The 144,179-nt window shown below is 30.4% G+C and overlaps 13 protein-coding genes and 1 long non-coding RNA gene across 16 annotated transcripts in view; 5 read left to right on the forward strand and 9 right to left on the reverse strand.

Annotated features, from left to right (window-relative positions):
• Window positions 1-352: 352 nt before the first annotated feature.
• LOC128392881 (transmembrane protein 178B-like) lies at window positions 353-14,028 on the forward strand. The gene is made up of 6 exons (XM_053352966.1): window positions 353-502; window positions 655-1,365; window positions 11,335-11,442; window positions 12,823-12,960; window positions 13,094-13,191; window positions 13,325-14,028. The coding sequence occupies exons 2-6, from the start codon at window positions 1,125-1,127 to the stop codon at window positions 13,601-13,603; spliced, it is 864 nt and encodes a 287-aa protein (XP_053208941.1). The 5' UTR covers window positions 353-502; window positions 655-1,124; the 3' UTR covers window positions 13,604-14,028.
• A 355-nt stretch (window positions 14,029-14,383) lies between these two features.
• On the reverse strand, window positions 14,384-16,728 carry LOC128392880 (opsin, ultraviolet-sensitive-like). Its single transcript, XM_053352965.1, has 3 exons — window positions 15,837-16,728; window positions 15,603-15,733; window positions 14,384-15,334 (listed from the first exon to the last, which is right to left on the reverse strand). Exons 1-3 carry the CDS (start codon window positions 16,163-16,165, stop codon window positions 14,595-14,597), a joined length of 1,200 nt encoding a protein of 399 aa, XP_053208940.1. The 5' UTR covers window positions 16,166-16,728; the 3' UTR covers window positions 14,384-14,594.
• A 1,013-nt stretch (window positions 16,729-17,741) lies between these two features.
• LOC128392878 (probable serine/threonine-protein kinase DDB_G0282963) lies at window positions 17,742-24,596 on the reverse strand. Its single transcript, XM_053352963.1, is given in 7 exon segments — window positions 17,742-18,264; window positions 18,402-18,505; window positions 18,650-20,689; window positions 20,692-21,023; window positions 21,114-21,534; window positions 23,807-24,068; window positions 24,552-24,596. Coding segments are annotated over 7 exon segments (3,288 nt in total). The 5' UTR covers window positions 24,582-24,596; the 3' UTR covers window positions 17,742-18,165.
• A 1,290-nt stretch (window positions 24,597-25,886) lies between these two features.
• Window positions 25,887-27,535, reverse strand: LOC128392879 (mitochondrial ribosome-associated GTPase 2-like). Its single transcript, XM_053352964.1, has 2 exons — window positions 27,136-27,535; window positions 25,887-27,050 (listed from the first exon to the last, which is right to left on the reverse strand). Exons 1-2 carry the CDS (start codon window positions 27,436-27,438, stop codon window positions 26,010-26,012), a joined length of 1,344 nt encoding a protein of 447 aa, XP_053208939.1. The 5' UTR covers window positions 27,439-27,535; the 3' UTR covers window positions 25,887-26,009.
• Window positions 27,536-27,854: 319 nt separating this feature from the next.
• On the reverse strand, window positions 27,855-31,159 carry LOC128392806 (protein IMPACT-B-like). Its single transcript, XM_053352884.1, has 2 exons — window positions 30,022-31,159; window positions 27,855-29,179 (listed from the first exon to the last, which is right to left on the reverse strand). Exons 1-2 carry the CDS (start codon window positions 30,476-30,478, stop codon window positions 28,584-28,586), a joined length of 1,053 nt encoding a protein of 350 aa, XP_053208859.1. The 5' UTR covers window positions 30,479-31,159; the 3' UTR covers window positions 27,855-28,583.
• Window positions 31,160-31,948: 789 nt separating this feature from the next.
• LOC128392808 (resistance to inhibitors of cholinesterase protein 3-like) lies at window positions 31,949-34,490 on the forward strand. The gene is given in 9 exon segments (XM_053352886.1): window positions 31,949-32,299; window positions 32,380-32,447; window positions 32,654-32,785; window positions 33,188-33,251; window positions 33,254-33,445; window positions 33,564-33,584; window positions 33,686-33,810; window positions 33,938-34,024; window positions 34,095-34,490. Coding segments are annotated over 9 exon segments (1,023 nt in total). The 5' UTR covers window positions 31,949-32,094; the 3' UTR covers window positions 34,224-34,490.
• Window positions 33,441-37,841, reverse strand: LOC128392805 (uncharacterized). The gene is made up of 3 exons (XM_053352883.1): window positions 36,485-37,841; window positions 34,796-36,385; window positions 33,441-34,702 (listed from the first exon to the last, which is right to left on the reverse strand). The coding sequence occupies exons 1-3, from the start codon at window positions 37,188-37,190 to the stop codon at window positions 34,500-34,502; spliced, it is 2,499 nt and encodes an 832-aa protein (XP_053208858.1). The 5' UTR covers window positions 37,191-37,841; the 3' UTR covers window positions 33,441-34,499.
• Window positions 37,842-38,043: 202 nt separating this feature from the next.
• On the reverse strand, window positions 38,044-39,448 carry LOC128392773 (casein kinase I-like). Its single transcript, XM_053352850.1, has 3 exons — window positions 39,380-39,448; window positions 38,486-39,329; window positions 38,044-38,108 (listed from the first exon to the last, which is right to left on the reverse strand). Exons 1-3 carry the CDS (start codon window positions 39,446-39,448, stop codon window positions 38,044-38,046), a joined length of 978 nt encoding a protein of 325 aa, XP_053208825.1.
• Window positions 39,449-39,498: 50 nt separating this feature from the next.
• LOC128392807 (meiotic recombination protein DMC1/LIM15 homolog) lies at window positions 39,499-41,262 on the reverse strand. Its single transcript, XM_053352885.1, has 2 exons — window positions 40,288-41,262; window positions 39,499-40,183 (listed from the first exon to the last, which is right to left on the reverse strand). The coding sequence occupies exons 1-2, from the start codon at window positions 41,126-41,128 to the stop codon at window positions 39,981-39,983; spliced, it is 1,044 nt and encodes a 347-aa protein (XP_053208860.1). The 5' UTR covers window positions 41,129-41,262; the 3' UTR covers window positions 39,499-39,980.
• A 113-nt stretch (window positions 41,263-41,375) lies between these two features.
• LOC128392811 (uncharacterized) lies at window positions 41,376-47,628 on the forward strand. Of its 3 annotated transcripts, none has more exons than XR_008326039.1 (7): window positions 41,376-41,508; window positions 41,749-42,170; window positions 42,277-44,649; window positions 44,732-44,976; window positions 45,532-45,696; window positions 46,382-46,675; window positions 46,849-47,628. It is a non-coding gene; the product is annotated as an uncharacterized LOC128392811 (long non-coding RNA). The 3 variants fall into 3 exon arrangements; XR_008326038.1 differs by having other exon boundaries at window positions 45,532-45,692; XR_008326040.1 differs by lacking the exon at window positions 45,532-45,696.
• Window positions 47,629-48,262: 634 nt separating this feature from the next.
• LOC128392804 (serine-rich adhesin for platelets-like) lies at window positions 48,263-66,468 on the forward strand. Its single transcript, XM_053352882.1, has 4 exons — window positions 48,263-50,321; window positions 50,787-51,936; window positions 64,460-65,085; window positions 65,161-66,468. The coding sequence occupies exons 1-4, from the start codon at window positions 49,416-49,418 to the stop codon at window positions 66,019-66,021; spliced, it is 3,543 nt and encodes a 1,180-aa protein (XP_053208857.1). The 5' UTR covers window positions 48,263-49,415; the 3' UTR covers window positions 66,022-66,468.
• A 210-nt stretch (window positions 66,469-66,678) lies between these two features.
• On the forward strand, window positions 66,679-67,379 carry LOC128392809 (U6 snRNA-associated Sm-like protein LSm8). Its single transcript, XM_053352887.1, has one exon. It carries the CDS (start codon window positions 66,835-66,837, stop codon window positions 67,123-67,125), a length of 291 nt encoding a protein of 96 aa, XP_053208862.1. The 5' UTR covers window positions 66,679-66,834; the 3' UTR covers window positions 67,126-67,379.
• LOC128392810 (probable serine/threonine-protein kinase DDB_G0282963) lies at window positions 67,309-78,443 on the reverse strand. The gene is given in 3 exon segments (XM_053352888.1): window positions 67,309-68,622; window positions 75,057-76,328; window positions 76,330-78,443. Coding segments are annotated over 3 exon segments (4,101 nt in total). The 5' UTR covers window positions 78,187-78,443; the 3' UTR covers window positions 67,309-67,650.
• Window positions 78,444-97,333: 18,890 nt separating this feature from the next.
• Window positions 97,334-144,179, reverse strand: part of LOC128392813 (uncharacterized) — a 79,177-nt gene continuing 32,331 nt past the window's right edge. The window contains exons 2-7 of the mRNA XM_053352889.1: window positions 107,444-107,599; window positions 106,521-107,350; window positions 105,541-106,127; window positions 105,355-105,470; window positions 101,027-101,886; window positions 97,334-98,307 (exon numbers count right to left, since the gene is read on the reverse strand). Coding sequence (XP_053208864.1) covers window positions 97,522-98,307; window positions 101,027-101,886; window positions 105,355-105,470; window positions 105,541-106,127; window positions 106,521-107,350; window positions 107,444-107,599 — 3,335 coding nt within the window. The 3' untranslated portion in view covers window positions 97,334-97,521. The remainder of the gene's footprint in view (window positions 98,308-101,026; window positions 101,887-105,354; window positions 105,471-105,540; window positions 106,128-106,520; window positions 107,351-107,443; window positions 107,600-144,179) is intronic.

Here is a 144,179-nt window from a genome sequence, read left to right on the forward strand (position 1 = left end):
TCCCAGAGAAAGAAAAGTAAATCGAATAACAAAAAAAAAGAAGAAGAGAAAAATATTATTCGAAAAGTAAGAAAAAGAAAAGAGAGAGAGAGAGAGAGAGAGAGAGAAGATGATGAAGATAAAATTTCGATGAGGATTAAGAAGATAATCTGAACAATAAGAACAACCGAAAGAAATTCTAATATTGATTTGTAACGAAATTTGAATAACAAAAATATTCTAATTTTCTGTTGAGGTGAAAAGGTAAACGTAGCGAAAGAAGAAGATGAAGTAATAGACAGAGAAAAATATTCTCTCTCTCTCTCTCTTGATGATGAAGATGAAGATGGAGAAGAAGATGATGAAGATGAAAATGGTTCCATTTTAGAAAAGATCAGGTTTTGGGACCTCCTTGAGTGAGAAGAATTAAGGTAAACCCGTTTAACGAGTTTTCTTATTATCGGCTGTTCATTTTGTTCTTAGTTAACATTCAGCGAACTTCTTTTCAACTTGTTTTCCATCGGTAAGAAAAATATTCTTTCTAATTTTCTCCAACAATTAAACTAACAACAATCACTTCATCACTAATTAATATTCGTATTCTTATTAACAATTGTCACTTGTCATTTATCAATCGAATTTTAATTTTATTCTTTTCTCTTTTTCTCTTTACAGTTTCATTTATTTTTCTCTCTTTGTTTCTCAAATTTTTCTTCTTCTTCTCCTATGGGAAAATCTTCTCCATTGTTTATCTCTCATATGGATAATAAAATGTGTCTCACCAGTGGATAAAAGTTAATCTTCCATTAATTGTACAATTAATTTAATCTTCTATTGGAAATTGATTAACTCAATTTTCCTCTCTTTCGCCTGGATTGTGTTTCTTTTTGTTTTTAATTCTCTGTGATTTAGATTTAGCTTTTTTTTTCCTCAAACTCTTGTTTCCATCTTTGTGTCTTTCCCATTGGTGTTAATCTTTGGATAATCTTTTGTTTTTACTTTAATTCTTAATCTATTAATCAACTGGATTGATTATAAAGTGATCATCTAATTTGTGTGCGTTTTTATACATAATATATATATAAATACAATTCCCACCAATTAATTTAAATATACACAATAAGACAATCTCACAAATCAACACAATGTCTTGTTCAGCTGTTTCCTTATCCATTGCCACCATAATTAGCGTGATTGCTGTCGCTTGTCTTGCCATAGCTTTTAGTACCGATAATTGGTATGAAATCAGGATTAATCGTAATTTAACCAAGGAAAGATTAACAGAATTGAATCAATTAACTGACGAATTTGAAACGGATTTAAGATATTTCAGCCGAGATGAAGGACTATTCAGAGTTTGTTTCCTCAATAAGAAACCCAAAGGATGTAAGTAATCATCATTTTCTGTTTCATTTCCACTAATCATGATTCTCTCTCTCTCTCTCTCTCATATCATGTTGATTGTTCTATTCTCTCTTACTATTCCTGAGTCAAAGAAATGGAAAAAGAAAATTTCAAATGACAATAAGTTCTTCTTATGGATTATAACCTCTACCTCTGAATTTCTTTGTAAACACTAATCTTAAGATTACACATTTTCTTCTTGTTATTATTTTTCCTTCTTTTTTTAAGAAAAATCTGAGTCTCCATCTTTTTTTTTCTTTCTCTCTCTCCATCATCATCATCATCATCTTTTTTTCTTCTTTTTCTCTCTGAGTTTGGCCTACCTGTACAATTTAACTTCTACTTCTCTCTTACCAACAACAAACCGGCTTCTTCCAACTTGTTACATCTTCAACATTTATCTCTTTCTTTTTCTCTTTCTTTCTCTTCCTTTCTTTCAATTTTATTCTTTTTTCTTACCTATTCATCATCATCATCATCATTTTCACCTTCATCATCATCAACAGAATCAACTTATTCTATTTTCTTCTTCTTCTCTCTATCAACAATATTCTATTCTTTTCTTGGTTCCTTTCATTTCTATCATTGTGTTTCCTTCTTAGTCTTTGTTTACCTTTTCGTCTTCATCTCCCTTACATTCAATCTCTCGCATCAAATATAAATAAACACCTTAAGATTTTTTTCCATAAAATAAATGGTGTTTATTACAATCAACAATCTCTCCATCATTCTCATCACCATCATCATCATCATCATTGTTTCATAATTTTGCTTCTTTTTTTGTTTTTATCGCTTTCACTTTGCAACGAACAAGCAAAAAAAAGATTCACTCAATTTTCAATTCTTTTTCTGTTTCATCTTTTTTTCTTCTCTCCTTCCTTGTCCCTTAAATCATCATCTTAAGTTTAATTAGTAAGGTAAAAACTTGATTGCTAATTACATTCTTGATTAGTGTTATTTAATGATTCGTCATTTATAATTAGACTTAATTAGATGACATTTTTTACCTTCTCTCCCCTCATTCATTTAACGCGCCAATTTTACCTTAGCCTTGAACAGTAAACAAAAAGGGTTACCAAAGTTACTGTTGAAAAAACAGATTAACGTTTTTTTAACTTTCCTTTTGTTTAATTACATTTTGTTAATTGTCCAGTTTTTTTTTGTTTCGTCGTTAATTCTATGATTATCTGATTGTCAATTCTTTTAATTGTTGCTGTTGTTACCACTGTTTGTATGTAAACCGATAAATACAATCTACCTGTTAGAGGTTTTCTTTTTCACCAAAAAGAGATTAGTGTTGGTCAGTTAATCCGTTCACTTCATGTATCTATGAGCTTTGAGATTTTACTGTTGTTGGTTTGATTTTCTTGATAATTATTATCATTCCCGCTGGTAAATATGTATTGCTTTGGTCGATGAAACTTTTATTATCCTGTTTTAATCGTTTGAAATGGTTTTAGGCAATTTGGCTTCTCTGTTGTTGCAAATTTGTTATTGTTATATTATCCTGATGGAATTGGATAAGCTCATTTCGAGAGTTGATCTGATGACCACGGAATCCGTGAATTATAGCTTTCCTATTGATATTGGAAAGTTGCTGATTATTTTATCGTTGGAGTGCTAATATTATACAACCAGTTAGCTACAAACAAAAGGGAAAAAGATGATGTTTTCATTGGAGATCATGGTGATGATGGTGAACGTTTTTGTTTCTTGACATGTCGTGAATAATTTATCACTCTCACGGTGTATAATAAGAAATGAAATTGATGTCGTCTCAACTATTACCACCAAATCTATTCACTCAATCAATCAAGCAGTCAAATTAACTAATATATACACACACATATACATGTATTTGGTCAATTGTTTGGACTTTGACAAAAGGATGAAATTTGAAAGACATTGGAGTAAATGTAAAAATGTTCATCGTTGCAGTAATGGTTTTCCTTTTAAAATTTGACAATCGTTCAGATCTTCTTGATAACGATTGAAGAGTAGGAAAGGTGAAAGCCTGAGCATGATAAGATTATAATGAATGGAGATTGTTAATGAAACAACATGAACAACTATTGGACTATCTCTTAATGGAATCACAATTGAAAGATTTTCACCTTAATTGTTGTGATCAAATGGCTCTTTCTTTCACCACCATCACCACATCAATTCACCTTATTATCTTATAATTATGATGTACCTGTTGCTTTAATTTGTTTACTTGACTACTTTCCATGTCTTGTTACCTTGTTCAATACAAATACTTAAATTGTTAACCAATTTACGCTGTTGAAACTTGACCAACAATCCAAAATTAAGAGGAAGGTTAAAAATCGAGTCAAGTTTATATTCTGATTGGACTGACATTATTGTTGCGAGATCACAACAATCACCATCATCTTTAATGATGATAATTTAAACGTTACAATCAAATAGGAAATAATTGGAAAGAATCAAATGTTGACCTTTTATGACCATATAATATTTATAACAATTCCAATTCTCTGGTAAAGAATCACCACAACAATGGAAATTGAGTTAAATCATCATCATTATAATTAACATCTTATATATATAAATGTCTCCTGAAAAGATTCAGGAAATAACGGTCACCATTAAGGATCCATTCACTTGAATGATGTCCCAACCTTTTAATTGTTGATTATCCTAATGGATTCTTACCTGAATCGCCTCAAGATGATCTTAATTATTTCCACCAACTTGTGAATTGTTTGAGTGTGAAAACAACAACAACAACAACGTCAACACATGATGAACTTGATAATTGGTTATCAATCAATTTCTTAAATCAATCAAACATTTCCAACAATCAAATTTTGCTTTCTCTTGATCTCTTTCTCCTTGACCCAACAAAAATTAACTCCATTCACAATAATAGGCCTTTAATCATTACAATCAGATAATTTAAATATTATTAATACTTTTCTGCCAATTCAGATTAGCATACTTACTAATTGATTAATCAATAGTCAACAAATTATTATTGATTAATCAATTCTCATCTACTTAGTAATTATTTCTTATTCTTAAACAAGGTTAAACATTGATTTTAATCATGATTTGATTGTTATCATTTGATTGTAACCTTGTTGTTGTTTATCCTTAGTTATTTCCGATTAGTATCATAACAATTTAATAATTTAAGTAAGAAATCAACAATTAGATTTAATAACAAAATTTCAGACTTCACCCAAAGGTCCATGAGTTTTTTTAGTTACTAATTGTAATTGTTGAAGGTTAACTATTAGTAGAATTGATAATTTAATAACTTTGCTATTATGGTACAATTACATTTAGTTAATTAATTAATTGTTTCGAAGTTGAAAACATCAAAGTCGTGAGTTTAACTCTCAAGATGTTTACTTTTTTTAATTTCTCATTAATTGTTCATTGCAGAAAATTAATTGAACAAAACTCATTAAGATTTTGCTGATTAGAAACATAATTAATTTCTTAATTCCCATAAGAATCGTAATGTTAGCTCTAATAATTGTGATAAATTGGGTTGATTAAGTTAATTATCTGATCAATGTTTCATTTGAGTGTTAAATTCAACATTGAATTGTTCATCATCATCAAGATTAGCTGAGAAATCAGATTCATGTATTTAATTGTTAACGGAACACAATTAAATTGTCGACCTAAACTCATTTCAAACAGATTGATGAACAATTTGACAATCAACAAATAGTAATAAGTTGTTAACAAATTGTAACAATAATCGCTAATTGTTACAACTATTGGCAAGAAAACAAGTGAATTAACTGTTATTCAAATTTCAAACTTTGTTGAAAATCAATGATTAGTTAATTAAATGAATAAACTTAATCATAACCATTTTAGGTTGAATGATAAACACAATTAACTATTCAAATCAACAATTAACTTAATCAAGTCAATTTTGATTTACTAATTAAACACGAAATTATATCAACCTTGACACTCACTCTTGGTATGGTTAATACGATGATGATTAACATTTATAATTAATAACATTTATTAATTGTAACTACTGACAAATAAGTAGGTTTTAATTGTTAATCTTTTCCCCATTAAAAAAACTTCATCTTTATTGAGTTTTAAATTCAATTGTTACAAATCAAATCTTAAATAGATCACTTGGAACAAAGTTCTTTATTTTCTGGTTAATTAGCATTCATGAATCAACAATTAACTAAACAGTATTAGCTAATAATTGAACAATTAATCAATTCTACAATCAAACCTGATTAACATTCAAATGATGAAAATTAGTAAGTCAAATAACACATAAGAAAGTATATGAATTGAGCTTTTAATTTTGATGGTGAACAACAACAAATTAACTGGTCTATTTTTAAACAGTTACCTAAATTGTTGATCACAATTAGTTGATTATGATTGACTACACAAAACTGTTACATTAACGATGATGCAAATTGATGACGATGACCTTAACATGGATGAATATGAATCTCAATCTAAATGGTTATTGGTGGTGGGCTTAATTTCATTTCCTTATAAATCAGGTTTCTTTTTTCACTGATTGTTACCTGATTGTAGTTTACAGTTTGAAGATAATGATGATGATGATGATGATATTATGTAAGAAAAGAAAGAAGAAAAGAAAGAGGAAACAAATGATAATGATGATGAGACCTGAAGATTTTGTTTTTACCTTTGAAAGATCAACACTTATGTATAATTACTGGTTTGGTAACATTTTTAGTTACCTGAACGTGATTAGTTTTAGTTAGACAGTTAAATAGACAGAGATGATGATGATAATGATGATGATGATGATTAAGGTGATGAAAATATAGCCTAAGGCCTTAATTCCTGGCGGTTCCTGGTTCATTCAATGTCTTTTTTTGCTTCTTTTTACCTGAGAGTTTAATCTCATTGGTAATCATTTGTTAATTGTTTCCAATATACAATAATTAACTTGTTCGTTACTTATGAATTACTTTGGTGAATGTTTAATTTCATCTGATTATTTAATCTGGTTGTTTGGTTTAGGCTTTAATTTGATTTAATTTGATTTAATTTTCAAGGTTTGCTGGTTACACTTTCTGTGAAAATCTTTGATTGTTAATGATTAAATTACTGTTATAATTTGCTTGTTTTCAGGGTTTGGTTTAATTGTTGGCCAAGGCTCATAGTAATTAGATAGATTGTTGTTATTGATTTCCCTTGAAATTTAATGCGATCAATTTGTTATAATAATCAGTTTTTAATCATTTAGGTTTATTAATCTAATATTAAATAATAACATAATAGAAACACCAACAATTTAAATTGTCATTGATATTGACGTTATAATCTAACAATTAATTTGATTTGTTTGTTACTCTCATAATTTGATTGATTATAATCATGTTAAAAGGTAAACACAATTTAATCACAGTTGAACTTTTAAATTTTTCAACTGATTGTTTCAAAAATTATTTATCAATTTAACAATTGTATCAACAAATCAGCTTGATTTTTTGTTAATCAACATAACAATTTATTTATAATTAATGTCATTTGTATACAAGTTTGACCTGAAAACTAAACTGTTAATTCATAATTAACTAACTATAATCATTGATTTAATTTTACCCTTACCCATAGTTTGATTGTTGATTGAAAAAAAAAATTATATAAATAATGATCAAGTTTAATCATTGGTAACCGATGATCACAATTAAAGTTAATCACAAATCATTAATTGTGACCCAAATCAGGCTTACAAATTACCGAGTTGATTAATGGCTTTTGTCCATTTTCATCAACTTAAATGATCATCATCAAAATGATTATAATCATTTTAATTGTGATCATCTTGATCATTAAATTGTTAGTGATACAATCAGGATAATTATCATGATTAACAACGACAAGGTAACCCCAAAATCAATGATATTGAAAATTAACATGTTTCAATGTGCTAATCATTTATGATTAACCCAAATACAATCAATCATTTGAACCAATTAATAGTTAACTAACAACAATCAAAAATTAATAACAATGATAAGCTTATCAAATCCAATCTCAATGTTAATCCATTGAAACTCAATTCGGATACATTTCAACTTTAATTTAATTACAATCATCAAACTCTATTAATAAACTTATAATAACAATCGCAACAATTAACAATAATGATATTAATAAGTTCTTGACCATTTAAAAAGTTTTTCAAACCAATTTAATCTTAATTTAATCTTCAACCTACTAATCCATTAGGATAAATTGAAATAAGAAAAAAAAAGTTTCTAACTTCAATCAAGTTAATTTTGTTTCAACTGTTAATCACAATTAATTTACACACACACAACAATTAAAAGTATCCAAATTTAAAAAAAACAATCAGATTTAAAATGAAATCATTGAGCAATCATGTAAGCTAATACTTGATTATCAATGATATCAAATGATTGAAGCAAACTCGCAATCAACTAATCCAATCAGAAGAAAGTTGATTATCATGAAAACAAGAATAACAATTAACATCTCGATCGCATTAATTAATTGTTGTAACTTGAATACATCAAAAATTTGGCAGAAAATCAGCAAATTTACTCCCGGAGGACGAGTGACAAGGTTAATGAGGAACCAAAGGAAGAAGATGATTAACTTTGATTGGGATTAAGATGAGATGAAGATGAAGATGAAGATGAAGATGAAGATGAAGATGGATGAAGATGATCACCTAATTGTTTTGCATGAAAAAAAAACGCTGGAAATTGGGTCTAACATGTCGGATCTTCTGGTTACCTTGATTTTTCCTGTTTCACTGAAAAATATATAAATTTAGATCTAAATTTAGGTTTTCCCTTGATTATGATACTCATACATTACAATTTAAAACTATAATTGACCATTTGAATGAATTATTTATTACCGTTACTTGACCGTTAGAATGACCCATGAACCTTAACTCAACCTCTAACTGATTTTTTTCATTGATTCAGTTTCATATCATGATAATAATTCATTGACCATGAAACTGGGTCACTTGATGATTAGTATGATTTTTTTGTAGATTTGTAAACATATCATTAATTGTGATGATTTAATATTTCATGATCGTCATCATCTAATAATCAATTGATTTGTTATGGTTAATTGTTGGAATCAGTTGAAAATTGCCTTAAGTTCAAGTTTTGTAATTAACCTTCCAATAATTGTTATCGATATTTAATTGTTGTTTGTTTATCTAATTGTTGTCAATTGATTCAGTTGATTACGTTTTTCTTTTACTTTCAAATTATCTTAATATCATTAACTTTGAATTCTTGATTATATTTAACATCGTTTAAATTGTTGAGTGAAGGCAAAAAAGTTTCCAATCAATTGATTGATTTGTTTTTTAATGATAAATTAAATTTCAATTCATTAAATTTAATTTGTATTGATCGCAATTGGAAAAAAAATATATTTGAATATCCTGATCATTATTTTGATTGTTGTGAATATATTTAGCATTGAGACGATAACAATTTACTAATCACTATTAGTTGCAATTGATGAGGATGATTTAAATTGTATTTTTAAAGTAATCACAATCGTGCAATGATTACAGTATTTTCCTGTTGATTTGATTACCAATGATATCATTTTTTAATCATCAATTGTTAATTATAGTGATTATGGTTTATATTTATAACTGAAAATATAACCAATCCTTAATTATTGATTATTATTATCGTACAATCAAATCAATGATCAAGTGTAACAATTGTCTCATCAAAGGGATTTAGTTTCTCAAAGGATTAAATCAGATCTTTAAATTATCATCGTTGATTGTTGAGTCTCATTTCAATTGTGTGTGTGAGTCTTTGTAACAACAATCAACGACACAATCAACCAAACCCTTAATCTGATTAACTGATCTGATGATGATGATCAACGTTGATTGTTGTTCATCATTAACTTGATTCGTTGCCATGACCGTTAGATATTGATGTGAATTCGGGTGAACCAGTTTACCTGGAAAAAGTAAAGGAGGTAAAGAGGATAATCAAAAGATGATGATGAAGATTATCAGGTTGACTATTGAGATGATAATGATGATGTAGATGATGATGAAGATGATGATGAAGATGATGAGGATGATGATTAGATGATGATAGCTGAAAGGATTTTCTCGTAATTCGTTTGTAAAGTTCAACAGTAACTTTTTGGTGAATCAAAAATTGGGCAGAAAAAAAATACTAATCATTTGATATCGAGAAATTAATTATTGTCATTAATTGTTACCTCGCAATTCAGGGTAATGGTTAACTAATCATAATTTTCTTAATTGTGATCAGTAAAATGATTACTTGTTTCAAATTCAATCAATGAATTTCAGTCAGCATGAGATTTTATTTCATTTCGTTTCTTAATTTCTTGTATTTTTTTTTCTTGATTTGTTTAATCATTTCTGATTAACCCTCGACAATTTAATACGATTATTTTGATTGCTTCTAATCGTGACAATCATTTAAATCATTGTTGTTGATTGTTGACAGTTTATCGGCTATTTGAATTATACAATTTAAATTGATTTCAAATTGTTGGTTGAAAAAATAATCATCAAATTGATTGAATTTTGATAAAAAAATTTCCTGTAAACTTTTTGCTTAATTGTTAACAATCTCGGGTTGAATCAATTACAATTAACTTTGATTTCTATCAAATGTGTAAACTATTGGCACAAATTGACAGTTAATTAGTGTAATAACAACATAAATTGTTGGTAACTCCTGTTGTTACAATCAAAATCAGTTAACAATCAATTTTTAAATCAGTTTCAAAAAAAGTCTATTATGAATACAATTAATATTAATCATTTTGATTATTGAAATGGTTTTAATTGTTTGATTGACTATTAGTTAATTCAACTTCACCAGTCAACCATTGAAAATATAAATCATGAAAAGATACAATAATTAAAGACATACATGATTAATTAGTTTCAACTGATTAAAGTTACTTATTGACTATTTAAGGATCCATTTGTCTGGCCAACAATTAACTTAATTGTTTCATATTAAACATGTATTACTAATGTTGATTAGGATTTAATTGTTATACCGGAAAATTAACTCAATGGTTGTTAATTTAAATTTCATCGTTGACCTTGTTGACCTTAATTTAATTGTTTGGTGTTGACAAAATTAAAATCGTGATTAATTCATTTTAATTGTTGACTATTAGTCTTTGTATTGTTGTATCTAAATAGTTGAATACGATTGAACAACAATTTAAAACTTAATGATGATTGTATATATAAATGAGTTAATTGTTTGAAAACATGATTTGGATACTTGAATTATGATTTATGAGTTTTTAATTGTTGAAACAATTTTCACGTTGATTGTCAATTTGTTGATTGTTGTTGACCAAAAATTGACAATTAAGATGTTCCTTAAATTTGTTGATTGTTTTTTTTCTCATTGTGATTAATTGTTAAGTTAAGATGTTAAATTGTTCTGAATTGAATTTGTCTCTTTTTACTCAATTAAAGGTCAATTGTTTCAAGTTTAGTTTTTTTCCCAAAACTAATCACAACAATCAATGAATTGATTTGATTGATTAACAAGCCAAATGAAGTGAAACAATTAAAATTAAACTGGTTTCCTCACCTAATTTAAATAGTAATCAGGTATTGAATTGTTAATCAATTGTAACCTTGAAAATCATATTACCAGAAACAAACAAACTGTCAATTAATTGTTATTATTAAATTAGTAGCTTGAGTCTGAGACAATTAACCAAATTGTTTGAATAAGTTAGTTGATTGTCATCATCAACAACAAAAAATAGTAATTCCTGATTAATTGATCAACACAATCAGAATTTAAACCAAGAAAGATACAAAAAAAGAGAGAGGGAGAGAATCCAAATAATCATCTGAACCGAAAATCATTGTCTAACAATTAACTAATTGTCGTTTATTTTTCCTTAATTTGTTCACAGTGGAAACATATTTATCTCCAACTCAAACTCAATGTGTCAACGTAGATTATCATATACCTGAAGATGAAGAATCACAAAAATTTTCTGATCAAAGATGGGAAAGATTACGTAAGTACAACAATTAAGAATCGATGGTCAATTGAGTGACCATTAACCCATGGCTACCATTAAATTATCATCATAAGAGTAAATATTTAACAAACACTATTATTAAATCTCAAGCAACAATCAACAACCCCATGAATTTAAAGGGCATTGACCAAAAGGATATAAAAAAAACACCAGAAGCCAAAGAGTATAAAAGGATTTTGGTGCAAAGAGATTGTGATTGATGATAAGAACAAGAATCATCCTCATCTTTAGATGATGATGATTGTCATCTTCATGATGAGTTCGATAGAGTGTGACTAGTTATGAAAGAGAAGAGAGAGAGAGAGAGAGAGAAGAGAGAGAATGAGAGGGAGAAAGTAAGTGAGTAGAAAAAAAAGTTCTAAGGTAAAAAAAGTGATACAGAAAAAAAGATGAAGATGAAAAGATGATATTTCTATTCATCATCTTCATCAACTTCCTTATAGAAACTTTCAAATTAATCTAAAGAAAATGTCTCTCTTTTAATTGTATATATTAAGCTCTTCCTCTTCCTTTCTCACTTACATTTTCAATGGATGATGATGATTGTTGATTATCATGATGATTACAATTTAAATGAGTGGACTGACTCTTAACGATTAACCGGATTAATCCATTAAAGAATTGTTAACGATCCTTATGTATCGTTAATTTCGTTGGGTTTTGGATATTCACTTGTTCATCACGCCATAAAGATTAAGCTCTTAATGTCTTTTTAGAACATTTTTAATTAACAGTTAGAGAGAGAAAGAGAAATTAAATGTTATTAAGACAATAATAATAAAGAGTAGAAATTAATTACCAACAATCATGACAGTTTTTCAACAGGTAAACGAAGTAAAAATAAAGCCAGAAAAACACAGGTAACGATTAAGATGAAAAGTATTTTTATCTCATCATGATAACATAGCAATTGGTGTAATATATTAACTTTAATTGTTCCCGTTTTCTAATAGTGTCTCTAATTTTGATTTTCCGTTAATTGTTGTCAACATGCAAATTACAATACTAGTATTCAATACTAATCACCTTGATTATAATCATCTCCTCAATCATTGGTGTCATTTGCTGATAAATCCTTAAATTGTCAAATTATCTCACTGATTGTTTGTTGATGCTTTTTTCTTACTATTAACTGATTTTAATTTACTTCCATCCAGTCACACTTAGTTGATTAGAATTTACTTTAGTCGCAATTAAACTAGTAAAAGGTGGTTAAGTTGTTGAATTTAATGATGACAATCAAAAGTTATTTTGATGTTTCGCTGTAATTACAATGTTTAGTCTTTTTGTCTAATTGACTTTTTTTTGCTCTCTAATTTTAATTCGCTGGTTGATTTTATTAATTAATTTTCTCAGATCTTGCTCGATCCGTGGTCGCTTTATATGTCGTCGCCTTTTTCTTGTTGACTCTCTCATTCTTCACCGGGATCGCAGGATGTTGGAAACGATCTCACGCCAATCTCATCGCCACTGGTATTATGCAGCTTTTGGCAGGTAATTAACTTAATCATTTACACCAAGTTCCTTGTATCTATTATCTCACCTGCAAGAACAATTTAAAATCAATCTGCCAATATTTTCTCGTCTCATTAAAATCTTCATCTTTGTCCAATTCACATTTCGATAGCTTTATTTGACGCTGGTGCCATGGGTCTCTGGCATGGAGTCCAATTTTACGATCAACACAAATTGAAAGACGAACTGTCTTATAACGGATGGCCAACTGTAAGTGTCCATCCAAAAATCCGCGACAATTGATGTGGACAAAACAAATTCTGAACCGACAGAATTTACCTCAAATCAATTGTGTCAATTTTTTTTCCTCTCTATTAATCTTAATCCTTTTCTATTTCAACAGATTCTCAAACAACATGGTGTCAGTGATTTTTACTATGGTTGGTCTTATATTCTTGCCTGGCTCGGAATTGGTCAGTGTTTAATTGCTTCCTTCATGTTCCTCGGGTCAGCTCGGTGTATCCGAAGTGAAAAACGAGCCGAACACGCTAAAAACATGCAATACCTGATGCCAGTTTATCCAGATAAACGTAATCCCTATGGATATGCTTACGCTTACCCAGGGCCTTATTCGTATCATGGATCATCATATGGAATCACTCCCTATTCCACTCCATATTAGAATGTCCTTTCAACAGAAAACGAAAACCCCCTGAACATAAATCCAAATCAACTCGATAGAAAAAGTTTACTATTTAATCATGACCTAATCATCCATCTAAAACATCATCAGTTAAATCAATTCTTTGGGACATCAAATTATGAGAGAAAAAAACAACGAAAATTGAACAATTAAGTTCTCTTCGATTTCGGTTACTTTAAACTCTTCGTCCAAATTGACCGTTCGAGCCATTGACCATTCTAAACATTAACCAATGCGAACTGAGAAAATTCAATCGCAATCTAAACACTCATTTCTTAATTATTATTCTTATTTACTATCATGATTAATATTATTTTAATTACTCTATTTCATTATTATTATCATTATTTTCACTTGAGTATCACCAACAAATGATAATAATAACAATCAACTAATTATAATGATCTTTGCCTTTCTCTATCTCTCTTTTTTTTAATATTTGTACGTCCAAATGTTTGATACAATTAAAGATCACACAATTGACCAATTAAATTAATAATTAATTTGATTATTTATTGACTATTATTGGAAAGAAATGATCAACTATGGATTTATTGTTCCACCATGAATTAAATTAAAACCTATTAATACAATCAAATCGACAATCGGGCCATGAGAATACAGAATAATCTTTGTTAATTACTACAATTCAATTTTCTTCTTAATCATTATGATTAATATAGAAATTAAATTGTATTTACAAGATCACAATTACCACCAATGTTAATTGTGAGTTATAAGTGTTCAACAATTGAAAGATTTTTTCTTTAGCTAAACAATTTAATTTCTATATATAATTGGATTTAATAACGAAAAATGTGACAATCAACTAATGTTAAATATCAATAGAGTAAAAGTATTCACAATTTAAGCTCAATTAAGGATTTAATTAAGTTTTTCATCTTTAATTGTTTCGTTTTTGCAGAGACAATTAAAGTTTATCAGATGTTAACAAGATGATTCCAAATGATTAATATTTAGTATCTACGGTGGCGGTGTCGTCGATTGGAGCGGATTTACCTTGATTTTTGGTTCCAAATAAAAGGTCAATTTCTTTCTTGAATTTTGGATGTGACAAGGAGTAAACAAAAGGGTCCACTGTGGCCGCAATTTTGGCCGTTAGAGCGGGAATGATTGACCAGCCGGGATAGAGTAGGTGACCATGTCCAGTGGCTCCGGTTAAAGCGATAGCAGCATAAGGTGTCCAAGAGACGAGCCAAAGTGAGATTAGGACAGCGGCAGTTTTGGCGATTTTAATTTCCTCTTTTTGACTTGTTTTCGATTTGTCTTTACCGGATGTACCACCGGTCGTATCTTCAATTTTTCTTAGTGACTTTTCAGAGGCACCAACAGCCTTATAAATACCGTAATAAGAGCAGATAATTATGGTCACCGGTATACACCAAGCGGCTACAAAGTAACACCAAACAAAGACACGGATTGATGTGTCATTGGACAGGTAATCTACCGTACATGAGGTCAGAAAACCTTCATAGGTGTAACGATTAAAGATCTGAAGTAAGGGCAGGGTGGCAAAGAAAGCCGCATAAGCCCAGATGAAAAGAACGGCTAAAGTTGATGTTAAGGTTGTTAATCGCCTTGGATTAAGAGGATTAGAGATCACATTGTACCGGTCAATCGATGCAATGGCGACCGAGAAAATGGCCGCACAACCTGTTAATCCACCAAGGAAACCATAAATCTCGCAACCTGGAAGTAAACCAAAAACTCTAACTGTTAATTGTAATTCAATTTCAATGAGAATTAATTTTTCCTTCAAAATCTTATTCAGGTTTCACATCTAAACTACATTATTATTATTACATCATTATCCTCTTGTTAAGTGGCTTAATCATTAAGAAGTTGGTGTTAAATCATTACGATTTAGAAATAATATAAGCCTATTATGAGATGATTTATCTTTGGTTTAGAGTAAAGTTAATTACAATCAGTTGATTGACAGGTTAAAGTATCTTACCTAAGGAACCGAGAGCTGGTCCACATTTGACTGAATTATAAATGAACACTGGAGTCTTGAAGATCATGAAGAAATCAGCAATCGCCAAATTAAATAGTAACAAATTGGACGGACTTCGCAGTTTCTTGTTTCTGGACAGAAAATAATGAAAGGAGAAACAAATTGGATGACTAATTGTTGAGAATTGATTCTGAAATTTGATTGAATTGAATTGAATTGAAATTGAATATATACTTAAGATAAAGGACAATGACCAGTCCATTGCCTCCGCAGCCAAAGACAAATATTAAAAAGTAAAGGATGGCAAGAAGTAGATTAGTACAGGAAGAAGGTGGTTCAAATTGTGACCAATGGTCAGGAATATATTCCAATAGGTCAGTAGTTAATAGGTCACTCCAAATGGCTCCTTTATCGTGGTCACAATAGTAAACCGATTTAATCGATGGAGCAAGTCGATCGGAAGCCGTTAATCGTGTTGTCGTTGATGCTGATAATGTTGATGAAGATGAAGCAAGTCCACTAATTGCTGATGAGGATAAAATTTTACTCTCTCGAGTTCCCATGATTTTTGAGCAACAATTAAACAGAAACAAAATTAACGGTAAAAGTTTAACAAAATTGACTGGAAAACTTTCACAAAAACATACACATTAAGTATATGAATTGATCAGAACCAAGACAATTTAATTAATATTGCAAATCAATTGCTACAATTTCAATTGTTAAACACCCTTGATCTTGATAATATGGATGGTAACAATTAACCAGTAAACCTTTTACCTTAACTAACAATCAAAGTTGTAATGATGATCAAGATGATCACAATGACTGATTTATAATGATTGTTACTCACACTTTGATTGTTTTAATATCACTTTTGAAAATGTAATTTCATCAATAGATGATGATGATGATGATGATAATTGTTTAGTAAATAGTAACAGTTAACAATTTAATTCTGCAAGAAAATGAAACAATATGAGCAAGGAAACCTTTACAATGTGATCAAGATAAACACTAAATTAATCTGGTTGAACCACCAAGAAACCATAACAATTAAAATGAAAACTAAAACAACAAGATTTAAATTGAAGCCTGAAGAAAACCTTGATTTGATTAACTAAATCTAAATCTTAATCCAACTAGAAAATTGAGTTTACTAATAATATATTGAACTAATATTTGTCAATATAATAATCCATTAAATCAACTTTTGGTAACAATTTGGTAATTTCAATCGGATTAACCTGAATGGAAACTTTTTCAAAAACTTTTGTCAAGTTAACCAACTAATATGAATACGATTTAGTTAATTATTGAACATTGATTATCATTCACTTTTCCTTTTGTCTTGATTGATTTAGTTTAATTTCAAGGACCTAATGAAGACCAAGGTCTTCATAGATATTAATTTAATCATGTTTTAATCTGTTGTTAACACTGTTTCATTGATTAATTTAATTTTCTATCTCTTTAATCATCATCATCAGTGTTGTATTTGTATTGATATTGAATCAGAAACTTTCATCACATTTATATCATCATTTTAATCATCTTAATCACGTTATTTCACTTTTATCATCATTATTATATTGATTGATTTAATATCTCAGAGTTTTCATTTGATTGAATGGTTTCAAATTATTATTGATTTACTTCATTTCTTCAACAATTAAAAGGGTAAGAAAACAACACAAAAGTCTTTAAATCAAACAGAATCAATCACTAATTATCCTTAATCGATCAACCAAATCACTATCAGCAAACTTGTTAACAGTCAACAATTAGACTCATATAACTTTTTCAACTCTTAATTTGTTAACAATTAACTGTCAACATAAATTATCAATTCGTAGTAATTAAAGATATTAGGTTTTCTAGTTTCATATTGACACTTTCATTCATCAAAAGGTTGAAACAAATCTATTGACTTTTCAGTCAATTAATGAGAAAATGAAACTCACCCAGAGACGAAACAATTAAAATCAAATCAAAAGTTAATTTAATTAATTTTTCTGATTCTAAATCTTATTGATCGATCAGAGCGCCAACCGGTGTTCGAGATTCAAACTAACCTTTGATAGTAATTTTTGTTTTCTACTTTGAAATTGTGATTTGAATCAAATTGTAAACAATTAGTTGATTATCTGCAATTGAATAAGTTTAATTAAACTGTTTGTTTTATGAAGGTTTTTGAATTTACTATGCAATTGAATTTGGACATATCTTTTATTACACAATCTATTTAGTAGTAGGTTGATTTTTTTTGTTTGCTTCTGATTTGCTTACACAAGTTTACTTATTGATTACAATTTAATTTACAATGATTAAGTAATAATTATTTGTAATTATCTTATTTTACTTTTTGTTGGGTTGATTATCTTTGAATAAGTGTCATTAAATCAGCTCCTTTTGATATTTTGATAGTAGTTATAGTTGTAGTAGGAATTAAGGATTAAATTGGTTTCCAAAAAAAAATTGATTAACCGCTTGTGCGAAAAATATTTAGACACTTGAATGAGGTTTGATTTTGAAATTAATTGACTCTTCCAGTTAATTGTTATTATGATACGATCTCATTTAGATGTGTCTTTATTGAACTTATTCTCCTTTCGTATTGCTCACTTTCTTCGTCCATTTCTTTTTGAACTTTCGTTAGATTCTGGAAACAAAAAGCAAGATGAATGAAGGAAAATTAGTGATAGAAGAAAAAAAAACGTGATTAATGAGGAAAATTTGATAATTAACCTCACTAAGAGCATCGAAAACGTGTAGATAATTAACAGATGATTAACTTACTGCGATCTTTTTTGACAGTTTGTCGACTGCATTGGTTTTCTCGCGAATCGTCAGTTTCAATTGTCCAATTCTTCCGTTTAATGATTCTCTTTCTTTTTGGGACTCTGTTAAAATTAGAAGAAGAGAAATTAATTAGTATCAATTGAGTTTAAGTGTTAAAAGAATGAGAAAAGTTAAATTGCAATGGACAATTAAATTGTGGATTAAAGGTCAAGGTAGTTAATGAGAAATATGAAATTCAGTTATACCAAGTGCATATTTTTCATATGCAGTTGTTATCGCTTCAATTCCAGGCCATTTGAAGCCGACGGAAGATGTATCATTGTGATACGAAGCTTCTGAATATTTTGATTCATGGCGATCCTGGTCAGTGATTTGTAAATTGGTAGATTTGTGTTTATTATTTAATCGCGATGAAGAGGGAGGGAGAAGATCATCTTTCATTTTATCTTCATGATTGTTGATTTTCAAGGATTTATTTAATAAAATCTCTTTATTATCAAGAGATTTTAATAAACCTTGTTTCGAGTTGGTTTTTGATTGCTTTGATTGTTTACGATCTAAGGTAACATTTAAAGTTCGCCTTTGATTGTGCCATGAATTGTTAACTGCTAACGGAACAGAATTACACTCATGGGAAGGTGGTGAAGAGAAAGAGGAACTTCCGGTGGTAAATGTCGGTGTTTTAGAGTTTAAATTGGTGTTATAATTGTTCAGGTAACCGTTTTTATTATAACGATCGTAATTATTGTAAACTCTTGGTTGTGAGGTTAAATATTGGAACCATTTATCGAGCGCTTCCTTGGTTAAATTGTTGGTTATCTTTCCATAGGATAGATTAATTGATCGACGTCGATCTCTCTCTTCAAGAACACCTTCCCAGATCTGTTCACGTTTCTTAATTTCATCGGCATTCAATTCATGTTTAAGGCCAAGTAAATTCATATAATTAAATTTATCTTCTAATTTGTCTTCACATTTGAATAAACTATTGGGTAAAATATCAGTTGGTTGTATGAAAACATTTTCCGAATCAAAAAATTCAGCCTTTGGCATCTTATACATTGAGACCAATGGATAAGTATCACTTTTAGATTTGAATCGACGACGGGAAACATACTTCTCAAAAAGGATCTCATTCCTGCGTTGCAAGGTTATTAGTCCCAAGGAATTGAGAAAGTCCACTTTTTCCGGTCTATCGTCAAGTTTAGCGGGTGGCCCAGTGGTGATCATATACTTGCATCGGTACCGCGCTTTTTTCATCTCGTTTTCCTCTTCATCTGAAGTTTCCTCTTCACTGTAGATGAGTTCATCTTCATCTTCACTTGTTTCAACTGATCCTCGAGATGCTGCTCTTTCAGCTCGCTCTTTCCTTTTTACTTTTAGCTTCATTTCCATAAGATCTAATTTTGAGATTACCTTCTCAATATTTTCAGCGTTTTTCTGAGGAGAATGATCTTTATGACCTTGCGCTAGTTGAGGTTGAGGCGGTTGATGTAATTTTAATGGTTGACGACATTGAGGTTCAACTTCATTGGTTAACTTTTTCGATGGTGATGTGTTGTTATTGTTATTGAAATTTATTTGACGAAGTGGAGGTGGCGATGGTTGTTGTTGTTGTTGTTGCGATACTTGTGACGAGGATGAAGATGACTGAGGTGTAGGTCTTGATTTTAAAAGATGAACTTGAAGATCTTGCGATGAGTTGATGAAAAATGGCGACGAATGATTACTGGGAATGAAAGTTTCGGGCTGATGTTCAACTGCCGCTGATGGTTTAAAGGAATAGTCTCCTGGTATATCACTAAACCTTTGCTTTTTCGAACTACTAAAATCGATTGGGACTTCGAATGCAACATTTCTTTTAACATTATCGGGAAACATTCTACTATTGTGAGCATTGGAATTTACATGATGATGTCTTGAATCATCTCGTTCATTAATCTGAGGTCTCCAAAGATGATTATTAACATTAGATGAGGATGTAGTTGTCACTGGACTATTTGTAAATGTGATTGTTGTTTGTGATGAAGAAGGACCAAATTGTTGACAAGTAAGTTGAGATGGATGTTCTCGTTTTAGATCAACCAAGATAGCGCTGGTGGTGCTTTTCTTGTGGCCTTGATGAACACCAGTTGTGTTTGAAGTTAAATTCATGGGCCTTGGACCAGGATTGCCCATAGTTATCGATCCATTAGGTTGATGTTTTTTATTAGAATTAGAATTTGTATTCATTTCCCTGGTAGACATTCCTGGTAATGTATTACCATTATTTGGATAATCTCGACCCGAGATCCATGTTCACTGTTGGTCGAGTGCATTTTGTAATTTGTTGGACCGGAAGATGAGATCGGAGGATGTTGATGAGGATGATGATGATTGGAATTAGATCCATGACCAAGTAAACGTTGTGTCTCCTCATTAAGTACTCTTTCCTGGTGTGTTGCTAAAAGTTCAGAGTAACGGGAGCTCATCTGATAGGAAGGCACATTAGAGTTCGTTGAAGTGTGTCCAGGTGATAGATCGGAATGACTTAATGGTTGAACATTTGAGGTTTGGTGTAAATTATTTGACGAGGATCGGATGAGACCATATCTTTCAAGGTAAAGTGGATCATCAATTCTGTGAGAAAAAAAGATAGAACCGGAAAAATGGACATTAAAATAACTGGAAACTTAAAATTGGAAAAGTAAACAAACATTTCCAACTTACCTGTACGGTTGTGTTGGAGGAGGAGGTAGAGGATGTGAAGACAAATTGTGATGTGAAGATTGAGATGATTGTGGCATAGGTGCTGATGGATTTGCATGAGATGAACCAATAAATGGATGGTATGGATAACCCGCTGCAACTGCCGCTGATCTTAACCTTTCACTATATGGTAATATATGATTTCCAATATTAGAGGAAGTGGCGGCGGATGGTGTTGTAGATGACCCTGAATTTGCCGAAGAGGGTCCAGAGGAAGATTGTTGTTGTTGTTGTCCACTATTGAGAAGACCATCTTCAAGACTAGACGATGAATTGGCTGGTAATGAACCTCGGTAAGGTTGAAAACCGGAATCATTATGATTACCGATAGAATTGATTGGATTAGCAGCCGATGGATGAATCAATTGATTTGAATTAACTCCTAATGGGAAACAAGAATAAGGAGAGAAGAACAAAAGATTTCGATTAATCATTTCTATTCGATGAAAACAATAAAAGATGCGAAATATTCCAAATAAGAAAACGGAGAAGTAGAAACACTAAAATCAATTGTTATATTGCTTTTTCTACCAAAACAAAGAGAAAAAAGATAATTGAATCAAAATTGCCGATAATTGGGAGATTTGATTAATTGTTTTCAAGTTGAAACAAACAATCTAAAAGTAAATATCAGGTAGAGAGTAACAATTGAAAGTTGAAAAATCGCAAATGATCATAAACATGGAAGATTAAAAAAGGATGAAGATGATAAAAAGAAGGTATTGGAATCGGATGAGTCGCATTGAGAAGGCAGAAGCTAAATTGAATTATGATAGAAGATCGATACTTGAGCAACAAATTTCGTGTCTTCGAAATTGAACCGAGTCGAATCAACATTAACTCAGTTTGGGTTCAATTATGTTTTTCTTTGGTTTTTCCTATGTGAGGATATTCAGAGATAAATACAGAGGATGAGAGAGAGAGGGAGGGAGGGAGAAGTTTGTTGTTATTACTTCGCTTTAATTTTCTCTCTCTTTCGATCTTCACCAAATAGCTTGTGTCAAAAGTCTCTTCGTCTAGTTACTTCTTCCTCTATGACTCTCTCTCTCTCTCTCTCTCTCTCTCTCTCATTCACATAACTCAGCTGACGCTTTAAAGGTCCATAGTTATCTTTCTCCTTTCCTCATCATCATCTTCATCTCTCTCTCTCTTTCTCTTCCGTTCTATGTTTTTTGCTTTGCCCTTTTCCCTCTTCCTATTTAACCAGACATTTCCCAGGATTATTTCTCTATTAGTTGTTCTTCTCCATCTCCAATAGAATGTCTTATCTTTCTTTTCTTCACTAACATCATCATCTTACTCTCCGGTCTTAACCTTCCTCCCTCTTTCTCTCTTCCTCTGTCTGTTTGTCTCAATTTCTTCTCTTGACTTCTTTCTTCAGGTGAGAACGGGACGAGGTAGAGCGAGAGAGAAGAAGACGAAAGAGAAAAACAGAGAAGGAGAAGGAGAAAAAGAAAGAGGGTGAGAAGGGGACTAAGAGGGGATAGTATTTAACAGTCAATGTAAAAATTTTTCCGGTTAAGCCAACAACAGATTTAAACATCCATTTTATATTAGCTCTCTCAAAACTTCTCGAGTCTCTTTCTATTTATCTTCTCTTTTTCAATGTCTCTCTCTCTCTCTTTCTAATGCTCACTTGATATCTGGTCTCCATCATAAACAAAATTACATATAAACATATTACGGTGTAACTTGCATAGTCAAGACTTCAAGGACAAAATAAAAACAATTGAGACTCACAGCTCACTGACGACCTCCAAACGGATAAAAAAAGCTAATATTTTAGGTACATGAATTTAATCTGGTTGGATACATGATAATGTTTTGTATTATTGTGTAGCAATAATTGACGGAATCACTTTCTTGATTCTTGAGCAACAACTGAACAAAGAAATTAGGAAAAGCGAGAGAGAGAAAGAGAAAAGAAAAGAAACTCAAATTAAATTTGATAAACATAAAAGCAAAGTTATCAATTGTTAAGGTAGATAGACACACACACACACACATACAGGATGATGAGAAAAAAAAGAGAAATTAACAAGCAATAATCCATATAGAAATTAAATCAACTTGGCGCGATTAAATTGTAGTAAAAAAAAAATCATCTAGAGAAATATAATTAGCAAGCAAGTTTAATCAATCCGGTTCGAAACTTGAATCGGCCTAAATACTATATACAACTTAAACTCTCCACTATTCAGCTACTAGAAAGAGAAAGAAGAGAGCGAGAGAGAGAGAGAGAGATATTCTTACAAAAAAATGACCTTGACTCTAAATTAATGTACGAGAAATGTGAAGGAGAGAGAGTAAAATAAAAGAGAAGGGAAAGAGAACATCGGTGAGAAGAAATAAGAAGAACAGAAGAAGTAAAGTCAAAATCAAAGAAGGAAAAATAAGAAAATATAAGAAAAAACTTTCATCCATTTTAAATATAAGACAGAGAGAGAAGAGAAAAAGGCGAAGGCAGCTGAGAAGCGGGTTAACACATTGGTAGAGCCGAAAGTGTTCAAACTAAACTAACTAAACCTTTTTATCCACTAACATAATGAGAGGGATTAATTTTGAGATTAGAATTGAATCAACATGAATTAGTGGGCTAATGTTAGGGATAGAAAATTGTTTTAATGATATGTAATGACGATGACAATTCCTACCCCGATGAGATTTGTTGTAAGTTGTTGAACTATTGGAGGAGTTGTTGTTGTTATATCCATTTGTTGATTGAGAAGTAAAAATATTTGGTGACAAAGAAGAGGATGAAGATGATGTTGATGTTGTGGTTGTTGTTGATGGTGATGATTGTAGAAGTGGTGAATTCGTTGGCGGTGGTACTTGTGAAGAAAGTGGATGAACAGTCATTCCAGTGGAGAAATTTTTCTCTAAGATAAACTTTTTCATTGAATAAAATGGAGTAAACTTTGTAGATAGAATTCACAATAGAACAAAAAATTCATTAAAAGTGAGAAGAAATTAGAAAAGAACAAAAAAAATGTCAATCCAAACAAGAAAAACACTCACACATACAGACACAAAAACACCAATAAACTAAATGAACCACAAGAAGAAAATCTATAGACTTAATTAGAAAGACACATTAATCACAACAAGAACTAAATTAATTAAAATTTATTCTTTTCGTATAAATGTTGACATGTGATGGTCAACAATTAAGAATATTAACTAATTAAGGCACAAGAAGAAATTAAAGAAAAAAAGAAAAAACTAAAACGAGAAAAAAGAAACACAAACTGAATGAGAATAGAAAATAAGTGAGAATATAAAAAGAGAGAAGAACAAGAATGAAAAGAGTAAGAGAGAAAAGAAGAAAATAGTGAGTCTTTCTTTTCTCTTTCTCTTTAATCTGGTTACGTTAATCTCTTCTCTCTCTCTCTTTGTTACCTTTCTGGTTTCTTTTTTTGGTTTAAACATTTAACTTTAACTAGTTAATCTTTTTAATCACCATTGACTTAATGATGGTCAGTTGATTGGATGACCAATAATCATTTCAAACGATTTACCTTCTAAATCATCTTGGAGTTTCAACTTTACTCTATTAAATTGTTTGACGATCAATCAGATAATCTGGTTAATTTGGTTAATGTTAAATCGTTTTCATTGAGGTTATTTGATTGTTTGCAGGGAGAATATCGAGATAAAGATTAATTGGTTGGCAAATTCGGATTACAAGATTGAAGATTTTCGTTGATTCACTTTGAGTAATTACCCGAAAATTGATTAACTATTTAGAATTTACAATTTTTTTTCCACTCAATTGATGATGATGATGATGATGGTTGATTCCGAATATGATTCTATCCCGAGGAAAAGGATAAAATTAATCAACAGCGGAACCAGATTAACGATAATAATTTTTATTTACGAAGCTCTCTATTGACATCCTATTGACATGTGAATGTTGTTACAGTTTAAATAGTAAATTCTGTTTCGAACCATTTGAACATAATTAATAACAGTCAAGGAGCTTTTCTTTTTTCTTTTAACAAGGAGAAAAGAAAAAGAACAAAACAAACATGAGAAACATGAGCTACCTAAAAAGATAAAGATAAAGAAGAAAAAAGAAATTAAATTTCCATAATTGTAACTGGAGGAATCATTTACTTCTTGGGCTCCTCTTTTCCTGATTTTCTAAATTTAGTGAAATAAAGAATGAGAGCACCGGTTACACTAAGGGTGAGAATGGAACAGTTCCGACGCCCAGTGTTGGTGAAAGAATTAAAATATTTGGACATCCCAGTGAATTGGGCTTCATCAACGTGTTCACCATGTCCGGCCATGTTCAATTATCTATAAAATTAGAGAAAAATAATCAAAATGATCAATATAAACAATCAAAATGAGAAAATATCTCAACAAATTACACAAATTACACAAATGAATCAATTATGAATCAATAGATCAAGTATACACATTTTGAATGGATGCAAACAAAGATACTTACTGGTAATTAGCAAATTAGACACAGATGAAAGGTCAATTGATTCAAGTAAATTACACAATTAAGAGCAAATTTAATCACAATTAGACTTGAATGTTTGTCCTTTTCAAGATTTTTTTTCTTGTTTTCCAAAGTCAGGGAACGTTAACTAATAACGTCTAGTAAATTCTTCGTAATTTGGAGTCGAAACAAAGATAATTAACTTATAAAAAAATTACAATTAAATGGAAATTGAGTATTTTTCGAAAAAAAATGTCTGAATTACAACTAAAATCAAATTCTATGTTAAATTACTCGAAGAGATTTCATTTAATGAGTTTGTTTGACTTTGATTTTTACAATTGTTACAAGAAGATGAAAGTTTTTTTTTACAAATTGTTAAGATTAATTGTCTTGACTGATTACCAATTAAAACCCTCTTCATCTGTTTCAGGCTTATTGTATAAATCATATAAGGCTCGTAAATGTCTAAGAAATTCCGTTAAATTGTAACCATATTTTCCCGATAACGGAATCACTGGTAATGGTAATTCACCTTGTTTAGTTTCCTTTGAGATATAATTTCTTAATGAATTTAGATTTTCTTGCCATTCATCTGAATCGTATTTAGATGCAATTATACAATTGGGTCTTTTAGATAATCCAGGTCTAAATTGTTCTAATTCATATCTTAAAGCTTCTAATTGTTTCCATGGTTCGGATAAACTAACATCGATTACGTAAAATAAGCAGACACATTTTTCAACATGTTTAAGGAAATCAAGACCAAGACCTTTATCTTGATGAGCCCCTTCAACTAATCCAGGTAAATCAGCGACTGCAATTTGCTCATAATCCGAATAATCAATAACACCAATGTGAGGGACTAAAGTTGTAAACGGATAATCAGCAACCTTTGGTGTGGCTCTTGAAATTGCCCGAAGTAAAGTTGATTTACCAACATTTGGAAATCCAATTAAACCTGCATGGGCAAAACACCTCATCTCAAGAATTAATTGTCGCGTCTCTCCTTTACCACCATATTCAGCTACCCTGGGATGACGATTTTCATTTGTTAGATAGAAATGATTCCCTTTTCCACCGGCACCTCCACGAGCAGCGATAAACATTTCACCATCTTTAATCAATTCGATTAACATTTTCCCACTTTGCTCTTTAACCTGTGTATTGATAGGAACCTCAACGAGAACATGTTTTCCACAGGCTCCTGTCATATCTTTATTCATTCCTCTTTCCCCATGATTTCCTCGATAAACTGAAATTAAATGTGATAAAGATTTGATTCTTCTATCAGCTCTTAATATAACATGGCCGCCATTTCCTCCATCTCCACCATCGGGTCCTGCCATGTCGTTACACCAAAGATGTAGAAATGATATCTCACCATCTCCGCCATTACCACCAACAAAATTGACACTTTTAATATCAAGAAAGGTATGACTCTGAAAAGAAAAAGTTGTTAATCAAATGAAATATTTACTATAAGAAACAATTTGTTGATATAAATTAATAAATGATTTTGATTACCTTTAAATGATATGATCGATTCTTATGAGGTTTTAATGCTTTTGCATATGATAAGGATCCAGTTGGATAGACAGGGTTACCTTCATCATCTTCAAAGGTAGATAATCGTCCACTTTCATAACCTTTAATTGAATCAGAATCAGAATGACAATTTAATTTATCTTCTTTATCACGATAAAAAGCAGCCAAACGAATCCATTTTTCCGAATCACTGGCAACTCTTTTCTTACAAAATCTTAACGATTGTAACAAAATTCTAGACACTTTTGGATAGAAATTACTACTAATTAATGGAGAAATCATTTCCTCATTGATGAATAAATGAATTAAATTGCCAGTTGAGAGAAAAACAAAATCAAACAAAGACAATTAAGTTAATCAACCAAAGTAACAAAATCAAAACAGTCCAAACATATGAGTAAAAATGTTGATCAAGAAAAAGAAACAAAAAAAAGGCGGTTAATTCAAATCGCGAAAAGAAAATTGAATTAATCAAATTGTTGATTATGTTGATTCGGAGAAATTGGAAAAGACAATTAAATTAATTAATCACCTAAAGAATAAAGTGAAAACTAATTGTTGTCAAATTTGTTTATCGTTTTTGTTTTTACTTTGATTCAATTGATTTTCAATGAGATTTACAAAGTTTAATTTGTTTTTCTTAATTATTACAATCAAAGACCAATTAATTAAAATTAATTGTAATGATTAATAGGAAAATTGTTTTCTTAGTTTAAAAAATGGCAGAGATTAAGAAATGCTTTGTTGTCTTGAGATTAATCAGATTGTTACAATTTAATGAAAGGTTTTATTTTGAGATCAATCATTTGAAATGATAATTCAAAGTGATTAATGTTAATTGTTTGATTTTAAATTATCAAAATTAAGGTCCCAATATTAAAAGGATATATAAAAAAGTAATTAGATTATAAATAAATCTAAATCGTGAGAGGGAAATGATCAAGATGAATTATTAGTTAATTTCTTGAGATGAGAAAAGTAATTCAAATTAAACATTTGAGTACATTTACTAATCTCAAAATGATTAAGAATTAAAGAGAGAGAGACTTTAATTAATTGTTTACCCAAGAGAAAATGATTATAAGGATTGACGAAAAGATAGAAATCATCAGTCGACAATTAAGGAGAAATCAATTTGATTTCGATTAATGAACTAATCGATCTATGGATCAAATTGTTACAATTAGTGGCGAAACTATCAATATACAAGAAACTTTGAGGTAATTGAATTGATTGTATTAATTTGGACAGATGATAATAATAAGTTGAATGAATTATATGAGACGTTGATTAGTTTGAAGAAATTAATTGCTAGAGATTAATATATAATTAGTAAAAAAATTGATGATGAAAGAGAGAGAGAGATGAAAAAATGATTCTCAATAATTAAAGCCAATTGTTGAACGAGAATCATTGAAAGTTAATTGTTATTTAGATTTTTTCTTTCGATTTGAATTTGATTTCTCTTGGACAGCGGCCTCAATGTAACCACATTTAACGAGTAAATCGCGAGCGACATTGTTTATGTGCTTGAATCGATCGGCTCCAAGATTCACTCCGCCGTACCAACGACTTACCACAACGAGGACATTTTTAACATCCAAAATTTGAAGAAGATGAAGTAAACGGGCACCGGCGGCAGTTTCACCGTCATCATCAAAATCCTGAATGAAAGTGTGATGAGATGATCCACCGCCACTGCCACCCCCGCCTCCGGCTATACGATAAGCGACAATATTATGAGTTGCATTGTCTATTTTCTTGTTCGCCTTCAAAGTGACCAAAGCTGATTGAACTTGGACAATACAATCAACCGGACAGATATGAGCTTGGAAAACACTTCGACGATCAACAATTGGCTCTCCATGGACAAATTTAATATCATTAGCGACTCCATTGTGATCTTTATGATGATGATAATGATGATAATCAAACTCCTCGTATTTATATTCAGCATTTTCATCATTTTCATCTCCACCGCCTCCTCCATCACCTCCTTCATCAATATCTTCATTCAGTTTACCTGAGAGAGACAAAAGAAAAGAAAAGAAAATCAAAAACTTTCAATAATCAATTCTAATTCCATCACACAATTAACATTGTTTTCTTATTCTCATCAGTAATTAAATAGTGATTGATTTAATTACTTAGAGAAACTTGATTATGATTGATGGAAATTGTTAGTGTGAAAGGTAAGAAGTTTGTTTCATGGTTAAAATCTTCATCGACATGATTGCTAAGATTCTGGTTCCAGACGATAATTTATCACTGAACCATAGAGAGATGATGATGATGATGATGTTAATGATGATGAAACAAGAAGATGAGAAAGTTAGAGAGAGAGAGAGAGAATTAGATTTCTAACAAATTAACCAAAGACGAAGACAATTTGGTTGGATGAGTTGAGTTACCATAACTTTAGATTGAACCATTTCTAGGTAACTAAAAACAACCAGTAAACAAATAAATTGCTCATCAAATTCAAGGTAAACAATTAGATTTAATCATCATCATCAAATGATTAAAATAGTAAAATCCCTTTGAGCCTTGATTGTAATGTTTTCTCATTCACAGTTAGTTTGTCCCATTTGGATTATGTAAATCAAACTAATCCTATGAGAAAAACAATTGATCATATTGATCATTAAACAAATGATTCTGTGAAAATTTCAAGGTTACAATCAAACAGAAATTATAAAATTAAGTAAACAATTACATCTAAACTGCAATTAAGTAGCAACAATTAAAGCAAAATCCATCAAATTTTGTTGAAATTGTTTCTTAATCAAACAAATAAATTTACTTTTTGTTGGTAATGAAAGACACACAATCAAATTTCAACGAAAATGAAACAATTAAATTTACCTGAACAGTGTTGATATTTATTACCATGTAAAGAAGGTGTTAATTGTTCATCACAATTGTTATCAGGGGTGATTGAATTTCCACCGGTTGTTTCATTAGTTGAACCGTTAATTGAATCAACGTTTTCATCTTTATCAAAATATTCACGAGCTTTTTCAATCCACATATACAATATGGATTCACCTTGATTGTCCAAGTAAATTGTATTTAATTCACCAACTAATCTACTTTTGAGATTACGTGACATCCATGGAGCACTTAGAGTATAATAAGGTGGACCATTAAGAGGATAATCAAGAGAAAATCTAATATCAAGTTTAATTGTTTTCTCATTTTCCTCGGGATGAGTTAGAGTAACGGAGAAACCATGACTTTCCTCCTCTTCCAGCATCAGATCATCTCCATAAATGGCTGAAAGAGCTTCAATCTCATATTTACGAAGTGTTTCATTATCCATGATTAACTAATTAGATTGAAGAAATTAAATACACGAACAAACAATTAACACAGTGATTACCTGGGATTAGATTAAAAGTTGAACACAAAGATGAAGTGAAAACAAAAACAAAAGCAACACGTGAATGAAGGGGTTGATATGAAAAAAGAAAAGAGAAAATTTTCAATTTCTTTTGTTTTTCTTTTTTTTTGATGGCGAGTAAGTCAGAGGTTGAGAAAACAATCAAATTAAGCAAACAATCAACAAATCTAATGATCTTAATGATGTTGATGAGTCAGGCGAGAAGAGAGAGAAAATCAAATGGGATGATTCAAATGAGAGAGAGTCAAAGGATGTTAACAGAAAATAAGAACACTGGAAATATTATAAGATGAAAAGAGTTGGAGGAAAAATGGAGAAAAAAAAAGTCAAAGAAATGATGAAATATTGAGAAGAACGGATGAGAATATGATGACCGAAAGATGACCAATTGTTGGGAAAGAAAAAGAAACAAATATAACCAAAGGCCTGAGATGTTTCTAGTTGAACACTTGAGATGCAATTGAAGATGAAACGATGTAAACATAGAGAATTGAGTCTGTGTGTGAGGGAGAAGAGAGAGAGAGAAGATAATTCTACCTGAAAAAGAAGATGAAGATCATGTTCATTTTGTGAACTTTGTCTTTCTTTCTGGGAGAGAGAAGAAAAAAAAAGGATTCTCTTTGTAGAACAAGAGAAAAAAAGATCAACACTCAACAAGATTGAATTGAATTTCCAAGAATTGGGATTCCCCAAATTGCCCCTTTTTCTCTTCATCACCTCTACCCTTTATCTTCCTTTCTACTCCCTCTCTTGTTAGTTCCATCTTCTTTCCTCTGTCATCTTCATCTTCTCATCTTCTCATCCTCTTTCTTTTCTTTCTTTTTCGCTTCTTCCCTGAAAATCGCTCCATCAACCAGCCCTCGGTTCATCTTAATGGCCCAAAGAGAAAAAATCATTTTCGTCTTCATCTCTCTCTCTCTCTCTCTCTCTCTCTTGTTGTTGTTGTTCAATCGATTATGTATTAAATCATGAGGAGAAAAAGTTCTTGTGATCTTTAGCCTGAAAAAATGTTCCTTTTTCCTGGAATCGTAATCATAAAACTCCATCACCATAATCATCTTCATCTTCTCATAACCTTATTCTCAGTTATAATCCCATGGAAATTGAATTAACTCTCCCTCTTTTCATCTTAATTGTAACCCAATCATTCAAATTGTTTCTGCAATCGTAGGACAATTAACTTATTAACAATCATAAATCTCTTCGAGTAAAATGCTTCTTTTCTCACTCTATCTCAAATTGGAATGAAAATTTTTCAGATAATTGCAACTAAATCAATTCTCTAGACTAATTAATGATTAGTTATCTCTAATTGTTTGAAATTTTTGATGGAAATTAAAATTTGATAAGAAAAGAAATTACTTCGTTAAGAGCAATCGCACAGAGATGAAGATATAAAAATCGATATTTTTGTTTGTTGCTTTTCCAATGTAATCATTGATTGAGAATCAATTGTTATCTTGTTACAATTATTCCTGATTGTTGTTGTTTTCTTAATCTTCTCAATCAATTTTAATCCAATTGTAATTCTAACGATGACTCAATCACTTTGGTGGAGTAAATCAAATCCATTGAAAGGTAAACCAGTCAAATCTTCACGCTACCAACTAAGTACAGGTAAAAGTGTCCTGATTTTAGGCGTGATTGTCGCTTGTTTCGCGATTTTATGGCCTAAGATATTTTACCCGATGATCGAAGTGGCCCTTCGTTCACCAAAACCTCGATTCAATGACAATATCGGTGAGTAATTAATCGCTAATCAACTAATTTCTTCCAATATTTACATTTACTTTCCCTCTTTTTTTATCCACAATCTGTAGCTATGGTTCATCCTCGAGTTCGTCAACATATACTCAAAGATATTCGTTACTCTAAGTCAACTAATCAGGTAATTTAATTGTAATTAAATTGAATCTTCATTTTCATTGTTGACAGAAGGCTAATTAGTTTTACTCAACTAAATTAATTTTCTCTCATTCGTTAGGAGCCAAAAAAATGCTCCACAATCATTACCATGTTTACATTACTATTTTTAATTGTTTTTCGTGCTTTTGTTTAATTGATTGTGTTGTTTTCTCTCTCACTTAATTATAGCCCTTTATTGGACTGCCGACGAGATCGACATTAGGCCATATGAAGGCCAAAGAGTCTGGTGGATTATTTAATCTCTTGATGCCTTTTTACACCATTGGATTATTCGTTGTCTTCCTTTATACAATTCTTAAGGTAATCAATATTATCAAATCATTTAAATTCAATCACTTTAATTTGATTTGATTCTAATACGATTTCCTGAAGATTCACATCAACTGATTGTCAAGATTTTCACAGTTTTCGAAATCTTCTAAGATCATTTCATCACGATCGGTGAATGAATCTTGAACTTACAAGAAATTCAAATGAACTACAATTAGAAATGAAATCGATCTCTAATTGTTGATCAACATCTAATCCCGAAGATGTTAATTGTTAATTGTCTTCCAAGTTGAAACGGTTAATTCGACGAAGACCAAACTGCATTTGAGCATTTTAAGCTTCTAATTGTCACGAACTATCATTCGATAGATTTGTTGATTATCCATCGACTTATAGAATACTAACTTTAGAATTCGTGTTCTTTTGATTTAGTTTATGTCCAAAGACGATGATGAGAATGTCGATGATGATCGAGTTGAGATGGACATCGAAGATTCTTGTCAAATGATCAACCGTTAATCAAAGATTTCCAAATGGATCCTGAATACAGGAAGTTCGTTTTCAGTGAAGAGTATGATGAAAATGGAGAAAATATAAAACGAGCAAAATCAGTTAATCTAAGATTAAAACGACGATTTAGAAATGAGAAGAAATCAAATTCTAAATGTTCAACAACATCGATCAATCAAGGTAAATGGTTACATTTAATTGTTTACAAAAGTTTTTTTCATCTCCATTAATCTCCAGGACATTAGAATCACTAATTAATTTTGTTTTTCATCATTTTGTTTGTTTACATATCAAGAAGACAAAGAAAACGATATGAAAAGTAAGTGTTTAGATACATTGTTTTTGTTTTGATTATGAAAAATTGAAATCGTAACCATTTGATGTTGACTTTTGGTATTTTGTTTCTACTATGATTCCAAGAAGATGAACAAATTTGTCAGCTTAAAAAACGTTTACAAGTAACAGAAAATGCAATGGAAAATATTCTGAAACAAATTGGTTCGCTAAATCAAGTGCTCGAGGCTAAAGGACTTTTACTGGACGAGGTAAAAAAATATCTCTTTTCCATGTCACCACCATCACCATTTCCAACCTTAATTTTCCTCTTTTTCGTTTCGTCTCGTTCGAGTGATCCAATCAATAAACACTAAATCATTTGTTTTCCCTCCACAGGTTGAAAGTATCAACACCGAGAACATGGAACCAGATGAAATCTATCGCAGTGATGAGGAGATTATCAAACGAAAATTTGACAAAATTGTAAGTAAAAAGAAGGTTGAATTTGTTTAAGGCACGTAAAGTTATTGATAAATTTGTCATTGTTTTGCAGGGTGATGAGGAACATGGAACCTCTGATGATTCAGTTTACAGCAGTGAGAATCAGGATAGATCAACTTCAGAATATGATTCGGATTCATCGTTGGCCACAACTTCATCAAAATGTGAATTGGAAGAGTAATTGAAAGACAATTGTTAATTTTTTAAATTAATTGTCTGATTTAAGTTTTTTCCGATAAGTTTTGTGCAACTGAGCTCAGGAATATTTTTCTTTTGATATTACTGGTGGTAGGTAATATAAAAGAACGAATCTGATAAAAAAAATCTTTTCGTGAATGTAAATGTTAATCATGTAATCCATTGGTTTTTTGTTGACGACTGTTTCTCTTTTTGTAATAATTAGTGAAGAAAAGTAATAACGTTGATTAAACACTATGTATAAGCTCATTCCAATATCTCATGTATCCAGGGGCTCTTCTTTGATCTTATGTATCTTTTCAGTTTCAGGAGTTTTCATACGTTTAATCTCAACACGACATTCAGTGATTTCGAACTCTTCTTTAATTCTACTCTCATATAATGCTTTTCGTATCCTCTTGCAACTTTTCAAAGAGTTGAGAGCGAGCTCAGGTAGTGGTTCATGATAGAAAGGAGTAAAATCTGTAATGGAATTGGAAATGTAAGGAAGAGAGAAAAAAAGAAATTAATCAACAGAAAGAAACCAATCAGTGGGAAGAAAATTTTCCAATTTACCTTTGATATCGGAAGTAGGACCATCTAGATCTTCGGGATGATTTAAATCAAGATGGGCACGTTTCCTTGTTCGTGGGACTAGAGCACCGCATTTACGACATTTAATGAATGAAGCATTGGCGTGTTTCCAGAAATGGATTTTGAATGATTTCCATTTGGTGAAATGAAAATTTGTATCACCAGTTATTTTATTGGCACTTTCACAAATCGGGCAAATGATTCTAGCGTATCGAGCAGCTTGATCAGGGGACATTTGATCACCTTTACGACGACGGATGAATTGCTCATTGAGAAATTCAATTATATAATTAATATGAGTATTATTTGCACTTGCATTGGGAAGAGGAATATGTTCATTTGGGTGAACGTTTTCATGGTGTTCCTTCAACTCTTGGATATTTTCACATTGAAATATTGAACATTTTGAACAGGTAAATATGTTCAGTTCAAGGTGACATTTTATATGAGCTTGAGCTTCAGAAAAATCTTTCGTTGATAACGAAGGACAGAAAAGACAGAAGAAATATTCAGATTCACGTTCACGAGATGATTTAAGTTCTAAAAGTTCTTCGATTGAAACGGGTGCACTTGGTTCGTCTTCCAATTCACTGGCCTTTCTCTTCTTTAGCCGAATAATCCTATCAGATCGCTCGGTTCGATCTTGACTCTCACTTGACCCTTGATTAACAACACTCTCAATAGTATCATCTATTTCCATCTCTTCACGTTCACTATCGTCAGCGTCTTCACCGGCGTTTTCTTTTCGCAATTGCCTTTGCTTGTCTCTCCAACTCTTGGGGCCAATGAAAACAGATCTTTTAATCTTGCTTGACAAATTTTTAGGATCCTTTTCTAGATTCTTTCTTCTAATCCTTTCCATAGGTGTTAAATCACCCGATCTAACAGGTTGACCCAACATTGGTTGACTGGCTTCTTCCGTTTCATCCATGGCAACGATGAATTTGATATATCTAACTGATGAATCACTAAAACTGTGAATTGATTTGAAATGGATGATTATTTCTTTAACCGAACCAACAAATTTACACTCAGAACACTTTAACGAGCTGTCTGTGTTATGTTTAAGCATTAGATGGGAGCCAATTCCAACACGACTAATTTGAGCACCATCAGCACATATTAAACATTTAAACATATTTCGAGCGACAAAACTTTTAGCTGTCACTTGACTTCCGGCAAGAGCCACAGGTTTAAATAAAGCAGCACTTTGTTCAGGTCTGTATCCTCTCATGATTCTTTGGCGAGCAGTTAGATGTTCCTCTTCGTCTTCTTCTTCTCTATCAAATTCTGGTTCAGGCTCAACGATTTGTTTTCCTGTAGACTTTCGTGCTTTACCTGGTTTATCATCGGGTTGTTTTTTGGCAATTCGAACACCTTTCAAGGCAAATAGTCGCTCTCGCGTGGAAATAGAAGCATTTGGCTGATTTTTGGTGACAGTTTCATCATCTCCGGAAAATTCTTCAGGAGGAGCATCATCAACAGGAGTCATATCTTCGTCATCATCTTTGGTACCGATTGAATGGAGATCATGGACAATAGCATCTAATTCAGCATCCTCATCATCTACGACTGAATTTAGTAAACAGGATGAAAGCAAATGATTTAAATTAGTTTATAAGATACAAGAAAAACGAGTAAAATAGTAGTTGATTAGTTGTAAATACGAACCTTCATCAACCTTTTCTTCAGCTTCTTTAATCTCTGGTAATTGATCAACATATTTATCGTATAAAGTTAAACTATAATCAGGGTGAACTTTGCAAATATGAAAGAAAACAACATGAGGAATGAAAGAAACAAATTCACAATAAAGGCATTGATATTTTGGCGATTCTTTGGGAGGATCGACTTTTCGTTCAACTCGACAATTAGACCAATAAACAGTTTCACTGGGTAATGGACCTGAAACGATTTGCTTACAGACTAGAACTTTACAAATGCCTACAGACCCATCACCAGATAAGGTGGTTTGATAATTGTTACCATGAATATTTGCTTGATGAAGAAGAACATGAGGTATACTTGAACCTCGATAAACACATAAATTACATTGGAAATTTCTGAGGCCATGATTAGTAATGATATGATCAATAAGACGATCAGCTTTTTTGTAAGGTTCCGTTTCACCAGATTGATAATAACAGTAAATACAAGAGACATCTTTATTCCCATGACAAGTGTCCAAATGATTTAAAAAGCAAACAGCATCATCGGTGGTAAAAAAACAGCGATCTCGATAGAAGCAACATTTAAACAATTTGGTGAGTTTTCGTTCAATGTTACTCATATAAGTAATGGAATTAATAACCGGTACACTGGGTCGATTTATCTTTACCGGTTTGTCACAAATTTCATCGTTATCAGAAGCTGTCATGGTTAATTGATCAGTCTCAGATTGGAAAAAAGATTCTTAATAAACAGCAATAATATTCACAAATAGCCGAAAGCTTAAAGGCTTAAATGTAGAAAATTAAAGGAAAAGGAGAACAAGGTACAAAAGGATATAAACAAGAAGCCTGATTAAGCTTAAATCTTAAAAGATGTTTACAATAACAGGGTAGACGGTAGAAGATTCATCAAGAATAATAAGTAATTGTAAAGGTGAACAATTAAAAGAAATTAGATGAAACAAAATGAAAACAGAACTAAATTAATCTCCAAATTAAACATGATGAAACAATAATTGACGATGAGGATAAGACAATGATGATGAATTGGGTGAACATAAGTAAACAAATATCTGTAAAGGTAACATGTTTCCTCCAACAAATAGAGAACCAAATGATGAGAAAGTGACAGGATGAACAGTTAATTTAATTAAGAAAAACGAAAAGATTTACTAATAACGTTGATTAGATAATTAAGATAAAATTTTGGAAGAAAATTTTTCATGTCAACAATTCAAACAGAAAAAATACGAGCGCCAGGGGTCGTATTCTCATTACATTCGGTAAATTCTATTCTTTTTTCAGAACGAGATAAATAAGAATTTTTTCCTTCTTGTTATTCAATTACAATTAGAATTTGTATTCACATTTTAATCATGACATTTGGAATTTTTAAACAATCAAATGAAAGGAATTCGAAATTTTGATTTTGATTCGGTTGTTGTTTCTTCTTCTTCTTCTTCTTCTCTGTGTTGGTGATGTTTCATTACAAATGAATTGTGATTAATTGGATGGTGATGATGGTTTTGTTTGGTGAATTTGATTAACCAGAAAATGAGGTTAAGTAAATTTTTTATCTTCTAATTTTTCCTTCTCCAATAACTTTTTGTGCCAATCGTAAACACCTTTTAAATTAACAAAAGGAACAAAAGGAGATAAATTAGATACAATTAATTTCAACTAATCCACCAAGTCAATGTACTGTTGACCTGATGGTTGTTTTCTTGTTTATGGTCAAGGTAAGAGAGAGTCAATTTCTCATTATTGTCAATTATCATCTAATTATTGACGTAAATTGTTAATTAGTCGAGTTAATCTAATAACCATTATCATCTATATTCATGTATTTAACAGAAAAAAAGTCAATTACCAATCAAATAATTGGTTATTGACGTAATAAATTGGTTAACCATTGATCAATTTTTCTTTTCTTTTATCTTTTCATTTTCTATACTAATGAATATTAATTTTTGTTTTTTCTTCTTCTTCTAGATTCACTTACCATCTTCCGTGAAGGTGCGAGCGAATAAATCGGAGAAAAGCTTTTTAAGATAACCGTAATCTGGATCCTCTGCGAAATCAAGTCGTCTCACATATCTTAAGTAAGTGGCAAATTCTTCTGGAAAACCTTCACAAAGAACCTCAATTGGAACTAATTTTTTAATCTCACCAATTTTACGATATCTTTCTCGTACATCTTCAGCATTTAATCCTTGCCAGGGGAGTCGAGATTTAAGAAAAAGAATGAAAATGTAACCTAGTGCCTCTAAATCATCTCGGCGACTTTGCTCTTTTCCCTGATGTGTATTAATCGACATGTAACGTGCTGTTCCAGTTAATGATTTATTCGTTCTAAAAGGAATATGTTTACCAGTTTCTTGATCAATATATTCTTTACTTAAACCAAAATCAACTAAATGAATTACATCTGCTTTAGATGATTTTGGTCTACCAAGGAGAAAATTTTCCGGCTTAATATCTCGATAGATTAATTTACGAGAATGAACATGTTCTAATCGAGTGATCATTTGAAGGGCACATTGGGTGGTTGTTTTAACAGTTAATTTTCTCTCACACAAATTAAACATCTCCTCCAAATTAGGTCCAAGTAAATCCATCACCAGAGCAATATAATGACCGCAAGGACCAAAATAATGGATTCTTGGTATTCCTTCAGTATTTCCGAGCATCCGGTAGAAACGATATTCCAATGGTAATGTTGGCACTTTACATCTTTTCAATTCCAATTTAATTGCTACTGGATCACCGGTCATTAGATTTTTACCGACACGTAATTCACCAAAATTACCTGCTCCTAATTTCTTACCAACCTTTTTGGTTTTCAAACAGAAAAGAAAATTAATTAATCGCTTAATTGTTTGATTCTTTTTCTCACCTTATAATTGGTTCCAACCATAAGAACTTCTGAATCAGCCTCTTCAATCTCGGATTCCCTGCGAGCCATTTGAAAATTGATTGGGAACAATTAATTTGGTTTAGAGAAAAAAAAAGAAGATGATTATTAGAATAATTAATCTGTTTCCATTTGGTTTTACTTTTGTTAACAATTTGTTTTTTTATCATATTTTTAATTATCCCATTCATTAATTGTTGTAATTTGTTTTTACTTTAATATGGAAACTATTTAATTGATTGGCGATGATTTACATTAAATTGTCAGTTAATTGTAACTTTTTTCTTTTTGGGTTTTAAAGGTTCTATTCATACCCTGTGAATGGGAATTTGTACAAAATTTTAAACGGTGATTATTATTTAGTTTTACAATTTGATTTTTTTTCTCTGAAAAAAACATAAAAAATTGACATTTTTTTGAGCAATTATGATCTTTCTAATTAATGTTAGAAAAATGATGATTAAATTGATAATTGAAGTAAATTTACCTCTAATAAATAATTGATTGCAAATTAATTGCAAGTGTTGATAATCAAATCTATTTGATTGAAGATGATCATTTTTCATTTGATTGAAATAATTGATTAGGCGTCTTTAGAATCAGTGATTCCTCCTTCCGTTATGGCAAATGTGGCCTCACTTTCTGGCATATCGGGACTATCATAGATTTTAGCGATTCGGTTTTCAGCTCTACCTTTTCTTAGAGCGATTCGAGTTGTTGAGGCATGAGCTAAGATGTGACCTCCGATGGGCTTCTTGGGATCAGCTTGAAACGACATAGCAGCGCCTTGAAGAGTGAAAAAATAAACGTAACACGAAAAGGATTTTAAAACGGAATCAAGAGGAAGTTTGAGAGCATATTTTGGCGGAATTTCTTTATCTTTAACGTACCTGGATCAGCGGTCATTTGATTTGTTATAAAAACTGCTAAATTGTATTCTTCGCTTAATTTTTGTAAGCGAGTTAAAAATTGGGCTAATTTTTGTTGGCGATCAGCCAATTCACCACGACCACTGAAATCCACACGGAATAAAGCCATCACAGAATCAACCACAATTAATTTGATAGAATTTTTAGATTCAAATAAAAGTTCTGTTGTATGTTCCAATATCTCATATTGATGTTCAGATGTATATGCTCGCATATAAAGCACATTATCAAGTGCTGACTTCTCATCCAATTCAAATCTCTCAGCAATTTGTTTTAGACGCTCTGGTCTGAAAGTATTTTCAGTGTCAATAAAAATCGCTTTACCACCAGCAGATCCTTCACTAGCTAATTGACAGGTGACACAAAGTGTATGGGAAAGTTGAGTTTTACCACATCTAAACTCCCCGAAAGCTTCAGTTATGGACATACTTTCAATTCCTCCTCCTAATAGACGGTCCAAATCTGACGAACCAGTAGAAACCTTAAAAACACTTGCACGACGTAAGCTCTGCTCGTAAGCAGTTTTAAACTTAAGCGGAACCGCTTTAGCAACAGCTTCTCGAATTTTGTCAATTTTTGCCTCACTTAATCCTTTCAGGGCAATTAGCTTCTTTCTGGTACACATTTGAATACCAGTAATAGTATAAATACCAGCAGCTTTTAATTTCCTTAAATCAGCAACATTAACACCGAAATCAACAAGTGTATCGACATCACCAGCAATTTCCTCAGCAGCTACTACCGATTCAGTATCAGTATCTTCAACAATTTCAACCTGTTGAGATTTTTTAACTCGAGACATAATTAGAAAATGAAGATAATTAACAAACAAACAAGGAAAAAAAAACAAAAAGAGAGCGAAATTAATGAGAGAACGAAAAAGAACAATTGAAAATTCTAAATAGAATTTAAAAAAGTTCTTTTTGAGAGCGACACCTGCCGAGGAAAATACAACCTTTCTAATTTTAGTTCTAAATTCAAATTTTCTTCCACATAAATGGATTCACTTTACTTCTTGTTGACTAATTGATTCGCTGAGAATTTGATTTGTTTTTGTTTTCCAATTGAATTGAGTTAATTGTTGATTGATTTTTTTTTACTTCTCTTAGATTGTTACATTATGTTTATGATCAGAATTGAGATCATTAGGGAAAAAGTAAACGAATGGTAAAAGAGAAAAAGGTAAGAAAATCAAGAGAAAAAGGTAAACAAACAACTTGGATTAAGTGAAGAATAGAGATTGAGATTTGTGATGAGAAAATGAAAATGATCAATGTAACAATAGTTCACCTTTTGTTGTATCATTATCATCTTATTTTTCTTTCCTTTCACTTAAACCTTTTCATCTTCATCTTCCTCTTTCATCGTCTTCTTTATCTCCATCTAATATCTTTCTCTTTTTCTCTCCTTCAACTATTTTAGATTAACTTTCTTTCAAAGATGATACCTTTACACATACAGCGAAAGAGAGAGAGAGACATGGAAACATTTACACTATTATTACACTAAAGTAATTCTGATGAAAGATAATATCTGAGCAATCGTGGTTTCTAACATGATGGCGAACATGAAACTCATCCTTTTTTATATATAAATATCATGGAAATAATAAGCTCTCCCTAAGGGCATCTTTCCCAATCTAAATCATTGGTAATCATTGGGAGTAAAAGTGATACTTGAGAAGAGAACCAGATATATAAAGGGAGAGAACACGAGAGAGAATGGAAAAAGGAGATGAAGAGGAAAAGATGAAGGAGGAAGGAAAAGCAAAGAGGCAACAAGAAGAAAAAAAAGGAATATCAAGGAAACATCAACAAGGAATAAGAGGAGAAGTGATTTAGAAGGTAAACTTACACCCAATTTCATTCTTCTTCTTGTTCGACTTGATTTGATAGGTTTTAACTCTTATCCATTTCTTATTATTATTTTACCTTTTTCTCTATTTCTCAGATTTTCTTCATCATCTATTGGTGACCTTTTTCTCCATCATCATCATCTCCATTATCGACTTTCTTCTTGTTCACTATCCTCTTCACAGAGGAACTTTTGTCTTCACATTATTATCTTTTACTATTCTTTTTTGTTTCTTCTACTACTCTCTCTCTCTCTCTCTCTCTCTTTTCTGCAATTGAGTTGGATAACAAGAAGAAGAAGAAAGAAACAAGAAGAGAATAACAAATAAAAAGAATAGTAAAAGGATGAATAAGAAATAGAAAAGAGATTGTATATCTATCTCTCTGGATGTGGCAAAAACGTCTCCAGGGAGTTAAGCTAATTAGGAACAAGATTCCTCTGCTCTTTGGAAAAAGCTAAAACTCTCGGATAGGAGTTACACCGAGAACATCATCATAATCATCATGATTATCTTCATCAAAGTTACAGCATCACTTTTTGTTATACTGTTAACTTATCTTCCCTTTCTCAACCATTTTGATCAACTATTTACCATGATTCTTGAATAGCCTTTACCATACCTCGATATCGATCCAAATCTCTCTCTCTCTCTCTCTCTCTCTCTATATTCATTTCTTTCTGTTACTATTTCTCTTCCTCTTTTTCTTCTCCTTCTTTTGGTTCACTTCTCTCTCTCTCACTTTCTTTTCCATCATCATTTTTATAAATTGAATAGTAACCTACGATAAAACCATAGAGGTCACTTGGAAAAGGATATATATTATCACTATTATTGAACCAGATTGAGTTGTTCATGGAAAAACTCAATCGATCTCTCCTATTAATCTTACACTTGAAAGTCTTTCACACACTAACACATTTGATGATAAAAATGATGTAACTGTTGATGATGATGATGATGAGTGAAGCGACTAATCAAAAGTTTACTTCATCCTTTTTCACCTAAATCATTTACTATTTATACATAATTGAGTTATATTTGTATCAGTCTCTCTCTCTCTCCCTTTACCTCTCATTATTTACATTAACGAAACTATTACCTTCCTCTAACCCACACTAATAACATTACAATTACTTTCTCACTTCTTCTGTTTGATGATGATTACGATGATAATGATAATGATGATGTTACTGTTACATTTTAACCATAACATTTTCTCCCACTATCGATGATAAACAACAACATGAAGACAACAATTAGACAATTTAATTCTTAATCCCCTAATTGATTACCAATCAATAGACTGTTATAAATTCATATTGGTCACAATTTCATGGAGACATTGATGATCATCTTAAAAGTTATTGAAAATCTTTCTCGATGATAATAAAACCATATTATCATAATAATAACAATCAGGAAACAACAGTTATCATCATGAAAATCAGTAAATCTTATTCTCTCATGGAAAAAGAAAAGAAATAACCAATAATCAAAAGAGAGAAAACTATTTACTCGAGACAAAATAATTCCATCAATTGTTATCATCATCATCAACTTGATCCTCATCATCAGTCAATTGATCATCCAACCCATTGAACTTTTCCCCATGTAACCATGAACTTACATATTGAACTGAACCTTATCCAAGTGAAAATCTGTAGACTGACTTTAAACATCATCTTTTTTCATAACCATAATATTCATAACATCAGGTTTATTATTTATCATCTTTCACTCATCATCATCATCATCATCAAAATACCTCATCTTTCAATCAATATGATACATGTATCATTATTTAACATCATCATCATTATCCTTGACTCAACTCTATTTTTCCCTCCCTGATGATATTAATAGTTACAATAATAATAAGATTTTCTCTCTCTCTCTCTCTTACAGGGTAATCGTAACAATTTAAAGGCAACAATTGAAACTTAATATTATCCATGGAGAGAGATATTTATATCATCATTTCTTGTATTACTTACAATGAGAATCACTTGTTTTCACACTTTTTGACTTTCATACTAATCATGATAATCAATTTTATTCAACCAGAAAAACAGTCAAATTGAAACATTATCCTTATTGAATCAGTAAACAAGATGATGAAAAAGACAAGATAAATGAGAGAAACAAGTTACTCCTTTTTTCTCCCTCATCTTCCTTCAACCATCATCATCATTACCCTGAAAACCTCATCATCATCATGAGATTTTCTGATTATTTTCTCAAATAATTCTCTATTTATTCAATTCTTTCCCTTTTCTCGCCTAATATAACTTTCTCTGTAGTATTTTTTTCACAGATAAACATATTAACCCTCTCGAAGTATATATCGGGAAAAAGAAGATCAATGGAAATCATAAATCTCTCTCTCAATTCCAATGTGAATGAATTGGATGTTGAATTTAGATCAACATGAAGATAACATTTGATTTAAGAGACTAATCACCCTCAGGGTATTTCCATCATCTTTTACCTATTGTTTATTTCATTTTCTAACCTTGAGTCTATTATTTTTTTTTTCTTGTTTTTCCACAGGTAACTTTACCTTTTCAGATTCATATTGAATTGAAACTCAAAACACTAATGATTATAATACGATAATAAAGTTTTAAATCATGATGACAAGGTTGATATGGTTTAAGGATTTAAATTGGATTAAAAAAGCAAAACTCTAATATTTTACCTGGAAAATGAAACAGAATCAGTTAACTGTTACCTGGAAAATTTATCTTCATGGAAACTCAATGGATCGATTTTCTATTCTCAAGTAAACTATAAATGTAATTTGACAATCGTTTATTTGATTCACTTGCTGGAAGAGAGAGAGAGAGAGATGAAGAAAAAGAATCTATTTTATTTTTTTTTTTTTCTCCTCATGTTGATGATATTTACCATGTTCCAAAAAAGATTGACAATGTTGTAGGTAAATTAGACTATTTGTCTTCACTATCTTTTTCTCATCATTCTTATTCATCTTCCTCATTCCCTTGTTATTACTTGGATTTGATTCCTTCAAATATCAACTGGGATTTGGAGGAAAGTGAGGAGTTCAAAAAACAAAATCGAATAACATTTCCAAGAGAAAATATCAAGCAGAAAATTCAGTAGAATATGAAGATGAACTCAGAGAAAGAAGAAAAAAAAAGAGAAAAGAAAAAATCTCTTCACTGATACAACGTGATTCTTAGATTATTTGTTCTGAACAAATCTGTTCTTACCTTTTTTCTTCATCCTCTTCTTCCTCATCATCTTGTATCTTCTTCCTTTTTTATATCAATTTCTTTTATTTTCTTCTCATTCTTCTTCCTTTTTCCTCTCTCTCTCTCTCATTCTAGATTCAGCATCTTTTTTCATCTTCGCTCATCTTGATCTGCTTTTTTTCTTGCTTCTTCTTGGCTCATGGTCCTTTCTCAATTCCCTAAAGTAACCACGTCAATCGAGATTGAATGAATGAATGATCTTGATGGTATCTCAACTAGAATGAGTTCTGTCTGAAGTAGGTAATATTCTGAGAGAGATATATAATATTATATAAAGAGTATTGAAAGATGATAAAGATAGAGAAATGAAAAGAGAAGAAGAAGAAAAAAATGATGATGATGATGGTTTTCCCTCTGTTCCCATGTTGAATGTTATTTCTCTTTCCTCATGTTTTTCAATTCAGTCACAATCTTTGGTGAAGAGTCTGAATAAGGAAGAGGGAGTTAGTCAGAGAGAAAAGTGAATATTAGGTAAAAGTATATAAGAAAAACACTTAAAAGAATCAGAGAAATAGTAAAAAAAGGAATAACCTGAATAAACAATCGTTATTAATTTCGATTTTTGTTCCTGTTTTATTATATTAACAAGTTTTCATCGAACAAGAAAAATAACAATCGACGAAACTTTTACTCTCTAATTAACTGACTATTCACTAATTATTCTTAACCTTAATTTATCAATGACTCGTAATTCAATTTACGAGTCAATTTTTTCCTTCCTCCAATCTTAAAGTTACTTTATTCTAATCAATTCCATTAATATTTATAATATTATCTAATTGATTCTCTCTTGGTGATATTTCATATCTTCATGTATTCATCTCCTTAATTGTGATACATTTCATACTTTGTTTAGTGATTTGATTAAGTTATCGTTGAATTAATTGATTTGTTCATTTTTTGTTTCTTACCCTTTGATTTACAGATTGGAGATTGTTATTTGCTGAAAATTGTAACAAATTCAGGATAAAATTACATGTGATATATGAAGAAACTGAGATGTATTTTCACCATGATTTGATTGAATGGATATTCTGGAAAGAGATGAATATGTAAATTAGATGAATAATTTAAAATGGAAAAATGGAAAGAGGAAGAAAAAGATTCCAAATTGTGATGATGAGATTTACCATTTGATTGAGAAGAAGATATTATTTACCATGTTAAAGAAAAAGAAGAAAAAACTTCGAACAAAAAACAATGAAAAATTTTCGAAAAGGTAACGGTAAACATAACGGTCTCTCTCTCTCTCTCTCTCTCTCTCTCTCTATTATTTCAATTGCAATTTACGATTGTGATTGTTAATATTATTATCGAATGATAATAATATTATTATTCAAAGTACATGATGTATTTTATTTTCCATTCATAAATCAATATTTGACATTACAGAATTTATATTCCATGGAATGAGAAAGGAAAAAAGCAAGATGAAAAGTGGAAAAGAAATCAAATCAAAGATGAGAAAATGCTCAATTTTCATGGGATGAATCTTTTAAATTGCAAGTGAAAAACTCATAGGAATCTAAAATTGTGAGATGGAAAATATTGTTAAACAAAGTGATGTTAATGTCTACATCCTTTTATCATATTAAAACTCTAACAGTTACTATTAAGCAGAGGGTATTGTTAGGTGTATGTAGAGTATATGTTATGCTGATGCTGCTTATATTACAATCAAGTGTGATAAGATAAACAGATACACACACTCACTGACTACATAGAAAAGCAATGGAAGGATAATTTAATCATCATCAGTCAAAAAAAGGAGAAATAACATTCAACAGAAGCCACTGAGAATCAAGAGGAAAATATATATGAATATCAGACTAGGAGGAGGAAAGAGGATGAGGATGGAGATGGAGATGGAGATGGAGATGGAGATGGAGATGAGGTGAGAAGAGGGAAAAAGTAATAAATTGAAGAGGAGAAAATTATTATTACAACAAAGAGCCAATGGAGCTGCAAATATGATGTATGCTCACAATTAAAAGTGGATATTCAATATTAGTATTGTACATTTAAAGATTAACCAAATGTTAATCAGAAGGGAAATTATTAATATGATTGAAATGATGATCGTAATTTTTTATTTCTAATTGTTATAAAGTTGGTAAAATAATGGATTTTTATGATTATTTTGGAGGGAAAAAGTTTTGAAAACAGAATGGAAATGAGAATATCTTTTGAAAAACTCTCTCTCATGATGATTTATATATTAGTTTTGTCATATTTTCACTAATAATAAGGTGCAAGAGGTGTAATTGCAATTACTGGGAGGGTAAATTATACTACTTGGAGTAAAAATCTTAACACTCGAAAGGTAAATACATAATAAATGAGACAGAAGAGAGAGAGAGGGAGAGGATAAGAAGATTTTATTAGATATTCTATTCGGAAAATGATGATAAAAGATACATCAATGAAAAGAAAACCGAGAGAGAGAGATGATGATGATGAAAAAGTGATGAAGATGAAGATAATTTTCTACCTTCTCTCTTTCTTTCTCATGTATTATCTTGATTCTTGATGAAAGTTGAATCACTTTACTAATCACGCAACCGTGAACAATAATATTGTGCACAGAAACAGTTCGAACTCGAGAAAGAGAAAAATCGAAAGGACATACTCTTTTTAGATAAACTACTAACATAATCTAACCATTTTCTCTTTCGCAATTCTCTGTCTTTCTCTCTGTAAATACTACACTTATATTATACTATGAGAGAGAGAGAGAGAGAGAGAAAGGGAGTTAAAGTTACAAGTGAGTCGAGGAGTGAAAACGAGTAAAGTTTAATGTTGATATTGAGCATAGTGAGATGTCAAATATATTTATATATATAGAAATCTCTGTTCTAGTTGTTTGAAAGAATGTTACTTCTCATCTCATCTTCTTCATCCTTATCATCTTTCTCCTCCTTCTTCTCCATCTCATCTTCTTCTTCCCTTTAACACTCACTTTGTCTCTTTTTCTCTGCTTGTTCGAAAAAGAAGGAGAGTGGGAGAAAGAGAGAGAGAGAGAAAAAACTACCCAAAGAACAATTCGAACATTGAAAAAAAAAGTTTCTATTCTCTTTGAAACTCTTCTATTCTATTCTATTATTATTATTATTTGTTATAACCTTTTTTAAACATGATCAATTGAAGACAAACCGAAGAAGAGGGAGAAAAATGTTGAGTTTCTTTTTTTTTCTTCTCTCATCTTCTTTTCCTCATGGTGATGGTGAAAAGAGATGAACATTGAGAGAGAGAAAGAGAGAAAGATAGAGATATAAAGAATCAGAGTAATATAAAGGTAGAAAGAGAGGAAAGTGATTATTATATGAAGAGAAAAATCAGTTCGAAGAAGAGGAAAAGAGATAATATATAAATATATCAATCCTTTTCTCTTTCTTTTTTTATCACTTTCTTATATTTCTCTCTTGTAACATCAAAATAACTTTGCTCATCATCTTCTTATCTTCATCTTTCATCCTCTTTGATTCTCTTTCTCTTCAACCATTGTTATTACTTTTTTCTTTCTTTCTCCTCATCTTCCTCTTCCTTTATTTACTCATCATCACCATTCATTTCAATGGATTACCTTGGATTCATCATGAAACATTCACTTCATCCAGTTTAGCATCCTCATCATCATATCTTATTCTTTGCCTCATCATTTCATCAATTATCTTTCATCATCTTAATTATCAACTGTTTGTGTTTCCATATTCAAGTTATTCAATTTCAAATTCATTCATTTTTTTTGTTACAATTTCCTGGTGAATTTACCGTTACCTTCATCGATTTTATATAAATAAAATCAAAGTGATATCGAAGATGAAGTCAATTGCAATTCCAATTGATTGATTGTCTTGATTATCAATTGTTTGCTTCAATTTTTAATTAATTGTGTGTCTCTGTGTATTTGCTTGTGTGCTAATCATTTGGATAATCAACCATTTGGATTGTCAATTTAAATGCAGGATAAAATCAATTCACTTAATATACTTAAACAAACCTTAACTGGTGTTGGTTATAATAGTAATAACAACAACAACAACATCAGTAACAATTTAAATCATTCAATTAAATTGTTGAAAGGAACGGAGAGTAAAGTTAATAACAGTTTACAACAATTAACTTTACCAACAATTACTTCAGCATCAACATCAAAAGGTAACCTGGTTAATTGTGGTAATAATAATTCACTTACTCATAATCACCATGGAAATGATGATGAAGATGAAAATGAAATTGATAATATTTCAATGAGAAAATTAAATTCAAATGAAATTAATGATAATATTGATGATAATTGTTCACCTTTAATTGCTTCCTGGCATCAACATGTTTACTCACAACCACCAATTAAACCAACACCCTTTTTAATTGCTAATATTTTGGGTCTATCATTAACTAATTGTGATAAGGATAACAACAACATTTCAACATCCAAATCAACACTAAATTCATCATCATTATCAACAACAACACCAACACCAACACCAACATCATCAACAACCACAACAGTTAATAATGATAAGATTAACAAGAAGGATAAAAAAAGATACTCAAAGGATAAACTAAATTCAACAACAATTAAACAACAATCAACTAAAAGTAAACCCAAAAGTCAGAAAAATATTGAAAATAAATCATCAAAGGTAACATCTAAATCATCAACAAGTAGATTTAATTGTGATAATAATATAAAAACCATTGGTAAATCAATTGAACCAACAATCAAACTAACTTCATTAGTAAAAAATAATCATAATAATAGATTGGAAATTAATAATAATAATAATAATAATAATCTAAAATCTATTGATCCATATTGTTTAGTGTCTCACTTAAATTTCATTGATAATAAACCATCAAAGGTGCGTCTTGATGATCAGTGTTAATCATGATTAAAGTGTAGGTAAATTGTTTCAAATTGTGTCTCGGTTTAGATTATTTAATGATAATAATCAATTTTGATTGTTAGATATGTGAAGTCACGAAAGGCAACAATCAAAAGCTACAACAGTGTATCAGTAAGTGTAATAATAGATTACCTTTGGGTGAAGGAAAAACAAAATCCTTAACCTTTCAATAAGATTATTGATCTTAATCTTTGGCTTGTTTAAATTTGATTCATTTAATCATTATCATGATCATGTTGATTTATCTGATTATCATAATGATGGAAACTTTAATCAAACATTCATCAAGTGTAAATAGAGAGATTGAAATTGAAACAATTTATCAGAAAATTTTAATCATAATAATCAGTTTTTTTCCAAATGTTACTTGAGATTTAACAATCTAATGTTGTTTTTTATTTCTCATTTTTCCAATTTTAGAAAACAATTAAGAGTAAATCAGTTAAATCATCAGTTTCTCTAGAGGATAAGGTAACTAAATCAGGTAAAGGACGAGGTAAATCATCAGCAATTAAAAATGTCTCTTCAGATAATCAAATGAAAAGTCACAAGGAGAGAAGCAAGAAAACTTTTATCCCACCGATGTCAATTAAATCATTCACATCTCTACCCAATTTACTACCTCCACCACCTCCACCACCACCACTGCCACTACCTTTGTCCACTCCTGTCACATCATCGCCTACACCTTTAAGTTTACCTGGTATTCAATCAGCTGATCAACCATTAAATTTATCCTATGGTACAGTAAATGAAAATCGCCGTTCTGATAAAAAGTTTCCCAAAGAATTGGAATCAACATTAATATCAAGTTCGAGTTGTGAAACCTTAAGTGAAGGTTATCAATCATCAGCACTTGATTTATCTAAATGTCGTTCATCATCATCATCACCAAAAGTATCATCAACATCTCCAACAACAACAACCCTAACAACTACAACTACTACAACAACAATAGCCTCAACATCATTATCCTCATTGTCTTCATTATCATCTCATTCACCAACTTCTTCATCTTCTTTGTCACCTTCACCATCATCTTTACAAATGAAATCATTATCATCTTTATCTTCATCATCATCACTGCCATTGTCTAAATCCTCGTTGTCCTTATCATCTTCACTTTCTGTGCCCATCACTTTCAACAATCGTAATAATAATGAATCAATATTAAAGATTAATTCTAAATCATCTTCATCAGCATTATCTTCAAATAATAATAATAATAATACAAATCTCATCTCTTCCTTATCTCCATCCTCGTCAACATCATCCTCATCATCTACAAATAATCATCCAACTGTCAATTCATCATCCTCCATACCAGGAACAGTAACAACAACAATTCAAACATCAAAAGTCAAAAATACCTCATCATCATTTACCTTTTCATCCTCATCATCTTCATCATCATCTCCATCCAATTCCCTAAAGTTAACTGTTAACTCTGATCAAATAACATCGAAACGATCAACAACCAATAATAATAACAATCATCCTGATGATATATTAGATTTTTCATCTCTCCAACGATTAACTAAATCAAATTTAACTTCCGACTATCTTAAAGGTAAGAAAAGTCAAATAAATCATTTCAACAGTAACAATATCACAATAATCATAATCATTACAACGATGATTAAATAGTGTAATTGATAAAAAGTCATTTTCCTATCAACTTGATACACAACAGAATCAAAAGTTATCACCATCATTTCCGTTTCCGTATTTAACCAAAGATAACAGTTTAACAAGTTACATTTATATACTCATTAATTATTACTGAAAATGTTGACTAATAATCAGTTTGACACATTAATTATGTAATTAATAAGTCATGACATTGTCTATGATAATATTTACACTTAAATTGAACCAGAATAATATAATTCTGGTTGATAAAATTAAGTGATACCAGGAAAATACCAGTTTTCTGGTGCAAAATATATAACTTAATATACAATTGTGAAGTAAAATGTATATAAAATGATTGGCATGAAAAGGGAAAAGGTAAAAAAAAAATATCATATTAAATTCAAGACAAGTTATTACATTTTTCTGGATAATGGTGAAAATACTCACAATTGAATTCATGGTAAAAGTTTCCAGCTCTTGAATTATACTGAACTTTTCAGTTATGTCAAGAATATTATTTTCTGATTGAAATTGTACAACAACAACAAAAATGAAATAAAAACGATATAAAAAAGTTTGAATTTAACTGAAAGCCTATTAACCAATAACAAGAAAATGAAAACTTGATATCAGGTAAATAAGATGATATTTATAACTGATTGATTTAATAACCATGATGATGATGATGATAAACATTTTCCTATGATCAATGCTGAAACTCAACCAACCAATCCCTTAACAATAAGATGACTAACAATCAACCTTGATTGATATTTATTATTATCGTTACATTATTATTATCATCAGACTGAAAGAATGAAAAAAGTTGAGTCTCAATGAAGATATTATCATGTTGGTGATTCCAACTATCATTTATTGTTGAAACATTTGAAATCTATAGACCATGATGATGATCATGAAATGGTGATAATTGTAACAAGCAGTTGATTTTATCATGAATATGGTGAAGATGGAGATTGAGTTTTCATTAAGTTAACTTAATGATAACTTGAAGCAGTTTTTTTCCCAACTATATTTTCAGTATCAATGGGAAGTATAAATATACTAGAGAAATAAAAAGTGATACAAATGATGAGAAAGGATGATGATGATGATGATGATGAAACAGTTAACGGTAAAAATAGTATATAAGGTTAAATATAATTTGTTCCTGAAAAGATTGGCAAAGTTTTTATTCAATCTCGTTTTTTCATTTTACTTTTTCTTTGTCAATCCAATACAACTTTCATGTTATAATATAATTTTCACTCCCACCGTTTGCTACCTTGGGTTTTCCCTCCCTGCATTTAACTTTACACACTCTGGTGTAAAGAGGCTTCACCAACATGGTAAGGGAAAATTTCATCATCCATATTTATCATCTTCTCTCTGTTTCTCTTTCATTTTCCTTTTTCTTCTTCTTCTTCTTCTTCTTCTTCTTCTTCTTCTTCCGTCTCCACCCAGTTTCCATCCTTCATCTTTTTCTCCAATTTTTCATTCTTTTTTCATGCTCAACCCATTTCACTGTCTCTCTTTCGCTCTCGTTTTGACTCCTTGTTTTCTCAAATATGTTCTGCCTTTTGATAATTTTCTCCATCTTCATCCTCTTCCTCTTCTTCTTTAATAATCCTCAGACTTTACTCTAAGATGATGTACTTTTTATTCTCATTTTCTCTCTCTCTCTCTCTCTTTGTTTCTTCATCTTCTTTTCATCCTCATCACTTTTTTCTCTCGTTTTTTTCTATCACATTTTTCATTCTATTATCACTATCATCTTCTTGTTGCTTGTTATATGATTTCTTTATTTACCACCTCTCATCTTTCTCCATCATCATCATCATCTTCTTTCTCTCCCTCCTTTGTCTCAGAGATCTATTCTCCCTTTCTTCTCTTCCCCTCTCCCTTATTGTTTAGTATCTTCATCTTTCATCGTTTTCTATCTTATTCTGAATAATGAAAAGTATCATGAAGATTATTAGCTTTTCCACCATGAAGATAATAATGTTGATAAAAGACTCGGAATTTTTAATTTGTTTCATATGTTTACTCTTCATTATCATCACCATGTTATTCAAGTCAATCCATTATCACACTATTATCATGATAACCTTAACCTTCCTCAACCTAAATTCACTAACCTTAAACTAATATCAACATGAGAATCAACTTTATCTCTCTCTCTCTCATCTGATATTATGAATAATTCACAGATACATGTAAATAATCACGAGCATCAGACTAATCATTGACACTCTCCTAATCATTATCAAATTATACAGTAAACTCAATTTGATTAGATTGTTAATCAACTTTAAAAAAAAATCTTTTTCATGTAAACCAAAAAGTAACATTTCATCAATTGAAAATGTTCAACATGAATCTAAATGATTTATTGATTGTTTACAACAATTTATTTCTCTTCACTTTTTTATCAATCATAACTTAAACTTTTCCTCATTGTTATCATTTCAATTTGCCCACCGTTGCTTTTCCCACCTCCTAATCTTTGGTATACATTATCCCTCCTCAGATAATAATAACAATACATTTTCCACCCTCAATTCAAATCACATTAATCTTGTTAATCTCACAATCAGCTTGATAAATTGTCAAGACTTTCAATTGAAGATCAACATGAAAACAATTCAATTCCCTTTTTAATATAATTAACTTATCATCTTAATTAAATTCACTAGTGAACAACAACAATTAGAATAACAATTTATATTCCCAATGATTAAGCAAATTTGAAGTAATCAAAGACAGAGGCCAAAATATTAACTCATTTCATGATTTATTTCATGATCATGAAACTGAAAAGGAAATCAAGGAAATCTTTTCAATAGATAAAAGTTGATGATTATCATCATGATGATAATATTATCCTGGTTGTTCACATTTTATTGCTTACTCTTGATATTTATGTGTTTCCAGCTTTTAACCATTCTGAATTGAATTCTATGAAAGTTCATGATAGCTCAGAATCCAAGTCAGTTTCTTCATCTCATAATATAATACATATTTTTTTTGCTTCCTTCATCCCAAGTGAACAATATAATAAGAGAGGAAGAAAAGAAAGACTTGCATTTCCGTTTCCAGTTTCATTCAGTTAATTTATAATTAGAGTTTGAGTTCACTCATCACTTAATAATGTAAACTCGTTGATTCATTTATCCAAATCTCCTCAGTTTCCTAACTTTTTCCCGCCTTTTATTTTATTTTTTTTTTCCTTCACAATCTTCATCAAGTCAATCTACTTCCTATTTCCTCATCCTCAAACTTATCTCCATCTTCATCTTCATCTTCATCTTTTCATGTATCAAAAGCAAAGTGAAAATAAAATCACTTATCTGTCAACCAAGAAAAATAAACTCATACTCCCATTGGAATTGAAGTAAAACCTATGGTACATTATAAATGATTATCAACTAACATTTTCATCAATAGAATTACCCAAAAATATAATCAATTAGATACAATTCAATAGTATTATAAATGCTAATAGAAAACCTAAAGTCTAATCAATAGTTTACTTGTAATTAGCATAGAATTAATTGTCGAAACAGTTTAAATGATTAAGAATTGACCATAAGTAATTATCACCCAAAGAGTAATAATAATGAGCAAAAAGTAATTACCTAAGCAAAGACAATAGTTAATTGATTTTGTAGAGAAGGAAAAATGAATCAAGTTACATTAGTTAATATTAACAATATATAATATAAGAAGGGGAATAAAATAGGATTGAGTTAATTGTTGTTGTTTAAATTGGTAAATTGAGATTGATACTGATGATGATAATGATGATTTAATGAACTCCCTCACCATCATTACTAATATTATCTGACCAGCACCGTGTCTTTATAATGACCAATGTCCATTAATATCATATGTATGTATATGTTTTATATCTAATCTAATATTTGGAATCAGAATCAACCTCAAATTATTATTTAACCATTTTCATTGATATTATATGAGAGTAAAAGCCTGTGGGAGTGATAGAGTGTGTTATAATATACACATAGACACTCAGTGAGATGACAAAAATGATGATGAGGAGGAGGAAAAGGAGGATGAAGATGATGAAAAACTAGTGATTATCATCATAATAATACAATAGTTTGGGTTAGATTGATGCAGGAAATTGGACAACTTGAATAGACATTAAAAGCTAAAAGCTAATACATATGAAGATAGCATGAGGTTTGTTTGATGATTCAAATAGGAATAATAATAATGATGATGATGGTGATTATAATCATGTTGATGATAATAATGGAAAAGGGGGAGTGGGTCAGATGAGAGAGAGAGAGAGAGAGGTAAATGTTATATATATTATAACGGTAAATGAGCTTATCAGTTAAGTAAAAAAGTAGGAGTGAAAATGAGAGGACTCAACTTGAACTGTCAACTGATTTGTTGTTAGAGTAAAACTTATATTTCCTATGTAATTTTATTCATGTTTGATTATTACATTAGTCTGACATTTAGTTTCCACTAATAGTATCAAGTTAATTAACTTTCATTTCATGAGAATTCATAATTTAACTTTGCTAGATTATCATTTTCTACCTGATATGATCATGTAAATACCTTAGGACTTTTTTTTTAATTCATTACTTTTAAAATTAATGAATCTCTTTTTAATTGAATAAGTTTACTGATTGTCATCTCTGATTGTTGCTCATAAAGATGACGATTCATTTAATTCATGGCAAGGATTAAACTGTGGGTGTGGATGAACAGGATTATGATTAAGCTTTTTGATTTCATGATGATGAAAATTTTGTGACTTTTTTAACTTTTCCCTTTCAATGGACAAACTACAAAATTAACCAATTAATATAATGTTTCCCTTTCTCATTTAAATTCAATGGATACTCCAATTACTTCAATGTTCACTTCTCTCATCATCATCCTCATCATTTTCTAGTCTCTATTATCAACCCAATCTCTTATACTACACATAATATATTATGTACTCTCCCCATAACCAATAACATCCAATTTAAACTTAACTGGTCAACTGGAAAATAGTTGAGGCCAGTATGAAGTATATACAGTTGATCACAGAAAAAGGGATGAAGACAATTATGATGATGATGATGATGATAAAAGATGAGGATGAATCAAATAATGAAAGGAAAAGATATGAAAAGTTACTCTTATTATTAGATTCACAGACGAGATGAGGAATATAATATCATAACAATAATAACATTTGAAGAAGAGGATAAATAAAATCAATCTAGTGAATTACATGAAGATATAAAAAAAAAGTAGAAGGAGAAAATTGAAAGATATGATCATCTTCCTCATCTTCCTTGTCTTCATCATCTCGAAATGTCCATCCATAGTAAAGACCAACACATGAAAAATAAACAAGTTATATCTTTATAACCGTTTAAATGACATTTCCCTTATCATAATGACGATAAAAATAATAATATATATTTTTCATATGCACTCTATTTAAGTACCTCAGCATCCTCATCCCTAAAATCCTTCATCTTCATCTTCATCTTCATCCTTATCATCCCCTTTTTCCTAATACGTGGTAAGATTATAACTTTTACCCTATTAATTCAACAACATCACTTGTATCTTCATCAATCTAATCTCAATTTTAATATCAAAGTATTAATATCATAATTATGTAACCATTTTTTTTCACCATTTCCATTATGGGTTGATAAATTTACCGTTACATTGATTGAGGAGCATTATAATTACAAGAGTTACGATAAATATTACAATTGGCGATTTAAATTCACATTGTCATCAAGTTAACTTATCTCACTCATTATAATTGTGATATTTTTTGATGATTTATCAAGATTTACCTCTGATCATGTTAATATTTATCATAACCATCATCATGTTCATTGTTATATGATATTAAATATCTCATTTGAATCAAAGTTTTAGTAACAATAAACTGATTTTCTGGCATCACAATAAAGACAAGATGGAAACTTACCTTGCCCTCCTATCCAAAGTCAATAACAGAGGATAAACTTATCTCTGAATTTTTTTTCTCAATACCCTAAGGGTATTGATGGTTTGAAACATTTTCCCTCGTCATCATTTACATTTTTATCTTTATCACTTTTCCATGGTGATATATATATACTTGAAGATCCACTCCCATTTACACTCCACCTCCTCTGATTAAACCTTAACACTTATGTTGTCACTTTTTTTCATCTCAATCTATTGATTCAATGTAACTTTTAAACTTGATCATCAACTTGAATCCCAATGGTAAATATCATCAGCTGATTGTGATTATAATTCAATCTCATGTTACAGATGATATTTTCCCAACACCATCATCATCATAAACTGTTTGCTTTATATTATCATCAAATGATTTGATTGTTTTTGTTTTCTTCTTGTTCACCAATTTCATATTCATGTAACTTTCAGGGTGATAATTGAATTGTTGGCCTTGGGTTACATTAGAAACTTTAACAATATTTTGTTATCTCTTTCATTTCAATTCATTTCATCATCTACATAATATATTTTCCATCATGGTGATCATATTTATCAGTTTCAAGTGTTGAAATATTTTGCCAAATAGCTTGAGGCTATTCTGTTGATAACAAATGATCCTGATTATTTTCAACATTTCCTCCTCCATATATAAGCTTCAACTTCATGATGATCAAGATGAAGATTCCTAAATTATCATGATCAGTTAATTTCCTAAAATGAAAAAAAAGATAAAATTAACAATTAAAACTTTGTCTTAATTACAAGAAGTTAAATTGAACTTTCTCAATCTTCAGGGTAATTCTTGAAATGTTCAGTCTGCTAATTAATGATGATAAGTTGTTAAAATTGATTAACTATTATTGATTAAATTGATGGTGTATTCATATAATAATAGTTTCATTATTTGAAAGTCTATCATGATGATGATAATATTAGTTGATGGTTCATGAAAATTGATTCAATTGATTGAATTTAATCAACGTGAACTACATGTTGATAGTGAATGAAATTGAAGGTTAACTTGTAAACATAATACAAATTCAGTTGAATAATATCATGTAGGTTAGTTAAATGATTCAAGTAAATAATAGTTGAGATTGAGATGAATCAACAACAATTGAGATAATATTATCATCACCCGTGTATATATATAAAAAGACTCAGGGGATTCAATGAATATCATGATAACAATGATTAAAACCATTGAAATCTATTCTTGGCTTCAATCAAGCTCATTAATCTGTGTACCTAATCAACGATAATTCAATCAAATGAATCATACATTTATTGTATCAACAATGTTATCCAAGTGATTACAATTTACTGATTTATTTTTTAATCGTCATGGAAAATCATGAATAAACTTTTGAACTTTTCGCACGTTTAATTGTTACAATTAGAACCTATCATTTGAATCATTCAAGTTCCAGGAGTCTGATAATGAGAATGACAATTTACTTAGAACTTTTTTTTCTTTCTCTCTCTTTCTCTTTCGAAAATGCAAACAAACAGGAAAAAAGAGAAAAAAGTTTTTTTTTAGAACTCGACACATGTTCAATTCTCATTATTATATTATATCAATGGAACTAATTTTCTTCAATGATAACTGTTCATGAGTAATAATAGTGATGAGAGTGAATGTTTTTTTCCATTCTTCTCCATGTTCGATAGTGATGTTAATTGTTATTATAATTTTATTCTTATTCATGATTAACTGAATTAACCAGTAGACTCAAGTTGAGAAAATTGAACATGAGAGTAACATGATTTGTGTATTCATACATGATGAGGTTGAGGTGGATCAATGATCAGAAAGTAAATGTAGTAATGAAAAAAAGTTCAGTGAGAGAGGAAAAAATTATTCAAAATACTGTAACTCATTATAATTCCGAATTTAATATAAATAAGTTTTGAGAAAAGAAGAAGAGAGAGAGAGAGAGAGAGAGAGAGAGAGAGAGAGAGAGAGAGAGAGAGAAACTTTTCCTTCCCATTAGAACTTTTCGAAATTTTCGAACTTGAATTTTGTTTCTCTCATTTTTTACTTTTATTTGATTAACACATGAAATCATTTGATGCATTGACTATCACATCAATGATGATGAAGATGATTATGAGATGATGAGAGAAATGATAATGATATTGGTTAACTGTCAAAAATGATTCTGTCAATTGTAATCATCGACTTTGACATTGAATATTAACATTTCCTCTGTTGATTTAAATTCCATCTGATTTTATATATTCACAGTTATTATTATCAACAAGAGAAGAAAAAAATAAGCATTCTCTCTCTCTCTCTCTCTCAATTCTCATCAATTCTATTCTGTTATTTATTTTTGTTTATCTTTCTTTATCTCCATCATGCATTCTGATTGTATTCTCATACTGTATGTGTATCAATAATACGAGCAATTTACTATTAAATTGCTTCTTCTCCTTCATCATCCTTGCTTTTCACTTTCTCTCTCATCCTCTGCATCATCATCTTCATCAAAGGTACTTAGCGTGATGGAAAGGAAAAAAGTTTCTTTGATAAAAAGTAGGAGGGATGATGATGATGATGATGAAGAGGAAGAGGAAGATGAAAAGACCAGCAGCAACATCATCCATCTGAAGATGAAATAACAATAATATTACTTGGATACATGTGATGTAACATGACAAACGTATTACATGTAACATAGACCATAAGATGAGATGAGGAAAAAAAATTATATTCAATGAGAATGTTACAATGAATGAAGAAGATGAAGAAGATGAAGAAGATGATGATGATGATGCATATGATGCAGGGAGGGGAAAATATTAAGCAAATAACAAGGACAAAGATGAGGATGGAAAAGGATAAGTAACTTTATTTAACTTGAAATTATCTCCATCATCAGTATAACTATTTCACTCTTACTCTCATCCTGATTCCTGGGATGTAATTAAATTGTTATAATTAATATAAAAGGTTAAGCACAAAGTATTGACACACTCTCACAATATGATTCTTTCCTCTTCCTCCTCCTTCATACCCACTCCCACAATTATTATCATGGTTACTTGAATCTATTCACCAACATACAGTTAATCATTCCCATTGCATCATCAATTGTTATCATATTAATTGTTTGAACTTTTTGATAAACCTATTTGATAATGGATTCCAACTGATTCTTTTCATCTGATGACTTGATTTCGATAATAATTAAAGTTAATTAGGTTTCAGGTTATTCTCTCTCTTCAATTTTACCAACTAAATGAATGAAAGGTTAACCCTGGAAAATTTGGAAATAGAAAATAATAATAAAAAAAATAGTTCGAAAAAAATTTCGATAACCTTTTCACTCTTTTTCCTGGTAATCTATTTATTTAGAGATTTCCTTTTCTCTCTCTTCCTGTTATCATCATTTTCAACCTTCTCTCTCACCCATTCACTCACTATTTCTTCATCATCATCTTCCTGTAATCCATTAGATTGACTTCTGATAATTGTCACCGGAAAAGGCTCTTAGTTTATGACGAAATAGTAAAAAAGGTAAATGTGAATATAAGAAATGAATAGAACTGGAATACAAATATAACCATGAATATATCATAATGTTCATGATGAATGTTAATCAGACCAATAAGATGGTAATGATGAACATGTAAACGGAAGATGAATGTTCCTTCATTAAATGAACAATGTATTAATTTAGTTCCAGCCAATCATATATTCATTTCGATTCTCAGTTGGTATTAGAACTTTTTTCTTTCCATTTTCTTTCATATTTAACAATCTTATCATCACTTTAAGTCACTTTATTGTTCACCATCATCATCATTTCCAATTGGAATAATGAATTTGTGAATAACATTTTCAGGTGAATCAACAATCTACTTGATTGTTATCAATTGAATAATAATATCAATGGATGATAAAAAGGTTTGAATCAATTTTATGGTTAACATTTAATCAATAATCTCAAGTGTATCATTTCATTGAGATTGAGCATTAAGGATGAGGATGAAAAAGTAAATCAACTAAATGATCAGGATTAAGGTAATAATAATAATAATTGTTTTCCATTTCTATTAATATAATCATTATCATGGAGATGTTATTGATTTATCTTGATCATTTCAATTGTTTGGATGAGGATAAAGATGATAAAATAATCAAAATAGACTCAAGAGATTGACAATTGTTAATATAAAATGTTAACTTGATGATAATGATGAGGATAAGGATGAAAACTAGATTAGTAAGTTATCATTAACTGAATGATGATCATCATCATCATGAAAATCAATCTGAGACTCTTATTGTTTTTATTTGATCCTTTGATTATTATTAAGATTAATATTGTGTCGTAATGATGTTCACAATGATAATTAATCATTTGCTTTCTGTGATAATTAAAGTCAATTTATCATTACTCGTCTAATTTCAATATGAATCAGAACTATTTTAACATTGAGATTACATGATGATCATGATGATGATAAGTTGAGATGATATCTTATATTTACTTTTGTTTTTTTCTCATTCATATCGACATTTTCATCTTAATCATCAGCAGATTAACTCAGTTAACCGTTGAAAAAAAACCCCATGAAGATATTGATATATCTGAGAACTCATCATCTTCATTTTTATCATCACCATCATCGTCATCATTATCTAATACCTTGTGATTGTAAGCTACTTTCACATTATCGTCAATATTATAGTTATTATAGCCCGAGGGCATTTCCAATGGATTATCATGACTTGTAATATTATTTTTACAAAGAGAAAAGGACAAAAAATGTCATCAAAATGATCAATATTGTTCAGAGTATTCAGTTGGTGGAAGATGATGAAAACTATCAATTCTAACATTTTATCTTAATCAATTTCGACTTTGACCATGAAACCATGAGAGATGAGAGAGAGAGAGAAGTAAAATAACACTACTGTCAAAAGTTTCGGTGATCATGAAGTTCTGAGATAATGGAAACTGAAATTGAACTTATACCAGTTTGAAATCAGAGAAAAAGACAAAATAAAAGATGAGGATGCTAAAGAGAATGAGAAACAGATCGATAAAAATGAGTAACATTTTTAGACTCAGATGAAAATAGAAACGTGAACAGAAATTATTATTATATCTCCAGGATCAATTTCGTGAATATCATGGTGATAATAAAATGTTGTATATTCACCTTAATGTTTATCTTTCTACTCTGATCATATTGATCAATTAATTTTATCACAAATCAAATCAATAGAAACGATAAAAAAAGCAAAGTAGTAACTTTTATTGTGAAAACATTTATTACCATCATGATTATCATGTTATTCAATGATTTACTTTGTTTTTTTCAATATTATTCATGGTTGAAAGGATTGAGAAAATTGTTTCAAATGTTAGAGGGAAATTTTCATCAATTCAGAATCATAATCATGAAATAATAGGTTTTTTTTTGTTCTTTATCTTTTCATGAAGTTACAACATAGAATCAACTGAATTTTTATCATGTTATTAATTTTTTTTTCTCCTTCTTTCTCTTCATGATAATATTTTATTACTTATGAATAAACTGACTACACTCAACGGAGACATTTATGTATATATATTAATACATGTAAAGAAAAATTTTATATCACAATCAACAGATTGAATTTAATCAATGTTTAAAGAAGCAAAAATGTTTATTCCTGATTTAGAAATTGTTATTACTCTTGGAATTGTATGTTATCATGAATGATAACTAATCCATGAGGAATCATGATGATGATCAACTGAATCTGTTTCTTTCTTCAAGGAGGAAAAAATATAAAATTTTCCAAAATGAGGAAACTTTCTGAAAATTGATTCTGGTCCAGACATGAAGATATTACTTTTACATGATGCTGATAATAATCATCATCATGATACCATGAGAATGATTTGACTTTGAAAAAAAGAGAAAGAAAAAAAGTTCTGTTCAAAGAAACTGAAAATTGACAGAAAACAGAAAGAGAGAAAGAGATAATATTAAAGTTCTGAAAAAAAAAAAAGTTCTGATAAAAGTTTCGATTCTGATTTTTTGACAACTTCTTAGTCTCAAATATTAATATATAATAACAATAATCTTTCAATATCATCTATCTAATATAATCTGAAGATATTTTCATCTTTCAGGTAAACATAACATGAAGAAGCTTAAAATTGTTATTATTTTTTCTCATGTATTTGTTTCTGATTCAATATTTGACTTTTTGTATCATTTTCATCTGATAATTATGAAAATTTCATAATTCTCAAGATAATATCCTTGAAATTGTTCCCTTCAAGTATTTGTAACGACATTTGCCTGAGATCTTTGTTTGAGAACTTCAGATTTGTGTAATGAATCAAATTCATTCGTTGTATCATGTTGATGATATAAAATTTTCTAATTGTTCTAATGATCTTTTTTTTAATTCTTTTACGTTTTGTTGATTGTTTTTTGCTCTTTAGGTGGATTATCTTCATCAACCAAAGGAATAAAGAGAAAGAAAGAATCGAAAGGAAAATCGAGTTTATCTTCATCTTCATCTTCCTCATCCTCGGTTTCCTTGTCTACCAATCACAAGGAATCATCAATTGATGGTGGAAATACTCATCCACATGGTTTCCTCAATTCAACTGATTTAATTTCATCAATTGCTGGTTCTGGTGTTGGTGGTGTTAATGGTTTATCCTCTTTATCATCATCATCATCAATTAACTTTGATGAACTCAATCCAGGTAAAGTTCATCATCATCCTCGTCATCACTTCCATGGTAATAATAGTAATAATAATTCAAATGATGAGGTTGATCTGATGATGATAAATGGTGATGATAATGAAGATAGTCACATTTCAACTGCAATATCAATGGAGTCTGGTCATGATGATGATAATTGTTACAATGATGATTCAATGGGTGGTGATGGTGAAGGTGATTTAATTGACGGAAAAGGAAATCGAAAGAAAAAAGCTCGAACCACTTTCACTGGGAGACAAATTTTCGAACTTGAAAAACAGTTTGAAATTAAGAAGTACCTTTCATCTTCTGAAAGAGCGGAAATGGCGAGGACACTTTCGGTCACAGAGACTCAGGTAAACAAAAAATGACCTAAATTCAGTTGACTGTTTGATCTAATGGAAACTTTTCGATATTTTCTTTTTCTTTAGGTTAAAATTTGGTTCCAAAATCGACGAACCAAGTGGAAGAAATTAGAAGGTATCACCAATGCTCAAGCAGCAGAACATCGAGTCTCTGGAGGAGGAGAAGGTCAAGGAGAAAATAATAACAGTAGTGGTCAAGCGAAAGTAAAAAAATCGAAAGGTTCAAAGATAAATTCCAATTCATCTCGAATTCCAGTTAATAGTGATTCTGAATTAACGGCAATAAACAAACCCAATGAGTCTACAATTTTTTCGGAATCTTGTGAAAACGCTGATCTTATGGACGTTGATTCGAACACTTCGAACAGCAGTTTCATCGGCGGACATAACGACCGGAAGGAGAACAATCAACCACCTCGAAAACCGGAAGAAGACGAAGAAAAAGAAGAAAATTTCAATGAAAACATCGAAAAGTTTTCAGATAAAATCAAAGACGAGGTTATAATGAATGAGAAACAATCAACAATTAATATGATGTTTGATGACGATGATAATGATGATGATGATGATGAGGATAGTCAAGCACCTTTGAAGATTGATGAAAATGAAGGCATTTCCGATGAAGATGAAGAAGATAATTTTAATAATAATAATGAACAATTAGTTACAAATAAGAAGCAATCAAACGATGAAAATTATCATAATGATGATGAAGATGATGATCGAAAGGAAAATGATCAACCCGTTTTCATGAGGATTCCGGTTAACGCATATGAAGATAAATCTGATTGTAATCACAGCGATACTAAAGCTGATTCAGAATCAGAACAATCAACTTTAGTTAAATGTTTGAATATCAAATTGAACGAAATGCCTTCAAATGATAACAGGGTTCTAGATGTTAATTGTATCAATGATTCATCTTGATCGATATCAACTAATCATCATTCATATTCATCAATTTATATATGTATCAATAATTATTCATATTCATCGCAATTTGATTTACAAGGTTTTTTTTTGTCTTCTTCCCTTCACTTCTTGTATTTAATTTTATCAACAATTAACGGAAGGGATTTGATTTGATTGATCATTAATATTTTAATCTCCTAATTACAATGATAAATTCATATTGATTGGAATAATAAATTTAACTCTGAGAGTGAAAATGAAAACGGAATTTGTTTAAATGTCATGAGAAATTTTTCCTCTCTCTTTTCTTTCTTTGTCTAATTCAATCATCCAATTTAACAATTAACTAATTGTAATTCATTCTCATCACAAAAAAATCAATATAAATATAAATACAAATATAAATATTTAACTGTAATTAAGATACAACAATAAAGATAAACTATCATTCAATCATTTTCACATTGATGGTTACTCTTTTTCCCTTCTCATGCAATTGATTCAATTCAATTAAATTAACTTTGTTAATTGTTTGGAATTTACAAATTTAATTATCGATAAATTTCATTTTCTTTGGATTTTCAATTTTCCCGCTTTTCCATTTTGTGTTCTATTCTTTCCGCTAGATGGCGCTACCAATAGAGTTTCGATTTTGTCTCATTAGCTTTTATTTTGTTTTCTTCAACCAAAATTAATCACCGATAGTTTGAAATTGTCTTTGTGTTTAATTAATTTTGTTTCTTTTGTATGTTAATTGGTTTACTTTTGATTGTGAATTAGTCTAATTTTCTGTTTTCTCTCTGATTCAGTTGTCATTCGTTGTCAATTATGACTTTGGCTTTGGAACCTTATGTTAACCGAACCGTTTGTGTTATAACTGCCGATGGTCGGAATATTGTTGGTACATTGAGAGGATTTGATCAAACAATTAACATTATACTCGATGATTCCCATGAACGTGTTTTCTCAACCACCTCAGGAGTTGAACAGGTTCCCCTTGGTCTTTACATTATAAGAGGTGACAATGTTGCCATTATTGGAGATATTAACCAAGAACAAGATTCCAAATTGGTTTTATCCAATATTAAAGCGGAACCTCTCAATCCGGTAGTACATTAAATTTTTTAATGACAATCAATGAGAGATTAAGTTTACCCAAACATATCAAGATAATAATCAAATGTACTCTCATTTAACTCATCATGTTTTCTTTTTTCAAATTACGATACGATTTATCTTTCACTTGATTATCAGTAACTTCGCGAGTTAAACAAAAGTTATTACAAACTCAAACTCGTTGGCTGTATAATCTTTTTGTAATCAATATATATATATAAGTATTAATATATAATAAATATGATACAATTAATTAATTTTGTGTGTGTGTGACTGTCAACAATTTACAAGTTGATTTGATTGAGAGGCAACTTTTGAAAGAGTTACAATCAATGTGTATGTGTGTGTGTGTCTATGGGATTGTTTTGTTTTGTTTGTTGATTAGCAAAATCAACACGAAACAATTAACAAAGTGTAAACAAGTATTTATAAAGATGTGCTTGTAAAATCATTTGTGATTAAGCTTAATTGTGAGAATTGATTGTTTTCCTATGATAATAATAAGTTACATTGGTAATAAAAAAAAAGCTATTCAGAGGATGAATAATGTTGATGTTTATCGTTATAACAATTACATGAACGATATTCAGTTACACTGGTTGATCGAGGTAAATGTTTACATGACCCATGGTGATGATGATGACCCGTTGACCCTTGAGATGATCGTTTCGGACATTGATTTGATTTTCTTCTTCGTCTTCGTCTCCTTTCAACTCCATTTGAACTCACAGTTGACGCTGGTTTACGTGGATAACAATTAACATTGGAAGATGAATTTAATCCGACCATTGAATTGATAACGGTAATTGAATTATCGTTTGGTGTATCTACATCAATTGGTAGAGAGGAATCTTTTTTATTCAATGATGACGAAAAACTATCGGTAATTATTCGTGAATTATGATGATGGTGATGACGATGAGAACGATGATGTTCTTTGGGTAGATTAGAGTGATGATGAGAATGAGAATTTAAATTTAAATTCGAACTTTGACCCGTTAAATGTTGCTTAGTTCCTGATGATTGTTCGATTTCTTTTTCATTCCCTCGGGCTATTTCATCTCGTCTTCTATTTGATGGTAATGTTGGTGGTGGTGGAGATTTAGATGTACAATGATCGCAAATATCACAAAAGTAAACATCCCAACATCGATTACAATGGTTATTCCTATGGTGTGACTTTGAGGTTGATCGTTTACTATGAGATCTATGGTTATGATGATGATGAGAATGTGATTGAGAATGGGAATGGGAATGACAATTATATCGATGACAAGAGGAAGATCCAGTTGAAGATGAATTGAATGGGCGAACATGAGAATCACCGAGTCCGGAATTGGCGTTTGTCGTGGTAGACACAAATGGTGGAGCGGTTCGCTTAGAGTAACATGACCAGGGAACGGAAACAGTGGACATCACCTCAGATCCACAGCAAACTGAAAGTATTTCCGCTTGATCATCATCTCGATCATCTAAGGCTCCAGGAATCGATGACGAAGACTAAATGAAACAACGAGAAAAACAAATAATAATGAAAACAACAATTAATCATATTAATTAATCTCCACAAATCAAACAATCCAAATCTAAACACAATATTAACTTTGATTATTTCTCTTGCGACAAAGGCGCTTTTTTCCCAATCTCTCCTTAATCTCTTAATCATTGAGCTTAATTATCGCGTAGAGATGATTAACTTTCTAAAGATTAAAAATATCAACACTAAAATAGAAAAAAATATTTCGATTATGAAAATAAGATAAAGTTTAATGGAGAAAATGAGATTAGCTTTTATATCTAATATTATCTCAGGTTCTATTCCTTTGGATTAATTTGGATTATCTTTTTATCCTCATCTTTTTATCCATCATCATTATCATTATCTCAGCAAATACTTTGTTAGTTTAAGGAAGAAGACGATAAATTGTTGCAACAAAACGTTAACTACAATTAACTTTTTAGGTAATTAACCCATTACTTGGTTAACATTTACAGGTTAATTAACCTTTCAACTCTATTATCACTAGGAAAAATTAAATTCCCTGCAACTAATTACTAAGGTTAACACAGAGATTCCAACAGGTAAGTGACAACAATTTAACTAACCAACTATTATAATTACCTAACGAGCATCTTTCCAATTAATTAGTTTAAATTTGTGATTCCCTTGAGTTTAAATTTGATTAATCAATTACCTTAATTGTACCAATGAAACAACAAAGAAGCTCAATAATTTATCACAAATACAATGTTACTTTTTAAAGATAAATTATTAATCTTTGGTTAAGATTAAGGATGAAACAAACATTCAGGATTATTAACCGATTAAGATTAACGATAATGATGTTTATACTTTGAAAATTACACATTTAAGCTTTAATTTAATCCTCGAGGATAAATTGTTCATCTGATTTACCAATCATCATCATGAAACAAACAATGATAATAATAATGATAACAAAATCCTGAGGATTTACCATCATGATATCAACTGAATCATCATCATTATCGTCAGATTTAATTTGATTGTCGTAAACAATTAGACTGTTGAATATTGAGAAAGTTCAACTTTTGTCAAAATCAAAAGTTAATGATTATTAAACTAATCAAGATTGAGATGGATAACAATTTAAAATCAAGATTGTAATGATTGGAAACACTGATTGCGAAAAAGTTAATTGTATATAAATGAAATGATATCATTTTCATGATAAAGATGAATCGGAATCATCCTTGAATACAATAAATTACTGCAAGTCATTCTTGTAAATCATCATTATGATGATGATAATGATGATTATCATCATCTAAGTAGTAATAATAATTCAAATTCATTGAAAAAAAAGACAACAACATGAAGGCAAGAAAAAAAGTTAATGAGGATAAGGAAATGACGGTTAATCATCTAAGTCAGTTTCGTTGATTATGTATTAGTTAAATAATAGGTAATCATCAACAGAATCATCATCATCATTATTGTTATCATTATCATTATCATCATGGGGATGATAATGAACATGAGAGAAGAAAAGAAAACTAAATGAATTATGAAGATAAATTTATCTTCTCGTGACATGAAAGATTATCTAATACAAAAGGAATAAGATGGAAAAAAAATTTGTTCCAAAGTAACTAAACTCATTCTGATTTCAGGATCATCTCATTGATGGTGAAAGTTTTATCCACTGTAATCACACTCACCTCCCTCACTCTCACTCTCACTCTTTTCATCCTCATCCTCATAATCATCACTTTCCCTCTGTTTTCTGGATCCATTTAACAAAGTACATTTTTCCTTTTCATTTTCATTGCTTGAGCTTTTGAAGAAGAGGATGAAGATGAAGATGAAGATGAAAATTGGTTAACATTATATTGTGTCAGTAAATGATGATGATGATGAGGATGAGGATGAAACACTGATGAGGAAAGTGAGCCCGTCCAAATAAAGTAAGAGAAAATGATTTTTCCTTTCAAAATTTATCTTCTTTTACACCATGTTGTTCAAAGTTCACCATGATGAAGATGAACAAAAAACTCAGAAACTTTTTTGTTCCTATTATATATTGTACACTATTGATGATGATGATGATGATTACAGTTAATGATGATGATCATGATGCTAAATTGTATAGCAAAACGTGCTAACAGTAAATAAATTTACGCCTTTGATTGTTGTGATAATCAGTTGATTGTTGGTATTGTTTCTCAGTCCATCATTGATAGGATACTTTGATTTAAACCTATTAATAAATCAAACAATCAGACAATTGATTGTTTCAATACCAAGATGAAAGTTACAATGAAAAAGTAATCAAATCATTTCCAATCATGATAAATATAATAAATAACTGTAATCAAATGTTGAAAAATCGAGTTCATAGATTGAAACAATTTGTTAATAATCAAGTTGATTTGTTTCATCATCATCATGGAAATATAATCAATAAATTCAAGTCTGAATTTCATCATGACCTTAAAATCATGATCATCATCATTAATCTTGTTTATGATTTGAATGTTTGCTAAAAAAGTGTAATAAATTTTGTGGAATAGGAAAAAAAACTTGTTAAAATGATCATTATCTCCATCATCCTGTCCATCTCTCTCTCTCTCTCTCTTCATGATGATCATCATCATGGTCATCATCTTGATGGATGACATGTCTAATCTTCCTTCATCTTAATTGACTGTTAAGATGAAATTAATTGTTTATGCCCAAGGGGATTTAGAAAAGGTATCGATTTGAATGGTCAATGGTTTTTCTTGCGGTTTCTTTTCAACTGTCCAGTTTAAGTTTGCTATTCTTTTTGCCAATCGATTGTCCAAATATACAGTTAATTCTTGATTATAATTAAGATGATCAATAATGAAGACGAGGAAGATGAAGATGACCTGGAAAATCAAGTAACTGTTTACTAAACTATTCACTGGTCTAATAACAAGATTGCTTTTTGTATATTCTTAAAGGTCAATATATAAGGATGACCATTAAAATGATCACTTACAATTGGTGGAAAAGTTTGTTGATATAGATTGAATTTATATAACGTAACTGTAAATAGAGTTAATTGTTTACCAGTATTATAGTTGCAATCAGTTAATTTGGTAAACGTTTACAAAATTAACTGTTAACAAAGTTACTATTTTCTTGTAAGTTGATTAACAGTAAATTTAAATTAAACTGTTGATCAACTGGTTGACATTGAATAATGTTGAAAAATTGTTAACTAATTGTTACCGTTAATTAACTTTTGGGTCTCTTTTCAATTTAATCATTTAAATTTTTTCTTGTGAACAGGAAACTTGATTAACTTGATCATCATCATCAGGAAGTCAAATATACATATTAGATACATGGTAATCTTTTTAACATGAAGATTAAGCTTTTCATCAGTTTCATTATTAGTTTGAATTTTAATTAATTAATTCACAAGGATGAAGATGATTGAAAAAAAAGGAAAAGGAAACACATGCAAATGTATATATAGACTTTAATTTTTACAGTTATATCAGGGGGGAGGAGAAAGATGAGAAGGAGTAAATTCATGTTGAAAAAAATGATGATGAAAGAGGATGAGGATGAATAAGAAAGGGAAGAAGAAGAAAAATCTGAAATGATGAAGATGAGGATGAGAATTGTAAAGATTTTTACACATTGGGAAGATGGAAATGAGGAAAGAACTGAAAGTGAGTGATGTTTTGATGGTTCAACCGAAACTGATGGAAAATCGATGAATAACTGTAAAGTGATGAGGATGCTGAACAAGAGAGAGAGAGAGAGACGAAGATGCTTTTTATCTTCCAGCAAGAGCAGAATAAGATTTTTTTTTCCTTTTTTGAAATGGATGCAAAAAAGCAGAAACAACAACGAAAATGAAATAATAATAAACAAACATGATGATGAGAAGATGGAGAAAAGAAAAGAACATAAAATTATTTCTTCTCTTCTTCTAATCATCATCTTCTTCACAAGAAAGTCAATAGATAAATATCAAGATGAAGATGCGGATAAAGATTAAGAGTGAAAATGATGATAATGTAGTTTTATTAACTGTAAAAACACTGTGGTAGGTTTCAAGAAACAGATTATTCTGTTAATCTAGTGATGAGGATCAACGATGATGATGATGATGATGATGATGTCTCAACGATTAACATGCAAGATTATGTAAGATTGTGTTGTTAGATATCAACGATGATGTTTGTTTTATTGTTTTTCCAGATTTGAAAGTTAATACTCATTGGGATTCATTTGTAGTAATAAATGTTCAGAATTTGAGTTTTTATTAATCAAATTTGAACTTTTTGTTTTTCTCAAAATCTCTTGATGTTAATCTTACATTTCTTGTTTAATCCATTAATCACTTGAATAAATTCAATTGTGATCTTCAATGATAGTGATTGTTATCCAATAATCAACTTCAATTGATTTTATATTCAATTTTGTATCTCTATCATTTGGAATCATTTTGTTTTCCCAAATTGACAGTTAATGACAATAAATGATCATCAATCATGTAACACAATTTTCATCATTAATCATCATCAGAATCTCAAAATCATCTCGAGATTCATTCAATTGGATTCAGATTAAAGAGATTGAAACTTTTCATCATTTTCAGTTTGATTTTGTTTCCATCAAGATGAGAGCAAAGATAGAGTGAGAAAGAAAGTGAGAGAGTGAGAGAGAGATCAAGGGTGGGGTAGGAAGATGTTGATTGAGAGGAAAAGTAAATGAAGATCATGGTGTCGGCTTCTTTTTACAGTTATATCGTTTTCTTATGATTTTAACCGCATCGATAAGGTGATGAGGCCTCATGAGGATGCCGGCGATCATCATGATGTGCAGGATGTTATTGATCATCATCCATGAAGATGATGGAGGTGGAGGATGAAATGTTACCATAGTAAAAGTCAATTAAAAGTAACATCCTAATGATAAGTAATCAACTTTTCCTCTCTCTCTCTCTCTCTCTCTCTCTCTAGTTTTCATCTTTTTCTCAGATTATTATTACATTTGATTGTTATTATTGGTAAAATGATGATTACAATCATTGATTAAATAAACTGCTAAGGTGTAAAGGTTGACTGGGTTAATTAATGATCCGTAATCAAATTTTGCCAATTAAATGATCTCATAGCAATGACAACCAACAACAATCAACGACAATATTACTTGGGATTAGTAATTATTATTAAGGATAATGTTAATTTTTTACCTTAATTGTTACTTTCTCACACTCAATTAATATCCTTCTTTCAGCAATCAATCGGCAATTAACCTTTAGAAATTGAAATAATCAACTAAACGTGGTAATTAAAAGTTGAATCAAAACAAAAATTTTCTATCTGTTTATTAATTGTTGTGTTCCAAACAGCAAATGTTCAATCAATCAACCGTAGGAATTAAGTTAATTATTAAAGCTTTTCGAATACATTAATAATTAATAATCAATTTGATGAGAACCAAAATCAAAGTTAATTGTTTAGTATCATCGGATCAATCAAAACTATCGATTCAATTTTTCATTGGTTGGAAACTTTTTTTTTGTTCAAATTGTTATGAGAGTTGAAACAATTAAGTTAATACAAAGTAACTGTTGACAATTAAAGTTAATTGTGGAAAAAAATGTCAAGTTAATAATAGGAAGAGGAAGTTGATATTCTTGGTGATGATGATAATCTTAGTCTCATCCTCATCTTCATGTCTAATTTTATCACCATGAGAGGAGGAAAAGTTATCATTCATTTCAATGACGATAATTATGATTGTTGAGTTATAATTAAATCGTCACCATGATTATCATTGACATGAGTTGATGATAATTATGCAAATCAAGTTAATTTACACAAGTAAAAAAATCAATTTGCATCAATTGTCATCACTGTTAATTTATCTGTTTAAATGGTAACAATTTAAATTGTTTGGTTTAACAATATAACCATCGTAACATTTTGTCATCAACATCATTTACAACAAACTCATAATTCATTGAATCAAATTTAATAATTGTGTTGACAAATTAACAATTATCTTATTATGTAGTAAGTGTAATAATTTAGTTAATTTTTTCCTTCCAAGAAAAAACAATCAAATCAATTAAGGTTAATGATTGATTAAAGTTGATTATCTTATCTGACTCATTACCATGTTAATCCAATGAGAGACTAAAAATATTAATAAAAATTGTTTAATTTTCTTATTAACAACAATTTAATAGGCGATTAAAAGTTTTAATCAGTTAATCCATTGATGGACACATTAGTTAATCATTAGCACCATGAAACCCAACAATTAACTCATTAAGATTAGAGAGATATCATAATAATAGTGATAAAGTTAATTACCAAATGATTAATATGATTGTGTTTATGAAGATGATAATGATTGGTGAAGTTAATTGTTATTAGTTAATTGAAAAATTTTCTCTTACCTTGACTAAAGGTTTGGTAAGATTGGACGGTGAGGGTGGAAGCTTCCGGTTTGAAAGTTTAACCCGTAATCCGGAAGTTAGATTATCATTAATGTTGTGATCTTGGTGTTGGTTGTTCATTGTATCCTTTCCGGTTAATTGGGGTCTTCTCGGTGTTCCCACCATGACTGTTGGCTGTTGACGACCGGTTGACATTAGCTCCTTACGAGTGGGTAAGGGAGGTAATGGAGGTGGATTGGATCGTGGCCCTTGCCATTTGGCCAGAAACGATGAGGACGGACTCCAACAGGTAATGTCACTTTTGGCCTTTGTTGGACCTTGAATTGATCCGCTAAGAGTTGAGGGTGGTGGTGGTAAGGGTTGGGTGATAACTGAAGGTGGGAAACTTTGCTTGTTATTAGAGGAAGAGGAAGTGATTGTGGGTGGATGAAGTCTCGAGATTAATTCACCAATTTCACTTGTAAATCCTGATGATCTGCTCATGGGAACACCAACAACTGATGCAGATCCTGAAACTGAACTTTTTACATGATGATGACCTTTAGGATGACCATTTGAATGGTAACCATTATCAAATGATAATCGAGGTCGATTTGAAAAAATTGATGCGGTCAATGGATGCTGATGATGATTAACTGATTGCTGATGGTCACTTTTAAATGAAGATGTTGATCTTGTTATACTTTGAATATCTTTAGTATCGAAATTATTTTTATCTTTATCGTAATTAGTTAATTGTTGCTGTTGTTGTTGTTGTTGTTTACGGCGATTTTTTTCAAAAAATTTCTTAGCAATTGCATTTAATTTTGGATTAATGAAAACCTCATGATTTGCTTCATGATAATTAAGATGATAATTAACTTGTGATGATGAACTGTTATTTGAATCAATTGTAATTAATGGTGTAGATGAAGTTGATTCAATTAAACTTGGTTGTTTTGGTTGATTATGATTCTGATGATGATTAATCAATTGTTGTTTTGATTGACAATTAGATGAAATATTGTTAATCAATTTACTATTATTACTTTTATTAATTGAATGGATTGATGCAATTCTAGATGAATTGTTAAGGTTAATCAGTGAATCATTATTAGTTGATTTAATTTCCTCGTATACTAAACCATGAGCCAGCTCTTTACCGTTAATTGTAGCTGTATCATCAATATTGTTTAACAACAATTTAGCATTAACAAGAGATGAAGATGAGGTTAGGGTTGATGTCTCATGAGCTGATTGTAATAATGCTTGAGCTAAATGATGATGATGATGATTTAGGTATTAAAGATGATTCCTTGGTCGAATCTGAGAAACAACAACAAAACCAATTGGAACCACGATTAACCTCTAACCCATTATTACCATTGAGATTATTATTATTGGTTCGATGATTAGTATACTGATTATATTGATTATGAGAGCGTCGATTACCATTAGAACCTTTAAACCAATAAGTTAATAAGGTTCGAACATCGGAACGTCGAAAAACGTAAAGAATCATCAAGTAAGATGCAATTAGAAAAGAGGATAAACTGTATATTAATCCATAGAAAAGTTGATCCATTTGAAAGGCATTTAAGTTGGTCGATGATGATGGAAGATAAGATGAGTGGCCATTGGTAGAAAAAGATGAAGATGATGAAGATGAGGATGAGGATGAAGGTAATGGAATCAAATGTGAGGTTGAATTGTTGGTTAGGATTAAAAGTGATTCCGTTAAGTTTGAATTTGAGTTTGAGGTTGGTGATGTTGTCAATGATATAATGGATCCATTGATTGTTTCGGATGAAATTGATGCTTCTGCAATTGGAAATGATGATGATGATGATGATGATGAGTGGGTGGTGGTTGATAGATGATGATGATTTACAAATGAAAATGGTCTCCATGAAACAAGAAATATCATTGATACAATGAGATTAGTGAAGAGGATGAACAAACCAATTTGGGCAAACAATTGTCTTCGATAAGTCCATTCAAGATCAAATTTAATTGATTGATTACCATCAGTGTGATCATTTAATCCATGAGATTTAATTGATGATTCATTATCATCATGGGAAGCATGAAATCGGTCATGATGATGTCGCTGTTGTTGTTGCTGTAGGCTTGTTGATCCTTTAGGTGAGACAATATTGGTTCCAAGGCAGGTTAAGATACAACCAACAATCAGGTAAACAATCAGGTTAAGGCAAAAAAGTAACACAATTGGACCATAGGTAATTATATAGCCTGTGGGTGTCATCAGGGTTACATGATAACATGATGATAATGAGGGAACAGGTTGGGATGATAAAAGGTTCCAAGGTGAGTGTAAAGTTGTTGCAGAGTAAATTGTTGATCCATTTGTGTGAGTTGATTGTTGTTGATTGTAATTGTTGTTATTGGTATTGATAAGTAAACATGATATACAGATCAAGGTACTTAATCCATATGCAAACAGATAATAGCTGAAAATTGTTACCAATGATGATAATTGTAATGATGACTTTTTACCTGATAAGATACCTGATGATAAGGTTGCTGTTGGATGATATTGATGATGAGGATGATGAGGATGAAGATGATGGTGATGATATTGTGAACGAGATTGAAGAGGTAAATCTGGTGGAATTTTTAAATTATCATCTTCATCTTCTTCATCCTCATCTTCATGGTTTGGCTCAATTTCATCTTCATCTTCATTGTCATCGGTTGTTGATGATTTTGTACAATTATTGTTATTGGATGAGGATGAGGTTGATGTTGAATTGATGGTCAATGAAATCTCATGGGCTGAATGAGTTAAACTTTGGTACATTGAGAAAGCACTTAATAACATCCATAGGAGACATGATAAAGTTGAAAAGTTTACCAATGTTGATGATATAAGACAAGAATGATAACCAAGATGGTTACCTGATAGTGATGAGGATGAAGATGATAAACTAGGAAGTGTAAGTGAAACTGTGAATAAAGTGATTGTACTTGTGATTAAGAGTAAAATGTTGATCAGTGAATGTTTACATTTTCCAGGCATTCGAATGAATGAAAATCCAATACAATAGATTAAGATGATTAAAAGAAGACAAGGAAGAGAGAGAAGAGCACCAACAAGGTGAGACCATTGTGACACCATTGATTTAATCATAATTAGTGAATTTCGATCATGAAAATAAAAAATTAGAACCAAAGTCACATAAACACGAAAGAAACGATTTTCCGAATATCCCGAAGAAATTGAACTTTTTCCTTAATCCTTTACATGGAAAATCAATTGGAAAACTAAATCATAATTCGTATAAATGATTAATAGAAAAAAAAGTTCAATTAGTTGATCACATTTTCTTTTCTCTAATTGTTGATTACTTAATTGTTGTTGGCAGTTGATGTTCAAGTGAAAACTAAAGTCAAAGTCCCGCTTTCATTTGCAGTGAGAAGATGATGATGATGATGATGACATGCGCTCTTATTTATCTTCTTTATCTCTTTCTTTTGATAATATTTGTCATCTTTTCTCTTTCAACTTTTCCTCCTCTTCCGTCTCTCTCCTCCTCTTCATCTTTATCATCCTCATCCTCATCATCCCCACCATCCCAACCTCTTACACCATGACAACAACCTTTGATTGTTTTATCCCAAATACAAAGGTTATTATGATAACCTTACCTTTAACCCTTGATTAAAATGATGATAAAACTTTTTCAATCTATTTTTATCCCTTCAAAATTATCATCATCATCATCATCATCATCTTTGGCTTGACCACAAAGTGACCAGACACAGTTTCAAGTTAATGGCTCATCCTAATGGCTTAAGATTTTGTTTCAATTGTTTGTCTTGATTGAAATTTACTATTGATCATATTCATTATTATTTGGTGATTTACTTTAGTTATTAATCATTAACCATTGTGTTTGATTATTGATTTGATAATTATGATTTATGTGTTGACTTTTTATTTTTCATTGTTAATCGTAATCAATTATTATATTTACTTAATCACAATTTACCTTATTGTTGAGCATTTAGATGGGATAATTTGTTATTATCAAGTGATTATCAATTAGGACAATTTAGTAATCATTATGTTTATCATTTTTTTTTTCAAGGAATATATTAATTGATGATAATTTAACCTTTGAGACAATTAAGGTTGCAAGGGTGTTGATTGATTTATTTAATTGTTCACCTTCAAGATCAATTGGTTAATTGTGATTAATGTTACAATGATCTCAGTGAAAGTTATTTTTATATTGACAAACATTTCATGATAATATCAAATTTTCAACTGTAATTGTGATAAAGATAATCATCATTTTCATTTTGTCAGTGATAACTTTTTGTCGCCCACTTATCATTGATGATGATGAGGATGAGGATAAGGATGAAGATGATAATTGTGAGTTTGTAAACAAAACTTTGAATTAGACAAAAGAATCATCTAAGTGTTAACTGAAAAAAAGGCGATGAAGATGAAGATTGAGAGAGAAGAACCTAAACTTAAAGTTGTTGATAATGATGATGAAGATAATGAAGATGAGGATGCTGTTAACAAGAATAGAAAGTAAGTCTTAAAAGGAAAGGAAAAATGAAAACGAAGATGAAGATGATAAAAGATGAGGATGAAAAATGGTTAAAAAGATGCGACTACTAAAGTAACCACTAGTGATGCTATTTTCTTGTAGGTTTCAAATTGTCTTTTGCATGTTGATGTTTTTTTCTGGGAAATGATGATGATAATGATTATCTCGAAGAGACCAGGTCAAGGGTCAATGCCAATGATGACAGTTAATTGCCAGAAACCTGAAAAACTCATAAAAAATGGGGAATCTGTTTTTTTTTCAGCTGAAATTTACTCAGGACTTGAAATGTTACTTGAAATTGTGATGATTAAGATGCAGATGAGACAAGATGAAGGTATAAATTTAGTCAAAATTAAGTGTCTCTTGTAACTTGTCAACACAAAGATGAAGATTTCCTAAGTTCAATTAACTGGCCGCGAAAATATTGATTATCCTTTAAATGATTAAAAGATTTTCATGTTTCACTTTCCATGATAATCTGTATCATGTACTATGGTGATGTTTGTAAAAGCTTTTCATGATATTTTCATAGAGTAGATTAATTTTTCTTGTTGTCAAAATGGTTGTAATAGATGAAAAAGTTTAGATCAATTCTGTTAATGATTATTGTTAATCACTATGTTTAGGTTTTCATGTAATATCTTGCAGAGCAGAATCTTTTGTTTCCGTTTCCAGAGCGAAGATATTTTTTTCCTCTAAAATAACTGTTTCCTTTTTATTGATCTCATAGTATCTCCTCTGTATCCTTTTACTCCCTCTGATTATCATCATCATCACCATTTTCATCTTGCATTTAAACTGCTTCTGTTATGGTGTCATTTTTGTAAGAACCTTGAAAAGGATGAAGAAAGGGAACATAAAAAGATGAGAAGAAGATATAATGAGAGAGAGAGAGAGAGCAAAAGAGATATGATGATGATGAGAAAGGCAGGATAAAGATCACCATAACTTATGAAAAATAGGGAAGATAAAGTTCACCAGAACATGAAGAAAAACCCATAGACTTTCATAGATTATTGGTAATAAGCTTTTTAAATGTCTGGGATATAATAAGAGAGATGAAGATGAGGATGGAGAGAGGAGGTGGAGGAAGTGAAAGAAACAAACAAAGATACAGTAAAAGTGGGTGAATAGTGAGCGTCACCTCAAGCGGTTGCCTTGTTGATCAATGATTTATGGCCCATATCACATCGTATCTTTGTCCATAGGCCTTAGAACTTGACTCTCTCATCCATCTATCTACCCATTGAATATAACACAACAAAAACTGAGGAAAAAAGAAGCTGAAAGAAGATGAGAAAATACCCAAAGCTCATGATAATGAAAAGCAATGGCTCATATCCATTGGGGGCTTAATCATAACCCATACCAACATTTAGCTTATCAGTTTTATTTTTATCTGTGTATTCACATTGTACTCAACTCCATAGTATTACTATTATATAAATACACATTAACCCACACAACTGAATATAATATTTACAAATGATAATAAAAAATATTCTCGAACCTCGAATAGTGTTCAGAATTCGAGGCAAAATTTTAATCATATGTAAATCGAAGTGAAAACTTTTTTCTTCTTCCAAGTAAATTATTATTATTATATTGTTCTAATCATATAAATATTATACAATTCACCATAACTGTCATATGTTAAACAATGAATATCATTTTTATTGTGACATATTTACATTACCTGATAATTTATTATTCACTTTATTTAATTATTATACAATAAATGATAATCTTAATCTTTTCAAAAGATAATCTTTCAAATGGATTAAGATAATAATCGTCAAGTTAAGGATTAGTTAAAGTTAATTACATCTGATGACCGTTGATTGTTATAGAATCAATTTTCTTTGCTTTTTTCTTTACTCTAATAATAGTTAATCAATTGATTGTTGTTGTGTATTATTATTTTTAACAATCGAGCAAATATTTACCCAATTGATTTAGTTGATTGTTTCTGAGTGTAAATAAGAAATAGATTCAAGGTGTAGTCATGATTAATTGATTATCATGTTAAGTTTTATTGGAATTGAAACTTTAAGCAATCAAACCAATAGTTCATTAGGATTAATGGTGATCAATCTGGAATCACAATTAACTGATTTATCTGATTGAGTTGAGAAATTTTTTCCTAGAGTTCTAAGATAATGAAAGTTAATCATCCTGTTTGTCTAATTCCTAATCATCCTGAACATCTCTGTTAATATCATGATAACATGTCATGATAATATATACAGAATCAAATTATGGATTCCAAGAATCACAAGTTACATTTACTTTCTTCCGTTAATCGTAATGATAATCAGTTAATCATTATAATCAGAGTTTCCGTTTTTCTAATGAATGATAAACATTGAAAATGATTGGGAAAAACTGTTTTCTTTTGGATAACATTTATTTTTCTGGTTAATTTTAATTGTAAATCATTTTTGTTGATTGTGAAAAAATAGAGAGGAAAGTCAATTGTAAATATTAACAGTTACAGAGACAATCAATAAATAACAATCAACTTAAATGATGATGATGAAATTATTATACTGGAAGATACAATGTTTGATATTATTATCAATATCTTCAAGTTATTAGTTAATTTCCTTGGAGATTTAATAGAAACCAGAAAATTTTTATCCACTTATTAAATCATATTGATTAATATTATTGATTGGATATTGAACTTGACTGAGTGAACTTTTTTCTCATCTTTTCTCAGAATTGATCAGCTTTTCACTCTGAACTTATTCAGCAAATTATCAGTCATCATGGTAATGTAATAATTATCCCCATGAAAATGATAATCACCTGAATTAAATGTTTTTAACATCATTAACTCTGATTTTCAATTGAATTCTCAGTTGTTAACATGAGATGATATCATGATGAACATTTCATGAACAGGAAACAAATTTAACATTCAAAGTTATTACAAATTTAGATAATGATTCATGAACATGATGATTATTTGAAACTTGGTAAAGTTGCAGAAAATAGAAGATAATTAAATGAATTGTTAATCATGATACTAGAGGAAATTTAATTTGATAGGATAGCAAAAAAGTGATACAATGATAATAGCAAATCAATTGGAATATAATCAAATTGATTGATGATTAACTCCGTTGGTCAAGTTAAATGATCCAGAAATGGTCAACATTGATCGTGATTAACATTATATCATCATCATAATCATCATCTCTCTGTGTATCTTCATTGTTATCATCATCTTCTTCCTCCCTTCATCCCAGACCATTTAATTTGATAATCATCATCATCCAATAAGGTTCATCCACTTCATCCTATTAACCTTCAATACTGACCAACGATGAAAACAAATAAAGAAAATCTCAACTGACCAATGCATAAGGTTCATTAAATTAATCCACACAATATATGCTGACCTGAACAGTAAATTCAATCATTGGATTTCAAAATTATCTACAAACAGATTAATCTGATTCCATGAAGAATAAAAAAAAATCAGGCAAACAATAATAACATCAGAACTTTATTCATTGGTCATGTTGTTGGCAGTTTGCAAATTCAAATATTGATGATCCAGTGATAGTTTCGGGAGAGTAAATCATGTACACTGAATCATTTTGAAATGAGAAATCTGAATACAAGTTCAAATTCAGGTGTATGTACATGAATGATGAAAATTCTGAGGGTGAAAATAAGGTTCGAAATTCAAAGTTGTACCATTTTCGTGTTACAATTGTCACTAATATCATTTGTACACGATATCCATTTTATACCAATTTAATCTCGAAACTTTATCATGCCCACCATCACCCCCTGTAATTCACTCTCTCATGTAGTCTTTAAGCTTAAGCTATAAATTCAGTGACTATTTTGATTCAGAATTGAATGAATTTCAGTCTGAGGATATATATATTTTTAGCTTCACTATGAGTCTTTACCTTTCTAATAATACATAGCATTAACCTCCAGGGAGTTATTTTCAATCCCAGTCTGGCTGAACAAAATTTTATCTTCCTCCTCCTGATCATCATCATCTCCTCTCCATCTTCCTTATCTTCCTCTTTCTTTTTTCTCTCTTTCCTGTTATTGGTCGATAACTTGAAATTATCCTTTAGAAAATATCATCACCATTACTTTCTACCTATTATCATGAAAGTGAAACTTTTCATTTGATGATGATGATGATGAGCAATATTACAAGTTTCAAAACACTATCATCATCATCATCATCATCATCTTCACGATCATCATCATTAAATTGATGGTTTTTTACTTTGCAACCTTTAATAGAGTTGAAATTTTCTTCCTTTTTTTACTCCTCGATAATATATCAGAACTTATTCTGATTCCTCATGAATACTCATCATATTCTCATTTTCTTCATCACCATTACCTACTCTCCCTATTAATATTATCTTGTCCCTTTTTGGTTTAATATACATAAATGAATATGTTCATGATAATAACACGATAACAAAGACTTGAACTTTTTAACTTCAACTCATTTAATTTTTATAACAAAATTCAGAAAAAAACTTGATCATTTATTGATTCACTTTGCTTACACTCAATAAGTAAATTGTTTCCGATTAACTAGCAATCAATTTAGCTCTAAAATTCCCAATAAGTTCAACCAAAAATCAGGTCAAATTTTATCATGATTAGCATATTAATTGTATATTATCAATATTAATGTGATAACTCAAGTTATTACTAATTAAAGGTAACAATTTTTTCATCAATCGACTGGATTTTTTTTATTGTTTACTTGATCATTAAAAGTTAGTTAGTTGATTGTTTGGTAATTTTGAAAATGAAATCATTTATATTAATACTATCCATTAATGGGCTCATTGACTTTCATTGAGCCAATGAATTTTGGACTGACTGGTAACCATGGTAACCTCAGCATTCTGGTTTATCTCTTTTTTTCTATGTGAATCATCATTGTTATCTTCAGATGATAATAATTTCTCATTCTTGAATTTATGATGATAATAATTTTTTTTTATTATTAGTTCATGATTATAATGATAATGATCAAATAATAATTGTCATCATGAGCATTTAACTATGATCTAGATAATGATAATAAAATATAAATTATCAACCTGATGAAAAGTTTGAAAAAAAAACCGATTAACATGATAAGGAAGAGGATTTTACTTTTGATAATGATGATTAACCTTGAATTTATTTTTAATCTATTTTTTGAGAAACAAGAAGATGATGATAATCAGAATGAGAGATGAGACTGATTAAGATGATGAAGATAATATTTTACCTTTGAACCTGTTCCAATACACCTGAGGAAAGAGAACCACCTTATCTTTATCACTGAGATTAGAGTAATAGACAGACAGATAAATGATGATGATGATGATGGAAGATAAGTTGATGAGGGAGATGAAAAGTAAGAGAAGATAATTCTCACTCTTCAACTTCTCTCTGGAACTCTTTTACCTTCTTCCAATACATTAACAGGTATTTCTATCACATTTCATGAGGTTTCATTTCAACTTGGGTGGTTCACTAATCATCTCCATCATCATGTCATTTATCTGAGAAAATGATACAAGAATCTCTCTCTCTCTCACACACACACACACACATACACTCACTTTATGAATATGAAGTGATGAGTATGATAATGTTTCAATCTCAATTTTCATTCATTAGCTTCATCTTAGCTCTCACTCCCTCATCAAAATCTAATATATTATTATCAATCTTTTAGCTTTCTTCTTACCACCCCAATCTCATCTTCCCCCCTGGATATCCGTATTCATCTCCACCCAAAAGATGATAAAAAATGATTACAATGATACATGAATCTACCTTAATCTCTAACACAACGTATCCATAATCATCATCAGCATAATAATATAAATTTTTTTTTCTTTCTCAGGTAAATCAACATGAAAATAACCTAGGCGTTACTGTGAAATATTATCAATGTTAACTAACGGATGTTCATATGATTATCCCTGATTAAAAGCTTATCCTTGAGATTTTGAACAAAAAGTCGACGCCTTGGAATTGAATTTTTTAATCCACTCGGTGTATGAATGTTAAATGTTTATAATCAATAGTTTGAAAAGAAAACTGTTTAGATAAACAATCAACTCTCTTATTGGAAAATTTTGATTTCGTTTTTAACTTGTTCAAATCAATCAAATACTAATAGATTCAATAAATTATTGTTATCATGTTACATTTAAAATGATTACATTATATCTTATTTCATAGTAATAAAAGAAACCTCAAAATTGTCATTGATGATGTAAACACCTGACATGATTACTTAATTGTAGTGTTAACAATTTGGAGAAAAAAAATGATAATCTGTCAATCAAAGTTAACAAATTTATTCATCATGTAATGTGAAACAATGTAACCTTCATGATGGTGAAAAGTGAAATAATCTTGACAACAATTCAAATCAACATGTTAATTCAGTTTGCTAATTGACAGATTGATTGACATATAGCAGAAATTATCAAATCATTGGAAAATTATGAAATAATTGACTTTCTAAATGGGAAGATTTTATTTTTGTCTCTCACAGAATTTAATGTGATATTCAATTGAGTTCATTTGGATATTATCATTAAATTTCAATTTAAATGGGAAAATTAGGTTCAATCTCATGGAAAAGATAATAGACCAAATTGACCATAACAAAATGTTCAGTTATAAAATTCGAATTGGGAACTTTACCCTCCATTACTCATTATTACGAAAATTATTTCGTAACAGAAAATTTTATGAAGTATGAAAGCGAGTCCAGTAACAGAAAGAGTTAGATTCATGAAAGTTCATCAGAAGTGTCTTGAAATTTTCGCTCTTTTTCTTTTTACATTTCCTTTTGTTCGGTTGGAACTTTTTTTCTTAACTTAGACTTGTATTTCATCCTGAACGTAGATTCATGACAAAAGTTATTAGTTTTTTTTCAGGGTATATTTATTATGTGAGTTGAATAACCTATCATGAAGTTTAAGTTATATATTTTATTTAGTATTGTTATTATTACCATGAAAGTGGATATGAACATATTATAATATATACCAACACCGAGCACCTTGAACCATTTTCATCAAGTCTCAGTTGTTGTTACTTCTGAACCTCCTCCCATGGGACATTCATGATGATTTCATTGATGTATTAGCTTGAACAGAAACATTTTCTAATATCTACTAATATTATCATCATTATTTTGATAGTTAATGTATCACTTATGGCAGGAGAAACTTATGATTCAAGATATTTATTATCATGAAATGAGAGTTGAAGGAAAATTTTCCAACGAAAATTAATTCAATCGATTCTGTTTAATGAATCAACTGATTATCACCTTGGATTAAGTGATAATCAGTATTAGATTTATAAGGAAGATGAATGTTAATCTAAATCTTCTGTTTCTCATTAATTTCAATGTGATAAAAGTAAATAGATTAGAACAAAAAAGTTTAAACCGGAAAAGGAAATGATGATGAAATAGGATAAAGTAAACATATTATCAATACGATTTCTATCTAATCTAATCAATTATAATTTTCAAACATGATAATATTAAAACAAATCTGTTCTTTTTATTTGGAGAAGGCTAATTGTTAACCAATACCAACAATCAACAAAATGTTTTACCTGAAAATCAGTTTGATGTCAACATTTAACATTATCATTATCATCATCAATTTAATAGCATTTGTTGTAATATCTATTGGACATAATGTTTGGTAATATCTTTGTGTAATGATCATGATGATAATAATGGTACTAATAACAAAAGGCATAATCAGATAAAAAAACCAGGAATCAGATTAATTCATGTATTCAGGGTAAAGTTGAATTGTAATTGCTTGAACCATAATCTAACATTAACTTGAAAGTGGTAACTATTGAGTAGTAGTTATTATTATCAATATAACTGAATGATAATGAAAAGGCTCAAACACCAGAATATGAGAGGGAGAAAGTAATTGTAAATGTTTCAACTTATCGTCATTATTATTCAGTCGCTGAAATTAGTATTTTCACCATGAGAATTGGGTGAATTGGACTGACAGATTATTTTGAATGGTTGAATTTTTTGGTCCGATTTCGATTTCATTAGAATTTGCAGTTTTGAACTTTTGGACATTATGATTAGAAGATTTTTCTCAGATTTGAACTTTGACAATGGTAAACGGAAGTGGTTCTGGATGCAGTTTCAGCTATGGTTACTTCATATTTCCTCCATTTTAATATCAAACGCATGCTTTGGATGGATAATATATTTAACTTTTGAATTCAATGGTGACCCCACACTGAGTAGAGGTTGTGATTGAGTTTTATTCATGAAAATAATGGAAAACTTTGGCAAAGTTTAATAGTTTTCATAATTTGAATAAATCATAATGCCAGAGAAATATTATTATTTTTTGTTCTAAAAGAAAAGTTCTGATCAAATTCAATGGTATAAGAGCTTGATAGTGGATATTTATCACTTTGTTATCACAAGAAACACAATGTTATCTTATTTCATCATGTAAATTTCCATTAGAATTTATGTTCTCCCCAACATTTCATGAAAAGGTATTTATTTGGTTGGATTCTGCTTGTTCATTGTATTAAATGCTCTTTGATATTATTATTATCTTCTCATGATTACACACATGATTTGCGTTTAAATATTTTAGAAATCAAACTTTTAATAAATTGTACTGATCAGATTTGAGCCTCATGTTAAATGCTCACATTGAATGGTCTCTCAAAATGAATGATAGGAATTCATTAATATCAGATTATTTCTGTTTATAACAATGACCCAGTTTTCAATAAGTTCTGAGTTCGAAAGATGATCAATAAAATAAAATGATTGAGTAAATAACAGTAATGTGAATGAAGAAAAATTTTTCAAGAGGAAGGAGGGAAAAGGGTGAGGTGGATGATGACGAGGAAGCCTAAGAAGATGAAGATGAGAGTTACGACCGTGAGAGAGAGAGAGAGAGAGAGAGAGAGAGTGAAATGAAAGGGAAGTGATGGATAAACGGCTACGGAAATAGGATGGAAAGTCAGTCATCTCTAAAAAAAATTTCTTCACCATCTTTACCCATGAGATGAAATATTAACTAATATTTTATCATGAGAATTTTTTTCAGCAATTTCAATGAAGTTTTCAACTATATCATGATAGATATTAAATATTTCCCATGAATTTTTTTATAATCTCTCCAAATCTCTGAATCTTTTGGATTTAAAAACTTTTCACTTCATGTGCGTGGTAACTGATTATTAATCAATTGACCTGGTTGTTTAATTAGAAGCTTATTAATTTCATTTCAAGGTGCAAATGATAATTATTCATGAAGAGAGAGAGAGAGAGAGAGAGATTAATTTGTATCATTTCAAGTTGACTGAATTGTGGATACAAAACTGAGTCATCATGATTTCATGATGATGTTGAGTCATGATGATAATCATGCAAATAAAATAAATTCAAAGAAAGTGGAAAATTTTTTTAATCTTTCACTTTTTTTTTGTATATGAAATCAATTGATTAAGGTTGATTATCATTGCTAATTTAGGTGGATGATGATTAAATTAAGCTAATTATTAATTATATAACTCTTTTAACTTTCACCTTTAATTGACTATTGAAAAAAAAACGTTGACACCCATGTTTTCAAATAATAATAATCAATTTTAATTAAATGAACAGTGATTATTGTGATTAATTAATGATTATAATTCACAAATTGTTGACAGTTAATCCTTTTGATATGGTTACTCCTTAGGTAGTCAAATAATTACATAATCATGATAATAATTTATCATCAAATGATGATAATGATTCAGGTGATAAAAATGATTGATGATAACAATTGAATATAAGGTAAGATACCTTCAGGCAATTGATTAAGATTGATAAAGCTATTTGTTAACGGTCACGAGTTCATCATCATATCATCTACATGGTTCACTGACCATTGGTCTTTTTGTTATTCATCTCAGTACAAACAAAATCCATGAGAATTGACCTCTCCCTTTGACCCTCTCTCTCTCTCTCAAAATGACACACCTTTAAGATGCCCCTCGGATAATTAGCATCTCAACAACATTGACTGTTGATCATTAGTGAAGAGAAAGAAAAAACCGTTACAAAGACTTTTCTTCTCACATAGTGAGAGAGAGAGAGAGAGAGAGAGAGAGAGAGAGAGAGAGAGAGAGAGAGAGAGACTACTGACCGTAAATCCTGTTCCGTGTATAAAGATTAACATGTAATTTGAATACTCAGTCAATGATCAGAATCCAGGAGTAAATAAAAACATAGACGAAACTTTGAAAGTTTCAGTAAACAAAATCAAAACTTTTAAGTAAGTTTACTTAACAATTTACCGCAAGTAAATTACAATAATAAACAAAAGGAGAGCGATGATGATTAGAGGTTTAGAATTAATCTTAAGCTAAAGCTTCATCATCTTTTTCATCTTCTTGCCTTTTCTTCCTTATCATCAAGCTCAAGAATGAAAGATTTCTTTTCATTGCCACCAAGATCAAGAGGACGAAGATGATGAGAGACAGAGAGAAAAACAGTAGCCAGAGAGGGAGAGAAATCGGTGACTCGTGACGTTTAAGAAGAAGATACTGATAATGAAGAAGAAGAAGAAGAAGAAGAAAAAAAATCAAGAGATGATGAGGAATTTATTTAACAGTAAATCCCTATTTTGGAAACCCATTTAACGGCCACGCGATTCCAGTGATTTATGGTTTTTTTTATCCTCCTCTTCCTCCTCCTTCTTAGCATCCTCATCATCCGCATCATCATAACAGTAAATAAGTGAGAGAAGATGAAAAGCCAGAAAATTACTCTAATATAAGTTATTGAGCATTGATGATTTGATTGTTTTCTTCATCATCCTCATCCTCATCAACATCAACATCCACACAGACTCGAAGTCAAAATCCCCCTTTAACTTAAATCGCTAATATCATAACATTGTTATCATAATGCTAATACTTATCATCATCATCATCATCATCATCTTCTTCTTCCTCTTCCTCATCATCATCATTAAAACTCTAATATAAAAGTCTAGTAGTCACCGTTTTTAGATCTGGTTTTTGGCTTTTGCAAAGATTAACAGTGAAAATGTTTAGCTTTATTTATATGGAAAAGATTCTGAATGGGAAAGCTCATTAAATGTATATCGACACTTTAATACATTTATATTTATATTCAACAGCCACTGGGGAATCATAATCAAAATTAAACTTGATAATAAATTTTCACCATCACAAGGAATCTAATAATTTCCCTTGCACCCTGTATATTATTCATATACACAAGGCACAGGAAAAAAATATATCTAAGCCATTAAGTATATCCCATTGTGTGTAACAACAATTTTCATCCATAGGAAATAACAAAAATCATTCACATAATACTGAGTCTCATTCATTGCATGCATACACTTTGAGACATTATATGATAATTTATATCAATAGTTTTGATTACTCATCTCACCAAATTTTATATGAGAGTGAGTCTATGGTCAGTAATGTTGATGATAATCAAGATGATTAGGGTGATAATGATAATGGTTTATATTAGTCGTATGAATGTCCAAGTGAATGAGTCGATCGACTAAGTGACATGAATTACCGTTAAGCTGATACAAAAATGATATTGGTCTCGAGAGAGAGAGAGAGAGAGAGAGAGAGAGAGAGAGAGAGAGAGAGAGAGAGAGGATGAAGAGGTGGATGATAAACAGATGATGATGAGACTGATTGAGTTAAATGAATGTATCAAGATTTATGAGAAGGATAAAAAAAGGTTACTGATAGAGAGGAAAAATATTCACCTTGACAATTTTTTAGATCAACATCATGACAATCATCAAGTATTCATCATGTATACAGAAAACAACGTTAGCTCAATGGTAAAAGGACAAAGTGATTAAGTTAATTTAGTTTAAGAATCAACATCCACCCACTAATCTTATCATTACAATCAAATCAGATTTGTGATTGTCTTTATTATCTCTGGTAATGATTACGGATTGTCTCAAGTAATCAATTGGTAATGATAATGGTGACAATTGTTTTCTTCTTAAACCATTACACCATCACAATTAGTGATAATTACGATGGATAAAAGTTAATCATCGTCATTGAAAGTCAATTGTTATCATAATCAAATTTCATCTCGATGTTAATCTTAATTGTCCTTTCGTTTCTCTACTAAATTGTTAAGCTAATTGATTGTTGAAAAATTGAACCTCATCTTTCTGATTTTTATTTTCTTCATCATCAAAACAAATCACCATTAAATGGATTAATTAACTGATGAGGATGATGATGATTTATTGTCACAACAATTAATTGCTTAAATACTCATCCCAATCAACTGGATTAAGCTAATATATATCAATAAATGTTATCATTAACTTTGTGATGGTTTTGTTTTGTTGTGTTTAGTTTTTTTTGGTGAAATTGTATTTCCATCCTATTACCAGACTCTCATGATTATAATCACGGTGATTATAATTAATTAGCCTGATTTTCATGCAATTTTTGTTTCCATAATTATCATTATTTTAAATTTATCGCTGAATCTTGATTAGGTTTATTTTGTTTTTTTCCTACTTCAGATGTTGGTACGAAAACATTATCATGGTGAAACATCATGAAGCCATTTTTCATCAGCCTCAGAGTGTCTGTCTGTTTATATGTAACTTGTCAGTTAGATGACTTTGTTGTTATTTTCATGGTTACTGATTAAACTCAACTTTGTTTCAAGATGATTAACTTTGATTATCATCATCATGATCATAATTAAAGTTATGCCATTTAGAGATTAACAGATTATATCTTATATGTATGATATATGATAATTCTTGGCTTCAGTTAGATTAAGATAATATGTTTATCTTTAGGATATTCATTGGTTTTTTATTCCTTCTCCTTTTTTTTTGATGATGATTATCTCTTCATGATGAAAATCACCCTGATCTTTGGTGGTGATTTATTTTCATGGAAGAAAATTAGAAAAAAGTTTTCAATTTAAAAGTAAACAAAGTTGGAAATTGTTATTATTATTACATGATATTCATTTCAAATTTATTATTTTTTTCTTGTTTCCGTTTTCAAGGTTATTCTGTTATTCATCATTATTATTCAGGTAACATATTTTTATCCAATCAAATTTCATGATGAGATTTTCATATGGTATTCCAAGCATCGAGGTCAATTTTTCGTTATCAGAACTTTTTTCTCCTCGAACAGTCTCACCATAGATTTCATATTCATTCAATTACTTGAATAAAAGTAGATTGAAATGGTTAGAATGAGATTGGAAAACAATGTGAACTGTGGGAAGAGTTGAAAAAAGTTCTGAACAAAAGTTCAGAGATATAAAACATGGTGATGATGATGATGGTGTAAATGTTTCAACTCAGCAGATTATATGTTTTCTTATATTTTTTTCTGGTGAGAGAAGCAAAAATTATATATACCAAGAAGAGGAAATGAGAGTGGAAAATAAGAGGAAGGAGGAAACTGTATAACAGGAAGGTCGTAGGGTTGGGAGGGATGATGAGAAGTGATTTCAAAAGAGTGACTCTGATTTGTGAAGTTCAGAAGGAGGAAAAGGGAAAATGTTGAAATAGAAAAGAAGAAAACGATTTCGAAAAGGGTTCAAATTCAACTGATCTCAATTGGTACAACATTTACATTCACGAATTTGACACAAGTTGAGTGACTGGTCAGTCTTTGGTCATTTATCTTAAAGCTAAAAAGAGTCATAGAGACAATTTCATTTCAGTTTCAATTTGAAACTTCAAGAGTAACATGATACAAACTGAAAGGTGGACACACTGAAAATATATACTGACCAGTTGAAAGGAAGCTAAGAAAACAAGTTCATTGAATCATTGTAACAACAACAAAATCCACCAAAAAAAAAAGAGGACATTGAACATGAAATTGATGACCAATGTCCAATGAATAGAATCAATTCTTTCTCTCTCTCTCTCTCTCGTTTTTATTCTCTCTTGTTTAAGTTATCGATAAATCTGAAAACATCATCATCATCACCATGGAAGAAGAGAAAGAGAAAAAGAAAGAGAAACTTATTTTATTACATTTTCTGTCTTCATGTTCAATGAATCAAGATGAAATGATCATCATGATTATCATCAACTGAGAACCAGAATGAAAAACTAACCAATTCTTGTCCAAGTTTACTTGATTACTTGAAGATATTAAATTTGATCTTCATGGTAATTTAACGTGAGAATAATTTGAAATGATGATAATAATCATCATTCTGAAAAACTGTATAACCTGAATGATGAAAAAAAAATGAGATCTAATAAACAATCATAATCATTATCATGACGATGATAATGATAAGCATAACATGTTACATCCGATTGAACAAATTCAAAAGATTCTTGAATTTTTGATGATTGTTTTCTGTTTATAAAACAATAATTGAACTGAAATAATTTTCTCATCTCTGAAAACTCATTAGGAACTTTCATTTTTATTATCATCATTTTCTTGCTCAATGAATTTCATTCCAATGAGTTTTTATTATCCACTTACAGAATCACAATCACCCTGATTATTTCAAAATGATGTTATTATTACTCTTACAATCAAACCTAACAACTGAATCACACTCACAGTGGTCATTTGTTTCCAAGTGTAGTGGTCAATTACCCCAACAACTGGCCATTCAATTGCCATAAATTTATTTATATCACAATTGCTTAATTGCATATGTGTTAATCAATTGAACAAAAAAAAAGTTTTCATTTCAACAATTAATAGGATCTTTAATTGTTTAAACACTTTAATTGCAATCTTACAATAGAGCGCAATTAGCTCATTCAAGCTGATCACTAATTAGCAAAGTTAATCATTTGAATCCAAATAAAATAGTGATAATAATAATAATCATTGGAAAACGAAATAAATTACAAAACAATTTACACAATTTGATGAAATCCTAATGATAGGAATAAGAATCATGATTCTCAAGACTATTATTGCTATCGGAATTGTTCAATATCGAGAATCAGAAATTAGTTCTTGATTAAAGCTTCTCTATGAAGAAAAAAAATTTACCATTTATTTGTGAAGCATTGAGCACTTTAAATGGTGAATAATATCTCGTTTGTCTCATGATATTGAATCTAATTTCTGAAATGATTATTTCCATTTACATGTAAAAAGAACACATGAATTTAGAGTAACTTTTATTCATTGATGTACATAAATGATGATCCAATGTTTTCATTTTGATGGCTCCATTTATAATGTTGATTGATGGTCATTTTGCTCCCTTTGTAAACGGTCAACTGGATACACTTTATAATCATCATCCTTCTCATCCTCATCATCATCATCATGATAATCTTCTTCCTCTTACTATTTCCTTCACCCAATTACACCTCATAAAAGTGAATGACATTTCTAAGCGAATGTAAAAGTTAACAAGCCCTTAACTCATTTCATTATCATGATTATCATGATGATCATCATAAGGCTCATCATCTTCATGGTAATAAGGATATGATATTTGGCTTAATTCTGTTGAATAAAAAGAAGAAAAAAAAAGTTTCAAAGGAGGAAAAATTTTCCATTGGAAAGATTAATATTCAGTTGGAATTCACTATTCACTTTCTCATATTATTTTCTATTCATTTCTATCTGTTATTCTGTAAAACTCTGTTCATTGTGATGATATTATCATGTTATTGTTCATGATGATGATGATGATGATAATGATTCTATGGTAAAGTTACTTTATTTTGATCCATTAGGCATCAATGAAGAGAAACGTTTCTCTTTGCCTTGGAAAAAAAGGTCACTAAAAAAACTTCGAAAACACGAAAAATGAGCAAAGAAGAATAGAGATGAAAAAAAGTTCTGAAAACATGGAACAATGAAAATTCATAATAGATTCGAAATCATTATGGTACGTATTCAGGGTTCATTTAAGATACATTTACATGATTATCTTACCGATTATTACAGATTATTATCTAACATGTATCATGAATCGCTGTTGTTTCAAGGGCTGAACAATATTTCCATGATAAGGATCATCAAGTTAACCCATTTTTTATTGTTCATCTCGAATTACTTATTTATGGATCAGAAGGAAAGTTCATTGCCAAAAAATCATTTGATTTATTTTCAATTTCCTTCGAGAAACAACTCGAAACTTTTAATTTGTTTCTCAGTTTTTCCATGTAAATTCAGTGCAATATTCAGAGTAATTAAACTTATGAGTTTCATGGTTAATGTTTGAACTGCTAAGTGATCATGAAATTGTTTTCCTTTACTTTCTCAATGTTCATGATTGATAATTAATTGCTCTGGATGAATAGATTTTCTATTGTCTTCCAATTGTGGTTCAATTACATGATGGTTGCTCATGGAAATAGTTTTTTCTGCTAATTCTAATTTTATTTTCACCATTTAATTAACTTTCAAATCTACGATTAACTTTCCTCTTACTAGCTTATCCATTAATCATATGGATCATTTCTGCCGTTGAGTTGTGTTGTTTTAACGATTGATTGTCTAGTTTTTTTCCTTTCTTGTTTTCAGAATTGATTCCATATTAGAATCATTCACAATCAACTTGATTACCATGATAATGATCATGTTAAGTGATTTCTGTTCCAATTGTAACGGTTTATCAACTTACAGAATCGTTTTCGCTTCCATAATACAAACTGATTCAAAGTTTGACAAATTATCTGTCAAACAGTTTTCACGATTGATTCAATGATATTGATGAATCCATATTCTCATTTTATCATTTGATTATCATGAAGGTGAGTTTCTATTAACTGGAAGGAAAATTTCAGATCGTTATCGGAATTAAATACTGAAACAGATTGAGTTTAATATCAACTATTAGATTACCAGTTAATTAACTTTCTATCTTTAATTTAGTTTATTGATTTACCATCAGATACAAATCAATAAGTTACACAAGTTCTGTGACAGAAACAAATTGTTTGTTGATTAAAAACAAACCAAACTTTTACAAATCAATTGATAATTTCGAGGTTTTTTCTGTTTGGTGTCGCCATCTATTGAATGAGAATCACACTAGATCGAAAAATTTTCTGGTTCAACTAGTCAACTGAATCGAGTTCATTATTTAACTTATCATGAAACTAAAACACGAAGTTTTTTTTCTAAAATCATAAAGATCATGTGCTCCAATGATATTGAGCTTATTTGTAATTTTATTCTGTATTATAATCCAGAAAAAAGCCTCTATTTGGGTTGAGTGTCAAGTTCTAGGACTTTTAGATTAGGTGACTGATTATCACTTCGAACTGGAAATTGATAATATTTAATAACAGTTGTGTTTTCTAATCATCGTATATGGTGACTGTTGATTAGCTATTGTGATTATTATACCATTATGATGCCAGAAAATCTGATGATTGATAATTTCCGTTGGTAAGCAAATTGTCTGGTCAAATTTCCTATTGAATTAATATGAACACCATTAGGTTTCAGTTGATTTAACTTCCGGATTGATTATTTTACTCCAAGGAATTAGTTGATTGCCAATAGTAACTTTGAATGTATCATGTTTCATGAGATGATGACTCTAATAATATTATATAACCATTATAATTGATTGATCAATTAGAATCAATTACAATTTATCAATGAACCTCAAACTTGAAGGATTTTTTTTGTATTAACTCATTTATTTATTTTTCATAATATTAAATTTATATAACAATTAATAAAAGGTTGAAAGCTTAAATATGATTGTGTTGATTGCTGTTAACTATTATAACATGTTGATCAGTATTTAAAAATTTAGGTTAATTGTTTAAAATTTGTTTCTTCTTTACAATTAAAGTACATTAATAATTAGATTAAGCTGTTGTTTCCTCTTCACATCGACCTATTAAATTTGATCCTTTGGTCAGTATTTCTGATGGTGTTAAGGCTCGGTGATTATAAACAATTTGATGTTGTTGTTGTTGGGATGATTGATTAGTTGGATGGTAATTAGATGGTAGGTGTTGTTGTTGTTGTTGTTGTTGTTGGGTTGATAAGGTATTCTGGTGATGATGTGATCTACCTAAGGTCACATAACCGGGTAACGATGTAACTGGACATTCCATACTAGAGCCACAACATGTCGCTGACTGACATCCGCCGGTTGTTGTTATTGAATGACCTGGACTGTAATGAAAAACGGACATTACTGGTTCTTCAATTGAAGTCTTTTTTAGAGCCGATTTTGGGCTTCGGCGAAGTGTCCCTCCTCCTCCACTGCCCACTGGATCCCTGGGTGGGGTGTAATTGGTTATCAAAACTTTGGCACAATCACTTTTGAGTCTATTTAGGTCAGTAATTGAATCTCTTAGCGCTACATTGGTCAGATAGTGGGTTTGATAGGATCTCTGATGATCTTGGAGTGGATCTTGTTGTTGTTGTTGTTGTTGTTGTTGCTGCTGCTGTTGTTGATGGTGATGGTGTTGTAATTGTTTATCAATATCATCGATTAATAATTCATCGTCATCTTCAAGGGCCAATCCAGTGTTTCCTGGAGCTGTCCGAGTCAGGTCAAGATCATCGGCTGTCTTTGTATCATTACAATCTTGTATTATGTAGGAGCTTCTGGTCATCGAGGGAATATCATCTTTAGTCAAGCTCTGAAATTTAAGAAGAATTATATTAAAATCAAGCAATTAAGTGTAAAAAAGTTCACCAATCAAATGAGATGAAGAAAAATGTTACTATTCATCAATTACTCTCGATAGATTATTTATTCAGAGAGAGAGAGAGAGAGAGAGAGAGAGAGTTCGACTAATCATAATTCATGATTTGATAACAGAAAAAAGTTCAATGAATCAGAATTAAATTTAATTCAATCCAAAGAATTGAATTAATATTCACAGGATAAAATGTAAACTAATCAACTGAAACAAAGGGGATTGTTGTTGTTTCATTTTGTATTAGTTTAGTTTTCTATCTGATTAATTCAATTTGATTATTCCAATGGTTCACAAGGGGAAATGTGTTTATATTTATTATAACATTTCAACTGTCAACATGATGAGATAATCAGATTTCAGGATTGGAAATAAAATGAATGGGAGTTACTCAAATTTACCATTTGGTTAGATTAAAAAAAGTTCAATGAGAAACTGAATAAGATTAAGATTCTCATGATGAAGGGAAGATAAACAATGAGAGAGAGAGAGAGAGAGAGAGAGAGAGAGAGAGAGAGAGTTTTAATCAATTTAGATTCTGAATAAGTGGCAGAGGTAATGTGAGAATACAGATAGAAAGTGAGTATATGGATGCTAGGGAATGATGATCATGATGAGAAGAAGATGAAAGAGGAAATATCGCTTTTTGTTGGAAATTTTTCTCTTATCAAATTGAAACTTTGTTCGAAGTGAAATAAATAATGTTGTAATTCAAAATCCATGTGCTCAAATTCAACAATCAACTGAATACATGATGAAAATTTAAGTTCATCATCTTTGTCTTCTTTCTCTTGAATCAACCCTGAAATCTTCATTTGGAATTGAATGTTTCAAATTAAAGAAAAGAAAAAGGAACAAGAAACGATTTATATATTTCTACTTCTATTCGATTTATTTATTTCTCTCTCTGTCTCTCTATCTTCGTACATTCTAAATCTTCTTAATCTTTTGTGTTGAATTTAACATGATTATGATGGTGATGAAGAGAAAAGAGTGAGTGAGAGAGAGATGGAGATGAAGATGATATGGATCAATCAACTGAGTGAATAAATGGTTGTGAGAGAAAAGTGATAAAATCGATGAAGAAAATCACCTATTTAACTAAGAGCAAAATTGAGAGAAAAAAGAATATGGGAAATTTTCTCTTATATATTCTGAGAGATTGTGAATTCTAACTGAATTTTATGCTGAACTTTTTCTTCCTCTTCTTTAGATTGAAAATCGAGATAAAAAAAACTTCTGTCTGTGAGCTTTTCTTCATCTTCTTTTTCTTATTGAAATTGATTCTCTCATATCAAAATGCTTGTGAGGAAAACATGATGAGCATGAAGATAAAAAGCAGAACGAAGATGATGATAATGATGATGATGATTCTCTATGGATGATGGTGATGATGATTTAAGAAATCAGTTAAATGAAGACAAAAAAATCTTTGTTAACAAGTAACAAGATACAGAATCAAGATGAACTCTAACAAACAACCAGAATCATCAAGATAAAAGTCTTGTTAAAATCTTGATTCACTCATTTTCATCATTCTGATCATCATTATCCATGGTGAACATCATCATTCACCATGGAACTAAAGAGAAATAAAAGAAAATAAAACTTTATCCTGATGACAGATATTAACAGCTATTCACTTGGAATGACCTGTCGACAGTTATAATAAGACACTTAGTCTTCGTTAGTAAATCTTCATCTTCATTATCATCACCATCATCATCATCATGAAGATGCTACATGTTACTAGTAGTAAATATCTAAGATATTGAATCTTTTTTATCTGTTTCAGAAAAGGGAAAAAAATTAAGTTCTAACTGAACTCAATGATTCCAATTCAGGGTCTCCCATATTACTCTCTCTCTCTCTCTCTCTCTCTCTCTCTCTCTCTCTCTCTCTCTCTCTCTCTCTGCTTTTGACAGTATCTTTTTTCATCTGTTTGAACAAAGATTCAGAATTTATCTCATCTCTCATCAACTCTATCATGGTCATCTTCATGGTCAGTTATCCCTTCATCTTGTCCACTCCCAGATGGGATCATCTTTATGTTTCTCTATTAACAATTACCATCATTGATAACAATTAACTTAACTTTTTTTACTCTATTTGTTTGGATTAGCAAACTAATTGAGTTATTAGCTGATTAATTTGTGAAAAAAAATTCTAGCACAATAATAAAAACTCATTTATTTGGAAAGTATAATTTCAGATTAACATGTTATTCATTTCATGATGATTCCCAGGTTGAAATTTATATATTAATTTCTAATGAAAATAAATTCTGATAGCCTGAGGTCAGTTAAGTGAGAGAGAAAAAAAAATATTAACTCAAAACTGAGCTTTTTGCTTGGTGGATCATAGAGAAATTAATTTATCTCCTCAAACTGAATCATTATTTTCACCAAAATAAGTCAACATTTTGCTTCACTGTTGATTTTCAAATTTAATTAGACTAACAATTAAAATAGAATTGAAAATTTTCATCAAGACAATAATTACCAGTTAACTATTGAGTATTAAAAGTAATAACAGTGATTTTTTTCATTGAAATTTCCTCCTAATTTTTCAACAATAGTTTACCCTCAAGGTGTAAACAGATATAAATAATTATCATGATAGTTATCATTGAATTAGAATTGAAATTGAATCAACTTACATCTTCATATTTATTATGATAATCAGATGTTGACCTAAGGTGTTGTTGTTGTTGTTGTTGCTGTTGAAGATGATGATGATGAATAAGGATTGGATTTATATTGGAATCAACAACAAGAGTTGAGTTATTTACATGATGATCATTATTAACTTGATGTTGGTGTTGTTGTTGTTGTTGTTGTTGTTGTTGATGGTGGTGAAGATGATGATCTAAATGTGAACATGGTGTTGATGATGATAATGTTACAGCTCCCGTTGATGAGGATGATTTTGATCGGTTTGTTTTTGCCTTATCCAATTGATAATAAACTCCAGCAAATATCAACATGTTCAAAATTAACAGGGAACAACCAATTGCAATAGTAACACTTAAAGCCGTTGAATAATTACTTTGCTCCATAATTATTGGTGTTGCCAGAGTTTTATTATTATAAGATGACGAGGATAACTTATCATCATCTGAATAATCATCAGGCTGCCCACCCACCGATGAGCTACTACTTTTACCTGTAATTGATTTTGTTAAATTTCCTCGTTGTGATTTAATTGATTCATTTGCATTTAATTTATTTGCTGTTGTTAACTTTGTATTAAGACCTGTTGGTGTTCCTGAACTGTTGGCTTTATGATAACCATTAAGGTCAACTTTTGATGATGATGATGATGATGGATGGAATCGTAAGGATATCTGACGGACTATACCATCATATGAATCTGAACTTTCATGATCAGGAAGTAAATGATGTTTATAATAGTAAAGTGGCTCCTCGTTAAATGATGATTCCTGAAGTCGAGGAACCAAATGAAGCCAATAGGACAAACGATGGGAATGATAATGATCACGAACTTTTGGTTTCATCCCTAAGAATTCAGGATAATCATTGGAAAAGAAAACAATAATGATAATAGATAAACATATTAATACACACACATATACATGTATCGAAAAGTTCAATGTTCAATATTGTTCAAAACTCAGGCTATTCCATCAACTCATGAGCTCTTGTTCATAATCTTAGCTCTTTGTTTTTTTCCTATGATTTATTACCATGTGAATCTAATTGATTGTTAAATAATTTATCTTTTTGTGTAATATAAATAAAAGTCAAGTTGATTAAATTGATAATAACGATGTCACTGATTGTTGATTTAATTTAAATTGCTTTCACTCATTTAAATGGTTGGAAAATCTTTCAAAGTGATTAATTTATCATTAAACTTGAGAGATTAAATTATCATCAGATGAATAACATGATGTGTTTATCTTGTTCATCAATCCACTTTACCCTTTTACCACCCACTTTTATCCACCTTCCATTGAATAAATGTTCAGTCCAAAGTGAATAAAATTTCAAGAATTTCATGATAAACAGAATTTGCATCTTTCTTTTCCCTCTCTATTCTATGTAATAATATTCAGTAATTTGACATGAGGTTTAAATACATCAGATTATTAGATTAAATTACATTTCAAGTGATGACTTTCACCATCATACAATTAATATAATATTTCACATCATCATAATGATGAATATGATAATCATCAAGTAATATAATGATTGATGATGAAAATAAATGGTTGGAAATTATTTTCAACAGCAGGGGGAACTTGGTAAGGGACAAATGAAACAAGTTCCCAAAATAATATAATTGTTTTCCTGAAAGTTTCACATTAAAATCAACAGAATCAACAGAACCACCAACCACCCCCTACTCCTCCCATCACCTCCTCATGATATTCATGTAATAATAATTATCGTTATTATTATCATGGTGAGAGGGAAAGAACCAGGAAGGAAAGAGAGAGAGAGAGAGATAAAAAAAACTCATAAAAAGTGCTAATGTTACAATATTTTCACCCTGAAAATTGAATATATTCATAGAATTGGAACTTCTTCCCATTCTCTTTCACTTTCTACTCATCACTTCCTATCAAAGTATATTATCAATACTGCATGATAAAGACTATGATGATAACTTACACTTCCTCAGATTCAAATAGTGGGAGGATCAGTTTGAGATGTTTTTTTCTCTATTGATTTAAATTATATGCTTGATATTGATTGTGATCATTATCATTGTCGTATGGTCCATGATAATGCTAATGATGCTGTTGGTGTTGTTGTTGTTGTTTCTGTTAATGATGATGATGAAGTTATATCAAATTATCACTTACATACACTTTTATATTATTACATGAAGAGTAAATGCTGAGTTGCTTTCTTGTAAGTTCGAGGGCTTTTTCAGCTCTTTTTTTTTGCTTTCGAACAACAAAAAATGTTCTAATCTACTCTTTCTCTCTAGTATCTCTTGGTTTTTTCCCACTAACATCATCATCATCATGAACATCATGGTGATGATAATAATCAACCAGAATAACACACAAAGTCACTAATAATAGAGTTAATTTAATGGCATCAATTAACTCTTATGAAGGTCAACAACAACAGGGGAACATCAAACTACTTTATGATGATATTGAACTTTAATTTTTTTACATTTTCTTTAATGAAAATCATCAAAATTCCATGAGGTTTCTTTTTCCTTACTTTTCAAGTAAAGAAAATGATAATATCCATTGGTACAAGAAGAGAATAAAAAGATTCTATGAAATGATGAGGATGAGAATGATCAGGTTGAGGATGACAAAAGATTCTGTGTAAAATAAGATTCTGATTCTGTGAGGTTTGACCTTTAATCTGATTTACTGATTTAGTTAAGTTTTTAACATTCTTTTTCCATGCTTTTCGGATTCTCATTCATGGGAGTAAAAGTTGGAAGAAGGAAAAAAAGTTTAGAACTATTAACCAACTACTAACACTACAATTTGATAGAGAGACAAAATAGACTTTAATCTAATCTGATTTAATCTGATATCTTTTTAGGATCTTATATTTATTATCTGGTGCATTTTGATTCAGTTATCATGGAAGGCAGAAAATATTTCACTTAACTTACAATTTCAGTGTTGAGAATCAACCATTATTATCATGATGATAATCATTATTAGTTGACATTTAGGATGAAAACATCAAATAACAGATAATTTATGAGCTTCAACTGGAAATCACCATGAGATGAACATATTGACCATGTTGATATTTAAACATCATCAAGCTGAACTCATTATCTTTAAATCTTAGTAGTTAGTTGATTAAATAGTGATAATAGTGAAAAGTTTAACTAAATTACATTCAAAATCACCCAATCATCATGAAGCATTGGAATCAAATTATAATTCAGTGTTGATGATGATCCAAATTAAATTTTTCCCTTAATAAATCAATGAATCTTGAATGAATCAGAGCCGTTACTTTTAACTTTGAAAAGTAAATTAAATTTTCTGATGAATATTCTGATGATCATGATTTTCTGGAGATAACAATGAATTCAGTTGACTAGAATGTCAGAACTTTTCGTTCATTTCTATTCATAATCTCTGTCAAGATGTAACAATGTTGATATTTAATTATCATCATCATCATGATGAGATTAAGGTTTATTAATATATTACATGCAACTAATCATAATTCCAATGTGATTTGTGTCACTATAAGTTGACCAGATTAGATGGGATTAATTTTCATTAATCCTTCATCAGGATTAAGTTCTAATAATAACTTATCAGGAACTTTTCTCTTCTTTCCTCATTATTATTATTTCCATGGAAATAATAACTAACAATTCATCAAGATGATTTAAATTATTGCTCTCATTTTGTACTGTATCAGTTGATTATTATGATCTCCATTAACTAATTGCTATATTGAGATTATCTCTTTATCCCTGATGATGATGATGATGATGACAACGATTATTATTATTATTTGAATAACAAAAGAATACAAAATTTTATTATGAATTGAAAATCCATCAATCAAATGAACTTTTGTTTCCAATTGGAACCATTAGAAAACTTATCGAAAGAAAATGCGAAAGAGAGAAATGAAAGTTTCCATCGAATTTTAAAATTTATTAGATTAGAACTTTTTTTTCTCTCTCTTTCGACTTTTTCTTAATACTAATCTTATTTAGTTAAAGATGAACGATTATCTTATTCATTGATTTTCCTGATTCTGATTAAATGTTATCATGTGATAACTGAATTAACCTTAACTTTGGTTCAATATTATTTTTTGTTGTTCATTGCTCTCAATTTATGGATCAATGAATCATTAATGATCATAACGATTATCATGAAAATATGAATGGAAAATGAGTTTCAAAATAAGATGGATGATATGATGAGTTGAATTATCAACATGGACAGTTCATTAATCTTAATCTTTAGGATAATTATGGTTGTTTAAGTTGAATAAATAATCATACCAATCATTAGATATTTTCGCGTTATTGTATCATATTGAGGCCAGAATACGTTTTCAAAGCGGCCTTTGGCTCGATCACCATGTGAATCTAGTTCGTTAGGCCAAATATTTGGGTCACTATTTGGTAGCAAAGGAAATTGGTCAAATTTAGTTTCCTAAAGTGGTTAAAATGTTTTTTTTTGCTTACCCGAATTTAACGAAATTTGTCCAATATGTCATAACGGCTTCGGCAAGAGTGGACTCTTGTCGAGTATAATTAGTATGGAAAACGCTAAGCGATTGTCCAAGTAAATTATTGGCCAGTGGAGCACCGAAAATGTAGGCCAGCTCTTCACCATGTTGACAACCAAGGCGAGGTGAGAATCCAGAGTTTTCACTTTGATGGGAAAAAAGGTAAAAAAAAGTTCGAGGTCCAGAATTGTAGTCACCCGATAAACGATTACCATTTGTAGTCGATCCCGAAGACGAACCAAGTGACGAGGATGATGAAGACGAGGAAGATGATAATGTGGACGAAGTACCAATCGGTGAAGATGAACTAGAATGGTGATGTCGGCGTGTTGAAGAAGTAGACGATGTGCCCATTGTTGACCCTTGAGCGCTAGAGGTATAAGTTGACATCGCGTATCGAGCATTAGTGTCACCAGTTTGTATCAAAGGTGAAACTACAAGAGCATCTCCCAAAATGTCCACTAATGAATCGAAAAGGTTAATCGGATGTTCAACTGGACGACTCCAGTCAGTGTATTCGTTGATCAATGTCAGAAGTATGACCTTTATCCCATAATGGTAAACCCATTAAATAGATTGAAAGAGGTCAAGCAAGTAGAGTGAGAAATATCGTAAGGATGCAAATAGAGAAAATGAGAGAGTAAATAAGAAAAGAAAGGTAACAAATTGGTTAGAGAAGAGGCGGAAATGGAAGAGAAGAGAAAAAAAATTGTTAGCGGAAAAGTTCAATGAGATAGAATTGATAAGACTGTTCTGGGACTTTTTTTCTCTCTATCTTTCGACTTCCTTTTCATTTACTATCCGGAAGTTGTTGCCAAATCAATAAATGAACTTTTTTTATCCAATAAAGATCTCATGGTGACAAAAGGTTAACAAGAGAGTAGGTAACTGTTGGGTTATTTTTGTTTATTCGTAATTTATTTTTTGAAAACTTACCTGCTGATGGAAATCAAAAAGGTTACGAACTAGAGTTCTGAGAATTCGGTCCCTTCTCCTCATGTCTACACCGTGTCTTTCCTCGTGAGCTGTGAATAAATAAGGAGCTTCAACTCGAGTTATACCGAAAAGTAGGTCATATGTGGTTGAAGGTGAACTGTAGCCCGGTGAATCCATGAAGGTGGAAGAGGAAGAAGATGAACCGGAGATGGAACCAGGTAAGGCTGCTGATGATAAAGGTGCTGTAAGTGGCAGTGAATAAGAATCTGAGGCGGATAATGTTGAGCTTAAGCTTAAATGATACATTGATGAGTAAGAATTTGAATATGATGATGATGATGATGATGAGGCAGCGGCAGAATAATAGTCATTTGATTTGATGACAAAATCTTTCGGTGGTGAAAGGATAACAGTTCCATCGATTATTGGACCAAAAGCAGATAAATGTTGTGGTACCTTAAGGTCAACTCGTAAAATTTCTTGAGCGGTTTTTGATCTTAAACAGTTGACCATAATTGTATTATCGCTGTTTGGACAGTCCAACAGTTTACCCAAATGTCGAGAGTAAACATCTGAATCTGTGGCAATCGCCCAAGGAGCCAAAGCTGATCCACTCATTAGAATCACTCTATTAAACAAATTTGAGGCCATTGGTGAGGTCATTAAAAGATTAACACAAGCCGCCCCATGACCATGGCCCATGAGGGTTATGTTAACTGGATTCCCACCGAATTCAATAATATTTTCCTGAATCCAGTGTAAGGCAGCAATTTGATCCATGAGGCCATAGTTACCTCGAAGTGTTCCCTCCTGAATAGCAGGAAGGAATCCTAAGAATTTAAGAAAGAGAAAAAAAAATGAGAATCAAGAAAAAATCGTTGTCTAAATTTTCTGTCAAATTGAAAAAAAGATAAAATTCTCACCGAAAACTCCGAGTCGATAATTAAGAGTGACCACGATAACATTACCAAAGCTTGATAATATCGATCCATCATAAAGATTCCCAGCACCCCAGTCATAAGATTCACCATGAATGAAGACGAGAACAGGCAACTTGGAGTTTATATTGGATGGTCCATCTGAAAAGAAACAATGAAAATTTCATCAAAATAAGTTCAATATCCAGCATCCAAATACCAATAACCAATCAATAATTTCAACTGAGCTTTTAAAGTCTTATATCCAGAGATTAATTTATTACATGACTACTATCACTGTCATAAGATAATTGAATTTCATGGCTACTGATTAATTTAAATTGAACGGGATTATAATCGAGGAAATTGAATAATCAGTTCATTCACTCAATAACCTCAGACAATCAATAAGCAAACAAATAAATAAGAGTTTCATAAAGCATGTTTCGTTATGTTCACGTTGGAAAATGAATTAATTAACCCAAATTTTAGGTGAACAGAAATTACTTAAGTTTAATTACTCAGAAACTGAATGATGATTTAGACAAACAATCAGAAGGATTTAACGATAAATACAACGGATTAACCAACCGATCTTATTGAAGACAATTTAACAATGAGAGCACATCAAGGGTGTTGGATTCAACTTTTCTCAAACCGATTTGATTAAAGGAAATTATCTCTACCTTCATCTTCATCCTTATCATCTTTAAGGTTAGATAACCTAATCAATATGGAAAAGATTGAAAAGAAATTATTTAATTAATTCCCCGCGCTCTTCAAATTAGCCTTTCTTAGAATACAATGTGAGAGGTGAGCTAAATATTGGATTTGAGTGCGTTGGTTGATACGCTGAGCTGGAAAATTATGCTTAGTTTCATGGCTTATGTTAAGATCGTTATGGATTATTGAGATGGAGCATTTGTCTTGCACTGTTGTGACCCGTTTACAGAAAAGGAATAAGTTTTTTTCATCTAAATCAATTGTATAGATTGAGATGAAATTGACACTCTCTCGATATCAAAAACATTTACTCATAAGATTCAAGTTTAACTCAAAGGAACAAGATATCGATAACAGTCTTGATATGAAGTATTCCTTTTGATAGTTAAGAATATTGTTAATATAAGATTGAAGTATGAAAACCAAACCATAAATTATCATATTCCATCAAGATGGAAAAGTATTTTTTATCATGGAAAAAAATTTCTCATTGATAAACAGAAAGAAAAACAAAACTGATTCTTTTGTAATTGAATTGGGATTTATCATTAGAGAAAGACCTGAAAATATATTGTTAGAGAAAAAAAATTTCGGAAACATTTTTCTCTTTACTTCAACAGAATTTGAATTATCTCATGAAATTATTCACAATCTGAAAAGATTTTCCATTATTTTCATCGGTTGAAATGAACTTTCCAAAAAGTAAACATGGTAAACTGATGATGATGATTTCTCATGATGATATTCATGATAATATCTCATGAGCTAAGCCTATGATTTGTTTGATTGAATGAAAGTAATGATGCAATTGATTAAATTTAATGAGGAAAACAAATTATCAGATCTTTTTTCTACTACCTTCTTTTTGATCAGAATTTCATATATTTCTCCTCTTTGATTCACTTTTTTTCCAGAAATCAACTTGATAAACAGCTAACTGATTATCTTGATTATCAATTCTGATGATGAGAGAAATGAAGATTAAAATAATGTTACAAGTAGAAAAAAAAAGTCACAGTTGATGAGCTAAAAAAAGTTGAGAACTTTTTTCTCCTCATATCCTTAATTTGGAATCAGATAATGAATCATTCCCTGGAGGTGATTCTTATCATGATACTATGATTAATATGATATCATTATCGTGATTACAATATGATAATTAATATATAATAATACCTTTTAGTTGAAAGTTCATGGAAAAGGATGAAGGATTTTTTTCTCTAGATTCTGATTTATTTTCTGAACTTAAAGTATCATAAATTTATTGAAACCCATGGGAGATGCTTTTTTATATATCTGCAAGTAGATTATCACAATATGTTCAAATCTGTGATTATATGATACTTTCAACGTAGTATTCAGCAGTAGAAACTGTTATGATGATAATCAGAGTTTCATGCTTCTAATCAAGTTCATGATGGAATAGTTTCAATCAAAATTGTGCTTGGTAAGTCCATAATTATATAACTTTTAGAGATTCCAATCAACAAGAAATGGAGGTGAAGTTATTGGGCTGGATGAAGATTCGATTGGAAAAAGTTCTCGATGCAATTAATTACTTATTGTCAGTCCACTTCTATGGTTCTAGTATCATGATACCGAAGTCTCTGCTAATATCAGAATGGACTGATTTTATATCAATAAAAGATGATTGTCAGAAGAGTTCTGACAAATTGTGACAAGCAATCAAATTCTTGTTTATTGAATTCATTGTGTTGCTGATTAATGACGAAAAATTGTTCTAAATAAAGAGATGGTTATGATTTCTGTTAACAGGATAAGTTCAATGAAACTTTTCACTTATTTTCATGATGATTTAACGGAAACAATGTTTCATTCATCTTGTTTCATTTCATTATTTCCGCTTCCGTTTTTCATTGTGAAAATGAGACAGAACCAAACAAATAAACAACGACAAAAGCCTCCCATGGGATTGCTTGATATTTAGATCAACTCAATTCTAGAAAATTATTATTATTAATACATTTTCCTTCACGATAAAGGGGAAATTATCACTATGAGATTTAAATATTTAAGTGTGAAAAGAAGGATAAACTTTCATGATGCTGATATTTGATGAAGATGAATAATATCTTGTTTTTGTTTCTATTTCTCTAATTCTGAACAATCTAAACCAATTTCTATTCATCTCTTTCTTTCAAATTATTCAATTTCTTCTTAAACTTCAATTCTCATGATATTTAGACATGATAACATGTCACTTAGTTGCTTCTGATGTTTGAGCTTTTCCAATGTCTCCTTACAAGATTTTTGATATTTCAAGAAAAGTTCTTGTGTGTAACTTTCAGATAAACTTATCGTTACATTTGGATTCCCATGATTTGATTCGATCAACAGCCAAACAATTCAATTTGAACATTTTTCATATTCCATTGGACTGATTTTTCTCATGAATGTTCATGTTGAACGATTTCCTTTTTCTTGTCTTTTTCATTTTGACAGCTTTTTGAAACTCAATTCTGAGCATTTTATTAGTAACCTCAGCTCATTAATATCCTGAAATCTGAATAAATTTCATCAACACAATTTGAAAGACTAAGCTGACTATACATTAAGGTCAATAGTTATGAGTTAAAATCTTTTTCTCAATTGAATCAGAAAATTTCCCATGATTATCATGATTAAGATCACTATCGATCTAGAGATCACCATGATGGTGACGATAGAATTCAATTTGAAATGATTATCACAATTCTTTTAGATAGGAACCAACAAAAATTCATAGAAAACTTTTTCAGTGATTCCATGATATCACCATTGGGAATCAAAACATTTACAAGAATTGAGAAAATTCAAATTTCATAAAAATTCTCTCATTTCAATTGTTATCGTTATTCAGTAAACATATCTAATAAAATGATAAAGATTTGATTTCCGATATTGACAATTTCCCTCCCATGATCATGCAATTGAATACAAATGTTACAGGATGATGAATAAAAACAGTCAAGTTTCAATTTTCATGAGCTAATATTTTGAAACTCATCCAATCCCATTTTGTTTGATAAATCAACTGAAGGTCAGAATTCAAGAAAACTGCATGTAAATTTTGAAAATACCTCGAAACATTTACAGTCTCCTGATGGTCGATCAGCAAGTAATCAAAAAGCAATTAGCAATTACCAGATGAAAGCTCAATTGTGTAGAAGCTCAGAGTTGAAATTAGCATGAAAATTTAGCATTTAGATTCAGAGAGGGTGAAATGATGGATTCTGACCACAAGACCATACGACTTAGAGTTTATAACTACATTAATATTTGAAATTCCAGTTGAGAGTTCAGTGGATTCGTTTAATAGCTTATGAAAAAAAAACAATATTCTGGATACACAACCACAACAATAGATTTGTTAACATGGTAGATGAAAAAAACACCAACATGATACAAGAAAAAATTTGTTAGGTAACTTTTTTTTCTTGATTCATTTTGGTTCAGTACAATGAGAAAAAAACTTTGTATCATGTAATGAGTTTTTTTTTCACTGAACTTATTTAGGATGTATGTTCAGTTTCTTTGGAGTGAAACATCATGATAATAAACATGATCTTAGATGATGATGATGCTCATACGAATTCCTTGTTTGTAGATATGAAATAACTTCTTATTTTTTGACAGGGATAGTGAGGGGGCGAGATTGTAATTCTTTGAGTAACTCGAGTTCTTTGCTAAATTTTTGCCATGGTTCCATGAGATAACCATGAACAGCATTCCTGAAACATGGACAACTTTATCTTCATCATTATCAAGATCATCAGTAGACAAGTATGAAAGGTTCAGTCTACATGATAACAAGAAGACTCGGTTACTGGTTTTCGATTTTTTTTTATATTCTAACTCTAACATTCAGTTTATAAAGTTCGAAAAGTAAATTCATCTCTTCAGATGAATAAAAATTCTGTCCAAATGTGAGTAACTCAGGAGCTGAAATCTTTACATGAGATTTAATCTGATTCCTTAAGGCTAAAAGTTCATTTTCAATCAGAGAGTAAAACTTTTTTTCCTCTTAATCTTTTTTCAAGTTCATTTCCTTAAGAATTAAATATTTTGATCAGAGTTGGTAATCTAATGATTTGATCATCACATTTAAAAACAAACATTAATAGCTGAATTTGATTCATGATTAAGATTAATTATATTACTGGATTAAGGAGACAGACTGATCAGATGTATCTACAATTATCAGAATCAATATTGAACATTAATCATTTTAACAATCTGATTGTCATTCTGTTGAAATAATAAAAATACAATTAATCATGAAATCATTTCATAAACAATAATAACAACAATTAAACAACAAAAAGTTAATTGTTGTTTATTGAAAAAATATGACTTTTCTGTCAAATTGTCTATTGATTTTTTGATTGTTGTTAACCAAAGTTAATTAATCAATGTCCAACTTTTTGTGTTCAACAATTTAACCAAAATCATTAACAATCATCATTAACCATATTATTTTATTGTGATTGAGGTTAGAGAGTAATGATATTTGATAATTAAATTTTTCCAACTGAATCAATGGCCTAATAAACTAATTGATTAAATTTTACTGTAAGTTGATTTAATCATTTTCCACAATGAATAAACCATTAATAGTGATCTTTACTAATGATCATCATAGAATCGTAATTAATTAACTTAATTTTCTTGAGAGAAGTGAAAAAAAGTTCTAATAATTTCAAGTTCGAGATGGAAAAGTTTCTAAAGCAAATGAGAAGTTTGATCTCTTCTTAAATTAACTGTCATAATATTTTTCGTAATTAGTTGAACTAATATTGATAATAATTCTAAATTTTAAAGTAAACAATTTACTAATCGTTTATTTTGTAACCACTATGACCGACAACCATGATCTCTTGAGAGTGGACAATGTCCACACCCTTTCACACTTAATGATGAGGTTGAAGTAAATTTTGATAACTGTTATCACCACTTGAGTCTGTTAATTATCATGATTCTGAATATCATTATTTGTAACCATAGTTACCAATTAAAATTCAAATTGTCCAAAGTTAACTCAACAAAAACAAAGGCTCTCAAATGATCATCTCATTAAACTAATCATCATCATGACAATCAACTGTACAAACAATCAAAATTTTTTTAAATTAACTTAACAAGAACCTAAATTTGCTAGTAATCATCTTGATGATACGAGCACAAATTCAAAAATTTTGTCCCCTGGACACTAATTTTGATGAGTTTACTTTCCCTTGACATGGTCAGTAACCATTGAAAAATATAAAATCATGATTTTATCTTATCATGATAATGTCAAAGTGTCCAGAAAGTTGATTTTAACAACAGAAATTGAATTCAAGTTACAAGTCGATTCAACAATTAAAATAATTATATTCCGTCAATGGATTGATTATAATCAATTTTCATGGACAGTCAATGATGATGAATTACCATGAATTCCTTGAGATTCAATCATTACTTTCAATCTCTCTTCTATTCTATGATTATCCTCTAATAAGGAAGCTAATTAACTCATCAATCAAATCAAAAGAATGAATTTCTTTCTATCATATCAGAATTTTCATCAGAACATTTTTTTTTCTTTCTCTTTCCTTTCTTTTCTGTTCCATAATGATGTGATATTTACTGAGATTTCTTATCCTCTGGGAAGGTTAACTTTTACCTCCCTGTGTGAGCAGAGTTTCAATTCAATTCATCAGCCAGTTGATCTCGTATCATGAATTCTTCAAGAATTACCAAGAAAAAGCTAAGAAGATGAGCAAGATACTTTTGATGATGATGGAAAAAAAGTTATGCTTGGAATTGTAGTTTTCCCTCTTTCGAAAGTTACTTTTTTAAAGAGTTAATTCAACTATGATTGATGATTCTGGTGTGTTGATACCCTCTTGATCAATCCTACACTCTAATAACCCCCATACACCACCTACAGAATCTCACTCAGCTTTTACTTGTTCCCTCATTTCTACTTGGAGCAAAATCAATTCGAAAGTAACAATCTTATCATGGAATAGTAAATAACCAAAATGTGAGGTATTGATTGAATAGTTGTGGGTGGAAAATTTTGTATTTGAACCATCATGAAGATTATTGTATCAATGATAAACAGCTAAATCGAGCGAAAGTATATTTTTAGGAGAATTATCCTCCAGGGTGATTCCTCAGTAAGAGTCAAGTTGTAACTTGGTATAATAATGATGAGATATAAGAAATTTTATCAACTTATCATTAGATAATCAATTGATTGTCTATAAATAAAAACAATTGAAGTTGATTATGCATCTAATTTTATCAAGTAACTTTATAATTAGAAAATAATTGCGACAATTAAAGTTTTCAATGATTTTCTTAATGAAACGTAAATTAATTACAAGAAGTCAATTCATTATGTTTGACTTTCTCTTATCTCTTGATTTTCCTTCTGAGTTCACTTTTTACTTTTAGAATTTTTTTATGTTATTAACCTTATGCACTTTTTTCTCAATTCAATGGAGCAAAGAGAAGCTCAGCTTTTATCCTAATTCTGTGGTACTTTTTTTCAACAGGAAATTCCAAGGTTCTACTTCCCATTATGAGTGCTCAAGAAGAAACAGATTAACATCAGGATCAGAGCAAAATGTGTGTGTGAGAGAGAGAGACAGAGAGAAACAACATATAAACTTGGAAGAAGTTTAGTTTAATTGAATGAAGATAGCGAATGAAAGAGAGAGGGAGGTAATATTAATCTTCTCTTTCTCTCTGTCTTTCGCCTCATCCTCTTCATCATCTACCCTCATCTCTTTATTGCTGCATCTTTTCATCATAATAAGTACCATGTTCCGGATCATCATCACCCTGAACCCGTTTGCATTTTATGCACCTTGATTATCAATAGAGCTGAAGAGAATGATAAAAAATCTTATCAATTCAACTTTATCTCCATGAATGTTTAATCAGCTGATGAGTTGATTTTTTCTGCATGAGCAAATTAAGTTAATTTGAATGGTCATTATGAACGATTGAGATTGTTGAAAATTTTTTCGCAATCTGGTCAATTTGATATGCTCTTTATAAAAGAGAGAGAAACATGAACTCTCACAGCATATAGTATGCAAATGAATTTCATCTCATTTCTTTACCATGAAAGCATTTTTTCCTCCTAAAAATTTGCATAAACAAATTGCAATTTAATTTCAAGTGTTGATGCAATTTCCTAAACTTTTAAACAATCTGTTCCGATGGTAAAGCTTAATGATAATTGAATTTTATCAGATGATAATCATCATCATTTGAATATAAACAGAAAAAATCCAATCCCATGTTCAAACTCATTCTTCTGATACATAATAGCAACATGGAGTTGAATCTGTTCCTACTGCTCAGTTTTCCAAATAGTAAGTTTTTTTTCCACTAATATTCATTTTTCTCTACAGATGAAATTGGCGACAATTAAATAAATTGTCTGTGTGAGCTTTCATTTTCCAGAGAAATGATGATTAGAGTAAGATAATCAAGAACTGGTCCAATTCATCAACTTTAATTAAATTTAGTTAATTAACGGGAAGATTAACTTACACTCACCTATGAATTGAGTTTTTCTAAAAATTTGAAGGATGAAGTTGTAATTGTTTCTATGAACCATTTTTTATCTCCTCATATCCAAATAACAAAATCTAATTTCTTCCTCTCTCAAATTACTAATTAGACAATGACTATCTTTGGGCCAAAGACATTCGTATACTCTGAACCAAATAATCACTGAAATTCAATTGTCTTTTTTTCGAGCGTGCAATTCAAATTTGATAGTATAATTAGTATTTGTGTTAGAAATAAGAGGATATGTGTTGTACTTCTGGTGAATTTGAAGATGATTGGTACTCCACTCAATAGTAGCTTATCTTGTGTACACATTGGAACATTTAACCTAAAGTACAATTCATATGTTTAGTAAGACTTCGGATTAGGTCCGCCCGTTAAGAGACCTGAAAACTTTTTGTACATATAGCTCATGCCAAACTACACATAATGTGTGAGTATGTATAAGCGGAAAGATCTAGTTCTTGAGATACAGGGCTTCGAGGTTGGATTTTGCCATAGAGCTCTATGGGTAAAAATTAAATTTCCGTATATGCATACTACTGACTTTTACCTCTCGATTTTTGTATATAATATACCTTACTAAATTTGGTTGAACATCAAGTCAAGGTCACACTATAATGTCAAAGTCATCTCAAGGTCATTCAAAAAGCTATTTGCATTTACTTTTTCAGGCAGTTTTGTAATAAAATAACCTATTAAATCATACATATTCCGGGCATTTATACCGTAAGAAGTAACTAGACTGACAATTCTGTATTTGTAATGTATGTGCAAATTTTTAACGCTATCATTGCAGCCTTGAAGATCAGGGAATTTAACCTGCTCACCATTCTTCGGTAGCAGACTTACAGGAACCCAGTGAACAACACTTGTTCAGTCAGTAAAATTCAGCTCTTTATCTTTCTGGTTCTATCTAAATATTGCCCATTCTATCAGAGTTATGATGATATTTAGCATATTATATACAGATCGCTTGATAGTACCACTTGAACATCTCTACACTTATACGGCGCAGCAAAATTCGATAATTCATTTCGGCTGGACTTCAACATTCCATTTGATTGACAATATCCACAGACAAAATGATAATTTTTGCCCCAAACGGGTGTGGCCGCTAGCTGGCGGGAGGGAAATGGAATGTTGAAGTCCAGCCGAAATGAATTATCGAACTAACATTTTTATAACAATCAACATAAAGTCATTTGAATTCAGCACATAAAATGTTGTAATCATCGTTACCACATTGGAATTCGGCCAATGGCTCTACAAGATTGGCTTTGTTATAATAATCCATGAACTGCTTCCATTTTTTGGTAGAGACGATGAGCAGCATAGTCACAATCATTGAGTCATTGCTTCAACCAGCATCAAAGTGGGTGAAGAAGTATTCGATTTTTAAGTAAGGCATTTGTAAGTCTTGAGCTTTTGTTGGAGTTTCTCTTTTACACAAGCTGGTGCGGGAAGTAGCAATTTCTTTCCCTACATATTACGAATACTACATATACGAATATTTCTCAACATATTCAAATGTGTAGAAATCAGAAAAATAGTGTTAAACAGATCAGTTTTTAGAATGGTAAAATCATTTGGATGGAGGTTGAGAACTTTCAGTTTTACAGTAACTGTTTTCCCATTTCGATATTTTCTATGAACGGATCTCTCGTCAATTGAATCTTGAGAAGACCAGCCCATTCATCATCTGCACCTCCATGATCTCCTTTGATAAGATTCGAAGGCTCAATGTCAGATTTCAATATTGAATAAAGTTTGAACAGATGGTTAAAACCTATTCCTGTATGAACTAGTTTAGTCATCAATTTAATTTGCTTAGTTCTTCATCATCATTAATATCCAAGATGGATTTAGTTGGATCCGTGATTTTTTTGTCAGCCATCTTCTTAAATGAATATGAAAATATTTATTAATTCCAACATATTGCTTGAATTTAAAAATAAAGGAGAAATTTACTCGTCATCATCATTACAATAAATTATTTAATATAAAATGTAATCTTCATTTAAAGTTAACATACACCATTCTTCAACTTGTGCTACTGTCTGCTTTTTATTATCTGTCTTAATTAAATCGAAATGAACAGTATAAACGTTGGGCCACGAGAGGTAATGTTTGCTCATCTGCAGTAGGGATAACTTTAACTTCGGTTGGTGAACTACCCATTGAAAAATAATGTTGCAAGAAATATTTGTAGAACCTAAAGCAGATTTAACGAAAAAATTAAAAAAATCTGATCTAGAAAGATTATATTTATTCCAAATCAATTGATCAAAGAGATTCATGAACAAGTAATGTTATGAATCAGTTTAAGATAAAATATTTAGAAATATTATCATAGAGAAAATTTCTTCATAGCCTTTCCAAATTGAAGCAGATCAACAATACAGGGCATTTCACCAAGTTTCCAACAAGTTTTTCTCGAACAACTTTCTTGTTATTGAGTGTTGAGACCCCATACTTGAGTTACAGTAGTTTGGGCCATACTCAATTGTCATATCAAAGTATCAAGGTCATTCCGGTCATTCTGTTAGGACACGGTCTTTGTTACGAGCAGATTAATGAAAGTTGAATAAAAAGGGTTCCGCATCAAAAACGCTTTATCTCTGCAACAAAGACCGTGAGAGTCAAAAAACCTTTTTGATTTAGGCACATGCTGTTTTTTTAAATTTGAATCGATTGTGACCACCAAATGACCTTGAAACCGTATCCTAACAGAATGACCGGAATGACCTTGATACTTTGATATGACAATTGAGTATGGCCCAAACTACTGTAACTCAAGTATGGGGTCTCAACACTCAATAACAAGAAAGTTGTTCGAGAAAAACTTGTTGGAAACTTGGTGAAATGCCCTGTATTAAACTCGTAATTTTGAAATTTTCGCTCAATTAATTACCATGAAGGAAACAAACATTGGACTAGCCAATTTGTGCAAATCTACGTATGGACAAATCTTAAACGACATTACTGCTAAATATGGAAAAAGGAATTGGCTTTTAACGAATCAGCTATGTGGTTGACATCATGTTTATCGAAAAAGTCCTCAAATAGAATAGTTAGGTTTGAATATGGTGCAGACGATCTTTTGGTTACAGTAGTAGTAAAACACACAAGATAGCACATTTTTATTGATTATTCATCGATTTTGAATTTTCGATCGAACCGAATCATCCACATATCTATCGATAGGCAATTGATTGGAGAATAATAATTTGATAATTTTTGATTGATTTATTGATTGATTATTGATAAAATTTATAAAAAAAAATTTTTCACCACCACCATATTACAATTAAAGTTTTTGTGATTAAATCGAAACAAATTGAACATTACATTAGTTTTCGCTCCAGAAGCGAACAAGATCTTCATTTTGTGATATTTTCCTGATCGTTTTCATGTGCTGATTTAAAAACTTCATTCGAACTGTTGCTCTAAGTATTTTAGGATACAATGTAGTTAGGTTGTCCAAATTGATTAGGAATTGTATCCTGAATGACCATACCCAATCATAGTTTTCATTTGAGCAAACCATTGCATTCTCGAACAATCCGATAAAGCTCGATGCCTCTTGAGATATTCGCCCAATTTAGCTCCAAATAAAATTGCTCTCCTTTCATTTTGACTGATTGCAGCTCTCATCTGAATTACAAGATTAGTAGCCTCTTCTCGGGTATCTATTGGTCGATCATCGAAAACAGGCAACTCATCATTCACAACAACAAGGCTATTTTCCAATGTTTCCAATATTTTTTCGAGTGATCGATCATTTCGGTTATCAGGCTCGTCTTCAGGTTCAGAATCACTCGAAGATGATGAAGATGAGGACGAAGACGAGGACGAAGGTGAGGACGAAGAGAGGCTGGGTAAAAAGACTGATTCGCTATCACTTTCACTCGATGATTCTTCCGATCGCATCTCATCATCAACAATCAAAGGTTGTTCAACTAAAGGGTCAGCAACGGGTTCAACGGGTTCAATGGGTTGGATGTCTGGAATAACTGGGTCATCAGACGAGCTTACCTCATTTTGTGGGTCTTGGTGATTTCTTGGTTGGTAATCCATAGCATGATCAATATCACCATTCACAATCACAGGTGCAGCTTCATTATCGATGATTGGTTGGTTGAATAATTGTCTCTCTATTCCTGAATTGGTCCTGAAGCCATTAACATAATGTCCGATATTATTGATTATATATTGGCGAATGTTTTCACGGTATTGATTGGGTAGTCGTTGCAACAAATTTATAAAAAAGAAAGTAAACACAAAAGAATCGATTGGGTCAATGTTGATCATGATGATGATGAGATTAATGATAATTACTGATCAATAAATCACTATTGGGAGAAAGATAACGGTAAATGTTGTAGAACGGTGTAAAATTTTCAAACTATTAAGCTCCATGTCCGAATTTGGATGCGCAGAAGATCGCCAGCATGTCACTTTTACTATTTGCTATTGCTAGGTATTGGTTAACGTTAAAAATCAATAAATTTTTTTTACAGTTATTTGACATTGTCTCTGTAAAAAAATTACATTGAAAAGGCATTTTTTAAAAGTGCATAACTTTTGTATTTTAGGTTTTCTATGGTCATGCTATACAGCAAACAATCAGAAATTTTACGAGGATTCCGAAAATATCGGACTTATTTTTCTAGGACCTATGGTTTCGAAAATACGAGGGTATACGTTTTTTCCATTGTTAAGAGTAGCCAACACCCTTTCGATATATCGATATATCGATATATAGCTTATTGCTAAAAAATGTGTTTTGAGAGAAATCCACCGTGATCAGTAATGACGTGCACACGTTTAATTGCTAATAACTTTTTAATCAAAATTCATATCAATATACTGATTACACCAAAATAAAGTTCATTTCATTACAAATCAAATGAGAATATGTTCGAAATGATCACCTTCCGTCTGCATAACAGCTCGAAGGCGTTTCGCGAAGTTACCAATTACGGATTCTAAAGTCGAAGTCTCAATTGTCTCTATCGACTCCTTCACCGCGGAAACCAATTCTGGTATCGAATTTGGGTTTCGATGATATACTTGGTCCTTAAGGTAACCCCAGAGAAAAAAATCGCACGGATTCAGGTCAGGGCTATAGGGTGGCCAGTCGATTCCGCTAGGATAGTGCTTATTAAAGTGCAAACACGACCGCCGAAAGCTGAATTTATGTTTTCAAATGATCACGAGTTCGATGAGGTGTTGCTCCATCTTGCATGAAAGTAAAATCCGTAATCATATCCTTGTCATCCGCAAATGGTAAAAACTTAGTTTTCAACAATTTGTTATACTCATCGGATGTTACCGTTTTGTCAAAAAAAAGGCTTCAGTTGTGCAATCTGAGTTGATTCCCATCCAAACACTTACCTTCTTTGGATGAAGATGCTTTTCAATGACGAAATGAGGATTCTCTGTCCCCCAGATTTGATAATTCTGTTTGTTAACGAATCCATGTAACCAGAAGTGACACTCATCAGTGAACCAAATTTTGTTGATATCAAGTTTAGAATCATCAATCAAAGTCAGAACTTTCGTAGCGAACTCAACGCGTTTCGATTTAGACTCACCTGTCAATGGTTGATGAACTTGAATCTTGTACGGTTTCAATGAAAGTTCCTTGGTGACGATCCAGTGTAAACTCGAATAAGGAATCTCCAATTGAGCTGATGCTTTTCTGAGTGAGGTCTGAGGATTAGCCTCCATGAATTCACGCACCTTTTCAATGTTTTCTTCGGTAGTTACAGTTGATGGATGACCAACATTACCTTGAAGATGAGGCAAAACTGAACCAGTTGATGAAAAATTATCGTAAGCACGTTTAACTGTATGTTTACTCGGTTTTTCTGTCGAATTAAACTGCGAACAATAACGTCGTTGAACTTCAGCCAAATTCTTAGTTTCATGATAACACAAAACAAAAAAAACTTTTTCTTGAGTTGAATATCGTTGATCGGCCATATAGATGAATTAGAATTACTCAAAGATGAAACTTCAAATGATAACTTTTAGTATTTCATTTTATTCTTATATACATACTCTAAAAGACGCGCAACCTTGATTTTCAAAACTTGCTTCATATGAGATAAAATCTTGGATGAAAAGGAAAATTACCAAATTTTACCTGTAAAGATTTTCCGTCCAAGATAAGAAAAATTTGACCTAAAAGAAGCTATCATTTTTTGTCTTAAAGATTGATCTTAGATAATAAGAAGTGAAAGCAAAAGCAAAAACCCAAAAAAAGTTATTAGCAATTAAACGTGTGCACGTCATTACTGATCACGGTGTAGTTTCTAATAGCTAAAATGAACTTTGATTGATTTTTTTAGACAAACTATTAGTCTCAGAGCAATGAAATTAATTTTATCGTAATCAGCGTATCAACATTGACCAGAAAAAAAAATTTCAGAAAAAAATTATATTAAAAATTTTACAAATCTTTACAGGTAAAATTTGTATCCAAATACTTAAAGGTAATTTTCGTGGAAGTGGAAAGGTCAAATTTGAATTTTTGAAACTAATTAGAGAAACTGTTAATAGAGAAAGAAAAAATACTCAACTAAAGTGAGAAATTAAAAAAAGAAAATTGATTAACAATTAACAATTTAAGTTTGATTGAAACAAAGAAACGTGTAGCTTTAAGAAAAACATTGAATATGAATGATACATGCGCAAATCGGTATTGGACATTTTTTGCTTTAGCAAAATAATCTTACTCTTGTCTATTTTCAATCTATCATAATAATCTCATACAATTGATATTGATATAAATTCAATGAGTTAGACGGATAAAATTTGGATATAAATTTTCCATTTACAATTAACATTCGTACAATTAGAATTGTAAATGGACTCCATTGAAAAAGCAAGAAAAATTATTCACGTTGTAATGGTAAATGTCATTGAAAAATTATTAATATTTGCAAATAAATCATTTAAATTCATGATTCACTTCAAATGGGACAGAAAATTTCACATGAGAAATACAGGTTTAAGTTCATTGAAGAAACGTTTCAATTGGAACCTTAAAGTAAAAGCATCGAAAGTGAAACGAATTTTTTCAGCTCTCTCTCTCTCTCTCTCTCTCTCTCTCTCTCTCTCTCTCTCTCTCTCTCTCTCTCTTTTGCTAACCTCAAGGAAATGATGGAAATTAAAATGATTGGCTCATAATCATGAACCAGAATCATAAAAACCAGATAAAGATAATGTTACATGCAAAACAATTCTGTCAGTTGAGATAACTTAAGATACTCTCATTATCAATAATGATTATCATTTAGTTTAAAGGTAGATATTGAATAAAGTTAATGTAATAATTTTCATGATACTCAACCTCCAGAAGGAGTAAAAAGATACTTATGGATACTATCATTACATGGGAATAGAGCATTAAGAACATGATTCATTTGGGATTAACAATTTAGCATCATCATCATCATCATCATCTTGACTCTTATATTAAAAAAATGCATGATAACAAAAAAATTGATCACACAAATTTCATGATAACTTTTCATGCATAAAGTTACAGCAATAAGATACAAATGAACTGTTTGAGTTACGATAAGATGAAAAAAACTTAAGGATCAAAAGTATCATCGTATTTGTCTTCCTCATCATCATCACTGAACTCAATGTGATAACTGTTACGTTTTAATAGCATCATTAAAAAACAACAACATGAGGATGCGGATGAAGATGAAAAGTAATAGATTAACAGTTAAAAGCAAAAAAGTTGAATCTTTGTTATAATAATTTTTTTTTCTTCCTCTTGTAAACTTTTTCCTCTTCCTCCTCCCAGTTACACCCATTTTCATCGCCTTGTTATATAATCATCATCATCATCTTTACTTATCATCTCCCTGTCTCTTTCTATTCTCATTTCTATCAATAATATTACTGTTATTATTATGAAAATAATGTGATTCTGTACATAAACCGAAAGCTCAGTAAACTTTTATCGGAATTTTCATCCTTCCTCAGTTTTCCTTTTGTTTCCTTTTCATTTACAATTGTTTTTTTTCTTGTTTGACTGTTAAGTTTTCCTTATTATTATTGTTATTTAGTCTTGATAATAATCGTCATCTGCATCATCTTACTATTCACATTACAAAATCTCCCTCATCCTCATCATTCTGAACAAAAGAAATGAAAATACAATTCAATGTTTTGTCTATGAATATGTTTATCTCTATTTAACATAAGAATTTAAATAGTTACTTTAATTTGTTTTTTCTTTCTCTCTGTTTTTATCATTTTAAATTGAGATCGTTAAAGTTACACCAACAAAGATATTCATGATTCTTGGATCATGAGAATTTCATTTGAGTTGAATTTTAATGTGCTAATACTCATGTTTATCTGCTAGTTTGGTGACACTATTTGGGTGTGAAGGTGAAGGTAGGAAAAAATTTTCTTTCCAAGTATTGATTACATGTAACAGGTAATATGATTTAGAATTTTCATCAATGAAAAAGGTGGCATACAAGTTACATCATTATCATGAGATTATCATGGTGACTGTTATAATGATGATGAAAAGGTGTTCAAAGTGGGAGAGAATCATGATGAACATGAAGAGGAGGAGGAGAGAAGACAGAAAAAAACTCATTTATCCATTTTATTTACTCAGAGTCAACATGGGAAACAAAGGGAATGAGCATGAGAGGAGGAAAAGATTAAGATAAAGATGAAGATGAAGATGGAGATGATGAGGATGATGATAAAGGAGAAAAGTGCTTACAGCTCATATCCCAAAGGTATCATGTTTCATTCCAATCATTTGAACTTTTATTTGCTTATCAGAGTAACTCTTTCTCTCTTCAGCTTTTTTCATCATCTTCCATGACATTTAAGTGACATTCAGTACGAAGTTCATGTATATAACATGTAGTAGAAAAATAAAACAATGGATAACATGTTAACTGAAGATTGAATGAAAATCAGAATGAACTTTTTCCCGCCTATTTCTTGGTAATAAGTTGATAAAATTAACCCAACGACAAAGTTCAGTTGATAGACCTGAACTTTTTTTCTCTCTCATCAATACATATTATGAATGATTCTGAGATTTAATTTAAAAGTTTGATTTTCGTTTTCTTCCCTACTATTAATATAATTTTAACAATATCAATCATCATGAAAATCACTTTATTACCATGATGATGATTGAAATAAACCTTATACCCATTAACGAGCACTATTAATTCAATGATTATAAGAGTGAAAATAAAGTAACTAGTATTTGATATAAGGTTTCAATTTAATTGAACTTTTCAAAGGTTTCCCTTAACTACTCATTGAATCATTTTCTCAATAGTGATTGTTATTATTATTATTACTACATGATTAACCATTTATATTACATCTTCATCGGAAATTTTATCACCAAAAATAACTCTTACACCTTCAATCAAGGAAATAATTGAAAACAAAATTGGAACCGACAAAAAGTCACATTAGATTTTATTTTGATTTTCATAAGTTTCGTTATAACTATTATCGTTCACCAATTTTCAATCACTGACCATCATGTTGAACTCCCGTTAATTTAATGTCAACAATTAATTTGCTCTTGAGATATTATAAGTTATCGAATATGTTGTTGTTCTGTTTTTTATTCTCTGGAAATTCTGAGCATTATAGTCACTCTATTGTTGTATGAAGAGTTTGAATGATGTTTTAGTTACCACTTCATGATCATTGGTGATTATCATCATGCTGCTTGGTGCCAGTTATTAGTTATTAATATTTTTTACATGGATGAAGAAAGTTTTCTGTACCATGAACTCTAAATGAATTCAGAGTAATTCATAGAGAGAAAAAGAGAAAGAGACTAAATGTTTTCTTGTCTAATCTTACAAGATAGAAATTTTCATCCATCAAATATCATGTTGGATATAAAATCGTATCATGAATGAAAGAAGAAAAAAGTTGATTGAGTTTTCATTGTCATTAACTTACTTCTCTATGGCTATTGAATCAATGGAATGAAAAAAGTGATAATATTTAGAGAGCTAATGATGAAAATATTATCATCATGATAACATTATTAAGCTTCATTTAATCAGTTGATCGTAATCGATTGGTGATTAGTCTTATTTTTGGAACAAAGTTCATGATGATTGAATTTACAACATTTTCTATTTCTATTGCTCAAAATTCTGGGATAACAAAACTTTTTCAACCATAATTAACACGGAGATTTTTCCACTCAGATTATATTCAATGTCTTACGTAAATATTACAATGTAACTCTCTCTCTCTCTCTCTCTCTCTCTCTCTCTCTCTCTCTCTCTGTTGACCATTGGTCATTTGTCTGATTATCTTTTGATTACTTTGTCCTTTGCCTTTCTGCATAAAGTGAGACGATTTTCTTATTTTGACCAGTAGTTCTGTACTCATTTGTATTAAGAATTTCTCTTTCTAGTATTTACTTATCTCTTTTATCATCTTTATCATCGGTTTGGCTTAAAGATAACCCTAAACATTTAATTGGTCGAGTTGTATAGCTACAGAAGTTTATTCCCAAATTCCCATGAAAACATGCAAGAAATTCATGATAAACTTGCAGAATTTTCATCGTTGAACATTCGTCACTCCCAGTGATCAAAATTGGTCAAATTCCATGTTTATCTGAATACATCAAGAATAAACTTCCAATGGATTCACATGTTCCATGATAATCAGAAACGAACGAAAATAAAAGGTGAATATATTTTTTGCCATTTTATTTCTCTTCATCTCTACTTTATCTTTCTTCTTATAATCTTTTACTCTTACTTTTCCTATTCGATCATCATCCTAATAACAAGCAAACAAAATAGATGGAAAGATAAACATGATAAAAGGAAAAATATTCCGATCAACATTCAGTGGATTCCAGAATCTATCTAACTCTTACCATCATGTTCAGGATTATTCATTGATGATTATTCAAAAGCTTTTCAATCATCCTTTACACGTAAATATAATTGATCCAATTCCAAGATACAAACTAAGATGGATTCTACTTATGATTCTGGAGGATTCATGAGAATCATCATCATCTTGAACTTGAGTCAAACACACATCAGACTTCAACACTAACACCTAATGAAGATGCTGTGTATCCATTGGAATCGTTTATTCAGATTTATTTGACCAATAAGTATTAGGCTGAATATGGTAAAAGGTTATCTCATCACAATCCATTTCTTTCTGTATATTTTTCTGAACATGAAAACTCATGACCATGAACTTTGTATTGAGACAATAGAAAAATTTCCCCCCAAGCAATAAAATCTCAACAAAATGGTTACTCTTTATTATTATTGCTACTAAAAAATAAGGGCATGATGATATGGAAAATGATGATGACGATAATAAAAAGTATTAATATCTCTCTTTATTTCATGGAAAAGTTCATGACAAAATCTTTCAAGGTTCTGATGGAACTTTTTTTATTCTCTTTTTCTCACCTTATCTCTATCAATTCTCTTGATTCCTTCAACATTATGGATTCGATGAGCCTCAGCTTTGAGCATTCAATTTATGAAGCCAAGATTTTAAGGTCGTTTTCAGAATAAACAAAAGTTCAAAAAAATCAGCTGAACTTCCCGAGAAATAAGAAGGAAAATAATTTCGCCCTGATAACCTGATATATACCCGATATTCACGAAGAAAACTAATTCATAGCAAATATCATCGTGTTCTAAGTATTACAATTGTCTAAATTTCTGAATCTGAATATCAATTTGAAGTATTCCCTTGATACTCATGGAAAAAAATTCTAAAAGAAATTTCAATTGAACGATAACAATGAATACAAGAGAAAAAAATGATTTGAAAAAAACAGTTTCTCTCACAACTTGTCTTTGACCAGAACAAAAAAATGGACATTCACATGAATATTAAACGTTGGATCAATTCCCTGGATAGTTTATATTCATATTTGCGAGAAAAAAAGCTCCATGAAATTAGGAAGAAAAAAATTCTAAGCTAAACTGAACTTGAAGAAAAAAATTTTCTCCTCTTCTATTAATATGAACAATAAAAAGGTTGCGAAAAAAAGTTCCAACAGATTAATTGAACTCAAAGTGAATCTGATTTCTATCACAATTGCTCATGATTCTCATCATCATGGTAAATAATGGGAAAGAGGTGAATGAGGTGAAAGTCAATATTAATGTATTCAGAAAAGTTCTGAGTAATCAGGATAAAGTTGTTAAGTAACATTCACCATGGAAAAGGTGACAATGATGATGAAAATAAATCAATCATCATTTGCATAACCTTAGAGCAGTTTTTTTGCTGCTGTTCCCAATTGTTGTTAACCTAATACTGTAAATTGCGCTCTAACCATAAAATGTTGATTAACTAATCAACAAATTAACTAACTACATAAACATACAGAGTCTAGTTACTCTGCTGATGATAAGTAAATAACTCAATTTCATTCAGTTTCATGAGCTTTTTTTCAACTGAATCAATCTGAAAAAAACCCCATGAGACTTGCAAAGGTTAATGTTTATTGTCAAGGGTAAAAAAAGACACATGGACCAGTAAATGATAATTACAATTGATGGTAAATAATTAGTGGAAATTGTTACATGTTAAGAGAAACAATCTTAATTGTGATGGTTAAAATTGATCGGTAATTAAGTTTTATATTAGAGTTAATTGTTACAGTTTCCATGACACGATAATCAAGATGTGTATACTTAATGATATTAACCTTAATCATTATGGTAACAATTAACTTATTACCATCTAAACTGTCATCTAATTTTGCCTCTTTCTTATCAATGTTGATAAGTTTTAATTGCTAATCAAGATAAGATTGGTTGACAATTTGATTTGATTTGATTTTTAATTTAACTTTTTTTCCCTTTGCTTTTATTTTCAAATCATAACAATCAAGTTTAAATGATTAGTTTAATTTTGATTAGTCAGTTTAATTCACTTCTTCAAAAGGGATTGAAGTTTTTTTTATAACAATTAACAATCAAATTATAATTAAACTTGTCTGTCAGTTCTGGTTGAAAGTTTAATTGTGTTCAAATGACAATTAAAGTACAATTAAACTTGAAGTTTAATTGATGATTTACATTGGTTGGTAAGGGATGAAAATAATTTAGTGATGAAAGATTTACGAAATGTTGACAATTAGATATGACAATCTTTCAATGATTAGTTAAACAGTATATTGATTGTTTTGTTCAATAAAATGTTTAATTATCAAGATAATAATGATCAAGGTGACGAAATGATTAACTTTAATTGTAAGACAATTGATATTGAATAGATGACAGAAATTCAGAGCTGAGTTAATACTGAATGACATGAAACTTTTATGAACGATAATACTATTATCTAACCAGAATGATGAAGCTTAAATATTAAAGATTCAATGAGAATGAAGTTGCTTCAGTATTGATCATCATTATGGAATTGTTCATCTTTTCAATGTTATCATTACTATCTCCATGCCCTTAGGGTTTGCATTATCATTGATGATGATTATTGATGATACTAACCTTTTTTTTGTTATGTTCCTTGACCAATTACATGAGAGTTATTGACCAGTTGAAGGAAAATTTTTCTTTCCAATCACATTTATCTTATCCAAATCATCAGAATTTTATTCCTCAAATGAAAACAGTCTCATTTTCATGCACCAAAAGATATTGGATTAGGATATTAATGGATCAACATTGCATTTGAAATTCTTAGTGAATTCTGGTTGAATATCATGATAACCTGTGATTCATCTCAATATGTGTCAACATCATGTCTCCCTCTCTATCTATTACCATGTAATGGTATTCATCGGATTCTCTGAATATATCGTGTATTCATTTCAAAGTTTTATTCTGAAGGAAAATTCTGATTCTTTCTGTTGTTTTTTTTTCTTCTTGCTGTTTCTTTTTCCTTCATGCATGAGATCCTAATACACAGCTCAAGTTCATGATAATCTGAATAGTCATAATGGAAACAATGAACATCTTTGCATTTGCTTCATGAATATTATTCTGAATAGTATGATGATTATGATGATGATAACAAAAGAGTGGAAATTCATTCCAGGAATCACTTCATCATTTATGTAACATTAAAAGAGAGAAGGAAAAAATTATTCCAATGAAATTTTTGTCACTTACTCGTCATGATGTTATTTTTATCACCTCAACGATGCATATCTATCATGTAGGTGTTTTCTCATGACAATGAATCACATTTATTATCTGAATACAATCAGACGGAAACCTCATGTAAGATATTTGGAGAGATTCTGTTTGACTCTAACCTCGAAAGTTTATCATGTGTGTTATCAAATTCTCAACTTTCATGAATGGTTTTCAATTTTATGTTAAAGAATTTCATTCATCATTGAATTTCAACTTGATTGAATTCCAATAGATTCTCATTACATCCTGACATTTCCATGAATTCTGAATGATTCTGATAATTCATTTTGACAACATTTTCTCTGAACAAGAAACTCATGTGGTCAGTTTTACATTTCTTAAGTTTAATGTTTACAAAACTCTCAATGAAACATAATCGTAGCTCCGATAAAATTTGTGATTGAAACAATTTTCATGATTTCGATAAACTTTACCATCATGAATGGATTACAATTAAGCTTATAACATGACAATTATCAACGTAGTACTAATCGTTAGTAGTTTAATTGTGTTATTAAGTAATTAAATCTTTTCTCGCGGTATTTCAATAATAGTCAATTAATTTCATCGTGGACATGAGATTATCTTAATATTGTTACTAAATAATAGATCAGCTAATTATCATCATTATCAAATTGATTAAGCTTCAACTTGAAGATAATGAGATGAAAATAATCAACCAACTATTAAATTAACTAAATAATAATGACGTTGATTATGAATTATCATTAATGATTAGAAGTGATTATTATATCATGACCTTGGTAATTAATTAAGTAACAATCAGATTATGATTTAAATTTTTTCATCTTCATACTTAATCGTTGATATAAGATAATTAGTTATCATCAAGATTTTGCTATCAAGTGAAACTTTTTTTTTGCCAATTTTATTGTCATGCTAATGATTGACTGATGAAGAAAGAAAATGATTAACTGATTGATATGATAATTTATGTGTCGATATAATTAAATTAGAGATTAAGGTTGGGAAAAACGTTGCTAAATTGTTACAACAATTAAAGGTGAATCAAAAGAGTTGAAAATTAACATTTCATTTGGAAGGGAAAAACGTTGATTGTAGTTGGGTGATTAAATTGATAATATAATTTTCCATATGATTTGATTTTTTTTTCCAGCTTTAATCAAATCCAGTTAATCAGCAGTTTTTAAGGCTAATTAAACTCAGATAATTAACTAATTAGCCAAAGTTTCATTGGATTAGTTAAACTGTAACTCACAGGATGAGGGTAATGATAATTTGCTGATTTTTCTCATTCCAAATGAATAATATTCTGAAATAAATTCTGATTTTCCTTAAATTCTGAATCTTCAGGGTAAAACTGTTGTATTTCCAAAGGATTGTAAATAAAAGTATTAATTGTGAATGATGTAACATCAGAGAATTGGTAAGACTGGATAGATAAATAAAATTTTCTCAGTGAAAAACAACAAGAAAAGTTCATGAAAAATTCAATGAACTTACTCCATGATTCAGTTTAATCTTCAATATGAAAAGTTTCAGGTGATACTTACTCGCTACTATTAAAGTAACAATTTCATCAAAATGTAATTATTTAGTTGATCGACTGACCAGTTGATTGTAATCATTGTGTATTTTTCCTTGTAAATTAGTAGTTGTAAATGTTTAGATACAAATTACTTTTACAGGTCAACAAATTGTGATTAAATTGTTATTCTGATAGCTTAGAAAAGAGGGAAAACATTCAAGATGATTAACTAAATTGTTGGATAAAATTTTCAATTCATTGTGTTCACCTTAATCACAAATCCTTTTAATTAGCCAAAGTAGTCAAGAGGAAATTGATTAAGTTGTTAATCATCATAATAAACTTGGGAACATGTTTGATTGTTGTATTATTGTTAATCTCGCCATTGGTGTTGTAAGTTGATTGTAATTATAAAAATGGTTGACAAACAATTGATTGATCATCAATCAAACTTTAATTTGTTATATCAATTATTGTTTCCTCTTTAATCAATTTTATCATGATGATAATATGATGATAATCCAGTTTCAATCTGATTAATCATTTCAACTTTCATTTCGGTGATAAAAATATCAAGCAGCAATATTGATCTATTTATTGGTTTGGATTAATTGTCATGTCGATGATTTAATTAAATGTAAATGTATATTTTAGATCTAGATCGAGAATCTAACTATTAATTCATCATTAAACATTTTCACTTATTCGTAAGTTAATCAACTGAATTAAACTAATCTTCATTCAAGTGAATTTGTAGAAAGAGAGATTGTGACAAGAAGCTGGAAAAAGAAGAAAAAAAAATAGCATTAAATTCGTGTTGTAACCAAAGAAATTGAAAGAAAATTTTACTTTTCTTTATCAAATCAATGGAATTAATTAATTGTATGACATTGGAATGACAATTTAGATTGGAGAATTAAATCAGAAAGGCTTAATCATCATCATTAAATGAGCAAATTTAGCGTAAAGTTAATTACTTTGTCATTTTGGTGTTTAAATCAGTTTTTCATTTGAGTTTACAGCACAAACGGCAATCAAATTTTTCTTTGTGAATTAATCATCAAATTCAGATTCATGATATGATTCAGTTAATATCGCATGATGATAATTGAAGTGATGATCAATTTTTAAAGGGTTAAAGTGACCTTATCATTATAATTCAATGATAAAACTTTTACATCCATGAGTTGAGATTGTGAATCAATTGTAAATATGAATATTTTAAATGGTTGAATAATAAATTCATAATATATTCAACATTTCCATCTTCATCTTCATGATTATGATGATAATCATCGTGAAACAAGCTTAATATTTTGTAGGATTATTTTTTTCTTCGTTCCCTTATATCAAAAAGAGGAGAAAGAGATTGATTTCAATGAGAGCATCATGGTTAAGATGAAAGATGATAATGGTTAAAATCTTGATTCTTTTCTAATATTCATTCATCCCTCTCATCCTTATCATCTCATTATCATGCAGAGAGAGAGAGAGAGAGAGAGAGAGAGAGAGAGATGAAAACCAAATTAAATTAATATCGACCATGAAATGTGATTCAGTTTCCCACTCCCACTTCCACTTCCCCTCCTTAGATGTAATTTCCTTTAGATTATATTATCATGATAAAGATATCATGAGCAACGAATGAAGGATAAAAGAAAAAAATTCTTAATAATATTTGATTCTTCAAATTTCATGATCCGTTTGATACAAACATGTTAAAGGTGATGAGTTAAGATAAAAATTACAAGTTGATTAAAAATAAATATTAGATTCTCTCATTCTCAGCGCACTTCAACAATCAATTTAATCATGAAACCACCATGAGAATTAGTCCAGTAAAGTTCAAAGATAAACTCAATGTTCAGATAGAGAGAGAGAGAGAGAGAGAGAGAGAGAGGAGTGGGAAAAGAGACTACGAAAGACTCATGATTAAACTATTGAATTCATGCTGAGTTGAAATAAGTTTTTTTTCTCGTTCTTTTTTCTCATGAGTTTAAATCTTTAGTCTTCATCCATTGGATTTCAAATAAATTTCAATAACCAGTATTAGTTGAGAGTTAATCAATAGAATCCATCCAGTAGATTCTGTGTTCTTTCAGGGTACGAATTCATCTTTGCATGGGTTGCATCTTTTTCTTAAATAGAGATAAAAAGGATTAAGGTGACTAATGATAATCGTGATATAATTTTTTGTTTGTATTGTTCATCATCAATGGACTTTCTTATAGGGAGAATTTGGTTTTCTTATCATGTAATTGTCTCTGTTGTTGATTGTTGTTGCTTTTTAAATAATTACAATTGATTGTAGTTTAGTTGTTCTTGTCTCTCAATTGCTTTTCTCTTGATTAAATTGTGTCAAGATTATTGCAACGATTGAGTATAAGAACAATTGAGAAACATAAACACACATACACAAAAAAGTTCCAATGGTTTATCATTAATCAACTTATTTTCGTTTCATTTATATTATATTATTTTAGCCTTTTTCTTTTAATCTCTCATCCAGTACTTTTGGTCCTCTCTGAGTCTTCAATTCCACCCTGATGGTTAAACTATTGTCTCCTCAACAATCAACAAATTATAAGCAAGTTAATGGATTAATATATTAAACAATAAATATTGAATCTTTTTCGCTTATACTTGAAATCATTATCATTATCTTAATCATCGTAATCATGAAACTAAATCAATAACTGAGAAGATTTTGTTTGGACTGACCAAGAGCGGTCAAGATTGTTAATCATTATCTGAAGGGAGGATGGAAACGATTATCATCATGATTAGAGTTTAAATGAATCTTTTTATCCGTGGAAACTTCTGATCCTCCCTTCCTAATGCGAACAATCAGTTGACAATTTAGCCAGCAATTAATTTGCTTCACTTGATCATCGATAGTTCAAAGATAAATGAGTTACAATCAGAATGGTGGATAATCTTTTGTCCTAAAAGATGACGAGAACGGAGAGAGAAGAGAGAGAATAACATGTACTCGAAGGGAGAAAAGTTCTAAGAACTTTTTTTTGTTCTTCTAACAGTTACGATTGGATAGTCTCATTCCAATGTTTGGCTAATAAAACACAATTAATTCGATAAAAACTTATCTTAACAATTAGATCAACTTGATCATTGATTTATATTGACTAATGATAAATGATGAATTGATTGGTTGTGTAATTGTTGTAATAAAAGAATCGAGATTATGTCGAAAAATTGATGAGATATTTAATCGGCAATCAAATTATTTCTTGATAATTTAGTTTTTTTCCTCCTTGATGATAAAAGATAACAAATGATTAGTATTGGCTCGAGATTCCTGGGAAACCTTACGTCAAAAGTTCAATTGTCAAAAGGATGAAGTTTCCATAATGATTATTCAGTTACTCTTGATGATAAATATAAAGGTGTAGATACTGGAGATTGTCTCTTAACGTTTGATACTTGATGTGTTAATAATGTCATGAATATTTGGAATACCATGTAATATTAATATACATGGAAGCTACTTAAATGTATACAGAATACAGAATCATGAGAGTTTATAAATGCCTATTGTGAAAATGTATCAGAATGGGAGGGAAAGATTGAGATGAATGAATGGAAATGAGGGTGAAGAGCATGATGATCATCATTATCATCATCATAGAGAAAAAGTGAAAGAGAGAGAGAGATGAGATGAGATGAGATGAGAAGGAAGTTGAACGAGAGAAAGAGATGATAATGATAATGCTAATGAGAATAAGAATAAGAATGTTCAAAAGAAAGAAAATTCAACGAAAAAAAGTTATTGTCGAATTGAAGATGAAATTTTGTTCTCTTTTTTTTCTCGAACAAAGTTAATAATGAAAAGAGAGATTGACAAATACATGTTCCTTGTGAATGAACTTTCTCATCTTCTATCACTCGTAAGAGAGAGCGAGAGAGCGAAATCGGTAGGAGAGAGTGGACCCAAAGTTGTCACACGAAATTTTCTCTCTCTCAAACTTATAAATAATTCAATGTTACGAAGGAGAAGGCATAAGAGTGTGTTAGAATACATGTAACATTGAAGATAAAATGAGTTCATGGTGATGAGGATCAAGATGAAACTCTCTGCCTTCAATAGTAAACTTTACCTCGAAATGTTGAGAATAAGTCGAGATAATGATTCTTGTTACTATTTGAAATTTTTTTGAGCTCTTTTATTTTCTAAATTTATTACGAATTTGACATTTTTTTCTATCCATTCTCTTTACCTTATCAATATCATCATTAAATGTTTCATGTTATGTACTTTTTTATCTTTCAAAGGTCAGTTCCAAAAACCTGTTGTTAAATCAGGATGATGATCATGGTTTACATCAAATTTGAAATAACAAGCGAAACTTTCTCAATGATTAGATCGACTTTATCAGTAAAATATTATACCAGTGGACATTTACATTATAATATAATTGATTTGGCTTCAACTCGCCTAATATATTGTAAGTGAATGTTCATGTTGACCATTGTAACAGTGGCCAACTTGACATAATATTTCTTAACATGATTCTAATTTTCAATTCTTACACCATCTTATGTCAGATGTCAATCGTCAATCGTGAAATTGCATGAGGGCCATTTTCTCTATCTCTCACTCATTTCACTTTTCATGACTTTTTTACATGAAGATTTCAAAATTTTACAAGGTGAACATTGGGGGTTATCATTGGTCAGCATAAATCAGAGAAGGAAAATATTGCATAACAGGAAACCTTGACCAGACACAGTTAACCAGAATTGTAGCAAGTCAAGTGTATGACAGAACCGGTTAGTATATAGTAATACCATTTGGATGAATTTTACTATTGACTTGAAAATAGGGATGATTCATGTACACTAGTAGTTGAATTAAGACAGGGTCCAGGCCAAACTGTCCGTTCTGAACCAAATTTTTTTCTCAATTTTTGCTGGCGCAAGATTCAAATTTTATATCAATGATATAAAGGAGGATGTGCTGATACGATATGGCGATCTACATGAAACATAACATGATTTTACGAATCATCGTTTACATAATTATTAAAGCCATTTTACTACTAGTGTTCCGTACTCTATTTTTTGATAATGTCAAGTATGACCGAATCAATTTGGCCTGGTTATCGGATTGATGGTTTATTAATAGTTTGCATATGGTCAATTGGACAATTAGACATCAAATTCGATAATACAAATTACAGACCTAAAAAAACCTCCATCTCTATTGTTATCCTTTTCCTAATAAAATTCAACAACTGAATTAGTGAAATTAATCAGATAGAAAAACTCCATCTAATTTATTGTGCTCCAAATCAAAATTAAATTGTTAAAAAACCAACATAAGTTCAATCACCAACATCAACTGAGACTGGAGTTACTCTATCTCAAATACCCCCAAATATAATGTGATTGAAAAGTGATATTTTCAACAAAATCGTCATTTAAAATACAGGGCTATTCAACTTCATTTTACGCAGATTTTTAGTTATATGTCAAGAACCAATGAGTTTAAAAGATCAAACTTCATACAGATACATATCAGGGACTGAAAGACTTCGCATAAATAGTTTCAAGGTCATCTCACGATAAAGCTATCTAGAGGTCATTTGAAGGTTTTTTGAAAAGAAAGACAAAAAGTTGTAACGATAAATAGTTGATAAATGAATTAAATGAATTTAGGACACAGTGTAGATAACTTTAACTAAAACAAATTAACTTTATTGTCCAATAGTTGATTAGATGATTGTGATGAATTACACAGAATATTGGAATGGGTTAACTTAATTAAAAGGGTGATGACAAAGTGAAATCTATTAGAATGGTTAACTTGAATGTTATGTTGATTCTAATTGAAGTTTCGTTGTGTAGATAATCTGGTTTTATACAAGATTATCGGGAGTCACAAATGATTCGTGAGTCGGATATTTAGTCATCTTTGTCGGTTAGTGGTGAATAATAATTGCGTTAGTAATTATAGTCCAAATATAGTGTAGTCATATTTGGAAGAATACATTGATTACGAAAAGAAATTTCCAATTAAGTTTTAATTAATTATTGGTTATTTAAGATTATAAACGGATATATCCTTAGAGGGATTATAGTCGGATATTAATGATTAGACTAAAATTTACGTTACATTACCCCCGGCTAGAAGTTGAAACAGTCCTTTGTTTCAGTTACTGTTCTTACAAAGTCGTGGATCCTTAGGAATCTTAGTCTCGGAGGATGTTGAACGCCAATTTGATGAAGCTGAAACTTTCACATGTTTGACTACGAACTGCGAACTTTCGTTGATGTTTAAGTTGCTGGCAATTTTGTCGAATATGACTAGGTTTATTGCAGAAGTAACATATAATTTTTCGTTCTGTTGGTTCTTTTGATTGAAGCTTAGTAGAAAGATGAGCGTTTTCAACTAGTGTACTCGCTATATCCAAGATGATATCGATGGTAACGTATCCAGATGTTCCATTTGCTTGTTGTGACTTCACAATGTTATGGCAAATTTCGTCTGGAGAAGTTAAGAAGGGTGATTTCGGTTTGTTTAACAGTTCTGTCCTTTTATCTTGCTTGAAGATGTCTTTCTTTAGCTTCTTGCCAATTGTGAGGGAAGTTGTCATTTCCAGAATATTCTTTTTGAATAGAAGTTTGGCTACTCCAGTTAGGAACTCGGAAAATTTGATTAGTCGGTCTTGATCTGACCAGCCAATTATAGTTGTAATTTATTCATAATAACTTAACCAATCTTTAACTGAAGGTTCAAATCCATCAAACAATGGGACGTTCACATTAACATTTATCATTTTGCTGAGACTCATGATGAAGTTGTTAAGTGATGATCAACTAATATAAACTAATTGGTGATAATCACTGGGTAAAGATGGATTACTGTATTATTTACTGTTGAAGAGCACTGGGTGATGTTCACTGGATTGTAAATTTGGATTAAGTTGAGATAACAATGGTTCACTGATTGTTTTTTATAGTGAGTTAGATTGAAGGAGACGGAAAAAGCTCCTATGATGATACAAGATGATGTTGATAAAATGGGTACCTATATGGTTAAACGGAAACAATTTCCAAATTTGGTGCGTTTGAATTTACTGGGAAGTCGATGCTAACGCACCGTAGATGGAGCTCATGGGAAACATATGGTAAATCAAAACAAACAACATAAAGTGTTTATTTTTTGTGATTAGTTTTATTTTTTAGTTTTTTGTGCACCAATATTTTTAATTAGTTTTTTATATACAGGGCTATTCAACTTCATTTTACGCATATTTTTAGTTATAAGTCAAGAACCAATGAGTTTAAAAAGATCAAACTTCGTACGGATACATATCAGGACTGAAGGACTTCGTATAAAAAGTTTCAAGGTCATTGAGGTCATTTCACGATAAACCTATCTAGAGGTCATTTGAAGGTTTTTTTGAAAAGAAGAACAGAAAGTTATCCCATCACTGAAGTTTTGGTGTCAATATCAGTTCAAATAACGGTGAGCCATTAATTTGAATGAAATAAGCAGTGGTTTTGCAAATTGACATAAATCGTGGTACACCGCCAATGATTTTGAATTATTAATTGAAACTTGGACCATGTACCAATTTTTCGCTCTTCTTTTCTTTTAGATAGCTTTATCGTGAGATGACCTTGAAACTATTTATGCGAAGTCTTTCAGTCCCTGATATGTATCTGTATGAAGTTTGATCTTTTTAAACTCATTGGTTCTTGACTTATAACTAAAAATCTGCGTAAAATGAAGTTGAATAGCCCTGTATTCTTGTTCATCTCATCATGAGGATTCTGATGGACGCCTTTTTAATTTTTGCCTTCGGATTCGCTTCAGGTAAGTGTTTTAATTTTTTAATTAGTGTTATGTTTTTTGATGGCTCCCTCGTCAGCTCCCTAAAAACTTTTTGTTAAAGTCAGACAGACGAATGTTTTTTCTAGACGAGTTCTTTTATGGAACCCGTGCCGCCATCTATTGTTTTTGATTTGAAAACTTGTTTTATGTTTGTTTTTGATGTTTTTAGAGGTTGATCAATGAAAATTGTTGTTGTTTTTTTATTGATAGTTTTCAGGGCCGATGATGTTGAGAACATTTCAGCTGAATCTGTTCAGGTCGAAACGACATCAACAACAACAATGAATAATCGGATCCCTAATAAGGATATTGGTAATAAACAGGTTGATGGGCATGAATTTGATGGTAGCTTTGATTTACCTACTACACCGGGAATAGTTCCGTCTCCAGATGGTGAACAATCGGTCGATAAGAACCTTGATGATGGTAATGGTAATGGTAATGGTAATGGTAATGGTAATGGTAATGGTAATGGTAATGGTAATGGTAATGGTAATGGTAATGGTAATGGTAATGGTAATGGTAATGGTAATGGTAATGGTAATGGTAATCGAGGTGGTGATAGGACAAATGACGGTTTCGAAAGTTGTAGTAATACTTCGAGTAGTGGTAGTACTCGACGAAAACGTAAGAAGTCTCGAAAAGATAGAAGAGAGGAGCCTCGAGAAATTCCCAAAGTGACAATGAGATACAATAGTGCTTTAGATGCAACTGCAGAAGTGAACGTCGTTAGTTATTCAGTTCGTCCCGATGGTAAAATTTTCGTCGGAGGAGATTATGAAAATTTATCGCTGAGGTCGAAAGGATAACCGATTTTGACAGCGGAAAAGCTGTTGAAGTTTCGCCGGAGGAACAAGTTACTTGGGCAAAAGATTCAAGTAACGAGGAAGGTAAAACGGTAACTGAACAAGAGAAGGAGGCCAAGGATCGACTTGAGAAAAATCCAGTTTTATTCGGCTGCGTGTACTGTAAGACTAATTACACGAAGCTAAAGGAGCATGTTTATGGTAAGGTTTATGGCGATGATCGAAAATATGCGTGCATAGTCCGATGCACTGAAGAGGGACTGGTTCGTACTAGATTTCCAAAAACTTCGGTCCCAAAAAGGTTTCCTTGGTGAGATCTTATTTGCGTTAATCTTAAGCTCTAGACTAAGCAATGTACTGGTCGGAAAATTCTCTAGATCCATTTGATTTTCTGAATAATCGATAATTACAATTGAATGAAAACTTTGACTATTTAACGTTTGATTTTCTGTATAATCAATCATGACGATTAAATTGACACTTGTTAAAATTTGATTCACTGGCATACCAACCACAATTGAATGAAATCTTTGACTCTCTCCCACGGATTTACTTATCAATCATTACAATTTAACATGGCTCTTTCTTCATATTGTCATTGATGCCAAGCAATAAGTCAATTCATCTGCATTTAAATATTGAAAATTTATACGATGCTGATTCATTTCAACAGTATAAGAACTATTCAAATTGAAGTATCGATGCAAAATGATTTATTGGTCCAGATTTCAGTCAGGTTTGCATGAATTTTTCAAACAAAATAGATTAATTTGAGGTTTTGTTATACACTTTTTGGAGATGTTTGATGAAATTTGGAATATCATCTCTATAAAATTCACCACCAGAGCTTGAAGCTTCAACCTGACGATTTTTGGTACATTACCGTACCTTACATACTCAATCACCACCATGAGAATTATCCGTAAAAATACTAGATTGTCTGAGACAATGAATTTATCAGCATAAGCTTCATACGTTTGAGCCACAGTTATCGATCGATTTCCAGAAGTGTTAGTCAGATCAATCCTTATCTGTCCGTAGAGACGCTCATTTTTCCGTTTCTTACTGGATTCATCCTTGTCATTATCTGGATTATTGACCAAAGACGTTGATGCTGAGCCGAGCGAAACAACCGATGTCACTTCATCTTCATCCTAACTGAGAGCCAACTCATATTGTTGAACAGGTTCCGGTTTTTTTCTTGCAAGCTGGAGCAAACAGATTTTTACTACTAATAATTGTTAGTTTTGTGTTTGCCGAGGGTCAATTTTAGGGTTGACATACCCCTTTCATAACCAGTTGTCAATAAAACGATTCGTTTCATCCTTGAATCTATTTTCATATTTTTTTACAAATCGTTTCGAAAAAAATTTGGTTCAGAACGGACAGTTTGGTCTGGACCCGATGATTGTCAATGCTAAGTATCTCACCTACTCCTCGTCAATAGTTGATGAATAAAGCAAGAGGTCATTTGAAGGTCATTTGAAGGTCATTTGAAGGTCATTTGAAGGTCATTTCGATAAAACCTTATTTGAACCTACGGTCGTTAGGCTTATTATGTTGCTCTCTCAAAAGTCTTTATTGGGTATTTTTCATGTATGTTAATCACTAAAAAAGTTCATTCACAACTTCCCTAAGGCGAATCATGAATCAGTAGAGATTTATGAATGATAAAATTTGGAAATCGTTGATTTAAGAGTAAGTATTCTTTATGAAAGAGAGAAAGACAATGTTATCCATTTTTCTAGAGGGTATTCATTTGTAGCAAGTATTGTGAGTCACTATCTTTAGTCAATCTATCGGTTTGAAAGAAATGATTCAATTTAAAATAATAATCCATTTGCATACATTAGAAAGATAGTAAGATAATATGGTTGATGGTGAAAGTAAATGTTTCAAGAGAATAATTTTTTCGGTTTATTCTGAATGATGATGAATGTCATCATGATGATCATCATGGTACCTGATGACATGATAACTGAAACATGTTACTTGAGGGAGAAACAAATAAAAAAATAATATTCAAATTTCATCCCATGTTACATGTATACTGAACTTTTATTCATGATGGTAAAGGAAGAAGATAATTTATATGAAGTCATAAAAATACATATAAAGTTTTCATTTTAAAACAAATATGAAAATGATGAATAAATTTCATTAAATTTTGAGAAAATCTTTCAATCTCACTCTCATTCGCTCTCTCTCTCTCTCAATTTTGATCCTCTTCATCACTATCATCTAGTCCCCTCATCCTCATCATGTCATATCCAATCCTTGGTGATATGTATAATTGAGGGAAAACTATTTTTCAAAATCAACTTTTCATTCACTTACCTAATGTGAAGACAAATTTCATTCATTTGAAAATCTGACAACATGAATTTTGATGAATCTCTTTTTACACCCACTTGGAACTTTTTGATTAATAACATTTTAACCCAATCTATTCTTCTCAGTCACTTCCATCAGGAACCATTATGAGAGTTTTATCTTCATTATCCTTATCATTTTAAAAGTAAATTTACAAGGTCAAAAGATGGAATTTAAATTGTCACCAAAATAAAAAAAGAGTGAGAATGGATTATCAAGTTAATAGAAATTCTCCACCCTGTATAATCCTTATAATCACAATTCTACCAAGTATCATTTTCTCAATTTATCATGACATTAAGCAACCATAAGTTTATACCTTTCATCTTCCTAATCATTATTATCCTAATCATCGTCATCATCATCATCATCTTTGCCTTGAAGCTTCAACTTATTTATCAAGCATTTCAAGTTGATTCCAACTCTATCCACTCAATCCCCATGTCTTTACCCTGGTGGGCAAAAGTTTATTTTTTTTCCTCACTCTCTGTGTTAATCCAATGTTAATATAACCTTAATGTATGTGTAATTGTAATAATAAGAAGCAATCAAGTGTCAATCAACCTTAATTGTACCATTTGAAAAAGTAATCATCAACCAACACCAGCTAATGATAAAGTTACATGTTAATAATACATTGTCTTGTATACTATTACATTGACTCAACAAACCCACCGGTGGGTTTTCATTAAATGGATTTTATATATTTAATCATAATAAAAGTTTAACTCATCTTCTCATCTTAAGAGTCAACAAATTTAATTGATTTAATTGAACCCTTGGTAGTTGAATTGTGTTCAAATTTTATTCTGTTGGTGGTACAACATAAACTTTCAATTAAATTAAAACCAAATTGTTACCATTAGATGTTAATGTTTAACCAATTGAACAACAAGAAATCAGCTGAACAATTTAAAACTCATCATTCTGAGTATTATAATCATGATCACCATTAAATTGTATCAGTTTTGATAACCATGAATTTTACCATGAATAAACGAGAGTTCATCAGTTAATCTCCTTCAGTCTGAATCAAAGATCATCTTTTATCTTTGGAACTTTTTTTGTTCTAATATTTCAAATAATATAAACAATGTTCTGAAGTTATCTTTATCATCTATTAATAATATGAAACATTGTATCTGAGAAAAAAAGAAAAATTTTCATCTGCATGACAGGAAAATATCATGAATTTTCACCAAGAAAAAATTTTTGTTCTGAGGAAAAAAAACTAAGAAAAAAATACAGAATCGGATAACTTTGGCTTCCTTATTGTCAAACCTTCATCGGTTTATCTTTATTATAATTTGATATTCATCTTCATCTTCATGGTGATGATGATCATGTTAATGATGCAATATCGTTCCCTATTATCATTCATTTCCACCCTCTCTCCTCCCTTTCCCACCTTCCATTCATTTTTTTTAAGATTCTTTCAGCTTCTTTATGTCGTCATGATCAGAATCTTCACCAATATAAGAATCTCATTGTTCACCCTAACCTTGCATCTTTCTACTCATCATTTAGATTGAGAATTTTTCTTTTTTCATCACTCATCATCTTCATTTTCATCCAAGTTTCCTCCCTAATTCAATATTATCATCTTATTTTTACTTTCTCTCTCTCTCTCTCTCCGTCACCAACCTCCCATTCCAAGTCCACCATCTAAAGAAGCGTGAATTCATTTCGTGTGACATGA

The sequence above is a fragment of the Panonychus citri genome, unplaced genomic scaffold (assembly GCF_014898815.1).
Source record: "Panonychus citri isolate SS breed McGregor unplaced genomic scaffold, ASM1489881v1 Contig00137, whole genome shotgun sequence".
Taxonomy (NCBI): domain Eukaryota; kingdom Metazoa; phylum Arthropoda; class Arachnida; order Trombidiformes; family Tetranychidae; genus Panonychus; species Panonychus citri.

What these genes read in the sequence shown, in the direction of transcription:
- LOC128392806 (XM_053352884.1), bottom strand. Translation starts at nt 30,478, where the DNA reads ATGGATAATGAAACACTTCGTAAATATGAGATTGAAGCTCTTTCAGCC. An exon ending in TAAATATCAACACTGTTCAG is followed by an intron (nt 29,180 to 30,021) that starts GTAAATTTAATT and finishes TGTCTCTCTCAG; the next exon opens with GTAAACTGAATGAAGATATT.
- LOC128392809 (XM_053352887.1), top strand. Translation starts at nt 66,835, where the DNA reads ATGACTTTGGCTTTGGAACCTTATGTTAACCGAACCGTTTGTGTTATA.
- LOC128392879 (XM_053352964.1), bottom strand. Translation starts at nt 27,438, where the DNA reads ATGATTTCTCCATTAATTAGTAGTAATTTCTATCCAAAAGTGTCTAGA. An exon ending in ATCGATCATATCATTTAAAG is followed by an intron (nt 27,051 to 27,135) that starts GTAATCAAAATC and finishes TTTTCTTTTCAG; the next exon opens with AGTCATACCTTTCTTGATAT.
- LOC128392804 (XM_053352882.1), top strand. Translation starts at nt 49,416, where the DNA reads ATGCAGGATAAAATCAATTCACTTAATATACTTAAACAAACCTTAACT. An exon ending in TTGATAATAAACCATCAAAG is followed by an intron (nt 50,322 to 50,786) that starts GTGCGTCTTGAT and finishes TTCCAATTTTAG; the next exon opens with AAAACAATTAAGAGTAAATC. An exon ending in TTTCGGTCACAGAGACTCAG is followed by an intron (nt 65,086 to 65,160) that starts GTAAACAAAAAA and finishes CTTTTTCTTTAG; the next exon opens with GTTAAAATTTGGTTCCAAAA.
- LOC128392805 (XM_053352883.1), bottom strand. Translation starts at nt 37,190, where the DNA reads ATGACAGCTTCTGATAACGATGAAATTTGTGACAAACCGGTAAAGATA. An exon ending in TGAAGAAAAGGTTGATGAAG is followed by an intron (nt 36,386 to 36,484) that starts GTTCGTATTTAC and finishes TACTAAATTCAG; the next exon opens with TCGTAGATGATGAGGATGCT. An exon ending in TCCTACTTCCGATATCAAAG is followed by an intron (nt 34,703 to 34,795) that starts GTAAATTGGAAA and finishes ATTCCATTACAG; the next exon opens with ATTTTACTCCTTTCTATCAT.
- LOC128392773 (XM_053352850.1), bottom strand. Translation starts at nt 39,448, where the DNA reads ATGGCTCGCAGGGAATCCGAGATTGAAGAGGCTGATTCAGAAGTTCTT. An exon ending in TGGTTGGAACCAATTATAAG is followed by an intron (nt 39,330 to 39,379) that starts GTGAGAAAAAGA and finishes TTTCTTTTCTGT; the next exon opens with TTGAAAACCAAAAAGGTTGG. An exon ending in TCGCACCTTCACGGAAGATG is followed by an intron (nt 38,109 to 38,485) that starts GTAAGTGAATCT and finishes TTAATTTAAAAG; the next exon opens with GTGTTTACGATTGGCACAAA.
- LOC128392881 (XM_053352966.1), top strand. Translation starts at nt 1,125, where the DNA reads ATGTCTTGTTCAGCTGTTTCCTTATCCATTGCCACCATAATTAGCGTG. An exon ending in TCAAAGATGGGAAAGATTAC is followed by an intron (nt 11,443 to 12,822) that starts GTAAGTACAACA and finishes TAATTTTCTCAG; the next exon opens with ATCTTGCTCGATCCGTGGTC. An exon ending in TATTATGCAGCTTTTGGCAG is followed by an intron (nt 12,961 to 13,093) that starts GTAATTAACTTA and finishes ACATTTCGATAG; the next exon opens with CTTTATTTGACGCTGGTGCC.
- LOC128392807 (XM_053352885.1), bottom strand. Translation starts at nt 41,128, where the DNA reads ATGTCTCGAGTTAAAAAATCTCAACAGGTTGAAATTGTTGAAGATACT. An exon ending in TCAAATGACCGCTGATCCAG is followed by an intron (nt 40,184 to 40,287) that starts GTACGTTAAAGA and finishes TCACTCTTCAAG; the next exon opens with GCGCTGCTATGTCGTTTCAA.
- LOC128392880 (XM_053352965.1), bottom strand. Translation starts at nt 16,165, where the DNA reads ATGGGAACTCGAGAGAGTAAAATTTTATCCTCATCAGCAATTAGTGGA. An exon ending in GTCATTGTCCTTTATCTTAA is followed by an intron (nt 15,734 to 15,836) that starts GTATATATTCAA and finishes TTTTCTGTCCAG; the next exon opens with AAACAAGAAACTGCGAAGTC. An exon ending in ACCAGCTCTCGGTTCCTTAG is followed by an intron (nt 15,335 to 15,602) that starts GTAAGATACTTT and finishes GTTTACTTCCAG; the next exon opens with GTTGCGAGATTTATGGTTTC.